Genomic DNA, 108762 nt, shown 5'->3' with positions numbered 1-108762 from the left:
AGCACAGAGAGCAGCCTGAGCTGGAGACCTCACCTTATCTCTGCCTTCCAGGTATTTCACCTTTAATAGGAAATACAAAGGCTGCATTTCACTCCAGCTACATCATGCCCTCCCCTATGGTCCAGTTCAGGGCCAACCTATGCATGCACTCACCAGTGGAAATAAGGATTGAACATCAGACAGGAAGGTCAAAAACTGCATGACTTGAGACCTACGGGGTTTCCTCTAGGCTATCAAAAGGCTGTGGCTCTAGCCCTAGGTGATGGGAACACACTCCATAGACTCATAGAATCAGCTTGCTTGGAAAAGACTTCTAAGATGCATCAAGTCCAAGCATTACCCCAGGACTGCCACATCCACCACTAAATCATGTCACCATAAAGAACACTGTCCTTTACTGTCTTGGTGTTTCTAAGGCATCTCATTTCAGAGTTTCTTTCTGCATGCTAGTTTTATACCTGCTAGTCTACTGATTATACTGCACTTTTCCCTGTGTATCTTCCCATAATTGAAAAGAAAAATTGGTTCTTGAAACTAGTAATTCTTAAAATAAGGAAGTTTTACTTTATTGTAATGGCCATTTCATCTCAAAATGAGCCACTAATTCGTCCTTCAGTACCAAACTCAGCTCTTTAATAGGTAGGGCCTGGTAATACTTCCTTTTTCTTTAGGAAAGACTGATGCATAACAAGGAAACTAGTTTGAGGTTTTATTTTTCATCACCAAACACATAGTGGGGAGATACACTTCTCTCTCTCCTTTTTCTCCTGCCCCTGAGCTTTTTCCAGCTCAGAGCTGCTGGTGCCAATGGCTGAGGAAAACATGTAAATGCACCTGAATAAACAAGTGAACAGGAACCGGAGCAAGAAAATGAATCAGTGCTGACACTAAGCTGCCCTTCATTTCTCTCCATGGGTTTCAGAAAGTACAGGCAGTGCCTGCTGAACAATGCCATCTGACATTTGTTTGCCCATGGTAGATCCACAGAAGTTCCAGGGAACAGCCAGATCCCTCACAACAGCACAAGAGGCTCACAATAGGAAAAGTATTGAGAGTCCTGGCTCCTGCTGACTCCTAGCAGCTGTCTTGTGAGAGTGGGCACAGAAACACCTTTGAAGGTCCAGACTTAGCACTGTTTGGAAACCTACATCTTGAGCAATCAACCCAAGCAGAAAGAAATACATGTTTGAGTAGCAAAAAAACAAAGTTGCGGGTTTGGTGTGCATGACTCATCTAACTCAGCCCCATCTCCATCGCTGTCACAGTGACCAGCTCCTGCTGGCCAGGAGGCACTCAGGCTCCTGCACTCACTGGAACTTATGGTGAGGCACATGGTAGCTGGCTGCTCCCTTGTGCTGAGATCTTTCCCCAGGCTGCAGACCCATTGATCACCTGGCCCAGAGGCAGTCAAGAGGCATGCAAGGAGTTGAGTCTGGATTTGTGTCCCTGAAGGCAGGCTGTCTTCGATGCTTCAAGCAGCGGATCCAATCCCAAGCTAGATGCACACCATCAGGACTGCAGGGTGAACCATCCCAACCTCTCAATTCTGAGAAGGGTAAACAAATGAGTGTGATGTTCGACACCTCCCACTCTAAGCAGAGAGGGACAAGTTTAGGCCAGAGAAAACCATGTTTTGTACATAAGTGTTTTCCCCCCAGTCTTTAAATTCTCCTGGAAGACAGCTCCCTCCCTCCAAATGCTCTCTAGCAGTCGGACACCATGGGCTCTATAGTTTAAATCCAAGAAAGAACATTTTGAAGGACCTAGAAGAGATGTTAAGAAAGTGGGTATAGAAATTGCAATCGATATAGATCAAACACGTCACAATATAGAACAAATATGTGCAGTTTTTACACATACACATGTAAGTGGGGCAGGTTTTGTGTGTGAACAAGCTCCTCCTCAATGGGCTCATGCATGAGGTCAGTAGGAGTAGGTCCTGGAGTCAGTAGGAGTAGGCAGAGTACATGTGTGTGTATGACCACAGCAGCAGTTGCTTTCCCAATAAACCTCTGTTCTGGGGACTTCTATCATACCTGTTGTCTGTGCTTGGCTAAGGTAGGAATACTGTGGCATTGGCTGTGATAAGGGGGGCTCCTCCCTCTCTGCAAGAGTCCAAGCTCTAGCCAATGGTCCAATAAGTACCAGTAACAGGTGTTGGCCTTTACTAGCTCCAGTTCTGCTTTTTGATACCAGCAAAGATAGACATTGCCAGAGGTAAAGGCAAGGAGGGAGGAGACATGAGCAAGAAAAGCTGCAGTATCTGCAAAGGGCTTTTCTACATGAAAATGAAGCATTCTGGCACAAACGCTGCTCTGCAGAGTTTGGATCTGCATTGCTCATGGACCATGCTAAGAAAACTGAATAAAGAGAAGGAAAAGACACCTGTTTAAACAAAGGTGCAGAAGGACGGAGAAAGTAACTCCTGCGATGAAGCCAACCTCAGCACAGCCACTTCTGTCACTGCAGAAGGCACAGGTAACACCTAACAGCTGTGCTGAATTTGTGCATTCATCCTGGTACTGCTACCTGCACATGAAACACAGAGCAGGCTTTGAGCAGCCTGCCTAGGTGGCAAAGGTTATGGATTATGGGGGGTGGTCACTCTTAACCAGAAGAACGTGCAGTGCTTGGGTCTGTGCCTCACAGGGGTCTACCCTAGCACTCCAAAACTGAAGTTTGCACACTTCCCAAATCCCTCCCTTCCACTCACCACAAATCCTAGCCTTGCTGCAGGGTGTGGTCTGGAGAACTTTCAAGGCTGTGGCTAAATACAGACCCTCCACACCTCACAGCTGCCTCCCCGACCTCTCACTCCTAAACCTGACTTTGTGATTAGCCATCGCACTCTCACAGCAGCCCTAGTGAGGGTCTGCGGAGACCTACTGGTATGTACAAGTGCTGCCAAGTTTGAAGATCCCAGATCAGTCACAAGCTGGAGTTCCTTAAATCATGGAGTTTGAAGGAAGGATAAATGTTGCACTGTCACATATGCTTTGTTGTTGAATTGCCTTTGCGTCTCCTTGTCAAGTAACAAAGACCCTATTCACTCTACAATAGCTCACTAGGGGGGAGGGTTCAACTCGCCACACTTGCCTGACAACTCATTCTTGAACTGTCCTGTGCAATATCCAGCTTCACAGGAGGAGCAAAACCTAAAATTACTCCACTTCCTCCTTCTATTCCAGCCCAGAAGCTAATCTGTGAGATACACAGCAGGGTAGATTTACTTTACATCCATGTAAAGTGCAGAATCAGTCAAGACCTTATTGCTCAGATGCATTTGTGTGCAATAGGGGATGCTCAGTGGCATCAGTCTCCATGCAAGGCTGGGAGTCCTTCTCCCATACTGTTGGCTGCAACAATGTTCTGGAGGGAAACCCAGTGATGGAAGAAATAAATGCCAGGTACATGGTTCAGATACACTCTCTCTATAAGAGTTCACTTCTGCTCTCTCCTACAAGATAATCCTCTGTCACAAGAATCCAGACATGCACCACAGCAGACAGATTTGTGCTTTATATTTTATTTTATATCTTTACAAGCAAGAAAATCCCTCAATTAAAGCAATCAGAATTAATCAGAAAACCCAAATAATTCACCAGAAGATGGCTGTCAGGATGAGCAGCATGGCTTGGCTGAAGTTAGTCCTGAAATCCAGTTTGAGATCTGTCCCAGCACCAATATCCCAAGCCCGCCAAAATGTGATTTCCCATCTCACATCTTGCACTAGTGGGATCCCTGTGGGCTGAAAGTGAACAGTAAGGGAGCAGAACAAGCCCTTGGAGAAATGAAAGCAGAAGAGGAAGTGACCCAGAGAGCAAATAATATGACCCAAATTATTAACTCTGGGATGCTAATAGCTAGGGAGCCCAGGCGGTCTCTAAGGGCTCTAAGGGAAAGGGTTTCTCTGGTTTGATCTAGTGTCCTTGTTTTACGTCCCCAGAAAGAGGGACTCTGAATACCCAGACAGAGTAACCTAAAACTGATACCATGAATTCTGCTTGAAAGTTGTTCTGGAATGGTGCAAACCATCTATGAGAGTCCCAGAAAATGCACACTACTGATCCTTCACAGCATGGACACATGTTAACCACTTCATGTCCTGCCCCCAGGCAGCAAAAAATACATTACAAAGTCTAGAAAAGCAAAGGCAGAAACTAAAGTCCCTGGAGGCCCTCGTTATAGTCCTAGATGAAGGGAACAGGCTGAATCAGGGATACACAGGGCCCCTGCAGGACAGAGAAGGGTGGCTGGATTGCAGAAGAAACATCACAAGGCTGCTAGCTCTGTGTGGGGGCTGAGGAAGGGACTCACACCTACCTCAGATGCAGGAGATATTATATTCAGCCAGGGCCTGATCCTCTGTAACAAGACCTGAGTTATCCTTACACAGTCAAGTGCAAACACCCAGACAGTCCTGGAAGCCCATCATTCCACACTGACCTGGATGGTAGTAGTCATAGACCCTGACATAGCCTGGCTTCAAGTTGATCACTCCAATCTCCTGCTCCAGATGCAGGACATAGGTCTCAGACTTGTGGCTCAGCTGGAGAAGAAGAGCAAATGAAAGTTCACTTCTGAGCTGTTCTTTTTATTCTTTACCCAAATTTGATCCTACCGATAGGCATCAGTTTGATCCTACTCTGCAGAGTCAAAATGACTCTTGCTAGTCGAGTCCTGGATTCCCCACACAACTCTACAACTGCCCCCCACTCCCACAGCTTCTGTAGTAGCAGACACATACCTTGTCCAAGTAGATGGCAACGCCTCCCTGTGTTTGCTCAGTTCTTTTCACAGAGTGCCAGTGCTGCAGCTAGGACAGGAGAGCAGAGGAAGCAATTCAGTTGAGTCTTTTGAAAAGCAAGTGTGAGACATCCCAACAAGGTTCAGCTAAGCTTGAGCGGGCACATTCACATTCACCCACTTCCAAATTTAGTTTGGGCTCTTGCCCCTTCAGGCTGATCTCCCTGCAGGGCCAATCAGCTCCCACAAAACCAAGGGAAGGGAATCTAGGCTACTTAGCTGTCAAGGATATGCTGAATAAATTGGGCCAGAAGGACCACTATCCTCAAAGCACAGAGAGCTGACACTATGTTCATGTTTGTTGTGAGGCAGAGGGCAAGGGATGGCAAGATTGCTCAAGAGAAAGACAGGCAACACCTTCCTATGAAATCTCGCCCGCTATCTCCCCCTCTCCCTGGGCATGTGGTCCCATTGACACCCCATCACCATCCTGATTCCAGGCTTCTTACAGACATCCCAGATCCAGGAGCCAGGATGAATCCAGACAGTAGGGACACCTCCACAATCACCATGTTGGAAATGGATCTCTTCCCAGTGTACCTGGGGGAGAAGATCAAAAAGAGTCACTCCCAGCTTCCCCTTCCCTTCATCACAATACCCTGTGTGCAGGACCTTGAGCCAGGAGCCCAGCCAGGACCAGGGCCAAGGCAGTCACTTCGCCCTCTCACAGCAGGCAGATGATTTCTGCACTGCTCTGAGCATTCCTGATTTGAGGTGACAAATTGCACTCTTCTCCCTAGCAAGAACCAAAGCCCTCAGAAACAGTTCCCCATCCCCAGAGACACTAGTATCTTTCCTTTCCCATGTTGCATCTGGAACTCTTGCTGAAACTGCCTGGTGCCCCCACTGCAGTCAAGAAGCACCCCTCAGTTCTCCAGCCACGCATGACTTTTCTCCCCAATTGAAGCAATGTCTTTAGAAGTCACCTGACATTGACATAGACAGTAACAGAGTGTATATCATCCTCAGTGCAATTGTCTGGTTCAGTTTTCACTCGCAAAGCAAAGGATGTGGAGACCTGTGGGGACGGCGTGTTGTACCTCAGCACCATCTGCAGGGAGACACAAAAAGAATAAGACACGGAAAATTAGTTCAACATAATCTATCATACTTTTTTCTTTACTGACTACTTTAATCCTCAAGATACGGGCCCCAGGCAGTGACTGGATAAACCATTCACAGTGAACACACTCATCCCTGTACCCAAAATAAAGGCCACTCAGACTGGAAACCTTCCATGACCCAACCAGCTGGGGGCTCCCTTCACCTCACACTTCCCCTTGAGACTGCAAGTCAGGCACACATTAGCAGGACCACTACAGAGCATTTCCACCCTCCAATACTTGAAAGCCATGGAAGCATCACTGTCCTCACAGTCCTCGTGCAGACAGGTTTGCTGCACTGGCAACAGACTGGGATTAAAGCACAGTTAATGCACGTTTCCTTGCATAGAGCTGCAGCGGAGAGTTTTGGTTTTAATAAGGTGATGAGCAGAGGTTTGTCCCAGCAGGGTCTGTGGGAACCTACCTGGGTAAAGACACAACAGCTGCCTTGGGCCTGCACTGAGAACTTGCCCGGGACTTCTGTCAGTGCTGCCTCCTGCACCAACAGCCGGTTCTGGTAGGAGACCTGGAACCTCCTCCCAAAGCCTCTCTGGGACCTCACCCTCACTTCTGCAACCCCTTTCGTGCTGTATGTCAGCGCTGCATACTTAGCCAAGGCCTGCAGGGCGACTATTGTGTCCTGAAAATGAAGGAACAATTACATTTGCAGCTCTGAGACCCAAAGAGACTTGATCTCACTGTCCTGAGGACCTCCATATACAAGAGCTCCTCTCCTCAAAGCCCTTGCAAATGTTGTGCATACACTGTATAGAGATTCTTTCTCAAGCAATATCCCCTTCCTAAGCCACAAATTACCTGTGTTGAGGCAAACCCTCCATAGGCATTCTGCTGCCTGGTGAGCCAGGCCACTATGCCAGAGGCTGTGGTGAGATCTGACTCTGTGACATTTGGCTTGGAGAGCAGGGCCAGCAGGACATAGGCTGTCAACTCCACATCCACGGACAGTGGCTGTGACCAAGGGCTGGTGCTGGGTCTGGGCTTGGACAAGGTCTGACTCCAGTGGATCTGCCCGCCTGGGAAAGGAAAGGGACAGATGACATTGAGGGATGTCAGCAAAGAAATCCTGAGGCCTCTGAGGCACAGTGCCTTTGTCTGAGGCAAAGACAATCAAGTAAATCCCTCTTGGCTGGGTCATTATGTCACTGGGTCAATTTGCAATCCCATGCATTTTGCAATAACCAATACTCCATATTACATACCAAGGTGATATGCAAAAACTAATATGCCAATAATCTGCATATGCATTACCTCCCATACATCTGAGCTCTCCATTGCCCTGTTTGCCAGACCACTAGCTACTTGATACTATCTAGCTACCCACTTGCTAGTCCTAGGGGTCCAGGACTAACAAGAGCTTGGACAGCTTGCCACCTCGCTTCCCTCTCTGGCTCTTTGCAGTCCTGCATAAGAAGTGCATTTCCCTCAGAGCCCAACCTCCACTTCAGGTACCAGAAACATGCTAGGGATTTGAAGAAAATCAGCCCCCACACCACAGTAGTGCCAGCACTACTTGAGTTCAGAGACCAGCTGCCTCTTTGATGAAGCAGCTAGAGGGCAAGGCTATGGCCCTTCCAGGTTGCATGGAACCAAGGTCTCAGGAAGGTCACTCATCCTTTCTCTGATGTTCACCTGGCACTGAGGTTCCCATACCTGCTCTGATTGCCTTTTGATCAAGCGTATCAAGTAGCTCTTGTGTGCGTTGAGAGTCCTTAGCTAGGGCAAAGGTGTAGGCCAGCAGGGCCTGAGTGTAAGTGCTGGCAGCTCTGGGTAGGGAAGGAGCAATGCAGCCAAGAGCCTTGCGCACCACTGTACTCTACAGGAAAGAGATACATGGGTGTTGGTCACATCAAACATATGTGAGGCAGGCAGACACTGAGACACAAGCAGAAGAATACATTAGCATATGCAGGCTCAGAAAGTACCCCAAACATTCACCCAGGTATCCCTGTGCTTGAGCCTGTCCTCTTCTCTTTGTATCAGTGCAGCACCAGTAAGGACCATTCTCCAGTCCCTGGTGCGACACGTTTGACAGACCTCCTCCCTGAGCTGGTTATGGGCTTTAGCAGTGCTCTCTCAATGAAATGAATGCCACTTCTGCTGGAATAACACCACCACATCTTACTTTCCAATTCCAAACACAAAAGCAAAAGCTCACCATTGCAAATGCTTAGACACAACACACTGACCAAGATTACTGTGTTCAGTTCACCTCCACAGGGCCTTACAGCGTCACTGGGATTTTCAGTTTCCCCTTGAACACCAGTACTGCTCTTGGCAAGGAGCAGCAAATCCACTTGTCTCAGCAGTATTGTATTCCAACATTTAGCTATGCTGTTCCAAACATGAACTTGCAGTGGTTGCCATCCCAGAATGCCCCAGGGTCCAACTGCTGCTTTTTGGTTGTTGCCTCTTGCTAAAACCCAGCAGAAGCACTATAAGCTAAGCTTCCATTATTTCAGTAAGTCTTACTTTTCTGTTATTACTTTGTCCACAAGCCTCTCCAAGAAGGCCTGCACCAGCAACACCACTAAGATCTTCAGAATTCAAACCTTAAGGCAAAAGCATGGCAAAGAATCCCACTATTTACCTCCAGTGTCTCTCCTGCCTCCAAGTACGCAGCAGTGATGTAGGCAGCCAAGGGGACTTCCCCATCCACACCCCCCTGCAAAAAGCATAAACATCCAAAAAGCTGGAAAAGTTAATACCCAAAGACCTGAAGCTTTTCAGCAAAGGTCCCACCTATCCCTGGCTTGCTCCCACACAAGAAAGCAGAACAACACAGGAAAGTGAGCTAAATAATTATCAGTACACTTGGCAAGAACTGTTTTGAGGTGTCCTTCGAGCTGCTCTGGCTCCTACCTTCATGGCTGTGTGGAAAAGCTGGCCCACATTTCTGAAGCAACCATTGGGAAGCTGGTGAAACTCCAGCCAGGTAAGAGCAGCTTGGATCATCCTGTTGTCCAGGAAAATGTATGGCTTGGCTTGGACAAAGCATTTAACCACAAATGCAGTTAGCCTGGTGGGGGAGAGAACACAAGAAATGGCATAAGGGAAGAGAGAAGCGGAAAGAGATGGAGTGAATGAAAGAGAGGGAAGAATGGGTGGAAGGAAAGAACCTAAGCAGAAGTTGAGGAAAAAGAAAAAAAGTGTGAACTTTAATCTGGTGGGTCTCTCCTCACCTATTGTTGTGCTATTCCTGATTTGCTGCTCCAAGGACAGTTTGTCCTCAGGAGAGTTGCATACCCCTGGAGAGCTCCTAGCCCACAGAATGTATGGAACACTTTGGGTTCAACAGGATGGAATGGATTCAACACTGGAAGCAGACAACTGCCCATCTCCATGCTGTCAGACAGCAGATAGACAGCAGGAAAAGAGACCTGGGCTTACCAAGTATTACCGTACTCATCCTTGGTACCAAATTCACTGTAGGAACCATCAGGGTGCTGATACTGCAGCTGTATCTGGTACCCTGGGAAGCAGGATAGAACATGAGTGCTCATAATGGTATTTGCAATAAAATCACTATGAAGGAAATGGGGTGGTTGAGTGCTCTGAGTGGAAGGGGAGTAGGCACCCAGGACTACTGGTAGATTGGACACTGGGGAAGGCAGAGGAGCAAGGTGGGTCTGTTGTACTTGCCATTGCGCAGGAATCCTGTTGCCCTCTCCTTGATCTCAAGGGTCAGCTGCTTCGTCTTCTCCAGGTACTGCAGCACATAGACAATGGGGGCAAACAGCACCATGTTCTGCTCCCCACAGCCATGGGGCAACTGCACCAGGTGGTCCATGTTCTGCAGTGCCATTGCCATGAGGTCACCTGGAACAGAGCATAGGCACCCTGATCACCTCCTGGGCAGGAGGCTTGAGGATTCACCTCCTCATACCTGAGGGCCATTCCCAGCAGTGCACCCAGCACAATGGCCCCAGCACAGCAATGTGGGGGCACCTCTGTCCACCCAGTTTGTCAGTTACACTGTGCCCTCCATATGGACTGTACACATTGCCATCCCATAAACAGAACACTCCCTCCCCTGCTGAACATTTCAAGTTATCAGGAATTAGGAAACAAAGCTGCACACATGAAGAGAATAAGGCACTGAAGCCTTGGAAACCTTAGAAAGGCTACAGGGGTTTTCTGGGCTTGGGCTTCCCTACAGCTAAACTCAGAGATTTGGGATTTTAGCTGAATTCCTTACCGGTAACCAAGATGGTGGCTCTGACTGAACCTTCAATCACATCTAGAGGCAACATCAGGGACACAGACTCCTGCGCTGGATTCCCTGACACCGATGGAGTAAGGTGTGTGGGGAAGACAAAAAGAAATGCATTCTGATGAAAACAGCCTTCAAAATCCCCAGAAACTGTTGAAGACTGTCCTGTGCTAACACCCCATTTCCCCTCACAGGGGTTGCAGATCACCTCAAAAACCCTGTCCCATTCCACCCCAGCTTCATCCACCTTGTGATGCCTGCACTGTCCTAACAGCCTTCCTGCTACAGAGGCTGAGAGGATTTTCTTTTGGAACCCCCCTGTGGTCAAAGCCACTTTTCTGTATCGAAGTTACTCCACCTCACTTCAGATTTCAGTTGCACGCATGTCTTCTCCATGTGCCTTCTGCTCTCGAAATCTGCTGATGACCCCATCATACACCATAAAATTCAAGACAGAAACAGCAATCCTGAGTCATCTCCTCCAGCCTTGCCATCTTCAGTAGTCTCATTTTATTACTACAGGAGAAAAAGGCTTCAAGCCTGTCACATTACTGTCAGGGATGTTGATGCTGAAAGATGGGAGCTCCCCACATCCTTATCCAGGGGAAGCTCTAGATGGCAATTAGTGCATGCTTTTGTAGCTTGGTCATGATGACAAGAGAAAATATTCCAACAAGTAGAAAGACCCATGAAATGGTTAGGCAGGAAGCAGAGGATGAGCAGGGTGAAAGAGAAAAATCTCTCTACCTTTTTCAGGACACAGGATGGAGCTGTGAGCCTTTTCTACCAACACTCCCTCTGGCTGTTGGAGCACATAGATGTTGCATTAGAATGAGAATACAGGAGAGAAACAGGATTACAAGTGGATTAGAAAGAGATATGGACAGAATCCTGTTTCAGGCTGGAGAGTCAAATGGAATAACATCACTATCATATAAAAATGTAAATTATCGTCAATAGTTGTCTTTTCAGGTAAGAAAACAGCATGTGTTTTCAGAACATTACAACCTCTGAATGTCTGTGAAACTGACATTGTAAGAATCAGCAGAGAACTCAGGAGTGAGGACATAAAAGAGTGCACATATTTGAAGTTTTCCATGGTATGGAGGACACATTTTCACTTCCCACATTCATCAGCTCTCATCTTTGGTCCCAGCTCAGGCCCTGAGATTCTAATTACACACCTTGAATAGCAAGGGTTGACTCCCAGAATTAACCCACACAAAATCTGGGAATTGCACAAAGCCCACTTTTAGCTCTAGGTAACAGAACAGCTTGTCTGACCCGGACTAGAAGGAGTTTGGTGATCGTGTCTTTCTGTCCTTGGTTTGGGACAAATGGTATCTCTTCACCACAGAGTTCTTGGGTGGCCACAGCCTCTGTGCTGAGAGTGATGTTCATGAGCCCTGAAAATAACAATTAGGGGCATAAAACATCTTTTGAGAAAGCACTTCTCATTAACATAACAGAAATCACCTGTTTACAATGAAAAACTAAACAGAGCCCTGTATGGTTCTGTACCTCCTAGCACAGACTTGTGAGTAATGATGACTTTAGCATGATTGCAAATGAGTACTCTGATTAACGGGAAAAATAACTCCTCACTCAATCTCAGCTCTTACAAAACATCCCTACTCTGGTTCCATCTCTTCCCTGTTCCATCACCCCACCTTGCTGTTGTTCTCACCTAATTGCTCAGCTGTGACACTCCACTGAAAGGTCTTAGGTTCACCAGCACATAAGCAGCTGCTGTAGACACAGCCTTTGCATGATTCTACCTGGAGGTGTGCAAACTCCTTCAGGGTCACTTGAATCTGAAGGGGCAGAAGGGATGGCAATGGTACCGAGATAAACATCACAGGCCATAGATTTCAGCCATTTCCTACCCATCCATACCCTGCTTTTCTTGCAGAGGTTATCAGGGCTTACCTACCTTCATGCATTGCTGCAGGTAGTTGAAGACTGTGGCCTTCAAGATGAAGGTCTCGCCCTGGATCACCGAAGATGGCAGTGCGAGATCCACAAGGAAAGGCTTGAAAACAAGCAGACTGGTGGTTGGAGCAAGTCCAAAGCCGTTAGGTCCTGTGCAGAACACCCCTGCTTTCCATTCTGCAATGGCGTCAGGCACAGTGACAGTGACAGTCTTGTTCCCATTGGGACTGAAATGCAACAGAAGCATTTAACTGAATCTTGCTGTACACAGCACCAAGTGGCCTGGTCTGCACCCTTCTGCCAGTGCACCCCATCCCCTAACCTCAGTCTAACCCACAATCTCTGCTGAACTTGTAACCCTTGTGGGTCCTCAGAGAAGAATGGAAGCACTGTCTCAGATGTTTATATCAACAGAACATTTTTGACAATAGGTTATGTGGCTGCATCAATCACACTCAATGCTTTTCTCGGACAGCACTTGCCCTTTGCACATCTAAAATGGTTTACAGATGTTAGCAGTTTTATTCTTTTTGGCCTAGGGATGGAGAACCATACGCAAGAAAAGCATCAGGACTGGCTCAACATCAATAGAACTCAGCAGAAGAGACAGACCCAGCCATTCACCTCCCTGTGAAAGACTGACAGCTTAAAGTCCAACATGAAGACAGGGCAACATGAAGCCTTGTGCCCACACCACAGCTTCTGAGAGCCACAGACCACTCTGTGGCTGCTATCACAGCAGACATCTAAACAGCCCTAGCTAAAGCAAATTACATTATTTGACTCCAGTAACTCGAGACTTTCTCTTTTGCCAGGCACATTCAAGAAGGCAGCACATACAGTATGACCTTTGATGACTCAGATTAGGCTAGTGGACAAACCACACAGCAGATATCTGCTGCTAGGGAGAGAAGAGATGGATGTAGCTGGAAGGACAGTGGAGATGGTAGAGGGCAGATGTGCGGGCATCTGGCCTGAGCAGACTCCAGTCTCCAGACACCAGACAAGGATTTCCTAAAGTTGGAGATGAAAAAGTCTCCAAAAGCTCCCTCAGCAGACCTTGTGCTCTCACTGTCCTGCGAAGGGCTTCCTTGGAAATCAGCTTCCCCTGCATCCCAGGATACATTCTGTGAGCACAGTTTGGGAAATACAGCCCACAGACATACAACAAGTAGCATGTAGGCAGTAAATAAAGCTGGTTTGCTGCACCACAACTGCTTTCCTATCTTTCTATGTCAGCTACCTCCCATGGATGGGCAATACTTCTGTATGATCATCTCATAAAAGAAAACATAAATGATGTAGACCCCTATAAGAAATGGCCTGATAGATATGAACCCCATGACATGACTTGAGGAATCTTCCTCAGCAGCTTTTGATCTAAACTGCTGCCATTCCCAGTCACACTAAGCTACTCAGACAACACCCTCACAGCTCAGTTTACTCACCCCAGAGAATACAAATCCCACATCCAGGTTTTGAGGAGATGCTTGTCTACTTTCTCTTCAGCTGAAGAAACAGGTGAAAACATATTGGGCTGATAGGTAGATGTTGTCAGGTGCTCTGCTGGAAATAACAAAGACCCAGTCACCACAGGGTCTTCAGGCACTGGTTTAGAGCAGAGCAGCTCAGGCTGCAGTTAATGCAAGCAGCTCAAGAAGCACAGTACTGGAACAGAAGGTTCTATCCCAGATTTTAAAATCTCTTGCTCCATCTCACATGACAGATGTACTTGGGCCTTACTTGTACTTGTAGGCACTATGCGAAATGCAACCATTCCTTCACGTCAGCAATAAGACCCATGATCCACTCAGCCCACTAACATCTCAGAGCCAGAAGCTGTGAGCCCCAGGCAGCTTCACAGTAGCACAACAGGTTCAGGGGCAGGGAATGCTCTTTCTCCTCCATTTGCAATTCCAGCAAGTTCTGACTCTTAGCTCAAACCCAGGACTGCTTTCACCTAAAAGACTAAGCATCCCCTGTAAGAAGGAACCGTTGGCAAATGCTTACTGTTATGTGCTTTATGGGTCTGACCAAACACCAACCTGGAAGCCTGGAAGTAAACATTCTTTTTTCCTGCAGCATAGTTGTTGATGGAGTGGTTGGACACACTCTGGGTTTCCTGATATTGGTGTTGGATATAATCTTCAACCCCATTTCCTGTAGGAAAAAAGAACTGATGCATGTACTTTCCTCTCTGCCCTCCACCCTGTGCCTTTTTTTGCCTTCGTGCATGGGAGTCTTGGCTGTCTTCTGGCTTGGCAAAACATTCTCTTGCTTAATTTTAAGAGGGAATTATTGAAATCCTCAGCAATGGGCAAATGAGGTCTTCAGAGATAGTTCATCTGGCCTGAGTCAGCCAAAGTTATTCGTGTTCAAACATGGTTATTTAGCTACTATGCCTTCTTAGCCTACAGAGTGCTATTGCTCATGCTATGGAGATCAGACAAACTATGTGAAATCCAGTTAAAGTAACCAAAACCTTGGCATCCTGAATCACACAACAAAAGTGCAGTAACTACACAATTTCTTCTAGGTCAGCATTTCAAGTTGCTTATTCAAATAACAAGTGAGTTACAAGGGCTTAAACTGGACCTGTTCCCTGTGCTGTCTATAACAGCACCCCTAGAATATCCATAAAGTCAGAGGGCCACATTTCCCTCAGTTCATGAATTATCCCAACCCATCAAATCAACCATTTTTACCCTGAATGCTGTAAACACATCATGCTCATCAGAATTTGGGAACCTGCATGACTGATCATCTTCAGACACTTGGCGAGGATACCTGGAGTTATAATCAGATGGGAACAGCCTATAGATCTGAGAAAGTAAGGAAAAGGGGAAAAAAAATCAGCACAGATAAAATCTGGCATTCCCTTTGTGTCATACTTCCAAGGCCTGCTTGAATTGCTCCTGGCTACTGTGCATGAACACATGCCAGAAAGCTCAGGCTCACTGTCACTCTTCTGACAGAGCCAAGACAACCCACTGAACTGAACATGAGGCAGAACAACAGACGCTGATTTACCACTGGTGCACCAAGTGATATTCAACTTTTCTTAACACTTGCCCACTAACCCTTATCCGTGCCACACTGAGAGAGCTGATGACCCCAAATACTCAAAGCACTGCCCAGAATGGGCAGGGAAGCGCTGCCTTAGAGTGGGAGATAAGCTCTGCCCAGATGCAAAGACCTGTCAGTCTCCTTTCCTCCCTCTTTTCCTCCTTCATATCAGTACAAGGGAAGGGAAGAATTAGGAGCAGGCTCACTCACCAAAGAGCGGCTGAGCTCTTTTCCTGTGTTCAGCCCAAGGACACTCCGATCCACAGCCCAGACGGCACATGTGGACCCAGGAGATGCCTGCAGGTGGAGACCAACCTCTGAATCAGGAAGAGTCTCCAGTGTTGAGAAGGCCAGCTCCACCTGGATGGGAAGAATGCAGGCAAAACCCAAGTAACATTTCTGCTGCTGGCCATGCTATCAATTCCTGAGCAGGGAAGGCACCAACATGGTGTGAGTTTCCAAGGACTTTCTTTGGATGGAAACCCAAGGCATCTCCCAAGGATCCCCAGAAGGTATTTAAAATGTCATCATGATGAGGTTCTAACAGGATGGATGGCAGAGGGGGACCCATCAATGTACTGGGGATATTCCTGCGCCAGCACTCTCACATTCTCACACAGCATTCTCTCCACCCAGAAAACCAGCCAGTCATGATCACACACCTTACACAGCTGTCTTTCTGCTCCTTTTGAAGCACAGATCTAAATAAATTTACTTCTTACTTTTGGGTTCTTTATGAGGTTAGTCTCAGTTTACCAAGTGCTCTTCACATACTTGTGCACAGCACATACTTGCTCCAAACGTTTACAGTACACTTCACCACTCATGCACTGCAATTCATATGACAGCATCATGTGTAGTATCAGCCACACACAGCTACACACACTATGTATCCCTCAGTCTTCTTTCTTCGCAGCAGACACATTCACTCTCACACATTTAGCCATGGACACAAATCCTACCTTATTTCTGAAACACATGGAGACACTGAACATGGCAGAATCAGCGATGATCTTTCCATTAGGGAAGATAACATAAACAACAAGTCTTGGAGCTGGTGCAAAGATCCAGCTGAAGGTAAGAGGGATGGAGAAAAAGCCTTTCAGCACTAGAGGGAGGAGAGGGAAGAAGAGAAAGTAGATTTATAAGTAAAAATGGACTCTGATCAGGTTTTGTTATTTTGCATGTATCTGTTTAATTCCTTTCTTCAAGGCTTTCAAAGCCAAGGAGATTTCTGGAGACCACTGAAATATTCAGCACATCTCTGGACCTGTAATTCAAGACCAGCAGAAGACTCTTCCTGGTTCTGTTCATTGCCTCAAGGAAATTAAACAACAGTTTTGGAGTTCAAGCTTAGCTCCACAAAGAGTGAGAGTTCAGATATCTTTCAAAGTCTCCCATCACCAATAAAGTGGTGACTTACACCCCCAAGCACCTATAATTTAGGTCTATAAAAAAAGAACTAGAGAAGCAGACAACAGTGAGTCAAAATGTGGCTTCCTAATGACTCAGATTACTTGCAGACAACTGCAAATTAAAGCAGGAGAGGTTTGATAGAGGGTAAGGCTACAGTTCCATGCCGTTTGTAAGGGCAGTAAGAGGAGATTTTGAGAATTAAGGCAAAGAAGGATGAGCCTATGGGCTGGGAAATGCTGAGTATTGTTCACTTGGTACCAAGCAGAAGGATAAAGGAGACCTGAAAGCCAGAAAGGCATGCTACTCTGATGCAATAGCAAAACAGTGAGCCAACTCTAAACTGCCAAGAGGCTTATGCCACATATCCAGATAAGATGGGCTTGTAGACATGAAGCACAATGGTGCTTATAGACATAAAGCAGGGGAGTGCACTTACTTCTTGGCAGTCCAACCCAAACAGTCTTCTGACCTGCATGGACTATCCTTCTTCTCCCTGTCACCTAGGCAAGATAGAGAAAGGGAAGAAAATGCCAGTCACATAGTCATTGCGATTACTATACAGATCAAGGTAGCCCTGAAACTGGAGATTAAACGGGCAGATGAAGGGATATGAGCTTTACTCGCTCTCAGGTAGCAGGGATTGCTCAGGGGATCAAGACCTGCCCGGCACCTGTGCAGAGCCTGAAAGAAGGGTACTTTCTTGCTGTTACTGCAGCCCTGGATTGAAACCAGGGTCCAGCCCCATGATGGCTGGATGAGCTGCCTGTCCTGGGCTGAGCCAGATCTATCAGATACCAGACTTGAATCTGTAGAAGAGGCTGATCTTGTACCTTGAACCGTCACCCACTAGCAGTTCCCCAGAAACTCACAAAGTAGGAGAAGATGACACGCTTGGGCCCATGTTCCAGGTCCTCCTGGTAAATTCTGAAGTCCACGTGGATAGCCTGCATTTTACCACAGGGCACTGTTTTTGGCACACGGACAATAGAGAGGAAACTCCTGCTGGTACTGTAGAATGGACGTATGAAGTAAGAGGCTCGCTGGTAACTCAAATCAACTGTCCCAAGTTCTTGATCCAAATCTTGATGCAGGACACTTGCCTGGGGAGAAAAAATACCAAAAACCGAACAGTTAAACTCTCTAGTTAAGTGAGTCAGCTGCAAATCACCCTCGCTGCAACTTGGTAAGAGGCTCACATCAAGTTCGAGCAACACCACAGCACAGGTCTCTGTGTTGAGAGCTCATCAGGAAAGCAAGTGGGATCAACAGAATCAGCTCTCAGGGGGAGACAAAATCCAGAACGCACTGAGGTGCTTCAGATTTGAACTACTGAAACCTTCAAGAAGAAACAAGGGAGATGTCTGTGGGGCAATAAATAGCTCTGAGATACATTCGTACCCCTGCCAACAGACCCTTTCTCACTTACCTCCAGTGCAGCTGAGGTGCTGTTCCAAACAGTTGTATTCAGACTAAATGAAGCTGTCCCACAATCCCCAGTGATGTACTTCTGCTTAAATTGCTGGTCTCCATAGCTTACTGTGAGGAGGACATTTTTATTCTTCAGTGCCTTGCCTTGGTAGTTGATGACTTTAATCTGAGAACCATGGTGAGCAAGAGAAGTGCAGAAAAGTCTAATCAGTGGACAGAATGTCTTGCTACTCAAACCACAGCAAAGTCACCCTTTCAGTCACTGGCAATATTATCAACACCGCAAGTGGTCATCTCCTATTATCATTTGCAATACCATGTTCATTCATCCCCATGCTCTCTATCCCTTCACAGCAGAAGGCCTCGCAGCTGCTGAAATTCTAGATGCTTGGGGTTTCACCCCAAATTTGGATCCCCATAGTTGCTGCTCTCCAAGGCTTATTTGGCAAATTATAGTCTTTGGTGCTATTCTCACTTCTGGCAATTCAAGAGTTTTGTCTCTGCACACCATTCATGTCCTCCCAACCCCCCAGGTGGAGGTGAGGTTAGAAAAGACACTAGGTAACAGTCCCTGTGAAGGCATTGCTCATGTTCTCACCTCCCAAAGACTGTAACTAAGAGTTACCTTGCCCCTGTATATCTCTCCAGTGTGGTAGTAAGAATTCACATCATCAAACAAGGCCATCCCGCCAATCTTGGAGATGAGCAACTTGTGGGAAGCATTGACGTGTGTCTCTGAATGACAGCAGTGAGACAGAAACTGTAAGGGAAGGAACAAGGAAGCCAAGCACCCCTCAGCAACTTCCCTGCAGAGTGACCCATTGATAATAGATGCACATGTTCAACTACACACACATTCCATACCAGAGATCTAGGTATTTAGTCTTCCTCCTGCTTCTAGCCCTTAGGTCCCCAGGCTTCACCCCCTGAGACCAGATGCACTCAGAGTGACTGTGTTATGCCATTAGGAACTGCTGGCTCTGTATTTGGAAGGTCAGACAGCAGGACCCAGCAGGCTCAGAAAGCTCAAAGCCCTTGCTAGCCTGAAAGTCCCCAGTGCTCTTGGTAAGATTAGTGCATCTCCACACGCCTCTTCCCAGCCACCAGAGAAGTTTCCAGTTACCTGTGCCATCCTCTATCAGTAAGGCCTCTGCAACTATGCTGTCCTGATAGTACCTGAAGTCTCGACTGAAGGAGGACAGGTTCACGTGTGTAAAGAAGCAACCAGTCTCATCTGTCTGGAAGTACAGAGAGAGGAAAAAGCACGGGGTAGCATCACTATTATTTTGGCTGAAGCCTCCAGCAACCTTGCCTTACCCTGAGCACAGATGTGTGTCTGAATGCTGCTCAGCTCCTGCTACACATCTCACCTGGTTGCTGAATGCCTGACACAGATCTGGTTTCGAAGCACTGGGCAGGAATGGGGCTATCTTCTGACAAAGGTTCACATGAACCATGCCATGCACAGCTTTCCCATAAGCATATCTGTTTGGGGGAGAAGAGGAAAGAAGAGGCAGTCACATGCAGTGAGAGAACACAAGGCTTGCTTTGCAGAGCACTTACTCAGAGACACAGGGGCCCAGAGACCACTTATTTTTTCACAGATGTATTCACAACATAGCACAAAAGTGGCAGCCACACAGCAGGCTCAGGAGCCCTGCCCCAGTAAGCAGGATCAGGCTGGAGCACTGCAATGATGGGAGATCACTGGCTATGCGATACAGCTGGTGCTAAACTAATCTATTCTGGGGAACCAGAGTGTTTTAGTTGCTAACTCAACACAGAGCTCTGCATTTCACACCAGCATCACCCCAAGATATGCTGAAGGCATGCATCACCTTATGAGCAGAAACACAGGTGATTAATAAAACATCTTTCATTAAGAAAGCACCTTTATATGAAGCACCTAGTGCTGTCCTTGGACTGTACCTGAGGCAATTCCTTTTTGCCTCTCTCTAGTTTCTGTTAAAGCATAATCTGGAAAAGCTTCCTTCATTTCCCTTTTCTTCTGCAGGGAGATGAACACCAAACATCTGACACATTCTGCCCCACAGATGGCTGCTTGTCAAAGGGTAGGTTGCTCCACCATGGTTTTGGCATAGACTTGTGGAGTGCCTTTAGAAAAGGGATGTCAGAGTACCAGAGGTTATAGGAATTTTTTGTGTGCACCAGATTGCAAAGAGCTGCCATGGAAAATTCTGCCCTCCTGCAACTGAAGTGTAGTAAATTTACCCAGAGCTCCCCATGGTGACTTAACCATTTTGCACCCATCAGGCCAGAAAAAAACACAAGGACATCCCTCCAAGCAGAGTCCTCACCTGCCACATACCCGGAGTGGGAAGGTTTTATCTAGTGTGTAAACCTGATTTGGTGCCTCAAAGATCACTTCAAATTTTGGTAGCACTGGAAAGAAAAAACAGAACTGTAGGAAACACTGGCCAGGCACAGCCTTTGCACAGAATCAACATGAAGGCAAGTTCATGGTGGAATAAGAGCCAGAAAATGCGGGAAGGTCACAAGAAGGGAAAAGGAAGATATCCTTTGTTTCTTTAACAGATCTGTGTGTACTTTTGTGTGACCTCAATTTATCTGACACAGATATCTGGAATCAGCTGTGTCAAAGGCCTGTGGCCATACACAACACTACCCCCAATCACTGACCCAAGGTCCCAGAGTGATCCCTCTCCTGAGCCTCTGCTCAGACTCTTTTCCATGACAGATACCATTACTTTTCTCATTTGCTCTCAGGATGGTTATCATGGAATAAGCACCCAGCTTCCTGGATCAAGAGTACAAGGTCCTCTCTGCAGCTCAGACACGTCCATACCATATTCCTGGACGGAGAAGCTGCCATAAGCTTTTGTGCTGGTGACATTGATGACATACGTCCCCAGCACAGGCTCATCACTTAGCTGGAAGGACAGATCTGCAATGCCGTCTTGGGGTACCACATCCAGCCATTGCTCTATCTGGTTGTCCTTAGGGTCCTACAACCACAAGAAAAGAAGAAACAATTGCTCCAACATCTCACTGATCCACACCCCACAGAAATTGAGCTACAGGATTTCAGCACTGCACACTCTCAGGTTCTATAGGTAAGAAATAAGGTTTGGTATAGGATAGTCAAACATTTTGAAGACAATATAATGCTTCCAGCACCTGAGTTTCCCTACACTTATCTAAATCCTGATCCCAAGGAAAGATTCCTCACAGCTCCAACTTTTTCCATAAAGGTCTAAGTTGATCTGTCTAAACTCATGCAAGAACTTAGATTTCTACTGAAGTAAGTGGCAGCATAACTTCAAAAACCTAGACCTTGGGCCCACTGTACGAGAGGATCTGGTTCGAGACCATCTTAAGAACCTGAACGTACACAAGTCCATAGGACCTGATGAAATCCATCCGCGGGTCCTGAAGGAGCTGGCGAATGAAGTTGCAAAGCCACTGGCCATCATATTTGAAAAATCATGGCAGTCAGGTGAAGTTCCTGATGACTGGAAAAAGGGAAATATAACCCCCATTTTCAAGAAGGGGAAAATGGATGACCCGAGGAATTACAGACCAGTCAGTCTCACCTCTGTGCCTGGCAAAATCTGGGAGCAGATTCTCTTGGAAGGCATGCTAGGGCACATGAAAAACAACAAGGTGCTTGGTGACAGCCAGCATGGCTTCACTAAGGGGAAATCCTGCCTGACCAATTTGGTGGCCTTCTGTGATGGAGCTACAAAAGTGATGGACAGGGGTGGAGCAGTTGACATCATCTACCTGGACTTGTGCAAAGCATTCGACACTGTCCCACATGACATCCTTGTCTCTAAATTGGAGAGACATCAGTTTGATAGGTGGACCACTCGGTGGATAAAGAACTGGCTGGATGGTCACACTCAAAGAGTTGTGGTCAATGGTTCAATGTCCAGCTGGAGACCAGTAACGAGTGGTGTCCCTCAGGGATCAGTGTTGGGACTGGTCTTGTTCAACATCTTTGTCAGTGACATGGACAGTGGGATTGAGTGTGCCCTCAGCAAGTTTGCCGATGACACCAAGCTGTGTGGCTCTGTTGATACGCTGGAGGGAAGGAATGCCATTCAGAGGGACCTTGACACACTTGTGAGGTGGGCTGATGCCAACCTCATGAAGTTTAACCATGCCGAGTGCAAGGTCCTACACCTGGGTCAGAGCAATCCCAGGCACAGCTACAGGTTGGGCAAAAAGGAAATTCATGGTAGTCCTGCGGAGAAGGACTTGGGGGTGTTGGTCGATGAGAAAATGAACATGAGCCAGCTTCAGTGTGCACTCACAGCCCAGAAAGCCAACCGTATCCTGGGCTGCATCAAAGGGAGCATGACCAGCAGGTCGAAGGAGGTGATCCTGCCCCTCTACTCTGCTCTCGTGAGACCTCACTTGGAGTATTGTGTGCAGTTCTGGTGTCCTCAACATAAAAAGGACATGGAACTGTTAGAACAAGTCCAGAGGAGGGCCACGAGGATGATCAGGGGACTGGAGCACCTCCCATATGAAGACAGGCTGAGAAAGTTGGAGCTCTTCAGCCTGGAGAAGAGAAGGCTGCGTGGAGACCTCATAGCAGCCTTCCAGTATCTGAAGGGGGCCTACAGGGATGCTGGGGAGGGACTATTCATTAGGGACTGTAGTGATAGGACAAGGGGTAACGGGTTGAAACTTAAACAGCAGAGGTTTAGACTGGATATAAGGAAGAAATTCTTTACTGTTAGGGTGGTGAGGCACTGGAATGGGTTGCCCAGGGAGGTAGTGAATGCTCCATCCCTGGCAGTGTTCAAGACCAGGTTGGATGAAGCCTTGGGTGATATGGTTTAGTGTGAGGTGTCCCTGCCCATGGCAGGGGGGTTGGAACTGGATGATCTTAAGGTCCTTTCCAACCCTAACTATTCTATGATTCTATGATTCAAGTAGGTGCATAAGAATAAAGAGTAAGGAGAGCGTCAGTTTAAGAAATCTTGAAGTTCTACTATTCTACTCAGAGGCCTGAAAAATCTACCGGGAACTGAACACGAACAGCTCAGTAAAACGCCTGCCATCAACATTACTATAACACCAGATTTCGGCATCACTCACCTGGAGAAACAGGGAAATCTGGAGGGGAGAAAGACACAAACCATTAGAAAACAGAAACACATGCCAGCAACACACACAAGATACTTTGGGTGCAAATCCCTCTCTGACACATGTGCAACTAGTGATTTGGAAATTGAGAGCACTGACAACAATATAACATAAAATAAACATCATCAGAAAGGAGAAATATCAGGTGAATCCATTACAGTAAGGTCTGAAGAAAGGGAAAAGCCAATCTGGAGGTCACACAGCACTTGCTAATGACTTCCTGGAAGAGCTCTCCATGGGAAAAACTCACTGCCCAAACAGACCTACTCTGGCTCAGCTGCAGTCTGCAGGGGTTACAGAGGTATAGGATCACTTACTTTGGAATGAACCTTTGGAGGTCAGCTAGTCCAACAGCCTGCTGAAGCATGTCTCCTTAGAGCAGATTGCTCATAGCCTCCTCCAGCTGAGCTTTGAACATCTCCATGGATAAAAATGCTTTCTCTGGGCACCTTTTTCAAAACCTGATCATTGTCACAATGAAAATGTGTTTCCTAATTTCTAATCTAATTTTCCATGTTCCAGTTCATAGGAGCCACCTCCTCACCACATGTCCAGCAAAACTTGACTTGAAAATTATTCCCTCCCGATGACCCCATCACAGCAGGAATTGCCATGTCTTATGCTTGTGCGTAAGAGGAGAAAGAGACGCATATCTCTGTCATCTTTCTGAGTTACCAGCTTTTACTTGAGTTACTATTCTCCTCTGGACACTCATCAAGCCTAGATCAGGGACAAATGTGGAAGAGCTGAAAATCTGGCAGATGAGCAGGGTAGAAAGGAAGTAGGATCCACACGTGGAGCAAGGCAGCCTTTCCCACAGCAGCCCAGGGCTGGCTTACCGAATCATTGAGCACCATGAATTCCTCATCCAGAGTCACTATGCGGAGTCTCACTGAAGGCAAAGAAATCAAGGAATAGAACTATCAGATCTCAGTCCTCCAGTGCAGACCCCTGCTCTGTTTCCCCAGGTCCTGTCTCCATGCTATACACGTCTGTGGTAACATCTGACATGGATATACCCTCATGTAAGATACCAGGGAAATTACCTACTGCCTCCTGCAACTTCACAGTCACCACAAGCTGGACATTATAGCCACTGAAAACATCACTCAATGAGAGACTGTCGAGAGATGTTTTCGATTGTCTCAAAGCCTTCTGCTAGGGCTTTCCATGAGTTTCAGGCAATCACAGGGTTTCCCTATAGTGTTACCAGTAAAAAGCCTAGGGTTCACAGCTGCTCCCTTTTGCAGCTCTCACCTGTCTGCCCTGGTTGATAGATGGGCTTGTCTGTTTGGATGAAGGTGCCACTTCTGGTCTTGGAGATCAGAACCTTTTCCTTCTCCTCAATACTGACCCCTTTGCCCGTGATGAGCAGTTTGACAGTGGCAACCTCCTCTGTGCCATCAGCTGGAGGTGTAACCTATACAGAGAGAGGAGAGCACACAGCTCCCAGGTAATCTGGGAGCCCTGAGCAGAAACTCAGAGTAAAGTGGAATAAACTAACCAGTTCCTCTCCACCTGTCCAGGACATCCCCTCCAGTATCTGGATCCAAAGCACATCTAGATCTCACTTAGACCTACAAGACAGCAGGAAGCCCAGCATGCCATGGACCCTGACCCCTGGTTAAGGAATTTTGCCTCTGGTAACAAGCAGGTGCCTTACACCTCTGAGTCTTCAAACCCAGTCAGGAGGATGGGCAGATGCCAGAAAGGTGGGAGAGATGGTAGCAGAGAATCAAAGGAGAGCAATAAAGCTGTAGCAGAGCCTCATATGCTGGGCCTTCAGAACTAGCACGTACTAGCAAGTAAGAATGCCAGGTTAGAAAAGATAACCAGAAGGTGTTCCTGTCTCCAGCAGGCAAAGACCCCAGCAGCCTCAGCACAGAATGTACTGTATAATAGAAGAGATGCTGTTTAGGCATATCTGCCTTATCCTAAATCTTTGCTGAATTCTCACCAATAATGAATAAGCTCTAAGCTGCTGCTTGAAAATAACAAGCACATCAATTTCCATCCAGCTGCTCTACAGGAGCTCCTAAGAGCTGAGCTGCTGCCTAACTCCAGGTCCTACAGAAACTGCAGGATGTCATGCAAAGCACCATTCCTCAGGCTTTAGCTGTGGAGCTGCACAGGTCCTTTAGAGATGAGCTAAAGCTCCTTCATCTAATCTGGGATGGAAGAGAAGGAACAGATGAGTTCTCTTTATATATCGAGAAGTGCGATCCATTTTAACACATGTAACTGCAATTTAACAGTTGATTCAGAAGGGAAATTCACTGCTGACCAGCAGATACTGTTTGGCTTTGCATCCCTAGGCACCATCCACCCCCTGTCCTAGCCGAGTCACTCCAAGGCAAAGTAGACCCTGTCCATGTCATCCCTTGTTAGGGAGTAACGTGAGGGATTTACAGTTCCAGAAGGTAAAATGTCATTTGCTCACCCAGAACTTAGTGCACGTAAATGCCTTCTTCTTGTGGATGGTTTCTTGCATTAAGAGCTCATGTCCTGCAGAGCGCTCCAGGACCAGATTCACTTGAAGCTTTTTTTCGTAACAGGTGATATGGAGGCAGGCAACTTGGCTGGATGAGTAGCGGAGATCTGCAGGGATCACCACCAGGTAACGTCTGGGGCAGGGAAAGAAGGCATCAAAGGCAGCACCAGGTTGAGGGCTCAGAGACATGAAGAGCTTCTCTGCAGTGTCCCACTACTGCAGAACTCAGCAATGTGCCATAGCTTCAGTCAATATTGAAAAGAACAGTGAACCCAGCAAAGTGATGGCTTCACTCATAACCTGGGAAAGAGTTACTGCTTGATTATCTTAACTACAGCCTTATATATTACAGTTATCTCCTGAACTCCCCAAAACTACTCCTTGCAGTCTTCAAAAGAAGTGGCCTCATAACCTTGCAGTCTGAGCACCAGGGATTTGTTCTGGCATGGCAGCTGGAGAAGCAAATATCCCTGGGTCTAAGGTCTTACATGGAACACCCCCAAAAAGGTGGCTTGCATTTAACTCACAGTAGCTAATCCTAATGCATTGGAAGTTAGGTTAAAGAATTAGCTACCCTTTGGGGTGCTCGGTGATAGAGTAGGAAGCATGAAAGTTGATGGCACGGAATGTGGTCCATCCACCTAGACTGACGCCTTCATGAAAGAGACCAAAACGTAAGTTCAGCATCACTCACAGTTCATGAAAAGCAGCTGCAACATGGAACAGAAGGCTCAGCAGGACGCCTATCCTCATCCTGGGGGCTCTTGCTCCAGTGGCCCTCTTCCTCTGAAATCACTAAGGCTGTTTTTAGGGGGGCAATTGCTTTCTAGCACAGCCTAAAGTAGAGATGGTATGGGGGAGGAGCCAGCCTCTCCCTGTCTCTTCCCTTCTCCTGAGATTATAGCAGGGAGCAGGAGGGATGGGTGTACTCTGCCAAGTCCCCCTTAGCCAATAGCAGCCACTTTGGCTGCCACCCACCGGTTTAGAACATCCCCTCCTGCAGGGCTGCCATGGAGACATCTGACCAAATAGATTTTTCATGGTAAAAAAACAGCAAGAACTTTGCAAATCAGTGACCCAGGCCAGGTCCTGATCACTTGTCACTTGTGTCCCTTTGTTTCAGCTGGAGATGGATTGTTGCTGTGCAGGCAGCAGCAAGAGCTCACCCCAGCACCCAGCAGGAAGTGCTGTCATTCAGCTCCGGATCAGACTATGGGGATGTGGATCTCCTTAAGCTGTTTGGCTTGAGAATGGGAGCAAAACCTTGCCTGTGCCTAAGGACGCACTGCAGCAACACTAACACCAGCCAGCAACCACTACTGAGCCAATGACTTTGCCTTTTCCTTCCCTGAATACACGGAGGGAAATGGAAGTACATACTGGTCAACAGATCTCTCTACCAGCTCCCTGCAACACCCATCAGCAATGGTGCCACCTGCAAGGCAGGGGCCTCAGGAACTGGTTCCAGCTCCTCATTGTTCATGTCTGAGTGTGAAAGGTCTAAGACACAGTCTCTGGTTCTGGTTTTGAGTCTGAGGGTTGGGTTAAAACCCACAAATTAAAACATGAGGGACATTTTCTAGCACCGATGACGATGTGCACACAAGGGTGGACAACCGTGCTGTTTAACCAGCATGGCCTCCTGAAAAGTATGGTCACCATGTAAACTGCCTGTTGTGGGTGGTACTCAGATTGCATGAATTCTCAAAGCACATCTGAGACCTGTGTGAGACAGTACTGGTCGATCCAGGCTGCAATGTACCAGGGACTGTCCTAATAATACAGACAGCTACAATTCTGTGCCTGGAAATACTTCCCTGCACTGTTTAACAGTGCTAATGCAGTCTAAGCTTTCCATATCTGAGTCCCAACATGGTGCTACTGAAGCAGGCAGTTGGGATCTCTTTGGCAAAACCAGGTTCCAGGATTGTCCAGAAATTTTCAGTTAGCTTGGAATCTCTGTTCCCAAGGTTCTCTGTACTCTTTTTCCAGATGGGGTTGAGAAGACTGAGCCCCCTCTTACCTCTATCACTGGCCACTCTACAACAAGCATGCATCATGGGGGCTATACATTATGCACAGGAGTTGTTGTTGCTGGCACTGCCTTTGTCTCAAGTGCCAGCAGTGTCACAGCTTAACTGATGGCAATAACTGGCCAGAAGCCAGATATCCCAACTGATTTCAGAAGCTGGCACTAAGTTGATCTAAATCATTGTTAGGCTACCAGGCAAGAAAGGCTGGACACCTCTTCTTGCGACAGATGCTTTCTCGTGTTTGTGAAGGAAGGTCACGTTCCCAAGAACAGCAGGCAAACATCCTTTTTGTCTGAAACCTAAGACTGTCCCACAGCAAGCTCGAGCCACCTCATAAATGGCCATGAATGGATAAAGTGCAGCCAGAGAGGTGCAGCTGCTGGCACTACTGACAGGAGCTGCACCCACCGGTGCCAGCACTGTGGAAATCTCTCTGACCCTGTCCTGCCGCGCTCCTCCTATGCTGTTTGCCCAGGTGTGTTCTCTATTCCTTGCCTGGCTTTGGCAAACCTCACTCTTGCTCACAGGAACATACACCTGAGGGATCTGCACTGAAGGCAACAGCTGCAGAGGTGTCATAGACCTGAACACAGCCTCTGAACCAGAGAAAGCACAGCAAAGCTGTACACAGTTTCTAGTTCTGCAGTTTCTTTCTCTGCATGGACTCAGAGAAGGCCTTTGTGCTGACTCAAGAGATCCACAGCCGGCTAAGGGATGTACCCCATCCTGAACACACACTGTTCAGGCGGAGCAAAGGACATAACACATACTAACAACACAAAACCATATAGATACCTGCTCTCCACAGATAACTTGAATCAAAATGAAAAGGAAGAAGAGGAGACAATAAAGGTCACACCTGTGGACATGGAACACAGTTTCAGTGGTTCAGAGTGAGGACCAGGAGCAATGGCATCTTGGAAATCACTCCAATGTTTTAATATTGTTGATGGAAACAAGAAGTCAAAACCATCAGCGTGCTGTATGAGAAGAGTAGTAATGTCTGCAGAACACTTTGACAGGAGACTGTGCAGAGAGGAGGAAGTCACCGGTTTCTTGAAAGAGTCACATGTGTTAGAGACCCTGTAGCACAGAATAATTCATCAAAGCAACCAAACCATTCTTCATTCTCCTCTCGACATTCATCACCAGCTTCACAGAGGCTTAGGGCCTCCTCCATTGCTGCCTTTTTCCATTCTCATTGCAAACTCCATGCTCCTAACCACTGACATTTCCAGCTCACCTCTTAGACATACATACACACACTCTGTAACTACTGTGTAGCATCTTTGAAGGCAATAAGATTTGAAATCCTTGTGTTTTCACAGTGAAGTAGTTTTGCATTAAGGGTGCTTCACCATCCACACAGGGTTCATAAAGATCCATAAGGCCATGTTTCTACAACCTGACCAACATCCATAACATGGTGGAATCCCTCCAAAGAATCTCTCCCTAATGCCAGGGTAGATTAGATTGCTGCACCCACTTTCTGATGCCTTAACAGCAGAATTTGTCCACTGCACCAAAGCCAAGCAAGAAATTGAGAACACACCTGGACAAACATAGCAGAAGGAGCAGGACCTGACTGGGTCAGAAAGCTTGGAGGCAACATAGTGTGAACTGTTCTATGCCTCTCCCAGTGCTTGGCTCCTACACTGCGATCATTCACGGAACTGCAAATCTGCTGCAGTTTTTGCCCAGAAGTCTAGTGCAAGCCTTTAGGTTGTAGGCTTCAAATTTGTTACTTGGAATTGAGCTTTAGAGAATTACAGAACTATGCCCAAGGGAGTTTGGAAACCTTTACACGGATCTCTCTGCAAAGAACAGGTGTGAACCATGAAAACTGCAGCTTTGCATGCTTCTCACAAACAACTAGTGCAGCTTTCTACCTAACACTCCAACAATCCACTGAAACAGCCTATTATTTTCTAAACCTTCTTGGCCAGCACCCAGACTCTTAGTTCTTGCTTCATCTTTCTTATTTGTCCCACTGACAACACTCCAGGCACAGTGATTTATCTCAATCACAGCATCCCAAGCTGTAAATTCAAATCTAGTCATTAAGTAGATAAGCACTCTTGAGATTTGAAAACTGTTTACAAGTTGGTAAAATGGCTCAGTCAAACCCACAAAGACTTCTAGATCTGAATGCTGTGGCTTAGGAATCATTTCTAGTGTTAACAAGTCAAAACCCAAACAAGAACCTAGCGATAAAGCTTTGGGTCCTAGATAAAGCAAGTTCTACCAGAATAAGTGTGGTGAAACTTCAACTACATGTAATATATTTGTGGACCTATTTGTCAGGTCTTAATGTGAGATTCTTCATTTTGGTGAAGCCACTTTCTCAATGAAGTTACAACCTTGAGTACATCCAGGAACTCCTTGGTGGAAGGACCAAACAAAACTCATTTTGTATGGATGTAGTTCTAGTAAACTGACCTCAGATATCACAGTAGCTTTTAGAAGAGGTGATCTTTGTGGAATAGCTTGAACACTGCCAGAGGTGGGCAGGAGGCTACACTCAAAGAGAGGGTATTCCCTAAAAATCTTTTAACTGTGCCTTTTCTCTTTAATGTAGAACTGAGCATACAGCTGGAGATGAAGCATGCACCAAGCAACAGAGGTCTGCCCAGTTACTGAATGCAGGCTCAGAAGTTTCAAATTCAAAGGCACGTGGAAGAAGCATGAATGTGAAACAGATATTCAGAGTTAAACACAATTCACAATGCTACTCTATCTGCATCAGCTATTTTGATGACATACACACACGTGTATGTACATGGCAGGTACACAGGTTTGAAGTCTTTCCAGACTCTACATGAAGAAAGGGATAGAGAAGATATCTTCCTTTTGAGGAAAGGTACCAGAGATTCTTATTCCTCTGGCAATCCCTTCTCTTTCTTCCCTTCCCTTCCTCTGCTGTCTTCTTTGAGTACCCTTCCTTTGCTGAGCTGTAAATGATAGTACACAGTAAGCAGCTGGCCAGTTCACAGATGAGCACAGGTGTAGGTCCCAGGCACTTTGAGGGAAAGGAGCACAGGGTGCTCCCTTATATCCATCCTTTCCAGGATATAAGGAAGGAGAGGTGGGAGAGACAAAGTCCTGAAGAGTTCATCAGCAGCCTTATGCTGAAGCTTCCCCCTTCTGTGAAGCCATGGCTCACAGAGTTCCCATCCACAGCACAGGTGGGCCAAAGGAGGTTTAGACTGGATATTAGAAAAAGTTCTTCACCAAAAGGGTAGTCAAGCACTGGACCAGGCTTCCCAGGGAAGTGGTGGAGTCACCATCCCTGGAGGTATTTAGAAGACATGTAGACATGGCCATAGTTTAGTGGTGGACTTGGCAGAGTTAGGTTTATGGTTGGAATTGATGATATTAAAGGTCTTTCCCAATCTGAATGATTCTATAGTCTTTCTTCTAAAGGGTTCCTGAACTTGCTTCTAAGGAGGAGTGAAACCAAGCTAAGTGCAAGGTCCTACACCTGGGTTGGAGTGATCCCAGGCACAGCTACAGGTTGGGCAGAGAAGAGATTCAGAGCAGCCCTGCGAAGAAGGACTTGGGGGTGTTGGTCAATGAGAAAATGAACATGAGCCAGCTTCAGTGTGCACTCACAGCCCAGAAAGCCAACTGTATCCTGGGCTGCATCAAGAGGAGCGTGACCAGCAGGTCGAAGGAGGTGATCCTGCCCCTCTACTCTGCTCTCGTGAGACCTCACTTGGAGTATTGTGTGCAGTTCTGGTGTCCTCAACATAAAAAGGACATGGAACTGTTAGAACAAGTCCAGAGGAGGCCACAAGGATGATCAGGGGTCTGGAGCACCTCCTGTATGAAGACAGGCTGAGAAAGTTGGGGCTGTTCAGCCCGGAGAAGAGAAGGCTGCGTGGAGACCTCATAGCAACCTTCCAGTATCTGAAGGGGGCTATAAGGATACTCAGGAGGGACTCTTCATTAGTGACTGTAGTGATAGGACAAGGGGTAATGGGTTAAAACTTAAACAGGGGAAATTTAGATTGGATATAAGGAACAAATTCTTTACTGTTAGGGTGGTGAGGCACTGGAATGGGTTGCCCAGGGAGGTAGTGAATGCTCCATCCCTGGCAGTGTTCAAGACCAGGTTGGATGAAGCCTTGGGTGATATGGTTTAGTGCGAGGTGTCCCTGCCCAAGTTGGGGGGGTTGGAACTAGATGATCTTGAGGTCCTTTCCAACCCTAACTATTCTATGAAACAGTCACTTCTCATACCCTGCCTGTCACATAGAACAGCAGGATTAGAGTGTTCTGAGAAATACCTATCAAGAGATATCCCATGTTGATACTTATTATTCCTTCTCTTAGTATGTAAACACAAATACAGCCCCTTGCCAAAATTTACACTTGACCTGGAGAGACACTACTGAGCAAGGGCAGGCCTCCTGGCTGCAGGTCCCTGGCCATGGGGAAGAGCTGCCCCACATTTGCACAGCTCTCATTTTCCCACTGCTTCCAGCCATTTGGATGACCTCATCACATATGAAGATGTACTGTCTGGCTGCCAGGAAGCATTTGGTCACAGAGGCTGTTAGCCTGGAAGAGAGAGTCTCAGACAATAGAACAGGCTACCAATCACTGGATCAAGTAGTGACAGAGAATTTAGGAACACTTGTCCTTTACTGTACTGTTTACCAGAGGTTGTCTGGCACATGACCTTCTCAAAATCCAATGGAGGATCCACTGCTAAGTTTGAACAAGAGTTCCCTCTGGAAGCCTTGGTGGGAGGGAAATGTGAATGAAAAATATTAACAAGCAACAACTACTTTCCCTCAAATTGTATTTCTGAAAAAGGAACCACACAGCAATGGAACAAGGCTGCTCTCTACTGTGGTTAATGGTGTAACGGGTCTGATGACCCTCTCTGCAAGCATCCCACAGCTTTAATCTTCAGTTCTGCTGTCAGCTGTCCTATCTTCCCCTGGTACTGCAGCACACATGATGGGGGCAGACAACACCATGTTCTGCTTCCCACAGCCACCAGCACCTGTCTGGGGTGCACAACCAGGCAGTTGAGGTTCTCCAGTAATGTCACCTGGGCATCAAAGATGAAGGACAAGTCAAGGGCAAAGCTCTGATATTCAGGCAAATGGGGTTTCCTTCCTTAACATCACTACTTACATCTCTGCCCACATTCCACCACAAATCCTCTCAATATTTGTTCAGTCACATAAATTTACCACCATCTGCAAGCCTCCCCTGGGCTTCATCCATTTTTATGCATGTCATTCATCCCCTTCAGCATTTTCTCATACATGCAAAATGCAGCCATATCAGTAACACCTTACTTTACCAAAGAGCTGGTATAGGAGGAAATTATTGTTCAGCCCAGTCTTCAAATAATTTCTACTTGATTGATTTCAAAACACTGATCTTTAAAGGTCTCTTCCAAACCAAACTGTTCTGTGATTCTATGAAGAGCTTGTAGGAACCTACCTTTAGAAAGCTGGAGAAGTCAGCTGGCTGATTAAACCACAACAAAAGATATCTCCTATGGTCCAGGGGCAGAGGACCAATGAAATGTATCAGAGATGACTTGACTTTTGGTACAGAGCAGTCAATGTTCTCATTAACTTCATAGGGATAACCTCCATTTTGGGAGGAAAACATAAAATTCACCTGCACAATCACACAAAAAGGCCAAGAAAACTGGACAAAAACTCACAATGCAAACCAGACATGATAGATTACTACCCAACCATCACCCCACACATCTTTCTCTCCATTCTTAAACTTTTTAAATACCAGCAACCCACCACATACTGTAACCCTCTAAAACACCAACAGGTCAGCCTTTAATCACAATCATCTATTATCAAAATGTAGAATTTGTGTCATCTAATCATGGTTTAGCAGACTTACTGAACATTTCAAAGTCTGTCAGAGTGTTTGCATCTTTTCACTGAGAACAATTCATTTAGCTATTAACTAAAGAAAAGGGAGACTAGATTTCATACTTCCCACTGATGGGAAGCATCAGCAGTGGTCTGTGCTGTAAAGCAGCTACATCGCCAGCCAGTCAGTAGATGGGTACTGGTTAGTCAGACAGCAAATAGTTCTCGACCAACCAAAAATTGCATTGCCTTTTTGCCAGAAGTGCAGAAACACAGGAAAAGGGGGTTATAAGGGTTAGAAAGCTGGGAATACATAAACAGGGAAGGGTACAGTGAAGGAGAAAAGTGTAGACAAACAGGACACAAACCCCTGAGAAGTCGTGCTTTCTTAAATTTCACTGTTTATTTAACAGCTTGGCTTAAAAATAGGCCTGTTTAAAGTCATAACAGACATCCTAAGTTCTGAATATCCTTCGAGAATACAGCCAAGTAATTAAAGTAAAAAAAATTAATAAAGCCCTATGTGTTTCCTACAATGTTATAAAGGTAGATTACTGAGCAAGTGTAAGTCAATGCCCAGAAAACTGTTTACAAAGGTGTTCAGCCAGTTTTTGACAAGAGCAATCTGTTCATGTCTCTACAGAATATTTCCTTTTATTTCTGTTTATTCACCTGGTTCAAAGTAATGACTGGCTTATTCAAATGGAAAGAGCCTTCGGGGACCGCAAAAGCATGGAAACTGCATTTGCCCGCCATATCTGCAAGTAGGGACTAGTTGCAAGGAGCTAAGCTCTGTGATTTCTGAAACACCGAGGAACACAGTGACCAGAAAAAGAAAAAATGAAAAAAACAATCAGTTAATTATTTTTTGAGAGCTAAATCTTTCTTTGTTTAAATTGAATCCATGCAAATGTCAAATATATTTAGCCAAGCTCACTTTTCGTGAATCAAAACCAGCTAAGTTAGCTTTATTTAATGACAAATTGTAAGTGCTGAGGGATTTGTACATTAATTGAATTCCAGCTTCCATTAAGCTATAAACATTAAGCTTAAACATTAAGCTATACTGGAATGAATTGAGAAAGAAAACCTGATCCTTATCTTGTTATATTCTAATCATTAAAAACCGATAAAAGCAAAGACTCTAAAGCATTAACTTGGCAGAGTTGATTAAACAGGCGCAGCCATAGCAGTTTTGGATAGCAAATGTAGGTTTAAAAGGCAATATAGACAGTATTTGCTCAGTGTATACTGGTGACCACCCCAAAAGAAGACGAAATAGTTTAAATACAGACTTATTTGTTCGCTTAAATATATTTAAGTAAATAATTTATAGCACTTCGGTGTGTACCAGTTGACCCCAGAAACACCACAGTTCTGACCCCAGCTCTTTTCCCACCACAGGGGCCTGCTGTCCAGTCATCAGCTCAGTTCCTTGTACAACTCAACAAGCTTTTGTGTCTCTCCTCCCTCCCTATCCTTGCTGCCTCACTGCCTCTGGGTGACCCCCCAGTTGATTACTACTGCCCAGCAGACAGCTTGCCAGCCAAGGTAAGTCAACCACTGCCAACTGCAGACACGCAGTGTAGCTCTACTGCATCCTCTACGTCATCTAGCTTGGAGTAGGAGATTACTCACCTTCAGCTCCTCCAGCAAGTACTAGAAGAGAACAAATTTCTCATTAGCTCCTTGAAGCCTTTTTTTGTAGTACAGTGGTGGCATAAGGGCTCAGGACCAGTTACTGTAGCCATCAAACCCTCACAGTCAGGAGGATTCAGCTCACCATTCACAAACCTCAGGATTAAAAACACCCAGTTAAGGACCATTTTACCCAGATTTGCAGCCTGCAGAAGGTACCTGACACCCACAATGAGGAGGTCAGCTCAGACTCCTTGCTTTCATTTTGCTGGCAGAGACTGCATGGACTTCTCTGCAGATCTCAAGCTATTTTCTAGGGGCTCACTTGATTTCCTGGAGTGGTTCTTTGGGTTGAAAGGAGCTGAGCTGGAGTGCAGTAGCACAAGTTCAGGGGCTGTCGGTCCTTCAAAGTCATCCAGCTTCAGGTTAAAACATGGTCCCAGCTGGGTTAACTTCAGGGATAGGTCTATAGAATTGATATGAGGCTTTACAAAGGTTTGATTATGAATTCCTGTTGCTGCTTAGGAATGCTGGATTCTCTTCTAAAGAATAAAATGCTAAAGGGCAAGACTGAAAGCAGAGCTGCACCCGTATGTAAGCTCAGTCTAAGCATCCACTTTACATTCCCTCATACTATCCCCCCCACCTTCTCCTTTACATTCCTCATCCCATCATTCAAAGTGATGAAAATGCTGCAAAGAGTGACAATTTGAGACTGTACTGCAATGGAAAAAAGCAAAGGAAATGCTTGCAAGCATAACCTTCAGGCACAGAGTCAGCCCACTCCAACCCCTACCCAGATCATACTCCAAGATCAGAGGTGTTCTTTCAGGGCAATCCTGTAGGCATCATGCTTTAGTTCTCAGAAGATGTGAGGGTGTAAGGGCCCTGATGATATAGACTAAGAAATACACAAAAAGGGTATGAGAATATGAGCCAAGGAGAAATGCTGAAGGAGGAAAAGAGGTGCACATAGTCCCTAAGACATGAACTTATTAACAGTCTGAAAGAGGTGAGACTGGATTTGTGTGCAGGAAGCAGATGAAGTGTCCTTTACTTCATATTATCTTTCAAAGCATAATAAGAAATAGTAACAGCTTTGTCTTCCAAAATGCACAAAAGACATACGGCCTTGCAAAAAGATGGCAATCAAACATTGATTTCAGCAATTACAGTTTTTCACCTTCATGAGAAAGAATGCAGGGGTGTCATTTTCCAATAATTTGTTAAGCCATGCTTTCACTGTACTTGGAGTGTTTGTTACTGCAGAAACTATTCTGAATAGGCCAGGCGTTGTAAAAAAAACACCCCAAAAAACCCCACCAAACCCCCCAAAATCCCAATTTCTCCACCCCTCCCCCAGGTATATACTAACTACATATTTGTAGCTAGTAGTATAGTTTTCTGGATTTGATGAAACAAGGAAGATGTGGTGCTGGTCAACCTGATCTAGTTGACATCCCTGCTCACTGCAGGGGGGCTGGACTAGATAACCTTTGAAGGTCCCTTCCAACCCAAACCATTCCATAATTCTATGATCTTCAGGCAAAGCTTGTGTGAATATCTTGGATACAACAAACAAGTATAACACGATGGTTTCTGATAGATGACAGACAGTTGCCAGGTGAATTTCAGCACAAATGTACTGCTCACAGTGTTCTGGATGAAGACCTCAGTTACTTTACCAGTGCCCCAAGAGAGGCAGTTAATTAACTCTGCAGATCTGCAAGGAAAGGTTCAGAAATGCCCTCTGTAAGAGATGTCCTCTTCCTCCCACACCCCTGCCACATCCTCACAGCGCTGCCCATCACCAGGCTATCACGCATATCCCTCAACCTGCTTCCCATGTGAGCAGGTCAGCTGGGGAAGTTTAAGCTTTGGTTACAGGTTTCAAAAGCCAAGTTCTCCCAACCCAAAGGTGATGACTTGAAGATGAGTATCTTCCAAACATCTGCCTTACAGGAAGCTGTGAGGAAATACAAGACACAGCCTGCTGTTTGACATGGTCTGAATTTTTGAGTATCATCACTCTCAGGCCAGGATACAAACTTGACAGGCAAAAGGTAGAATGAAGTTTCTGACAAATGGGAAATCCATGAACCTCCCTGGAGGACTTACCTCATTTTTAAAAGCAAGAGTTCCAGAACTACTGCAAATAAAATCTGTGATGATGTTTCCAACTTCCCAGGGCTCCCCCAGTATGTGCAGGGCTATGTGGTCCAGTGACAGACCTCTTGCCTTGCATGCTCAGTCCCCAGCATCTCCAGGTGGTCTTTGCTCTGAAACTGCTCCGACCCACTGTAATGACCATAGGAGAGAGGGGGAAAAAAGGCTACTTCTGTTTAACACTTACCCTCCACAAACCAACACACCCCGAAAAGGGGGATAAAAAACTATACACAGACCTTTCTCAGAGAGCATCAGTGTACACGTATCTTCCATCAGCTATCGATGAAAGGCATAGAATATCATTATTGTCATGGTATTCTTAATTGGCATCACTGTCACCCCTTGTTGTCTAAAATCTGAATATTCCTAAGGACAGGTAATTTTTTTACTAGTCTTCTGTAATTCAGAGAATCCAAATTCACTGCTTTGCATTAAATGAGATTTGCCTGAAAATAACTATTGATAATTTTACAGTTCCATTTTTATTAGGACTTAGTACCTACAAAGGCATACTTGGATATTGCAGGCAACAGATTTGGAAGACAGACAAATCTGAAAGCAAAGCATTTATTTGCCTCAAACCAGAACAAGATCAGCTGCAGACAAGAAACATCCCAAGAAACTCCTTCCACACTTTCTGGAGTGAAGGAATGTGACTAACACAGTTGTGCCCTACAGGCGAACATGTCCCCTTTACACAAGGGCTGAGCAGTTTCTGTTTCAGAAAGGATTACCTAGTAAGAACCAATAATCGTGGCTGCATTTTCTCCTTTTGAGAAAACCTGGGGTTCAGCCTGCACATGTAATAACCACAGGGTGTATTTGCACACATGCAGACCATACAAAACCTGCTCCTAAGATAGGATACTGCTGGACGGAAGTGACTTCAGAACCCAGTAACTAAAACACCAAAACCCACCACCTTAAAAGTAAAGAAATTCCTAAGTCTTGATCATCATGAAACTCTATATTTTTTCATATATATAAATGTGGGATGATGTTTCATGGCTCTGAATGGACTACTTTGACAGGAAAGACTGTCATATAGCTTGCCTTTGTAAACTGGAATAATAGCCACCAAAAAGTCACCTTTGTTAACAAATAATAGATAATAGACTGCAAAATAAAATAGTGGTTCAAACAAATGATTTTGTCAAGTGTTGAAACAGCTGATGTCCTACAGTGATGAAATCTTCCCAGTCAGACAATAAAGATTTGGTGTGGGAAAGTGGATTTATATTGTACTTCTAAGTGGCAAGCTGATATTGCTGTCAAGTGTACCGCTCTCATGCTATAAAACAGGTTCTAACAATGACAAACACTCCAAACAAGGTGAAAGTGAAGACTGTCTAAGAGGATTGCTTTTCAGCTTTGACAAATATTTCCACTTAAACTGTAAGTTCTGGCACAGAAAAGCTTTGCAGCAGCGTTCTGTAGGTACCTATAAAACAGTCTGTTTCCGTCCATGTCATTTAGATACGGTCCACATCACGAGCTGAGGAATACTCATCCTGACAGAAATGTAATTCTGAATTCTACAACATACCATAGTTTAGGATAGTAGTACTGACTCCTGGTGATTCTGTGGACAGAGAATACAAACACCAGAGCTGCCAGGGTTAAGCTGAAATCAATACTATTATCTGAGCACTGTCTTGTCTACTGTTTCTCTGGACTCCATGAATTCTGACAGAATGTATCAGCTGAAAAAACCTCTGAAGTATCTGTTATCAATATCTAGCTACTGTACTCCTGACAACAAGAGGAAGACAATCTGCATTGTCTTTGGGCATAAGGAGATCCGTCTCAGGGATAAACGTCTATGGAATACTTGGGGTACTACAGGCAGCTTTAGAATTCACTTTGAAAACCATTTTAAATTAATCTGAGGCTGTACTGTTACTGAATTTAATAGACTCAAACATTTTCAACAGGGGGATGGTCTTAGATAGCCTCAAGCTGATGATCAAAATATATCTGCAGAGAACGTTTGTGGCAAACAGACTCTCTTGCTCAGATGGTCTGCTACCTACTGGCCCTCCCTGCAATGAATTTACTTGATTCATGATGTTCTGTTCTCAAGACACGTTAGCTTCCTAACTAATATGGTTTCATTTCCCTTGTTTGCTTAAGGCTGTCAGATAGCCCAGGCCCCGACACAAAATGTCACTTTTCCAAATTCAATGAAGATTCGCACAACAGCCATAACAGCTTTCAGTCCTGAAACACCCATGTGAAGTCTGAAATTCGGTTTTGATCATACTCTGTGCATCAGAAAATTACTTGACTGATTGATTAGTAAGCTCTAGTGCCCTTTGTAGGTAAACATCTTCTGTTCTTTCCATTACAGAAAGGATAAGGAAGATTTCCAGACTCTTATCAGCAGACTGGCACTGTTAATATTCTGACTTCACTGACATCTAAAACTGAAGTTTTACTAAGCAAACTGCCACAAATATGCAAGCTGCTAGATATCCCAAAGGACTGCTGTTTTCATGTCTGATAAACCTGGATCAGCCTGTAACTCCTCTGAAATCTTTCAGATGGCTAAGAAGGAAGGTCTTTGTGATTCTGAAATCCAAGACCTTGAAGTCTTAGACTGTCCTACAGTCTCTTCTCCCTGGAGAAGAGTGATAAAAGTCACACAGAGATTGCTCATCCAAGGACTATGTACTGTTTCTGACACCACATCCTTGTTCTTAATACATAATACCTTCTGTGGCTGCTTCAGCTGTTATCTCAACTAGTGATAGACCAGTCAGAAAACACACTCTGTTGAGAAAAGCAAAAGGAATATACTACAAACAATCAACCCAAACAGGCAATACAATATGTGTTATACCAAAGAGAGTGTGACTCTAAGCTATTGAGGATATTCTAAGAGGACTTCACTCACACAAAGAAAGTATCCTCATCCTAGTATACAGACTCAGAACTCCTCTTATTTCCTCTTTCTTGGGTACCAAGTCTTAAATTTCTTCTCTCTATGCAGTTGTAGACTCAACAGATTGACCTTCACAAGTTTTTTCCCACCCCATTTGCCTGTATCTTGATGGTACAAGTACTGTAAGAGTAAAAAACAGAGAAGAAGGTTCTCAGCACCCTGAAAGGGAGTAACACTTCCACCGTCAGGCAATTTTGGAATGAGAGGCCATGGCTACCACATTTGGTGCTGAGATTAGTGTTGCTGGGCCACACAATAGGACTCTAGTCCTACTAAGACAGATACCAAGATGCTCGACATAGCACATTCTGTTTGTAACAGAACTTTAGGTGACAAGCACTGGCTTTCATCTCCTTAACTTTACCCCCTTGAACATCTCAGACATTAGGTATGACTCTTCCTAGATCCAGACTCTACGATTTCATCTAAGTCATACACACACATGGAATACATCTTGTAGCATGGAAGCTGTTAAGGGCTCAAACATGGACTGTACTTAAAACCACCACAGTATTCCAAAAACCTTTGAAGGAGCTTTGTACAGATATTTGCAGCTGCAATTTCCTCTTCTGAGTACAACACAATTGTGAAGAAAAGCAACAGCTTTTACATTCGCATATACAAAGTAGCTCTAAAAAAATGTCACTATTATATGCATGAAAATTTAAATAATAAAAACAAGGTAGGGAAAAATACATTTAAAAAATCCTTATAATCAACTTGAAAAAAGATTTTATGTGACATATATAATATTTTTATATGGGGGCATCACGATCATTAACTACTGCTACTTGTAAGAAAGATGTGAAGTACAATTTTAGCTTCTACTTAGGTAAACATATATACATATGCATAAACTGTGCCTGCTTTTCAGGAAATCAGTTCTATTACTCTCTTGCAAATCTCTACACCTCAGTTTCTAAATGACCCAAAGCCTTAGTTTCAATTTTTATTGTTTTCTTTTAATCTATAGTAGTTTTACAAATGGAAACTGGAATTAAAAATGGTAAAATATACTTAAAACCAGTGCTACTGGTCTTTTCTTTTTTCCTCTTAGCATGCAGTGCAACAGATGTTCAGATTAATTTTATACATTTCCATGTAACTTGGATTAATCATGTCAAGGAGCAATGTGCATTTTCAAAAATACTGTTAGTTTGATGGTTACCAAGGTATTATTAATTCCCTCAGATTAATAAAAATAGAAACCACTGAAAATTGTCACTTCACCTCTTCAGTCTAACACCCCATCCCAACAAAAATACCACACTCAAAAACTGGCAAGTCACTTTAGTCCAATGCTCTGCTCAAAGCAGAGCCAACTGTACATCTAGACCAGGCCACTTGTCAGTACCATTGCTGTTTCTTTCTTAATTTTTATTAATATGCTATATTTGATCACTGAGAAAGGCAGTTTAAATGTTTCTTGGGATTACAAGGAAGCAGAAGCTTTGGACGCTTGGTTTTGAGGAAAAAAAAAAAGCAATATTAACCACATGCCAGCAGAGGGAAACACAGCCTCAGGAAAACTAACTCACCCTCTTGAAGATTGTTTTTATCCATCACATCCATTGAAATGGACTGATCTATCCAGGGATATATTAGAGCCATTGTTGTCTTATATTTACTATGTGAACGGACAGAAATAAATAAAGTGATCTCTGCTTTTATTTGTTACTATATGACTTCAACATCTTGTGCTTGATTTTTTCAAGGCTATGTTTCCTACTCCATGAAGTTAATGGGTGCAAGGTGCACTTGGCAAAGTATGATTCAAATCCAGCTACAAATGACTTCTGGATGTTGGAATTCACATCTTTCACCTTGGAAACTTCAAACACCAGTCACTGCGGCACCAGGTGCTTGTGGCAAAACCACCTGTGGAAAAAGAAACGGGATGCACAGGCATGACCAGCATGCTCCAAGAGCACTTCTCACACACCACTTCAATGTGTCTCCTTCCCAAATACTGCTGACCCACACCCTTTCTATACAAAAAAAGCACAGTATTAGGCTAGGCTTTGTCAGAAGCTCAAAGACAGAACTGGAAAGCATACTGCCAAAGCAGATGTCAAGGTTGGAAGGACACAGGAAAACAGCATGTCAACAATTGGTTAACACACTGCTGCCTTAAAGAGGTGTGTTCAGGCAGCATGTATCCAAAACACTGGGAGGGCTTCCAAACCTAATAGGGAATGTAAGAATTGTAGAAAGAGCTTCCAAGAGTGGGACTGCACACAAGCATGAATTTAATTTCTTTGAAAGCCTTCACTACTCCGTCCTTGCAACATCTGCTTCCAAACCCCTCCAAACCAGCCAGCATCTCACAGGCACTGTTCTAGCTCCTAAGGGTTACATCTGTTAAAGGACACTTATGAAAACATATAATTAAAAGATGCTGAACTCCTCTAGGCAACCAAAGCAAACACACACACTCTGACCTGCCTGCCAACTCTATACGAACAAAACAATGCACCACAGTGTGCTCCGCTCCAAGGGACACTGATGCAGTGATATTAAACACTAGTTGTTTGGGCTTAAGGGAAATTTAATTAAAATGCAATGGCCATGATGAGTAGTCTTGCATGATCTGGCTGCCTTAAGAACACAGTCTTTTATTTCTACCCGCCACAGTCACAGTCATCTACAGGCCTCATCCTAAAAGTCCTGAGCATCTTTTTTCTCTGAAGTCAGGAGGCATTGATAAAATTAAGCATTTCAAGTCATCTCCACAGAGCATCACAATTGCATTCCCCTTACTCTTACTGCACTCCAGTCCCAACCATGTGGAAGACCCCAATGCTGCTGCACACAGAGACCTGACGTGACTTTGGTCATCAAAAGTGGGTCTGCACAGTGTCCTTAATGTTAAATTCTTGTGACTGCGTCCTTACTTTTGTTGCTATCATCTTCAGCTGTATGCAGCTCACTGGAAGCACCCCATGTGACAATGAAAACTGTGGCAACTGATCCTGGTCAGGCAAGTCTCACTACCCTTCCTGTGAGTATGCTGGCCACATCAGTTGCTCAAGAACAGACACTGAGAGTTTCTACCTGAAAATGCAGTTATGACTCTGGCAGTAATTCCATATATGAGGGCAAAAAGCAGGATGAATGCAAAGTGTAAGAGTCAGCCAACATAGAGAATCTTGGCAGCTTTTAATATCTTTCCATCCAATGGACCCTACAGCAGAATGGGTAGCTGTTGCTGCACCACAAGGATGTTACAACCATTCATTATTGACATGCTGTTTCCTTACATCCTTCCACCTTGTCATCATCTTTGACTGTATGCCTTCCAGAGTAGGCTCACCTTTGTGTACAGTCTAGAATAACACACATTCAATGCCACTTTCATCTCAGTAAGTCCCTAACTTCCAAGGAAACACAACTAACTCAGCTGATGTAAAAAACCAGCAAGAGCTCCGTATGAGTACTGATGCAAAACAGCCTTGCACAAAAGGACATTAACCACAACCCATTGAAACTGAGGAGAAAAACAGAATTCAGTGCTCCCCCCACCTTTTAGGCAAGGGGACAGTCGCAAAGATTTCTGAAATTAATGGCCAGTCTTGTAAGAAGTGCCACAAGACTTTAGCTTGGTTGCAAAAAAGAACCTGCAACAGTTAAGAACTGTTGACCTTTGAAATTAAAGCAAAAAAACCACCTAACATCATTTGGTAAAACCGTATCTCACCACAGCAATGGGAAGAACAGAGTCTAGAGAAGATATCAACTTTAGGAACCCCTCCTATCCTTCTGCTACTATGTCATCCCAACATGAAGCAGTCAGCTGCATCTACGGAAATACTGCTTTAATGTCTCCCATCCAAGCAAACTGGTTTGATGTGACAGCTGATGAAATCAGAACCAGGAGTGTTGCAACAGGAGGCTATGCACACTCGCTTGAAAAAATCTGGAACTTAGGTACTGAAAATACTCTTTCTTTCCTTCCCTCTAGTGGGCCTCTTCTCCCATTTCAGGGTTTTCCTGTTCCAGAATGAAGCCTCGTAACTGGGCTGCAATTTTGCATTTCCATTCCCTGCTTACAACTTCATCTGCTTCCAAAGTATGTGAGCTATTACTAGGATTGGGTGAAGAAGCAAGCTCATCAAGTCCAAGCCATGAAAGGATTCGTTGCAGCAAATGCTTTGAATGATTTTGTGGAGTTCTTCCCCTGGAGTCTTGCAAACAAGACCACAGAATGCTGTAGTGTGCTGTTATGGAGAGGACCAAGGAAATACTTTTCTTGCCTACCACAATTCTTCTTGCCAGAAGGCTGGAAAAAAAGGCCTAGAAGAAAATTGGACTACAAAAAGGCCAGCAAATCACTGAGGTTGCTCCTTTCTTTCCCCAAAACTCCAAGCCCTTCACCTTACCTCTCCACCACCACAGATGTGACCTCTAGTCTATTAGTGACCTATCACAGCTGGAAGAGATTCTGGCCCTCCTTCCCCATTTCCTCCTGTCTTAATTTCATGTTCTTACACAGACAAGCATTGTCACCACTAAGATGAACATGGATGGATACCAGGTATGCTAGAAGGCAGCATCCCATTCCTTTCTCTTGGAAGCTCATCTCTGTATTCTTCTGTTATCTCTTCATCCCAGATCTTAAGGGCTGTAGGGAGTAAGGAGCAAGTAGTATCATCAAGCATACAGCTCAGACAGCAGCTGTATGCTCTCTCTAGGAAGGTAAAGACAGGCAGAACTAGGAGAAGGATTTTCTCCTTCATTAGAAATCTCCAGAAGCACTGTCAAAAAAATGTATTTTTTTATAATTTAAAAAATATGAAAGAATTTTACTTTTCAGGCTGATGTAAAATATGGAACAATTGTAACTCCATATCTGACAGAAACTCTTTCTAGTGTGTTTCACATGATTTTGGAGCCCAGTATTACTTACTCATCTCTCTTAAACTGGGATAGTAGATCCACAGTGGATCAGAGCAAACATGCAGGAGACCAAGGAACTTTTCTAAATCTCTGTACCAGGCATTTGCAAAGAAAGAAATAACTCAGTAGTATTGACACAGCAACCACTGATTTCACCAGCTGGCAAGGACAAGTGCTGTTTATCCCAACCACTGAGGCAAGCCAATGTCCAAGATAAAGCGTATGAGTCAATAAACAATGTAGGGCTTAGATTATTAACTAGTGCTTTGCTTATTAGCCTGTGCAGCAGCAGCTAAATTATGGGGGGGGGGGGGGGGGGGGGGGGGGGGGCAGAAGAAGCACAGAGGGACATATTCTTTCTCCCATGGATTCCATAATTAAGGCTTTTGAGGTGACTTTGTCACTGCACTGCATGCTCTCTACGTTACCATATCAGCAGAGGAAGCCCTCCAAAGTAACATGCTGGAAAAATGCTGAAGTGATAACAACATGAGAGAGTCACAGATAAGATGATGTGATGTCTAGTTCCAATCCGATGCCTAGATTTTGTAGACCACCTAGACGTAAATGTACAGTGATAAACCATGTTTTCAGCCAGAGAAAGAGCAGGCTGGAGAAGCAACCAAGGTGCTAAGGTAAAGAATAAGGAAAGTGACCCAGAAAAATACAAAGACAGTGGTCAAAACCCAGCTGTATGCTTACTTCATGCACAACTGGGAATGCAGGCCAGCCAAGTTGCAGAGGTTTTCCAGATCTTATACTCAGCAAAATGACAACCTCTCTCTCACTTTGGCCTCAGTACAAATATACTCCACCCCAAGTTCTCATTATACTAAGCAAAGCAGAGTGTGTTAAGTACTCTAGCTGTGTAGCCAGCACAAAAGCACAATTCTAACTGAGAGAAAAACGCAGAAATGCAAAAAGAACTATTCATACCAGGTTTCCCCAACCACCACAGCACAGGTCGTATTTATCACTACAGACCTTTAGTTCTGTCTTCATGGTACTGTACAAATAAGATCAAAATATTTCACGATGAATATCCAATTACTATTTAATTATTTATACTTGGTAATCGTATTCAAATGACAAAATTTAAAGTAGCAAAGAAAAAGGGAAGTAAAGCTTCACATGTTACTAATACCTTCTTGACCACAGTTCTTGAATTGGAGCTTTTAAGTGAGGTACATGAGAAATAAATTCCAAGGAGACCAATCCCTTTATCAAAGATAGCTATATGACTGCAGCAGCCACAGACCTACTGATCTCAGTACTGCAGTTTGCTGAGTCTCACTCACTGAGACAATACAGTAAAACCAGATACCTCTATTTTCATTAACTTCTTTTAATTTCTGTTTAACTTTTACATATTTGGGGCTGTGAAACACAGAAACTGTACAGTAACAAAACTTGTCTTTCTCCCCTTAAAAAAGCAAGTAACACTTTTAGAGTAATACACATGAACATCAAAGAACAATTACCTGTAACAGACACTGAAAAAGAAATACTGTTAAGCTACTATACGTGTGCCTGGGATAAGGGCAAGAATAAGCAGGAGCAGTGGTTAAGAGCAGAAACAACAGCAGGTTTTTTGCTATGACAAGCAGGCAGAAGCATTTGGAAAGGGATAAAAAAGGGAGGGTGGGAAGGCATTCTGGACTATGAAGGCAGGAGGAGCAAATCCATGAACTTTAGGCAGTAGAACAGGGACAACATTGCTGAATATCCATAAAAGAGAACATAAAACATAAAGGCGGACAAGAAATAGCTTAGCAAGATGGGATATATGAAACTAAGAAGCCTTTTAGAAGGTTTTCAGCCATTCTACTTTATTAAATATTAAGTAAATATATTAACATTAAATATTAAGGAAAATTAATGATAGCAATTAAATTTAAACATTAAATATTAAGGAAAGTGACAGAAAAGCACTTGTGCAAGCATGAGCATATGCATTAAGTATACTCATAAGTACTGAACCACAAGAGACAAAATGGCCACAGGACTGCAGAGGCAGATGTTTCACCTATTACAGAGGTACTACAGTGCTACCAGAGACATGGTCTGACATACATATTTGCAAAACGAACTGCTGCTATTGGAGCCGGTTTCTACTGACACGTAAAAGAACTACACAAGCACACGGAAAACAGGAATGAAAATATCCGTACCACCATATGGAATCTTCATCAGTTGCAGCCCTCACTCTTCAACAGGTGTCAGAGAACAAGTTCCTGTACTGTTCTCCTGTTCTCCATAATATTAGAGAATGGAGAACCTACTACTCTAGAAGACATGCCTCCATGCAAGGAATTCCATTTCTTATCTGCGATATCAGAACTGCTTACGTCTTGATAGGTGATATCTCAGCTCCACCTTGCACATCTCTCTCTCCCTTTCTGACACCTCTCTAGAAATATCAGACTATTACACTGTCTTTACCACTGATACAATACACTGGTGGTTCAGTCATCAAGTCAATGATAGCCATGTAAATGCTTATAAAAATAAAACAATTGCCCCACTCTTGCTAAAATCCTGGTCTAAAGAGCACCTTGAAACCAATTCCTGCATTCATCTTCTATTCAAGGGCACTTCCTGCACAAACCGTATTATACCATTTTTACGCAAACTGTACTCCCTTTCACCCTGGTATCATGCAATTTAACTTTACAATGTATCAAGATTGAAAGTCCAAAGGCATAATACCCTTCTATCTCCTTATGCTCCCTCTTGCAATTACCAAGTAGCTTAAGGTTTTACAATTGACTCTCCATTTTCCAATTCAATTTCACCAATTCTTTGTCTTTATAACACACATTATCACAGCCCTCTGAAAGATATAGCCAGGATTTTAAGGACAGAAGGAAAAAACTACAAAGAAACTGAACATTCTACCTTGTCAAGAGTAAGAAGGGTTTACTGATATAACACCAACTCGGTATCTTGCTTCCCTTTTTGCTTTAATTTTTGTAACACAAATTTCAAGTAAGCACGTTATGGAAATATCATCAGGATATGTCTAACTCTTTATGGTATTTCAACTGACAACAAACCAAGAGATATGCAAAAGATCCATAGATGAGCTTTCTGCAGAAACAACATATAGTAAGAATCTGCATGACCATGTCTGTAACAAACCCTTCCACTGTGGCCTCAAAATCCAAAGGCACATTACAGAATCACAGAATGGTTTGGTTTGGAAAGGACCTTAAGATCATCCAGTTCCAACCCCCCTGTCATGGACAGGGACGCCTCACACTAGACCATGTCGCCCAAAGCTCTGTTCAACCTGGCCTTGAACACCACTTCTTTGGGCAACCTGTGCCAGTGCCTCACCATTATCTGATAGTTTAATGCAGTTCTGTTTCTCTCTAGCAATTTCCAAAGCTATCAGTATGGCATGATCAGTATAGTATGTTTTTCTTTTTTTTTTTTTTTTTACAACTCAGGAGTCTTGCTTTCAGTGAGTTAGGTGAACTCATAACTGGGAAACCAAAGGCCTGATGCTGAGGTTCCAAGGCATCTGGGAAAATTATTCATGTCAATATAAAGCATTTTAGAACCCCTAAGAATGAAAAAAAATAAATATTCTAATATGATGAAGAATATTCAACAGGTTTTACTTTTCTGGCTTAGCTGTAGCCTTGATACAAGATCAAGAGATTTCTGAAGTTAACCAGCACTTCAACAAAGGGGAACTGGCACAGAAGATACCAAAATGAACCTCACACACTCAAGAATTAGAATTAAATTGTTTTATTAATTTCTCCATGTTAGCAGGACAGCGTTTATTACGACTGTTAACCCCAAGTGTGGACATCACCCCATTCCACACTGCTGCTGGTCTATCCTTTCTTCACTTCATTGTGAAGGGGGTGTTACATCAAGAGGTAAGTGTCCCCATGCAAGAGAAGACCTCCTGTGGTGCAGAAATACCTAAAGAAACAAACCATTGAAGAAGTTAGTCTTTTTTCACAAAATAGTAATATCAGAAATTCGAGCAGACATCATTAGAAAAAGATCTCTGTAACTGACACCTATCTAGTTTCCTGGATAACATGAGCCATTCACCAAGGACTGAGCCATGGGTATCAAACTCCTGACTTTGGAAAAGGCCTTTCCAGGTCAAGGAGTGAGAGATGCAGTGAAGACTGTTCTAAAGATAGAATCTAGTTCCTGTTACCTTTCCTGCGGGTAGAGGAGTTCAATCTCTGCAACTGTTGGTCCAGCATCTTTCTCAAGCATAAAATTCCTGTGGAAATATTTCATGTGGAGGAAAAATTGTGTAAAAGTTTAGCAAAGTCAAACTGCAGTCTCTTTCTGCCTAATTCTCTCACTGGTAAAGCTTCAGTATTTGCCATCTGGTAAACAAACATTTCCATTTGAGCAGGGACAAGCCCAAGTCACATTACATTTGCACTACTCCTCACATACGCTGTTGTAAAGATGGAAGGGGAGAATAACCATAACATTTGTGTTGTTTCAGTTGGCCTTGTGTTTGTTAGGTGGATGAGAAAATGTATGAGAAGCATACCAAGTTTCCTTCTGACACTCACAAAACACTATACAATTTTTAGTCTTAATGCACAATACCACTGAACAGACAGAATCCAGAGAATAAACATTAGCAGATGGTGCTTTGCAGAGCAGTAGTGAGGAAAAGAAAGTACACATGTGCCCTTGGGATAACCATACTTCTTGTAAACACAAGGTATTAATTATTTGCAGTTGCACAAACAATCAATGTGGCATCCCCATTTCTCATCATGGTGTAACTGTAACAGCCACCCTGACTCCTGGCCTCCCATTAGACTGATAAGACAGAACTGTAAGATACCTGTGTATACAGCTACTGCTTTGTCTTCTCTCACTGCTTTGCAGCACCTTCCTGTTTAGTCCATGTAGCACTGTACAGAGTTTTCCTCCATAGCTCTCCAGTTCCTTTCCCCCCAGAATTAAAGTATTTTATGACACAGATAAACTAAGCATAAAGGCAGGTCAGTAGCATCACTGCTTCCACAATAAACAGGAAATGTGCTTACCAAAAATGTGTAACTGGCCAAAGAGATAGCAACAACTGAGTTACTGGCTAATACAGATTTTTTTTCCTCCCTCTCTAGGAACAAATGTTGTTTTGTACAAGAGGGATCATCCCAGTAAATTCTAGATATTAACATATGTCCTTGAAAAATTATGAATGTGACAAATTATTTTTTCTGATTTTTTTCTCCAATAAGGCATTGTAATCAAATGACCTCTAATAAAACTTCGTTTCCTCTCCACACCTCAATTACAGTGCAATTTCTCTAAGACAGAAATTCACTCCTGATAAGGAAAACTGTAAATATACTACAATAAACCACTAACATAACAGAATACCTGTAGTCAGGAAAATGAAAAGCATTACATGATAAGGGAAATTTAAAGATTCATCATCGATCAAAAGCAACTGCACTTTCTAGTGACAGCTATACAGGTTACCACTGACAAAGACTTCTGCTACTACTGCATATACTGAGATAAATGCAGTCCAGCAAAACCTGTGCTAGACTGTAACTCTCTGTCCTCATCTGATCAGGGCCAAGATCAGCACAGCTAATTATTCTTGGTTAAAGAGCATTCCACACCCCTGTTCAACCAGCCTCAGCCCTATGCACCAGAGATATTTTAGCAGCCTACACTTTTTTAATAAGATACATCTACAGAAGCACATCAAAGAGTTCTGAAAGCAAAAGAAAAGGCAACAAAAGACACAATTCACTGTCTGAAACACTTTCAAAGTCCTTTCTCGGCTGTCTCAGTGTCTCCTTTAACTACAAGACAGACCAAAAAGCCTTCTCCCCAGCAACGTCAATGAGTATTCAACTGACACCAGACTACAACTAATTGTGTAGTTCTTTACTCATTTTGACTGCCTTCCCTTAACCATTCTGCTTCCTATAAAAATGGGAACAGAATTACATATTTAACTCCCCAAACACATTTTCTTCCTCCCAAACAAAAGAACCCCTATATTACACTACGACAGAGTACTATCTGCAGTTGCATATGGCAAACTGCCTCCAAATAAAAAGCATACAGAAATTCACATTAATCTTTTATGAGCCCTTCCCCCACGCACACTTGGCAGAGCTTTAATACCCTGACATATCACTATGCAGACTGTATATTCTAGTAACACTTGTAGTGTTTCCTCCACGAAACAAAAAAGGGATGCAGAAATACCGTGAAGATGCCTTGCCTAAGTACAGTGTGAATGTTAACTTAGTTCTAACAGCCTAATCCATGACTCCCTTTTCAGACAGTGTGAGGAACCTATCCATTCCTCCTTTCACATACATACCACCCCTTGCCTGCCTGTAAAAGTCTATGGCAAGAATGGAAAATATTCTGCTTTCTTCAAATCTCTGCCACAGAAGAAAACAGGATGCTTTGCTATGTCACATCTACTAGGAAATAAAATACCCTTTTGTATTGACTGCCATGTGAAAACATGAAGGATCTAGGACAGTACTATAAATTCCTGCTTGTTGTACACCCATCCTGCTTGTTGTACTTAGATGACTAAATCACTAGAATGGTACCCTTGCTCATTAGAAAGGCTTACATACATTTTTTTTAGCTCTGTTCTTCACTACGCTGAGAAGCAAAAGTTACTGGTGTATCTGGACAAATAAACGATTGTTCAGGGCCAGATGACCACCCTTCTTCCCAAGTATTGCTGTCATCTAAATTCAGTGCAGTAACATTTTAAATCCACATGAACAACCATTCTATTCAGCAAGTACTATGGTTTCCAGATCAACAGTTCTGTATTAGCTTTTAGATCTCCTTCTTCATAACCAGTCCCCAAAGCCTAGCATGGCTAGCACATTATGTACAGAAAGTCTGGTGAGATTCCTCCTTACAACAAAAAGCTGGGAACACTCAAGATCAGCAAAAGCTACTTTATTGCCTCATCTTCATCTCTCCTGACAGACCAACATATGCTTCAGACTCCCTTGCCTCTACCACCAGAATTCACTTTCTCGCACATTTCCAATCTGACTGGATTTAAAAAAACTTTCTCTATGAGCATCATCTCATACATAGACTTTGCTCATCATTATAGTTAACAAGATGCCTTTCAAATCTCCGTCCAAAATACTTTTTTTTTCATTTTGCACATTTGATTCCATTCACTTTGCAGGAACTCAGCTCTGGAATTTCCAGCCTGTATCCCATATACTTTTGAAGGCTGTATGAGAAGTGAGAAGCTACTGAGAAAAGTACACCAGCTGTTCGTAGTCCTCACTGATATCTGATGTACACTGGAGACTAGCTGCCTGGATATCAGTAACTCATATCCAGCTTAGTTCCCATATCTAGGACTCGTTCCTGATTTCAATGTGACAAAGTAGAGGGCACTTTCCCTGGGGCAGGATGCAAGACAATACATGAGGCCACAAGAAGAGAATATTTTTGCACCAAATACAACAAAATAAATGTTTAAATAGTGTTCATATCATCTTTACCTCATCCTGTTTTGATTTCTGGGTTTGTGTATATTTTATAATGTACACAGTAGTACATGTATATAGCTTATAAATAGACATGTATTAGGGTGCACGCTTCAAATATTTTTTACTGATATGGATCTTTTAGAGACTTAGATTACTGAAGAGGTGGTTAAAACTACTAGCTGTTAACCACTAACTCAGAAACACTACAGAATTTACATTTCCCACTTTCAAGAGAGAACTGTAACTGTTGGTGCTTTGGGCATTTTTTCTATCTTGAGATATATAAATCATAGAATAAGGTTACTTGGAAAAGACCTCTAAGATCATCAAGTCCAAACATTACCCCAGCACTGACAAATCCACCACTAAGTCATGTCACTATAGAGAACACCGTCCTTTACTACCATGGTGTTTCTAAGGCATCTATGATTGAATCTATATGGTGCTCTATAAATACCACTACACAGTAATTAATATCCACATAAGATTCACAGAAGAGAATAATTAATCTGGTGTTTGGCTTTTCCTGGTTTAGAGCTTTCACTTAACATTTTCAGGTTGCAAATGACAGCATTTTGTTGTCTGAGAAAATTCTGCACTTTGTTTCTAAATCAGTATCTGATTTTCTCATTACACAAAAATCTTTAGACATTATGTGGAAACAATTTTTTCTTAAGTTTTCTGTAAAGATATCTGAGCATCTCAATGACTAAGTCCTTAAATAATTTTCATTATATTGTAATGAGCTAATGACTAGTGCAAACCTAAGAACCAATTTATCTCCTGTACTTACCAGTTCAGATTTACTGGTATGACTAGTTAAATTAACCAATTTAAAAAAAATAGGGGGGGGAGTCTCCTCAAAGAGGCTTTTTATATATAGGAAACTTAGTAACAGAATTTTGAAAAATTGATTTAGACTTACTTGAGTAGGTTACTTGCTCCCTACCCAACGAAGTTAACAGTGATTTAAGGATACAAGTTAGACCTCATGCAAAACCTACTTATTTATGTGTTATAAGTGAATCCCCTGTGGTTGTCTCTAAATCTAAAGTAACCACCATGTATCACATGAAAATACTCAGTTCCTAAAGTGTCATTACACCATGCAGCTGCTTGCTTATTATGCTTACAAATGCTTATTATATGCATTTGTAAACTATGCTCCTTGCACAAAAATAATGCATATTGACAATACCAGGACAGAAGTTCTTCACACTCAAAGGGGTACAAGGCTTTAGATCTGAGGAACCAACATTTGATGTTAAATTTAAATTTCTATATACAGACATGTAACTTCAGTTATCACTAAGTAGCACTATGGTGAAATACTCAATACAAGAAGTATATAAGAGAATCACCCAAAAAGTAACATTACATAGCAGACAGGCAAAAAAGAAAGTAGCAAAACAAGCAGAAGGGCTCTCAGCCTATGAGGCTGACCACCAGCTGACAGTAAGGATGCTTTTTAGCTGCATAAAATAAAATTCCGTAGGTAAAAACTTCATAATCTTCCTCATTTATTCCCTGGTTTTAAAATCATGTCAAAAAAACGTGACCGATGGCATAACTATGACTGATCTTTCTGTGAGACAGAGAAATGCATGGACTAGATAAATTCCTTCCAACCTTATCTTTAAATACTCCTTTAAATGTAGCCATTTTTGTGGAGCTTATTTTTTCAAGGCATATACTGTGCCTTATAGAGGGAGTGGGGAAACCGGAATGTTGAATCAAAGATCAGAATTAGGACATCAGGTAACCAAACACCAACTCAGCAAGATTAACATGTACTGTACTACAGCTAGTCTTTTGATCATGAGAATTCTTGAAATTAGACTCACCATACAAAGAGGCAGTTCAGGGACTCTGCCTCTCTCTTCCGTCCCCCTTGAGTTAGCATTTTGCAATCCATTTCTCCCAGTACTGGAGGTTTCTCAGGTCAGTCACATGAGTTTCTTCTGCTGCTGCTGCCACCTACCAGTTTTATTATTCTGTTGCAGCGGAAGGGCATATAGAAGAAGTTCTTGTTCAGCATGCACATCATCATCATCTACACCATCTAAGATGTCATGGCTTATTCAAGTTCTACAACATTTCCCGCATACACTAGGCAAAGCACTGGGCACAACCAAGATCAACACAAGGCTTTGAAAGCCACTACATAAAGAGGAAAGACTATGATCTGTAAAACTACCTTTCAAAGAACATTAAATATTAAGTTAGTACCTTCTGCAGAATGAAATATTTACCAACTCTCCCCACCAAAGATCATTTGAAGACACTGCAAAGAACTAGCACTGTCTTTCAAGAACAAACCTTCACATAACATGTATGAAATCAAGTTAAGAGATGCAAAACTGTGAGCCAACATCAATTTGTTCACAAATCTGAGGAAAAGAAATTCTTTTTTTAGACATTGTTACAAACCCACAAATCTCTTCCCCAAAGACACCCAGCACATGCCTGAAAGTGTTACACCCGTGTCCTATAGCAGCTGTTGCACAAAAATATACACAAATAAAGGAATAGGCCTGCCCAGTGCTGAGACGCAAGAAGTGGGTGTGTCTGAAAGGAAAAAGCATTGGAAACATAAGTAAAACAGGTCTGTAAAATCATCTTGCAAGTAAAATTAAAGACACAAATTATACACCCAATTATACCAGTGCAATTGGACAGCACTCCACTGGCTTTCCAAGAGCAATTCCAGGACCATCTCAGTGTAACTGAGAGCAAAATTTGGCTCTAAAATTATTTCCTCCCACTTTAATTTGAAGCTGCAACCTATGGTACTGCTGAGAAACCTCGTGTGTTTCAGGACAATATAAATTGAGAATATGAAAAGCAGACTATTATGATACAGAAGAGTTCTTAATGTACACAGACAAAAAAAACTGAAACAAGTGCTAATTCTTTACAGATGTCATGGGAAATAACATACTGCATCAGGAAACTTGGAAGCCTGAATATAGGCTCATATTCTTCCACTTGGTATTCCAACTGTCTGATATTTACCTCTGAGTAAAATATAGATTCTCCTCCTTAAACAAAGTAAAAAAGTATTAAGCTCCCAGCACTTTTAAGTAATTTGAGATTAAGGGAGCAAGTTGTCAGAATAGGATAAAATGTACAAGTACTTGGATATAGAGCAGTAAGGGTAACACAAAACGTGTCACCCCATCCTCCACAAAGAGAAATAATCAGCCCCATCGTCTTTGGCACACGTGTTCTCCCATCTGTCCTCCTCATAGGTTCCTGCTCTGTTGAATTTTAATAAAGTAAATGTTCTTAGTACTATTTCTTCACACCTATCAACTCCTAATTGATGCACTTATATTTTACACTTGCTTGCCAAATGGAAAGCATCCCAACTTTCAAAAACATAAGCTAAAATAGTACACTTGGAGGCAAATTACCCAGGAATTGGTAAAGAGGAGGTGGAATGAACATACTACAAAACCATCCTGCACATATACTTACTTATATGAGGGGACTCACTTTTGTTTCACCGGCGTAAAGCAAAGGACAATGACAGTTTTCTTAAAGATCAACATGTTTAAGGAGGGGAAATAAGAAATGTAGAATTCTCTCTAAATATCACTGTTAGAAAATCATTCAAGAAGTTTCACCAAAACAAACTGATGGGATGAAAGGAAGGCAGACAAGTTAAACTTACAAGAGTTACATAAGAGCAGAAAAGAGCCAATTTACCTGACAACAGGTCGGGTTTGGATGTCACCAAACTGCTGCATTTACCATTTTACCCGCTTGCATTACTGGGGGGAAAAGTTTAGGAAGGAACATTCTCAAGGACTTTTCATAAGTTCTCACTCTCGCCATCAGAAAGGGGAGAAGGGAAGGTTTTCTCTGGATTGTTTGACTTTTTTTGGCTCCTGAAAAGTTTTGCAAAGAACAGTAACAAAGTGTGAACTGTTAGAACACATTTCTGTAAAAAAAAAAAAGGAGAATAAGTCACACAAAGCAGAGCAACAGCGAATCTCACCCGAAGTCCGCACATCTAGTTTGTGTCATCAGTTTAAGCAAACAAACAAAACAAAAACTTTTAAACTCAAACTAGAAATATGAGAGACCTGGAGGCTTCCAACAGCAGGCCAAGATCCACCATCAGAATGCTCCAGAAGTTACTCTCAAAGGTTAAGAAATACTTAAAGAAATAAAACAAAGGAAATGGCAGCAAACAGCTGGTTATAAATCCTGCAGTGTTCAGATTAAAGCAGTTGCTAGAACAGTGAAAAAAAAAAACAAAAATGGGGGGGGGGGGGGAAATAAAAAAATAAAGACAGTAGCAACAGAAGTTACCTGTCCGAGCACCTACTATTCCATAGAGAGAACAGGAGTGGGTCGTATGTCTCACACCAGCCATAAAGCCCATAAAGCCTTCTCAAAAAGAGTGAGCCATGAGAAAGATCCTGTACATACAAATTGTTTTCAAAGTCTCTCTAAGCCCTTAAGGTCCCTTATATATTTAACTGACAGATTTTTGCAATAATGGGGAGAAAAGATTTAGCAACCGTCACTGGTTTCATTTGTTGTGTTTTGAAGTCCAGCATAACATCTGAAGAAGTATCTCCTTTGCGTCTGACATACAGATGTTCCGGAGGTTATTTCCTGAGTAAGTACCACACACAAAAGATAGCACACCAAGTGGGAGAAAATGCTCCAAGAGCAATCATGAGGTCAAACCAAAAACATTAACAGTCTACATATGCATAAAGCATTGACACTGTGTTATGCACAAGGTGTTGACATTTCAAGAGAAGATTTTACAGAACACATTAAAGCATTAAATACAAGGCTTAAGATACAATCCATACATTGACAGAGCAAGACACCAATTATAAACATTGTAACTTCAACAGAAGAAAATCTCCACTGTTACAAAGAACAAAATTTCATCAGATGTAGTTTAAGAAACTTAACTCTTGCAAACAAATAAAACAAATGTTGGCTCTTTCCAACACTAAAACACACAAAACCAGTAGCATCAGCATCAGCTGCATTAGCACTATTGTAATCCAGCACTATGTTGACCACTTTTCCAGCACATGCTTTCTAAACCCACATATGGAGGTAGTGTTACTGCAACTGTATGAAAACTTCACAGGTGTTTTTCAGCATATGGAACTGAAGGAAATACAGGGTATAAAACTGACATCCATAAACCTCACCTTCACTGGGAAACACTGTGCAGTTACCATAGGCTAGATTTGCTGGTGGGTTTTTTCTTCCTTTAAGCAAAAACAAGACACCCCACTCTCACCCTCAGCCCACTCCACACATTTCCGTTTCAGGAGCAACAGGTAAGTAGGGAGTGAACATGAGACGAGTGTGTTCCTTTGTACCAATGAACCCTCAAGCAAGGTTTGCATGTATTATCAATACCCAATGTCCAAACAAATACACATTTCAAATCCTGTCTCCCTCTCTGACAACTGTATATGTACTTATCTCCAAACTAGCAATGGAAGCACCAAACACAGAGGAGCACCTTATCCCAAGGGAGCCAAACTGGAAACCTCTCAGTCCATGTTTGTCTTTCAAAAAAATCTAGTGTTTACTTAACAAATTCTACTACTGGGAGGTGTAACATGGACTTTCTGAAAGGCTGACAGAAATGTAAAGTTCCTGTGAGCCACAAAATGCTATGGAGAGTCAAAAAACAGGCCAGGATGTTCAGTTACCAGCTCTTTCCTCTAAAAGAAGTTTCCTGTGACAGAAATACAGAGGTTCCACTATACCAGCTGGTACGTGTTTACTCACTGCTGTTACTACACACGTGCTCAATGCACACCACAGCTGAACAGGACTGACCCTATGAGCCTCTCGAGTAGCACAGTCACCTACACATAAACCAAAAAAAACACAAAAGAAGTGGAAAAAAAAAACCCAACCAAAAAACTCCCAACACCACACCACCACCCAAATACTCCTTCGATAAATAAGCAAGGGGAGAAGAGCCTCCGGAAGAGACACTTTACTGCCCAGTGACTAGAAAATTCTATTTCTTTCATGTTTTGTGGTTCTGCAGCTCTTCATGGAACTTCAAAGACCTTTATGCTCTGCAGGTATAACTTGTGTGCTTGAAGACTCAGAAGATTTTATAATACCTTTACTGCTGAAGCTCCTTTTGATGCTGGACCATGTGGTCCACTCTCCTGCTTAACACCAACAGTCAACCTTTCACTTGATTTTAATAATAATATTTAATTCTACAAAAAAAGCCATTTTATTACATTCCTTTTAAAATAAAATTAAAAAAATAACAAACCAAACTGTACAAAGAAGCATGATCAAACCTCCATAAAGCAGGTTAATACTGTTCTGTTTATTGCCTCTTGAAGACTCTCTGCATAGTGTCCGTGAATAGTGTTTAAGGTCCAAGTGAAGATAAAACAGCAGAGCAGCAGAGAGGTGAGGAAGGGCCACAGAGGTGGGCAGTGCAGAGCCTCAGAGGGTACATGGGACATGCTCCATTAAAGTATCCAGAAAATAGCAGCATTGCACACACACAACCCCCCTCCAAACCAACCCTATTTTCACAAGATTATTTTTCAATTGTAAACATTTTACCTTTTTTTTTCTTTCTTTTTGTTTTTTTGTTTTTCTTAAAAAGAGGCTTATTTTTTAATATATATATATCTATAGTTCCAGGCCTTTATGAACCCAGAGAATGAGAAAGGAATGAAAAGGGAGGAGGAAAAAGAGGAAAAGGAGGAGGATAGGGATTGAAAATTGACTCAGTATCTGTTTTGGTTATCTGTTTTCCAAAACAGCTCAAGGCTAAGGAGAAAATGCACAGCCAGAAGGACTAAGGAAGCCTCGAAAAAAACTAGGAGCTAAACAGCCAAAACCCAAAAGAAAAGAAAAGCCAAAAAGAAAAAGCAAAGCAAATGCACACACAAACACACAGAAGTGTGTGTACTCACACCACACATAGAAGGGCCCAGGATCAATTTGTGGACCTAGATTATATATTTTTTTAAATTCTGGCTGAGCAATTTTTTTCTTTTTTAATTATTTTTACCTTTTTTTTATTATTTTTTAGTTTTTAAACCTGCTGCACATTTCCCAAAGCTAGAGAATTGGGTATTTCTCCCCAGTTACATTATACTCTTTGGATTTCTGCCATCAGCTTTTATGTTCAGTGGGGAAAAAGTAAGCCTGGTTAAGTACTGTATGAACTGCAGCTTTATTCTAAAGTACCTCAAGATGTCTATCACTTTTAACCACCTTTTCCCTCCTCCATACCTTACCATGTTCCCCCCTCTCAGTTTTTTCTTAACAAATAGTCTGCAGTGTTTTTACTTTGGCCACTGTTAAAGATGCAGGCATAGAGAAGGGAGTGTTGGACTAGCATGTATTAAAGAAAACGGAACATTAACATTGCAGATCTCTCTCCAAAAGACTAAAACACTAACAAATACAAGTCGATGCACGTTTGCTTTAAACTAGTGTAATTCTTTTTCACATTGGATTAAACATTATCTTGTATTCCAAACATTACAGTGCTGTTTATCTCCTCCAATCATGCAAAGATAGTTGAAACGTGCCACTTCCGCCACAACTAGAGTATGACCAATTCCCCTACATACCCTCCAAGATCAGGATTTGAACTGACAAAAAAAAATAAAATCCATCTTGGAAAACTTTATAAAGAAATATAGACATGAAGCTGCCAATTAATACCAAGAAAGGTACAAATTACAGATTTCTACAGGAAGCTCACACTAAAGTCAGCTGACGCTTCTCTCAGTCTGATCATTTGAAAGGCCAAATCCTGCAAGGTCACAAAGTGACAACTTTTAAAGGATCCTGAACTTACAGCTCCCATCTACTAGAGTATGATCAGGAGGTGTCCCAGAACTTTGAAATACCTGGTATTTGACACCTTCAACTCACAGAGAATTTGAGGCACTTGACCACTTACAGGATCAAGCCTTACAAAGGCAGAGGAGACTTGACTGGTGAAAGAATTCACAGAAGTTTCTAGAGAGCTGCCAGACAGCTTTCTGAAACTCTTTAAGTGTGAATCATGCTTCCAGTGTTTGCCTATGAATACATGTGGGACTAAAGCAGCATCCAAATACAATTCCCACTTAGGCTGTGAACTAAGTGTCTTCATTAGAAAACCGATACTGAAGAATGAGCACAATTTTATGTTCTGCAAAACAGTGGAGGCAGCAAGCACAACACACATGCCTCTTACTCTTGCTCTCTTGACTGACACCCCCCTCTCCTCACTCCTCTGAGCTTCTCTGATAAACAGCATTGCAAGTTGGTTTAAAAATAAAATGTACAAGAGAGAGTTCTGTTGGTCATCTATTTACATGTGGCATCACTCCACAAGAAGTTTGATCTCATTGGCTAATAGCTGGTTCATGTTGAACAGAGCCCCCGGGAGCTTGGTGAGCAACTCTCTCTCCGTGGTCTCAGGGTCACTGTCGACAGAGCTGGAGCTAGCACTCATATTGTCGACAGCGGCACTAGCTGGAGGGCCCAGCTCTGGCTCGCTAGTCTCGCTTGCCGTGGACACCACAGAGAGCAAGGACATGCGCCGCGTCAAGCGGCCGGGGGTAAGGAGAGAAGCGGCATAGTCCGCTATGATACCAGCTACATCTAGATTACAAGCCTTGTCAAAGGCAATGAAACCTACATTTGCATTGGCCTCACAGACGTAGAATGAACCGTCGTCCTTCATCAGCAGGTCAATGCCACATACGTCCATCCCCAGGATGTTTGACACTTGGACCGCCAACTGCTTGCCTTGTTCACTCAGTGAGCACATCATCCCCACGCCACCTGCAAGAAGCGAAAAGCATTTGCTGTCTGTAGTCTGGTCACAGGTGACTGACATCCTTCTCAACTGGGTAGTGCTTTTTGGCTGCAAGCATACTGCTCATGACTCGGAAAGCAACCTCCTATGCACAGTGACTACTAATGAACTTGAAAACGCTGCACAATTTCAAAAGACAAGGGCAGGTCAAAATAACAACTTGTTAAAGAGTTAAGTGCAGACTTTTTAGTCAAGAAAGATTATCATACCTTTTTATAATCCTGGAATATTAAAAAGATGACCTAACAAACCACCTTTGTTCCTTCTACATAAGTATTTTTAAATTATCACAAGACATCTTTCAGGAAAATTAAACAACTGTTCCTGGTAAGACTACAGCTCTAACAGATATAACTGAGGGGACAGGGTAAAGACATTACCATCTGCTCATGTTCCTCTTAGCTTGCAATCATACATTTGCATCTCTAAAGCAAGAATTGGGGAACATTTGTATTTGAAGCTCAGCTGGCCCACTCCATAGTCCATCACCTAAGTATTAACCAACTCAGACTTCATCTATCACAACACTTACATTTAAAAAACAAAGGGGAAAAACAAAACAAACCAAACAAAAAAAAAAGACGTTTAGCAGAAATATTTTTAGGTTTTATTTCCTCAGCATCAGGTATTAACTATATCTCTCAGGCATTTTGGGCATTCTCATCAAAACTGTACTACACATGAACACATTTCATCCCATCCCTGATCACGTTCAGTACAATTTCAGCCAGGCAAACTCAACCATCCATCCTCCTACCCTCAGAAAACCCGCTGCCCTACACCCAACGCTATGCAGATACTCAGTTCTGTGTATGCTACGACCAATGTAGTAACTCTCCTCTTCCTCCCAGGACACGGTCTTTACTAAAAAAGGTTGCAGGGGGGAGCCTGACAGACTGAAAGATGCACAGCAGCTGAAAAATGCAATCCAACTGTTTACTGCGCTCAATACTTTCCTCTCTTAACACTCTCCTCTACCCTCTTACCAACTGGCTGTCTCCTCCACCTCCCAGTCTCAATTTCTGTCTTCCTTCTTTTTCTGTTCCTCTTAAAAGGATGAAATGAATGATAACATGACATTAGCATGATACTGCCACTACCACAGCAGTTGTTCTGTTTGTGTTCCTATAATTTTCTCCTCCTTTTCATCAATTCTACCCAATACTTTGGGCAGAGATTGCCTCTCCTGTGTTTGCTCAACACCTGTCTCACTTATTCCTCATTCTATTGCTTCCTCTGTGAAACCCCAAAGCAAGCACAATTAATACAAAAGAAAATGTGCAGCTTGTTTCAGCTGGATTTGTGATTCTCCAACTGGATTGAAAAATTCTGATCAAAACTATGAACAATGTTTTTCCTACCAAGTGAGCAGTTACTCTGCATCCTCCCATCTGTAGAGCAGCGGAGCATGGTGCCCACCACACGGCCTCCTACTACGATGACACGCACATCCTTGCCATGGGACTCTTTCACGTATTTTTGAAATAAGTAAGGGGCATCGTGACGGATCAAGTGGCTTAAGTCTGCCAAATGGTGCTTGTCTCGCGCCAGGAATACAGCTTTACCTGCATGAAGAAAAGAACATTGGAAGATTGGAAGAAGCTACTGGCTTGAGCTGCATCAAAGACCAATACGCTGCCCATTCTCACAAGCCCCATCTGTAGCTTACACACATTTACAGATTCTTCTGTGGACATCAGTGTTCCACTGCTCCACTGCTTCTAAGAGTTCAGGAACTGACAGAACTGAGGAGCCACATGGGAGGGGGAGAAGAGGGGAGGAGAAAATGCAGAGGAAAGCACTTTAGACACAAAAAGTGGTCTTGCAATTTCTACTCCTTTTGGTACAGGTCCTTAATGAGAGAAAAAAATTAAGAAATACTTAAAGAACAGCAGACATGTAATTAATAAGACAGTTTCATTCATCCAAAAGGACTATATCTGCAGCTTACAGCTTCAACACACAGAAAACAATGACATGAAAATTAAACACCAGGCAGATAAGAACTCTGAAGCTGCTAGCATGACACTGCAGAACCAGCTGCTTGTTAGAAGTTGATGCTTGTTAGAATGAGGATTTGCAGTGGAACAACTGCATCCAGAGTAAAACGTTAGACTGCAGAGTACCCAAAATAATTTAGCAGAAGATTCCACAAGACATAAAATTAATGGAGTGTACTACAGTAAAAAAAAAAAAAAGAACCCCCATGAAACAGAACAAAAAAACCCCAACCAACAAAAAGCTCTTCAGAAATCACCAGGTTTTCTGCAAGCAAGCATCTCAAGGACCTGGGTTTTTCTTAACCTAAACCATAATTTCTTTCCTCTTCATTTCTACAGCACACCGAAGATTTCTTTGCTCTTTCTCAATTTTACTAATATTGATGGTAAGTCACCTTTGAAACAGGCTCTACAGCTTCCCATCTCATTTCTAGTCTCACAACATGGCATGCCTTTCCCTCTTAAGTTACATTTCCCAGCTCCTCTTCCCCGTTTTTAGGGACTCTTCCATGTGTCATATTATGTTTTCCAAAAGGCTGCACATCTTTTTTTTTGTGGCAGAATGGTAACTCAGCTATGCTACAACATTAACAGAGTACAAAAATCAATCGAGAAACTGCCTATCTTAAAACTAAGCTATCAGAAATGCAGCAATAGCAGAACTAGGAGAAATAACATGCAAGGAAAAATTCCACAAAGTGCTCCAAAATCCAACTGCAGCAGCCTCTGCTTTGTTCTGATTTAAGGTCTATATAACACAGAACACTGCTTGATAAACATGGAATTTCTTAACCCAAACATTGTATCAGAATGTAGGCTTCAAAATCATGACAAGAAAGCTTCTCCCATTCCCAACTTAGCTCTCCTGCACTTAGTGATCCTACTGTATTCCTAAAACAGGATAGGACGAATAATGCCGTGGAGGGGAACTACTTACTTCTTAGGAATTATGCAGCATCATGACATCTCAGCAAAACCAAGACTGGCACATTTGCTGCAGCAGCCAACTGTACAGAAAACAGAGCTAGAATAGAATGACCTTTATTCACTGGCTGGTACCTAAGACCACGTTTGCCCATTTTGTTTGTTGAGGTTTTTTTTTTAAATACTATCTGCAAACGGCTGCTCTTCAATTAATCTTAAAAAGCTTCCCCGTCTCTCTTCATGTGAAAGGATATGTGATGTGCATAAATTTACATTAAGATGCCTGGAATTTAAAGTGCTCTAAAGCAAAACTTGTAAACAGAGATTTATATGAATTCTGGCTAAGGAAAATAAAATGAAGAAGATATTCAATAGCTGCAAACTCCGTAATTATTTAATAGATCTTAAGAAGAGGCAGTGTCAAATCAAATCCACTGTCTCGCATACTCTACAATTGTAAAATTGAGCTTGCTGCAAAGTCAAACTCCAGCTTGGCTTCATGGCTCCACAAGCACTTTAAAACCATATAACCAAGTATTACTGCCAACAGAAGCAGGTCTATCTTCCTCTGTCCCAGACTTTTACTCTCACTCCTCCATTACATCAGCACAAGCATTTGTCCAAGTAACTGACAATTCACGTAAAGGATTTAATCCCTGTAAATATAACCCATCTAGATTCATCCAACATCAGCTCCTGAATTCTAGTTACTACATGACGACAAAAGCACTCATGCCAGCAGAAGAGATGCACCAGAGCAAGCACAGAGTGGGAACAAACTGATGGACAATAAGAAAGAAGTGCTGCCTTTTTGTTACACTTTTGTTTTAAGTAACTGCTGATTTATGTGCTTAAAACTATGTTTTCAGTCTTCTTACTTTCAGTATTTATTAAACTGGTTTTAAAGTAAATTTAAACCAGTGCAACCTACTATGCAAACGACCTCTGAAATTGATTTTAAATAAATTTTCCTTTAGTAGATCACTAACATTAAACAAAATGTACGTATTGTTTCATATTCAATACTTAAAATAAAAGACTAATAACAGAAGAATTTAATCTGAACCTGCTGCTATTATCACCAGCACCGTTATACAAGATATTTTTCTGAATAAAGAGATCCATTTGGAACAAACATGAAATGGGATTTTATTTATACCAGAATCCTAATTATAGGCACCATAGAAAAAAAGGTCAAATTAAGACTGACTGAAACAAGATTTCATTTCTTATGCCTATTTAGAAACATTCCTAAAATCCATGTAGGCTTCTATTTCCCTAAGGAGGGACCTCCCCTTATTCCAGTTCAAAGCTTTCCTCACAGGAGTCACCAATGCACCACAATTTTTAAATCCTATCCCCCCACCTATTGCAAGACTCGGTTCTGCTAAAACTGCTTCCCAGTATTGCAGCCTACTCGGCATTCAGAGGCCAAAGTGTGGTAGAATTTAAATGTACCACAAAGAAGTCCAACATCCAATAGAGGAGTTAACTATCTTCATTTGACAAGACAAAATCTTAGAAGAGTCCTGCTCAGAACACTCTTTTCCCTCAGCCCTGGCCTCACACCCACCTCGGTGACCCCGCGTGTTCTTCACCACCATAGGGAACTCCAGCACTTCCGCCTCATCAATCATTTTGGCAAAATTCTCATGACCACCTGGCAAAAAGAAAACCAACAACGTTATGTGCCACCAATCTAGTGTGGCCAAATCAGGGATAAAATTGCCACACATTCCTCCCACCCTTACAGCTTAGAGAATGCAGGAAAAACCTATCAGTCAAGAGAAACCCAGTCATGAAGCATGATCAGACTTTGAAGGTGTTTGTGATCCACGGGACACGAACTCCTATGTCCTCTGAAATGAAAGACACAAGTTGACATAGGCCTCCTGATCATAACCCCAAAAGGCTCAACACAGCTTTTAAAATCCGAATGTCCCAATTCAACCATCCTGGCTCAGTTCATCCCTTTTACTTTATCAACTCCCACCTTTTCAAATATCTAGCAGGCAAATAGCACAGATATAACAACAGTAACAGCTCCATCCAAACCACTAACCAGGAAAGCAACAAGGAATATGAAGTCAAAGCATAATCTAGAAAACAGCAACAGCCTAAATCTTGTCACTCCTCCACCTCCCTTTCCAAGGCTTAAGACTCTTGCATCTCATTCTCCCTACTTCCTGAAGTAGTACTTCCACCTTTTTATCTCACTACATTTATAAAGACCTTTTAATGACCATTCTCATGATTATGGTTGATACTTGACGGTTATTTGAGTTCAGTTCAATTCACAAAAGGCTGAGCACAGTACAAGAAATACAAAAGAGAAAGTCAGCAGACAAAGGGATGAGAGCCCTCTACCAGAATGTGCAGTAAGTAAAGAGCAGATGCCAAGCCAAGACACCAGTCACAAAGCCAGCAGCAGCCATCACTACCCTGTGCCATGGATTTTAATGCATGTCATAGAATAACATGTCATTCAGCATACACTGTTTTTCTTGGCAAAGCCAGCTCTCCCTGGGAATTTAATACCTGTGTTTAAAAAAAGTAGTCACCCTCCTGTCAAATTCAAGAGGCAGGCACTAAAAGAAGTGGCAGGAAGTTATGAACAGCGATGTTCTGCAATTACCCCATTGTTCATGGTCTCCCCAAAGACTGAACACTTACTCCCTTCTCAAGGAGCCAGAGCAACTATATCCATAAAGAAAGGGTATGCTTCTTCTCAGATTTGTTTTCACCATAATTGATGGAAATTGTAATTCAGACTAATTGATAGAAACCCATGGGTTTGGTTTTGTCAAGTTTCTGGGTTTTGTAAAATTCCTATTACAAAAGTCTGCTGCTGCAACCAGACATAAGAAAATGAAGGCTGAGAGGTATCTACAGTTCTTTAACATACTGTAAATAAAATCAGAAATAGCATAAAGGTAGCTCAGATTCATAGTTCCTCTAATCTAGCACTCTTGTCAGAAACTATACACTCCAGAAGCAGGCACAAGAAACAAATAATCAACTGTTCTGGTGGCAAACAAGTCCCAGACAATTGTTGCAAGGTGAACATGAGGGTCTGTACTCTTTTTGTCCTTTCACAATAACCAATATATTTGCAGATATTTTTATTTATACAGAAATTTAATCCCCTTTCAGATTTTACTGGAGTCTAGATCCTTACAGTATCCTATGACATGTAGCTTATCTATTATTTCAGACAACTGAAAAACAGTGCAAAGTGGTTTAATAGTAACACCAAAGTTAGCTGCTTGGGAGTTAAAGTACCCTTCCCAAAGCACCACATCTAATCAACAAAGCCAAAACCAGAATCTAAGTGTTCCAACTTTAATTTGCTTTTCTGGTTATGAAATGTTTGTTTGTGGAACTAGCTTTATGCAATTTAATTCTATGGATTTCCAAAACTTGACTCATACCTTCTGCACTGCAAAAGCATAAATTATGGTAGGCAACTATGCTACCCATTTGGTCCGAAAGCCTTACCATATGAGAAAGTGTCTGGAAGAGGCACACCATGACCAGCAAGTTCTTGAAATGTCCAGAACTTGTTGACACAGTTGAGGATGGCCTGAGGACGATTCATCAATCGACAGCCCATCTTCTCTAGGTGGCGAAGGACTGTGATATCACTGTCACTCTGGACCCAAGGTGTTGGTACACGCACAACCACCACCTGTGGGTAAGCAGTAATGAGCTCGCCATTCACTCGGAGACCTAGAGAAGGAGGAGGAAAACGTTCTGATCAACTACGAGGTCTTCAGGAGAAGGTAAACAGGCAAAGAAATACTGCACTGTATGTGATCACAACAGATACCAGACATCAACTCTGAGCATTAAAACAGCACAACTATCCCTAAAATGCATCTTGTCAGTTGTGCTGTTTCACACATGCCACACTTAACCTAGGACTAGGCAAAGAACAGACTGTATCAGGGCACACAGTCTTGTGCTCCTTCCCAGGGTGAAAGACTTCTTTTATGGGTTGACACACCATCCTTTCTATAAACGTTAGCTACACACTAAATTCATATCACCAGTATCAATAGCTCAGGAGGCTCTTGCCTCCCACTACTGGTTTTTGCCTCCATCATTTCATACCTTTCCCAGTCCCATCTTTATTGATCCCTCTATTTGTGGCATCACATTACACAACACACTGCCAAAGTAACAGAGGTTAGCTATGACCCTTAGGGGGAAAAAAAAGCAAAGCAGTATTTTTAACATTGATAATTTCAATAATCTGATTTATACTAAATGAGCACTCAGAAATAACGTCATCAGCTAACAGGATAGCACCCTGTGACATCAAGGCAGAAACTAGAAGGAATGCAAGCTTTGCCAGTAAGACCAATGCATTATTTAATCATGACCTATAGCTTTACAGACCATGTCTCCAAGAAAGAAACACTGAAAGACAGGCTGTAGGAATGAGAATACAATAGGATTGGATGGAAGGCATCAAGCTCAATGAAGAGAGTCTGGCACCTAAGGATGGAAAAAGACAAACAGAATTTGATATTCACTTTATCTGCCTTACATTCAAAGTAAAACTTTCTGATTTCAGTATAAAATAAGACAGCTCACACTTCAGCACCTTAAGGGTTAAAAAAGAGAAAGGTGAGCTCAGAAATCACAGTGCATCTGCCTTTCTGTGCCTATGAAAACTGTAACTATTCAGATCTAGCAGAAATTAATTACACATCTAGCTCTACATTCCAAATATGTTACTTTTCTAATACAGACTTAAATCTATTTAACCTGAAGGCACATATTGGCAGGCAATACATTTCATTTCAAGGTGTATTATAATTAATGAGGGGAGGGTGTCCCCCTCTCTGTACTTCCCATTTTCTTTTCTTCTCCCCAGTCAGGACATACTCTAGAGCCTATTTTAAATATAATGAAGCAACCATCTAATTCACAAAATGGAATTGGAAATATGCTGTCCAGTACTCAAGACATAGAACCACACTCTGGAAGGGCCAAACCAGAGCCACATCCAGTACAAATCCCTTTTTCCAATCCCATTGCCATAAGAGCACAGATAGGAGCAAACACAAGCAGCCGGGTGCTCTGGCTGCTCACCTCATTAGCACCAAGCACTGCCGCATTGCAGCTGACATGACTTGCGTGTTTAAGCAAGCTGGCTTTAGACACACACACCCCATTACATAGAGGCATCTCAAGCAAGATAGAAAGCAACACTGCTAAAAACCTAAACAGAATGTGAACATCAAGAAATGGACAACCATCTCCTTTCTACAGAAAAGGGTACAGATTCAGCAAGCAAATGGTTTTTAACTTATTAGCCAGATTCTACCGTATGCATGTATTTCCTCATTTAGATGCACACCCAGTTACTCCCACTTTCTGCCACTGTAATTGCATGCATGTCCTGATCCACATGCAAGCTGTGTAGCAATCATTTTAAGGAGGACTAAATTTTCTATAGAAAACCAGAACTGCCATTGCATCTGTGTTGTGAACCAAAACTACAGCGTTTTTCAATGTATAATCTCTGAGAGTCTATTTTGTAATCCCACTTTAAAGTCACACCACCTGCTGAAGTTTTGTGCACAGAGCCTGAAAAAGAAAAACAGCATTTTGAGGATATGTGGAATTCACTCACCTGGAATTCTGCATACCTGCATTTGACTTGATTAGTAGACCGGTGTAAATTCTGCAAGGCCACAACCCCCCCTAGAGTGACTCTGGAAGTACAATGATGTTATCAACAGAACAATCTGAGCTTTTGTTCCAGATCCTAGCATTTTCTCTGGTGTGAATTCTGTTCTTCCCAGAACAAAACATTCTCTCCCTTTACTGAAGACAGTTTACAAACAAAGACAAGAGCTACTCAATTAAATGTATAATTTGAATCGCTACTAGTGACATACACCATAAAAATTAGCTGCAGTCTCCCAGCAACACAGTGGTGCAAACAGAAGCAGCTTTATTCCAGTAAAAAGGAGAGAGATTCTGCCATTTTGGAATATGCTTGCATTCAGCATTCCATTCAAGACCCAGCAGTTAACAATCAGGTTAATGCTCATTGTTTCATTTATTCACTCTGATGTGCAGAAAGCAGTAACACAGAAGATATGAATTCTTACAACTGATTTCTTTTCTGAAGAACCAACTTATGAATGCAAAGATGGAGAAGGGAATGGAACAGAGATATTACTAAAAGATGGGTTAAGGGGCAACCAAGTTTCTTTTTAATCATAGAATCAACTTGGTTGCAAAAGACCTTTTAGATCAAGTCCAACCATTACCCCAGCACTGTCAAAGCCACCACTAATCCATGTCACTAAGGGCCCCACCTACACGGTTTGTGAACACTTCTAGAGACGGTGACCCCACCACTGCCCTGAGCAGCCTGTTCCAATGCCTGAGCACCCTCTCTGTGAAGAATTTTTTCCTAATATCCAGTTTAAACCTCCCCTTGGCACAGCCTGAGGCCATTTCCTCGTGCCCTGTCACCTGTCTGGGAGAACAGACCAACCCCACCTCACTCCATCCTCCTTTCAGGCAGTTGTAGAGAGTGGTAAGGTCCCCCCTGAGCCTTCTCTCCTCCAGACTAAACCTCACAGTTCCTCAGCCATTCCTCATCACACTCGTGCTCCAGACCCTTCACCAGCTTTGCTGCCCTTCTCTGAACCCACTCCAGCACCTCCATGTCTCTTTTGTAGGGAAGGGCCAGAACTGAACACAGGATTTGAGGTGCAGCCTCACCAGTGCCCAGTGGCCCACACTATTGCTGATACAGGCCAGGATGTCATTTGCCTTCCTGGCTGCCTGGGCACAACCTGGCTCATGTTCAGCTCTGTCAATCAGAACACCCAGGTCCTTTTCCATGAGCTGATTTCCACCTCCTCTTCCCCAAGCATGAAGCTTTGCAGGGGATTGTTGTGGCCCAAATGCAGAACCCAACCCTTTTCCTTGTTGAACCCCTTAACACTGGTCCCAGCTCAGCCAGCCAGCCTGAATGGAGATGAACTGCTCCTTTTTCAGTGACAGTACCAACCTTGTCCCAGAACAGTAGTAGTGAGTTACAGTCACAGTTAACTGTGTACAATGGGCTGACCTTACAAACATGCAGATCATACACAAGATCTTCAGATCATAGAAAAGCACCTTGGCAAATAGCCAGCAAATGGTCCAACTTGTTTTCTCAGTGGATGCCCATGGCACTGCAGATACAGCAAACAGCTAGCTGTACAGTCTTTTTAAGTACCAACACTGAGAGCCAGGAAATTCCATGTTTAGCTCAGACAGCTATACAGTCCTTTGAAGTACCAATACCAAGAGCCAGGAAATTTCATGCTTATCTAATACCATGAACTTTACCAACATAGTACAACCATTTCACCAGTGTTTGGGGAACAATTTCTTAGGTTATCATAAAATGTCTGGGTATTCTTTGGCCCTAAGACTCCCAAGTTGGAATATCACACAATAAAAACAGATGTAAATCTTGCACTTGAACAAGACCTGTTATTTTCCTCAGTACCAGCTTTCTTCATCCTTTGTCTAAAAGATAAAACCCTCCAAAATGGAATATGCTAGACCATTAACATTATACGCCAAACACCACAGTATTCAGACGAAAGCACAAAAGGAATTACTGCAATGTGAACAGTAATCACCTTGAATGAACTTAACCAGTTACACTGAATCTCCCAAATAAAGCCAAAAAGCCCCAAATGTCTCTCAAAGACAGCTCAAAGCAGCCCATGACAGAAATGAGTGGCTAAATGCATGATTCCTTGTAAGTTGGCCTAACCAGTCCTCCTGCTTTTCATTCCCAAAAAGCAGCAGGTGAACTTGAAATGCAAAGCAGCTGGTCTCTGTAAAAAGGCTTATTTTGGCCCAAATAGATGAGAACCCATGAAGTCCACAGAAAACGGACACAGCATTAAACTCTAGTGAAGACAGAAGAGGCAGAAACATCTACTTCTATCACCAGTGAGATCAGAAGACATATATCTATACCATAAGAAAGTCCTTGAGACAGTAACAACTAACATGGTAGAGTCTACTTGCATAGCAAGATATTCAAGATGACAGCTGCCTCTCAACAACCTGATTTAGTGTCATTTCAAGGTGGATGCACATACTTTGGAAAAGAAAACCACAAACTTCTGGAACTTATTAATGCATGCAGTGGTTTTTTTAGTACCTTCTGTCTTCTTCCCTATGACAAATTTATCTCGCAATCACACTTTCTCAATTAAATAGCCTCAGTCTTAAAAGAGTGGCACACATTCCAAACAAAATGCCTCAAAAAAACAGACATACAAACAAAACTGAGTTATCCTGAGTTCACAAGTTGCTGCCCATCAGCTAAGACTCCTAAAATGACTATGTGCTTACTCCCACCCCCCAGCATAACATAAGGGAAGATGCATGAGCTTAAGCCTCAGCGAAGGGATTCTCTGACAATGAATCTTACTGCTCGACTGGGACAATCTAAGTGCCTAAATGTGTACAGCCCAATGCGTACAGCTTGCAAGCCAAAAACACTTCTGTAAGTCAATTACAGCCATAGCCAGAGTACACAAGTTCTTAAACTGGAGTCTCACTCCTCTTACAGTTCATAGGCATTGGTGCTTCATCTGCCCAGTTATCCTACTTTCTTGTGCTTTAGAAGCCCTAAGAAGCATTTTTGCATTGCTGGCATTATGGACGGCTGAAAAGCATGACGATTTCAAGATAGTGTGTGGAGCTTCTGTACATCTTAATTAAACCCAAGCAGCATTTTAAATTGCTAGAGATTTCTGACAGTCATTCCATTCAGTTTGTACTCTACTCAAAACCCTTCCACCCTCTACAAAACTCAGTTCATCAGAAGATTAATAGCTACTGCAAAGCAGTATCTCATGTCCAATTTGCATGTTCTAAACAATTGTACTTTCAGCTGAAACAATGGAAATGTTTTTGCAGAAGGAATATAGTTTTATGAGACAAGTCCAAGATCTGAAAGAGTTGCATCAGGCATTTTTAACAAAAGCTAGATCTCAGTAATATCAAATAACATTATAAAAGTATTTTCACTCCAAATTGTAATTTTGGAGAATTGTCAGAAAAAGCAAACTGAGTCACCAAGACCATGAAGTTCCTAAGACTCAAATTCCAGTCTTCAAGTACAGCATGTGACCACAAGAACCACAGCCAGCTTTTTCAACTAAATGGTATGATATAATGCTAAATGCTTCAAGTACTTAATACACAAGCAGAAGGAAATTGGGAACTCTTACATGTAAGGCAAATCACTGATATGAAGCTTCTATTTTTATATAGTTTGAATCATTAGTATTAACTGATATGATAGACTGATCAATGAAAAGACTGAAGTAGCTGGAAATGTAGTAGCTATGGCCTGGGCAAGAAACCCAAAGGACAATGACACGAGAGTAATAAATAAGAAACTTTCTTAGCGACAAATGCTATATTTATCTTTACTTCTATGTGTATATTGGAAAAACAAAGCAGTAAACAGATTTCCATGATGAAAAACACCAAGCCTTTCAATCTGCACCTGAAGACAACTGGTAACTGCCTCGCCACCCATGGAAGTTCATGACCTATCATACCACTTTTCTGACCAAATGGATCAAAAGAGCAGGGATGATGCACAGAAGGTGGGACTGCAGAAGTTCCCCATTCAGTGCTGCCATTAATCCAGACACATATAATATTCTAGTAATTTAAGTCACCTTCTTTCAAACTGAATTCCAGATTTCACAGAACTGTACAACTAAGGTAAGTGCCCAAAGTAAAGTAATTCCTTAGTGTGGATAGCTAGGAAAGGAAACTTCACCTTTATGGCCACAGGTGCCACAAGCAGGCACCTCTCAGAAGAATTTAACTTCAGTGACTGCCTGTGTCTTTGGTGAAATCCCTACTAAATGCCAACTGCTCTAAAACAGGTAAAATGAAGCTGGAAAAAAAGTGCTTCAGTATCGGGGCAGATCCAGTATGTGGAATACATTTCTAGCAGGAATAGCATGCAAGTGGAATGATGCACAGTCATTGTGCATACTGCATCCCAGAAAATGAAATCAGAATCAAATTTTCAAAAGCACTAAACATATACCAGCTCCCATCACATTCCCAACAGGAGCTTAGAGGGACTGAGAACTTCCCAAAATACTACACATATTTTCCCTCAGAGATCTGTATGCTACCCTGAAAGTCTCCTGCTATCTCTACTCATTGCTCCAATTTATTCATCCATCCATCGAGTTACTAACATTTCCCAAGTGAACAGTCACTGAGCAAACAGGCTATAATGAATTCAACTGATTCTACTGGGGAACACAGGACAGCCTTCAATCACAGAAGCCTTTCCTTGGATTTTGAGGTCATCACATCCTCCTACATGCTTTTCCCAATTAATAAGCTGTTCTAACAAAAATCACTGAATTTTTCTACAAACCTAAACTCAATCCTCTTCTCAGAACACTGCATTACTATTTCTCATTCACCTTCCTCTTATCTGTCAGCCACAAGATGTTACATAATACTTGTGTTCAAAGTTCTGATGTGTTTAATAATCACAGTTTACCTGCAGAATTAAATGGGTTCATTCTAATTACCATATAAAAACGAGCTTAAAGCTCAAAAGGGAAATACCCCAAGCTTCAGCAGATTACTGGCAATAGCAAGATACACATTCCGTCTGCAAACTCGAACACAACTACATCTCTAAAACTTTCAAAACTCAGCACACTTTGAATATACATTCTGCCACAAAAGAGGCAGAATTTAAAAATAATTAGCAGAAGTAACATTAACAAAATATTATTCTATACCTCAAAAACTCACTGCAATATTGATTTAACTTTACTTCTAGAACAACTGTAAGCAACACAAATTCCTCAATACATAGCAAAAAAAATGGCATTTAAATGCAATTTTATTTGAACTAGAACTTTGAACAGCAGCTAAGAACTGAATTTTTAGAAGTCCAGGAATTTATTAACACCCCTTTGGTGTTACACAGGCATTTTCTCCTCTGCATAATTTACCACCAGGCAGCCACAGTTTATCAGGAGGGCCAAGAGGATGATCAGGGGGTGAAGCACCTCCCATACAAAGACAGGCTGAGAAAGTGGGGGCTGTTCAAACTGGAGAAGAGAAGGCTGCATGGAGACCTCATAGCAGCCTTCCAGTATCTGAAGGAGGCCTGTAAGGAAGCTAGAGAGGGACTTTTCATCAGGGACTGTTAGCAAGAGGACAAGGGGTTACAGGTTCAAATTCAACAGGGGAAGTTCAGGTTAGACATATGGAAGAAGTTCCTTACTGTGAGGGTGGTGAGGCACTAGAATGGGTTGCCCAGAGAAGTGGTAAGTGCTCCATCCCTGGCAGTGTTCAAGGCCAGGCTGGACAGAGCCTTGGGTGACATGTTTTAGTGTGAGATGTCCCTGCCCATGGCAGGGGGGCTGGAACTAGATGATCTTGAGGTCCTTTCTAACCCGAACTATTCTATGATTTGTTTGAACACTAGGTTGTCAGAACTTCTCCAAAATCTCACTGCCATGTGAAAGCCCCTTTGATACCTAGTATTACCAAGGTATTGTTTTACTCCAGTGTAGACAGAAACAGATTTCCATAGTTCTGTACTGGATGTTTTAAGTTCATCTTCTCTCCCTTCCTATCCTACTTACTAGTTTTTCAAACCAAGTTAACAAGCACTGGAATTTAACCTAATGGGTTTAGTATGACCAAAATCTCCTCCTCCACACAATCTTAACCAAAAGGCTTTCTCACCAAGACATATTTCCATAGCTCAGTAGCTCAAATGAAATCACACGTAGCAGAGATAAAACTATCTCTCTAGAACAGTACCTATACCCTTCTATGCCTGAACAGGGAACAGAAAATAAAGAGGAGAAGATTCAGCTTCAGTTGGTAAATTCCTAATGCAAGTATTGTCAAAAGTTTCACGAAAGGCTACTGCTGCAGCAACAAACAGAAAGCAAGCAGGTACCTGAGTTACATCAACTCTACTTCATGTCCCTTCCTGGACTCAGGGACCTCTTCCCTTTCCCAGGAAGAACATGGAATCCTTCTTAGACATTCACAGGCTATCAAAAATCGTGAAAAACTTAGGAAGGATAACAACACTCAAAGTGATTATGGTCATTCTGCCTTCGGGGTTCTCTTCAGGCACAAGGGGGGAACAAAAGATTTGCCCATATATGTATCTCACTAAATCAGTGCTAGCCGATTGACCTGATTATGGCTAAACCTGTGTTTCTGAGCTATATTTCTAGTCACAATACATTGTTTGCTTATAATCCCAAACGACAAGCACTTCTTCAGAGTCATGCATAAATGTGAAATGAATGAACCCAAATATAAACACATATGTAAAACCTATATTACAAGTATTAATTCTAAACCACTGTCCTGCTCTGAGAGTTGATTTTATGGCAGGTATATAAGCATGGAAACTAGACTGAAACAATGTTACAGCCTTAGTTATCACTAGTACATGTATATAAGCACACAATTAAGAAACTGCATCACTAACAAAAAAAAAATACATTTCATAAGACTACTTCAAAAATGTTCAAACAGGTATAGAAATATTCAGTATTTTAGCCCTGCTCCCAAACATGGCTACTTTAGTGATAAAACTGCTAAGATGCATTTTAAATGGAGTGTTGTAAAAACAAGTGTAAATAAAAATGCCACAAAAGGGAAATCAAAAGATTCATTAAACAAAACAAGCCAGTGTTGGAAAAGATGCAATCTCAAACACCTTGAAAAAAGTGAAATTCACCCAGAAAAGTGGACTTCTGCTTTTCCCACTGAGCTTATGTAAAAGTTTTCATCACACATCTGCTTTTTTAATTTTCTCCTGGGCAAAGTTGGACGAATTTTATATATCTTCCAATGCATAAACTCAAAGAAAAACCATTCAGGATGAGATCCATTTAAATATGCTGAAATTACAAGTGTAGCTGTTGATCTAAGTTTTAAATTATTTGAATTATAACAACACAAAGACTCTCACAGCTCAGACTGTGTGAAGGGAGATGTTTTTGACTCCAGTATTTCAAAAATGTCCCCCTATTTTTGTACAACTATACACATGCATACATGCTCTACAGCCACTGCATAAGCATGATTGGATTGTCTTTTGTCCATTAGATTTCCCTTCAAAGCTCTCAATGAATATCATGATTCTTCATATTAAGAGAAAGTTTAGGCTCACAAACAGGATTTACTGTTTTTCACCACACTTTTTTGCTGAACTCCTGCAACAGCTTTCCCTAGTTTTTGGACAGTTTTTCTACAGCTGAGTCTCAAGCTACTAGGGAGAAAGAGTTTTTCTTCACTGCAGGTGTTGGCAAGCCACTTCATCCACTGTCAGTACTTCAACTCTCCAGGTCTGCACTGGACTTCATCTAGATCTGTGGGTAACTGCACATTACTTGGGTCATAATGAATCATCTCTAGCACAACTAATTCCCTCAAGTACTGGATACATCTCTCCATTGTGGTCCATTTGCCTGAGTGATTTATAACCTTCTTTTAAGGGATACCCTTCTTTCACACCTAGCTTCCAGCAGCCAGGGACTTGTGTCCCATCCCAGTCACCTCATCAGTGCCCATTTCCTCTGGAGTTTCTCTGCTCTCTAATTCCATACTACTACCCCAGTTACTCCAGCACCAGAGCAGCCAGGTGATAATGTGTTCACCTGGATGATGGCTGAAGTATTTCTGTACATCCCACAGATCATTCACGGATAGGGACTGAGTGGTTACCTCTTACTCTGCCTCTTCCTCCTGCTCTTGTGATGGCCCTGCTTCATCTTCCTTCACTACACAAGCTGACTTTCATGTCCATTTCTTCTGTACAGGGGCACCTGGTAATGCCAGATTGGTTCTTTGGTTCAGCTGCAGTGCCTGTCACTGGGGTTGGAGTAGCAACAGAGCCTGTCACCTTACTGTCAGATCCAGAGACCTCCTTTTCCCCATGAGGGTACTGAATAGCGTTAACCAGGGCCCACTGGGCACAGGCATACAGCACACTGCAGTGATGTGTCCCCCTCTGAAATTGCCAAGGTGGCAGCATTCTTTTTCAGAGTATTTTACTAGTTTTTCCAGATACTGCACTTGTTCAGGGGTAAAGCTACAAAACACTGGAGGTGCCACTGGCCGAGGTACTTGCCCATACTATTCTACACACCCTGCCACTCAAAACTATCCACTCTTGGGACAGATCTCTCTGTGTGGTATCCTTAAACAGCTGTTTAACCTTAAAGACCTGGAATATGTTCAGCAACATGCTGTTTCCTAGCTATAGGACCATGCTAGCTTTGACATTTCAAGGATATTCAAGATCTTCAAAATCCTCAGATGCTACTGTAATTAGCATAGTGGGGAAGATGTGGGAAGATGTCTCCTCCATAGACTGGCTCTCCAGGGAGAAAATTTAAAGGTGTAATTATTAATAGTTTCTGATAGATGGCTTCCAAAGAACAGAGGTGAATGCAATGCTGAGTACAAATACTAGATCATAGAATCATAGAATAGTTAGGGTTGGAAAGGACCTTAAGATCATCTAGTTCCAGCCCCACAACCAGAAATTCTATCATACCATTAGCCAGTGTTACAAAATAGAACATGATAACCTTAGCCCAGTTCCCATGGGTGATAAACAGCACAACAGGGAACATATATTGCAAGTAAGGTACTACATACTGCAACTTTAAGAATGAGTAAACCAACTCTGACAGCAAATAAATCACTGTGACCAGAGACTATTGAGCTATACAACTAATAGTTATAACAGACTTGTTCTAACACATTTTATTCATATTTGTTGTTATCTCAACCCACTGATGCCCATGTTGGGTGCCAAAAATGACTGTTGTGGTTTAACCCCAACTAAGCATCAGGGGGCTGATTGCTCACTCCCTGACAGTGGTGGGATGTGGGGGAGAAACAGAATCTGTGGGTTGAGGTAAAACCCAGTTACTATACTGAGCATGACGTTCTATGGTATGAAATATCCCATTGGCTAGTTCAGGTCAACTGTACCGGCTACACTCCTTCCCAACCTTCTCAGTGGCACAGCATGAGAGACTGAAAAGTCCTTGAATCAGAGTAAGTACCACTGAGCAACAATGGAACACTGGTGTGTTATCAGCACTGCTCTGACTAAAGCCAAAACAACACTTCACTACTGGGAAGAAAATTAACTCCATCCCAGTCAAACCAGCATATTCTTCCATGGTTTAAATGTCCAACCTCTGTTCATTTTAAATAGCAGGTGAAACTAAAAAAAAACAAAAAAAAAATCGAGACACACCTGAACAAAAGATAGATAACTGGGAGGGTCTTTCCAAAAGCAGAAAGAAATCCAGAGGAAAACTCAGAGGAAGAATTCAAGCAACCCAGGAAGGCAGATGTCTCCTCCCATCTGAGATGAATCTAAAATTCTCCCTCAATGCCAAAAACCTACTAAATACCTTTAAAATGCGTAACTTAAGCACCTCCTCTCTCTGCTACCAAGCAATTCCATCTCAGGAATTCACCCTTTTATTAACTTAGGCAAACTGCTGAATTCATCCCATGTGAGTTTTCAACAAAGCTGCAATGAAGACATGCAGCTTTCTTATCTGTCTCCCATAACAGAAATGATACCTAGCAGCACACTGTCAGAAACTTTTATTAGATAATACAGAACTACCTGTACCTTCCAAGTGTTTCCAAACATGTTTAACTGAGCATGAATTCTAGGGAACAAGAAGATCCCCTCAACTTACTCCTTTAACCTGTCATTACAGCCTAAGGACCTTCTAGGCAAAACTGCATTAAATTTATAAATTGGAGGCACTTATTTTGGAGACAATTTATCCTTCTCAGAGGAAGGAATTTAACCATGCTACTTCACGGAAAGTTTGAGTAATACGAGTTCCAAAGCTTGCAGAGATAACATTAAGTCTCATTGCCAGGAAGTTTCTATATCTCCTTTTTTTATAACAGTTCCAGGTCTCTTCATGAATACAGCCTTTTCCTACATAAAAAAACCCAAAACAAAAACCAAAATAAAAAAAATTGTTCAAGACCAGAAGATAAAACCCAAAACTTCTTCATTTTAACAGACATTAATATAAAACCACACAAAAAGCAAAAGCTAGAGAAGGAAGAGTTCCACCTTTTCCATATTTCTGTAAGCTCGCTCATTGGGCTTGTTTCTGCTTCCCAGCTTTAGCAGGTTAAAACTACACTGCAGTAGCTGCACACATGTTCCATGCCCATGCTGTAAGGAAAATACAAGTATAACACCACAGTATTATTTCTCACCTGTTCTGAATGTAGAAGCTCCCACCTAGTGCCAAAAAGATGTTAAGATGTTAACTGATTGAGACATTTGCTTTGTATGCTCCCTAATCAAGACATTCCATGCAATTTGGAACTATCTTCTTAAAAGAAAATGCTCCTCAGAATTACAGCTTTTCCAACCAGACCACGCAAAGAAAGAAATCATGCAGCAGTACTGTTGTACTCACAGACAGCAGACTAAAGCAAGCAGAAGGGACATTCCCCACTGTCATCTTGGTTTGACCTTTGAAGGCAACACATGTAAGAGATTAGCTATTTTACCACTAACCTCTAGACTGGAAATGTAGTCCCAAGTTTAACAATCCCTAGAAGCCGTTAAATATCTTTATACACATTTATTCTGCACTACAACCTTTAAAGCTCTTTTTCTCTTGTCTTTCCTGGAATGCACATCTGACCAATTTACAAAGGAACAAAAAGCATTGAGGGGCTACTGATCTCATCAGAAACAAACCAACAGTAGAGACGGAAACAGAAGCCTTTTTTTTTCTACCAGCATCAGATATGATAAATCTCCTTAGTTCGTTTATCTCATTCCTCCATAGGTTCCTATGATAATCTCTTTTTAAATATTTGCAGGTTATATTTTTCTTTAAGTTCTTCCACTTCACAGGAACAGAATCATGAAAATCTCATTACCAAATCCCACTCTTGATCTGTTATCAGTAGCAGAACAGTAATTTACATTCACTTTTAGACTATGCCTCAATCAATTTAAAAATATTGAAAATTCTTAGAGGAAAAGGTTTAAGTGCATGCCATGCACCTTGGAAAACCCAAGTGAGAAAGGGGAAGAAATAAGCACCTCTTTAGAAATCCGTGTTGGGCAAAACACATAATACTGTGTTTCTAAGACAACTTAAGTCACTGAGTTGCAGCAACAGTTTTACTTTCCAGCCCCATGCAATCCTACACTGGCATAAAGTGCCACTCAGTCCCTAGTGCTCATCAGCCCCACTGGTGAGCAGGTAACACCAGCAGAAAACTGTTCTGTTGTGGAATTTCATTTCTGCAGGTATTGCAAGCTGAACCAGCTCACTGTAGGATCTGATCAGACCTAACACTTAAAATGTCAAGATAGTACCATTTCCAGTCTGTAGAATTCCTTGTAATGAGACTTTTTTTCTCTTTCTTACATTAACAACACTGTGGTCACTGTGCAAACCCAGCTTTGTAAAACTTGGTCAAAAAAAGAAGCCTGTCAGACCAATTTCTCTTTCTCCAGCTCTTGCTCTCCTGTTCTATGCAGATAATACATTCTCCAGTGGGTCCCACTCTACCACAAAAGAAAAATTTGCAGCTGTCGTGGTTTAAACTAAGTCTGCACAGCTCGTTACTCACTCCCCCCCCTTGCTCCCCCAACTCATGGAGAGTTAGGAAGGAAAATCCAAAGAATGTAGCCTCCACGGGTTGAGATAAGCACGGTTTAATAGCTAAGGCACAACACAAATCACTACTGCTATTACTACTACAAACAATAATGATAAAGCCAATAACAAGTGAAGAGAATACAACACCTCACCAGCCACTGACCCATAACTCACCCCACCCTGCCCGACCGAGCACCGACCGATACCTCCTCCATCCCCCCAGAGCTCCAGCCCTTCAAGGTCTCTCCCGGTTACATCCTGGGTATGACGTGCTATGGTATGGAATACCTCTTTGGCTAGCCTGGGTCAGGTGTCCTGCCTCTCCTTCCTCCCGGCTTCCCCTCCTCCCTGGCAGAGCATGAGCTCAGAAAAGGCCTTGAACAAACCAAACACCCGAGCAGTAACTCAAAACATGCTTGCTATCAGCAACCATTCTCAGCCCAGAAGTCAAAACACAGCACTGCACCAGCTACCAAGAAGGAGAAAAAATGACTGCCACTGTTCAAACCAGGACAGCAGCAAAATTGCTATAAAGGCCCAGCTACCAGCCCTGTTAGAGCATGACAAAGAAGCGTTAAGACATGCAGTTTACATGTATGGATGGCATCCCTTTCACCTGCAGCCACAGACCTTTTCACCTCAAAGAATCCACAAAGGGCATGCACTTTCAGAATCCTGCCTCACCTTTAGTCCCAAGCATGTAAGGAGGAGTGCACAAAGAACCATTTCAGTCTTAGGCCAGAATGATCCTGGGAAGATTGACAGAAAAACAAAAGGAAGCAGGATATGAACATGCACATCTCAAATACTTCCAGTCATTAAGTAACTTCTCACTACCTTTCTACCTATACTTACAGCATGTCTCTAACCCACTATCTCTCCTCATTGGTAGCCGGACACTGTACATGACCAGAGTACTGTGGTAAATGGATAAAGGCTCTTTCAGAAGGACATGCTGTGGAAGTGAGGAAGAGGGTTTGTGCTCTACACAAAGGTGAAGACCACAGACATGCAGCTTTGCTTTGGAGTGTGCAGAGCTAGTCAAGAGACTACCAACAGACAGATACAACTTGCAAACAGAGTTGTGACAATATATTTGGATCACCCTTCCCCCTCTGTTAGAGTGGTCAGGCTTTGTGAGAGATGGCCCTGAGAGGTTGTGGAGGCTTTGTCTTTGGAGATACTCAAAACCCAACTGGATATGACCCAAGCAACCTAATCTAACTTCAGAGCTGCCTCTAGCTTTCAAGTTGGCCGCTTTGAGTGTCCCTTCCAATCTCAGTGACTGTATGATTCTCTTATGTGGCTGCAGCAGCAGGACGCATGCTCCACAGTGCACTACTTCATAGCTCAAAATAGATTTGTGGGTTCGCTGGGAGATGTCCTTCCTTTCTTTTGCACAATCAAGATCATCTGGCAAGCTCTTCATGCTAAAAGTGGGATGCACCTCTATAGGTTTGACAGCTGGGAGGGGAGGTGGAACCACAGCTTGATTCCCTGACCACAATGAAACTTGGGAACAGATTTGAAAATAAATTCAGTATATGATAAAGGCAAACCTTGTTTGGAAAGCAAAGTAAGGAACATGGGGGGGGGGGGGGGGAAGCTGTGAAACTTTTATTGTTCAGCTATAAATAAACAACTGAAAACAGGCCTTGCTCACCAACATTCCATCCTCCTGGCAGAAGCATTCATCCAACAATGCTGTCCTCCACAGAAAGATGCAGAAAGTTGTCAGGGGCACAAAAGGTAGTTAGCTTTAGGTCTTGAGTTGAGTCTGAATCTAGTTTTGTGGAACAAGTTAAGAGCTACTCCAAACCTTTAAAGAATTTTCAAGGTACAATTACAAAACCACTTGTCTCAGTGGGAACAACCAGGCAAGAACTGCAACCCAGGCAAAGGAGAGCCTTTAATCTTAGTCCACAGGATATTCACAAAGATCATCTAAGTCACAGAAACAGAGACACACAGAACACCATAAAGAGAACTTGATATGGGCTCTTTTGTTATAAATAAAAATCCTCACTGAGACAGGAAAGGCACGATATAGGAATGAAAGCCACCTCTCAACAACATGAATAGGTAGGATTTGGATGTGTCTGTTTTCTAAAAGAGTAAGCTAAAAGATACATGTGGTTGGTGCAAGAAAACCTGGAACACCTAAAATATAATTTCAAGATGGTAACAACTGACTGCCCCTATTCATGGCAGGCTCAGTCAGGCTCACTAATGCTCCTTTCCTTACCCCCTAGTAAGAAAGAGCTCAACACAAACCACATAATCCTGCCTTGCCACCCACCCTGTGGGTCTGTTCCTCATCCAAGAACAGAAGATCTAATACTCTGTATTTTTACATTTTGTAATGTATTTGTACGTTTATATACAAAAGTAATATATTACCTTTTCATATATATGAAGATGTTCTTAAACATCAAAAAGAGACTGCAAGGCACCTCAAAAACAAACCCAAAAAGAAAGAATTCCAGGAATGGAATAAGCCATTTTCCAAAGCAGTTGAAAAGTATAGTAACAATGGGGACATGCCAATTTACATATTCATTAAACAAGTACAAGGGAGAACAAGGCACAAGCACAACCTCCCCAGGTATTCAGAGAGATAATTCTTCAGTCTCAATGACAGGATATATACATATCTTGAATGTAGATATATTCATGGACTTCTACTCAAGAACAGAGTATTGGGTTACCCAAGTAACCCTATATATATATATATATGTATATATATATATATAATATGCATATATATAAAACCAATGGTTATCATTGCATCACTCTTGTTTTTCCCTACACCCAAGTTTTCCAAAGCCTAGCTAGTAAACAGAGTTGATAAATCTAGCACAGTCCCTACATGTCTGCACATACATTGTTTACAAAGAATGTGTATACACGATATTACATTAAAAAGCTACATTAAGAGAAAACTCTTGAAGCAAGAAAGTCAAGCACACAAAGGTTAGGGAAAGCCACAACTAAGGATATGTCTGCAGCATTGATCTGCTGATTTCAACTATACAAACATTATTTTTCCCCCCAGCATTTGTCTTAACCTTCACAGGAGGTACAGCACCCACTCAACAAGCAGCTACTGAGGACTATCTTCTTTTACATTGTTCAGTGTGTAGTCCATGGATTGGTGTACTGAAATCCTTCCTTGAAACACACAATCATTTCTTCTTGAGATTAATTTATTGGGCTCATCACAGTAATATCTAAATGCTTCACAGACTTAACTTGTTTTGTCAGCACCACAGGAAACCAGTGAGCATTTTACTGATTTTCAGCATGGGGAAGGGAAACAAAGAGATAAGAGGTGAAAGAATTCTAGATGCCACATTTGGAAGACTACAGTTCTTCAGTTGCTGATGCTGCTCCAACTGATTTTATTTGTGAATGCAAATGTTCAGCACTTTCCCAAAGCTTATCCTAGCATCCAAAGTTTGGGCACTCAGAAAATGCAAAAACATGCAATTAAAGGCAATTTCTGAGCAGTCAAAATTTAAATCACCAGACTAACACTTTTCTTCCAGCAATATTCTGCTTCAATGTCATAAATGCCTGTGACCACACAGAAGGCATTGTACAAATAGTCCTCTCCTTCACTATGCTGCAAGTTACGTTTCCAGAGCAGAATACCCTAGTACTCTAAGGAGAACAATGAAAAAGTAGAGTACAATAAAAAGTAGCATATGATCAAGCAATTTAAAATGTAATATCTGAAAACAGATACACAACAAAGGAGCCAAAACTGCAAATTTGGTTTTGCCACTTTCTAATTTGGGGTATTTGCTCTTTCTACTCAGAATAGTATTTTAACTTTATATTTAGAGATAATCAAAAGCAAGCTTCATCACTTGACACTTAAGTAACACAAACATGACACTGGTGGAATAATTGCACATGGTTAGAACAGGTTCGTCTACCATACAGTCCTTTGACAATGCAGCTGACAGCTAAGTGTCAGCAGCACTGGGCCAGCAGTCTCTGTGTGGACCAGCACTTAAGGTGAATTGGGCTCTCCTGCCAGCAAATATTTGTGTGAACAGCTGGCAGAGAAATGTTTTTCTCTGCAAGAAAGAAAAGCTCTGAAGGTCTGATTTCACCCCAGACACTGGAAGCCAGCAAGTACTGCAAGCAGCTTGCTTTGCCCCAGTCACCCCCATAGGATTCATCCCCCTAGATGTAACACCTATAATTTCACTTCCTTTCTGTCCCTCCTTATTATTCCAGTTCATTTCCAAACTACAGATTTCTCCTACCATCAAGTAGCTTCTTTGCCTGCAATTCTGAATACCATTCTAGCCACCCAGTTTCCTGCCTTGCCTGCAAGCTTATTTTCCATTTGAAGCTCCTTGTTCAGTTGGCATCTCTTCCCAAGGAAGTTTCAACACACAATCTATGTTCCCACTGGTTTCCACCTCCAACTTCCTTCTTGAGGGAAGCAATTTCTTAACCAGCAAGAGTTTTACTGCAATCTCTTCCTGTTACCATTGCTTGTTTCAGCACATTTACAAAACATGCTGCCTCCACTTTTCCGTACTGACACCAAGTCCTCAGTCCCAAACCAATTTAACTCTTATCCCTGCCATATCTGAATGCAGTACTTTACTCCATTCAGGTCTTTCTGTCAATGAGAGGAGGGATAACCAACAGGAAATACCCATTATAAACTGTGTGCTCAGACCAAACTGTAGTCCATCCCACAACAGACAAGGCTACAACACCAAAGGTCCTTTTTTTTTCCTTCTGCATAATAGACGGGTACACTTACAGTATTTTCACTGTGAAGCGTAAACAAGCCATTAAGATGCTTAACAGACTATTTTTTTAAAGCGTAATAACTTGGGACAAATTTATGTCTACTTTCATGGGTATAACAAGCCACTTCAACCAAACTGAGCTCCTGTTCCAAGCTAGTTCTTTCAAAAACAGACTTGCAAATTTAGAGAAAAACAGAAAAACATTCTTCCCTCTTGAAGTGCCCTCCTGCCACTGAATCGTTCTGCAGAAAATTTCCAGAGCTCCCTCAAACATTTAAGACTTCAGGGGTGACACTGTATTAATAGAGGACAAATTATAAGCAATAAAAAACTGGTTTATAATGGACAGGTTTGGACCATTGTAAGGTTAAGATGGATGAGATAAGACCCATACGCAATGTCAAAGAATACCTCATACAACATTTCAGCAGATACAGTATGTCACTTTAGACATCCTAAATTTAAGTACTAAACCTCAAGACTGCAGATTGTTCCTGCACGCACTCATAAACCACTGCACTCATACAATATTAGTAAGGACTTAGTCTGTGTTTTCAAAAAGTCATAAAAGGTTCAGATTCTTATTATGTGGGGATTAAAGAGTAAAACAGTTGCAAAACTAAAAAAAAAAAAAAAAAAACAAAAAAACCCAGAAACCTGTGATCTCAATCTCCAAAACCATCTACTACTGATAAGTTACACTCTTCTGTACTGAAGCAACATCTCTGTTCTATCATGATACGTGGTACTGTCAGTTTGTAAATACTGTCTGAACAACTGGTCCCAGGGTAGCAAAACCAAACAAAACCACTAAAGGCCATGATTCCCTTGAGTGCCAAACTTCATTTCTTCTCATCTATTTAAGTAATGTTTCTACCAAAAAATTAACCCCTCAGATGATTCTTGATCAGGTATAAACAGCTTCAAGAGCTAATTAAAATATGAAGTCAGTTAACTTCTATTGAGGGTGGGGGAAAGCAAGAGAATCAATTCAGAACTGAAGACCTTTACAGTACTATTTGGAGAATAAAAAGAGACTTGGAAGCAAAAGCTTGACTTTTCACATCAGGTTCACAGAGGGATTTTGGCATTTTTCACAGTAAGTATTTGGAGGTGGAGATATTCTTTTACCTCATCATTCAAGGATAGTTACTTGGATATGGAATCCGAATATTGATACAGTCATTAGGCTACACAATCTTCCTAAGTCAGTCTCTCTCTGTTCGTATTAATCTGTTTTGTGTCATATAAAGCAAGCACCTACCAGGTCAAAAATGAAAATATTATAACTCTAAGGTAGGGCATGAACCTGGGAAAAAATACACTTGCATTCCATTACTTACTCCACCTCATACAGAAGTCTTAAAAGAAGTCTCAGACAAATGCCCCAGACTTCAGCTTCTATATGCTGCCAACTCTTCCCTCCATGTGATGGCTCAGTAAAGGCCTGAGTAGGCTCAGTGGAGAAGGGCAAAGATTATGTGCTTGCAAAGCACTGGAAGTACCTGACCACACCTCTGGCAGAGAAAGCTGACCTCATACTATGACAAAAGAGACTGGAAAGTGGCAGTTAAGAGAAAGGGTTACAACAGTTAGCCGGGCTGCCTGACACTCAGTTGCCTGTATCAGCTGGTTGTGAAAATGTTTGTCCAGGACAGGAACAAAAGCATGAATGTCTTCCTGAGGGAACTACACCAGTATGGGGGAAGCATGTACAGGGCTCAGCCCAACCTAGACTATAAAATCTGAACGACTACTCAAAAGAGTTTCAAAGGGACCAATGGGCTTGAGCTGGGTTAAAACCCCTTTTGGCTTCCCAGTGGCTGGGGATACTCAGTGCTGTCATAGTGAGCATTTCAGATGCATGTAATGAGAATCACATTTGTAATGTGATCCAACAGCTTTGGCACTGATATTTATTTCTAATCCTAAAACACTTCTCAAACAATAGTTTTATATTCTGAACAACTATAGGGAACACACAACTTTTTACAAACAACTTCCTCTTCTGTCCTTGGAAAAACTTAAATTAAAAGGAAATCCCTACCCCCGGAAGCTCCACAGCACTGTACCAGCACAACAAGACACCAGGCTAGATACCTAGAGGGCACTTTCAAATCAAGTTCTCAGAACTCAAGGGAGATATTTATTGATCTTCTGACTGCTATGTTTCCCTACCACATCTCGATGACAGAAACTGCCAAGAAATAGGATTTGACAGCATGAATTTTGAACATATCATTTCAGTGATGTTACAACTACTACTGCAAATGGAATCATCTACCCTATTTACTGTGTCAGTGCAGCCCATCCCCCTTCTCAACTAAAAAATCCAGGAGAGAACATTGGAGTATTCACCCTTGACAAAATGGATCAAATCACTTGTCTGCCACTTCCAGTATCTGCTATTCCACTGTGCTAGTACTGGACATGTTTAATTCTCCAACACTTCTAACTATTATCATGCAACATCATGTATCTGAAAGAGAGAGAACTCCCCTCGTCTTAAGCACGTAGCACAATTACTCCACTGGATTACCTTTTTTGCTTTGTCTTTAGAAAGGAACACATTCCTCTCCCCTCTTTTCGTGAAAATATATTCCTAAGAAGGAAGCCAAATTCTTCCCTCATACAATCCCACTGAAAGGCAAACACATACACACCCATCCAAAAAAACAACCAACCAACCCCAAGCAAACAACAGAAAGATGCTCTCTAGGGGGAACGTACAAATAAACCCCTTGCAGATGTGTGGAAGCGAGTAACAAGCACAGCAAGTCAGTTCCCAGTTCAATACTTGCACTATACAGAAGTACAGAGAAAGAAAACATTTCTGTGTAACAGAAAAAGCCTTGCATTAGATAAAGCACTTCATTAGTGTAATGCTTGCAGGGTTTCTCTGAGAACATGATAAGAATACCTTTGTTCTCAGGTGTTCTACTCATGTTGTCTAGCCCGTAACACAATCTGCTTACCAAAGCTTGCTTCAACTTTTGACAATTACAAAGGCATTTTAAAGCTCTTTATCACACTTTTAATCCTAAAATGGACTGGACCCTTAAACAGATAATGGGAATCATGTAAACTTTTCCTTTCAAAGAACAATCATTAAAAGGACACCATCACAGACTTTTGTGACACTGTAAATGTTATTATTTACAATACCAGCAAATAAAAACTGTCCGATAGTTTCATCAGTCACACTTTTTTTGTTCTCCTTTTCATTCTAATATTCCAGTGTAGCAAAGGGCAGATATAAAAAGAAAGTGTAATTCTTAAAACCAGTATTTATTTCACCACATGTTATAGACAGAGTTTTAAGAAAGTAAACAGACTTGTTCATGTCAGCTGGCATTCCTAGAAGTCTGTATCAGCCAAAACACAGGTTCCCACACTGGAAAATCCTTCTCATCACTGAGCAAAGTTGCTGTACCAGTCTCTCTCCTATTCACAATCACTGCCTGTTATTCACAAGTGGATAACAACTAAGACTTGGAGAAAAGGTGGAGAAAACTTAAGGTACTGTCATTTCTTAAAGACTTCCTGCTGACTTTCTGATCAGAAATCCAGTAAAGTTGTCAGTTGCACAAGTTTTTGTGGTACTGATACTTGTGGTATCTCCTAATGTCTCTAGCCCAAACATAAATACTTTGTCCTCCTGATTTAAGTGCTGCAGCACTTTACATGTCGTTACCTGCCTCAGGGGACTAATGCAGTCTTAAAAAATACCCTCCACGTAGGAGAGGCAGTAGACACCAGCAGACCTGGGTCACAGTGCAACTGATCTGACAAATGTGCCAGCACAACTTGCCTAGGTGACACAGCACTGGAAGAGGGTTTGTTGGAAAAGTGACACAGAAACCCCCCAGCTAATTAAAGACTGTCCTGAGAAACATCAGACCCATTTTAATTTCTTGACTGTGATGTATGGAACACGCTTTTCATCTTGCTTTTGTTTTTTTTACATTCTTTTTTCCCCAGATAGCCATTCCTGATAATTTGTACAACAATTAAAAATCTGGCAATGCTTTCTGGCATTTTCAGCTACGGTAACATGCACATCTGTTCAACATGGTATGTCTAAGACAAGTCTGATTTTCCTGGCTGACTGCGTTGGAACACATGCAAATGAAAAACTTCAGTCCTTAACACAGCCCTCTGAAATTACAATAAAATACTTCCATGCAGAAACATTCCCACCTCTCCATCTTTCAAAGGTAGCTTTGGACTAAGCCCAGATCTACTACTGATGACATACTGACATCTACTGAAGAAACAGAATGAATCTGAGAAGCTCAAATTCATTGATAGCCTTTCTTATTTAGCATCAGCTTGAGGTAACAGGAAAGACTTCTAGTCTTGATCTTAATCGCTGATAGTAAGGACAAAAACTGCAAGGACATCCAGGGTCATGAAGTATAAATCCTTTCTTCCTACAGGAATCCTAAGAAATTTGTGCTCAGTGTCCCAGTTCTGGAAGAAAACAATTCTTCCTAAAACATGTGGCAGCTGTTGAAATGCACTGTTATTAAAATATGTTTCTATGATACTAAAGCAAATGCATGAATTGCTGCATTTTCTACTACATTTCTAGATGTGCTTGTCTGAGGTATCTAATACTGGGGTGGTCACAGTCACCCACCCCTAAACGCAGCTACAAGTCCAGAATCCCCTTTCACAGAATCCCAAGGGTTGGAAGGGACCTCGAAAGCTCATCTACTCCAACCCCCCTGCAAGAGCAGGGTAACCTAGAGTACATCACACAGGAACTTGTCCAGGTGGGCCTTGAATATCTCGAACGTAGGAGACTCCACACCCCCCCGGGCAACCTGTATACACTGCCTACTAGTAACGCTTACAGCTTAATCAGATTTAACATCAATCAGACTGGCAAGCAATTGGTTTCCACAGCCAAAGAACATCAGAAAGTTTCAAGTGGTTCTGAGCTCAACACTTTCAACCACATAGAATTCACTTTATGGTTAACCACCTTCCAGTCCTTTGCACACAATGCAGTATCTTCTCCAGCTCTCACTACTGAGTTGCAAACTAGTACTACTTGTAGTAGTACTAGTAGTACTGCAATTGCTTCCCAGCTCTGCAGAGGAAGCAATAGCTGCTTCGGCTGTTGTTAGTAGCAGGAAACAGGCCAATTCTGCAGTGCTCAACAGGGCACCTTGCCAAGGCCACTCGCCTCTGCTCCATCACTCCTAGAGCCATTGCTGAACACTGCAGGAGAGCTTCTGCAGTAATGTGCAGCAGTGAACTGCTGAAACAGGCAGAGGAAGAGGAGGTGATTATGTTCCCTATTGCGCGATATAAGACAGGTTTTAGATGACTTAAAGATGATTCAAAATTATTAAGAGTTTCAACATTTTGATATAACAACCATTCCACAGATGTAAAATCTCTCTTATCATGGATCTAGCTGGTAAGAGTACTTTTCTTTCCATTACACTGAATTTGTATCTAACCTTACTTTTTTTCCCCCCAGCTTTCTATACTTTCTAGAAATTTGACAGAACTCTTTCAACTATCCTGACTTCTCCAATGCTATTTAACCCAGTATGAGACAAAGAATCAAAGATCACAAATGTTTTTTACTAGTTCAGACCAAAGCGAAAATGAAGGCCAGATCATATGAAACAAAATCAGTTTTTGCAAAATTAAAGACTTGAAATAGTGACTAATACTGCAAATTCAGGCCCACACAGGAAACCCAAACACCTAAACCAGCACACCAGCAACCTTTACCAAGTAAACAGAATCTTACCTTCTAAATATATGTCCCATCTCTAGCATTGTTCAAGGCCAGGCTGGACAGAGCCTTGGGCAACATGATCTAGTGTGTGGTGTCCATGCCCATGGCAGGGGGTTGGAACTGGATGATCTTAAGGTCCTTTCCAACCCAAACCATTCTATGACTCTAAGAAATTACTTCCTCTGCAGGATATATGAAGACAAGGTATCAGCTCCCAGGTGACATTCATCTGACTTAGGAAAAGACAGCTGATCATACACAAAGTATTAATGTTTAAAAACAGATTAGTATATGTCCTTTTTATTCCTCAGCTAGACTGATCACTTGCCTTTACATTCCCAAAGGAAAAGCCAAGAAAGTCTTCTAAGTTAACACGTTGTTTTATGCTTTAAGACACGCCAATTCCCCTCACTTCAGCATCTTTAATAGTTCAAAGCTCATGAAAGCAACCTTCCTTAAAACTACTGTCCTTCACAAGAAAGTGAGAAAACATGGAGACGCCAAACACCTCAAATAAAGGAAACATAAGTTGATGACTCAGTGATCTCCAACCTCTGCTATTCTAGTAGCTACAAATTTTAATGAGGATACTCTTGTATATAATTGTAACAAAAGAAAGATCCAGATTTCCCAAGCAAGTTCTTCTCCAACAAACAGTTCTTGAACTGTGTCCCCCTACAGGAAAGGTGGGTAGTCTGTGGAGAAGGTTACTGCTAGGTCCTATACACAAGTGGAGAAAAGAGTGCTATCTCAGAAAGAGAAGGCAACCAATGAATTGCCTTTCATCTTTTGCCCACTAAGTCTCAAGGTATGCTTACTCCCTAAAGGCTTTTCCCACCTCCACCCCCATCCACCCTGCACACTACTGCTCACTGGTTTCAAATTCCCGAAATCACTGCACTAGCAAACTTAACACATGTAATTTTAAACTATTTGTCTAACAGGACTCACTGTTAAGACCTCAGATGTGTGTCAGAAAACACCATGTACAGGTTTGCTAGATTATGTATTTCAAGTGAATATAGGAATTGCCAAACTACATCAGGCAACTAGCCTTTTTAATTTGTAACCCAGTGCATTCCTTGCAGCAGTAAATACCAGATGCTTCAAAGAAACACAAAAAAATCCTAAAACTGACACTATGAAGCATCCCAACCATAAGAAAATTCCCATTTTAAAGAATGCCTTGAAGCTACAATTAAATCAACATAAATATGAGCTATTCCCTAGAAGAGCAACACCAATCTCCCCTGCCCTCATGTACTACAGCTAGCAATTGTGTGACCACAAATTGGGTTGATGCAGCAAGCTATTCCAACAGAAAACTGTTTATTTGGGTGGTGTTAGTGTTCCATTGGATTAGCCAACTCAACTCACATGAATGCCAGATCCTGCAAACAAGCAGAGAATTTGGTCAATCTTTTTTCTGAATTAGATTAGTTTAGCTACAACATGAAAGCAAGCCAAGAGAGACATTAAGTCCTTACACAAGGCAAGCAGCTACAGCAAGGCTGGAAAGGGACAAAAACACGGCTGCTCCATTTCATAGTACCTGATACCAGACCAGGTTAGCTTCAAGAATTTAGATCTTAAGAAACAGACTACACTCACATGATAATTTGAGCCAGTTTAAATCAGAACAGCTGCAATATCACCCTCCAGTTTTTTCCATACATGCATTCCTGTGCACCAATGTTGTACACGTCTGGTTCAATACCCATTCCAACAGGTTAAGCCCACCAAAGCAGCAGAAAAATATTCACTGATTTATGCAGCTGGACTTTTCCACTTCTTTTAACTTGACTTTTGCCTTGGACATCTAGAGTACTACTGCCAGTGTGCAAAGAAACAGGAAGGCATGGCTACAGTAAGCAAGTACTTACCTAACTAAGGTAGAAACCACAGTTATTTTCAAAAACTGTTCGTTCAATTTAACTATTTCCAAGCCAGTTTAAGCATAAATCAGTTTAACAGTTCCCTGCTAAACTTAGAGGGAAAACTTCAATTCCGTATCTCTTAACTTGCATTAATCATTTTTGGGCTCATGCTGTGTTATGTAACTTAAATCTTGATGATCCAGCAGATTCATCATGTGGTCTGTAATACTGGGGCTGGGGGTGGTGCTTGGGTTGCTGCATCACCCCAAGTTGTGGAAGGAACCAGCAGGGACTGCTGTGGCTACACTGCTGGCTTGCCTGTGAATCCAGCTGTGCTTCCCATCCAGCTCCGTAGTACAGCAGAGTAACACCCCAAGGAGTCACTACTGCTGTGTCCACTGCCTGAAACAACCCTACCTCTCCCTTTCCCTTCAGCCAAGTCAGGTACGTGGCAAATACTCATTCTGTGACATACACAGATCTTTTAAGAGTGAGCATTGCAAAGTTTTTCACGTCTGTCGTTAGCTCTGGGCTTGTGTGATATTCACACCAATGTACTCTACTGTCAAGAGATGTTACATGCAAGGTACACAGCATATAACTGGTGGAAGGGCCACACATCCCACTCTTCTGCTCCATTTTCCTAAGTTTGCAAGTGTCTTCTCCACTCTGTCTCTGTGAGGCAAGTCATTTAAAGCTTTTTAATGTCCTGAATTTTCAGGCTCCAAAAACCAGTCATGTTCCTGACAGTCAGCAAGTCCACAAAGAAGTATCCCCAGTTATGCCATCTACAGAAATACCACATTCGTGAAGTTTTAAACAGCATCAACTTGACTTTGTAAAGTTAACGTTCTTTGAACAATTTATTTGAGAAACTGCCTAGGTTTTGAAGGACAAAAAAAAAACAATCTAATCTCGAAGGTGAGCACGTGAAAACCTCCAATACGCCCTATTACTGTCAGAGCCCTGTATTGCTAAGCTTTCAACACAAATTATGGCTGAACTGGAAGCAAAAGCAGGTTATTATCCACTGAAGATATATTATCTTCTTCAACTTTACTCAACCCGGATCCCTCACACAATAGTAGAAAACAGAAAGGGTAGAGAATGCATTACCTCCTGGATTTTGTTCCAGGACATCTTTTCCTAGGCCAACTGAGGACTTATTTTAACAAGGAAAATAAAACACAACACTTTTGCTTGTGTCCTCCACCAGAAATCTGTATCAAAAAATGCAGACGAGCACTAAAAAAAAAAAACTAAACAAAACTGGGAAAATAAAGAGGGAAGATTCTTCATCTGTCTCCAAGAGGAAGAACTGTTTGATATATGACAACTCCTACATCCCACCCCAAAAAGATCACAGTTAGGTCAGATATCTGTAAGGAAATTTCTATCCACAATCTTTCAGCATTTTTATCTTTCTTCTTTTCAAAAGGTCAGTTATTTACACAGTTTGAATGAACAGTTTGTAGGAAAATAATTTTTTATACTCTCTTCCTAGTCATTTCCCTTTTTTTTGTCATTCTTATAACTACGCATTCCTCAGCATTGGTTTTCCAACTTGCATACTTTATTTCTTCTTCTTGCAATAGATGCAGCATTAGAAGGCATTAAATAGAAGAGAGCATAAAGGCCCATGATTCATGCCTGCTGCATTTAATTTCAAAAAAACAGGCAGAAAACACACCACCAAGAAATAAACATGCTTCTGAAATGCTGAAGGACCAATTCTGCATCTTACAGGCTGCAGATACAGTCCTGGAGGGCTGCCTTCACAGAACATGCTCTCCTAAGGCCAGCACACTCTGAACAGTAAGATATTCAGACTTTCTGACAATAAGTTGCCTTGATTTGAACACATCCTACAGAATTTCAAGAGCAAAGTTCTTCCTCCGAGTCAGTTTTAAGATTTCCCTCCTATGCAGATTCCCCAATAACAAATAAGGTATAAGAACACACAGCAACGTCTTCTTCAGGGTTGAGGGTACTTTTATGTTTTCTCCCCACAAAGAATTACTCTAATACTCTATTCACAAATTTAATCTTTCCCTGAAGTTCCACTGGTTTGTTTTGTTGGGTTTTTTTACGGATATATGGGGAAGATAAATGGAAGAAGGTACAAAACAACACTGAAATCTCCTTCCTTTAGGAAATCCAAATTAAAGACTTGGAAAAATATGATAGCGTTACATAGCTTGGCATTCTTCCCATAACGTAAGCTTACAATCTACAGAATCATTTAACTTTCCTAACACATTTTAATATCTTGCTTTTCCTTCTAATCACCACAGAAAAAAAAGCTAATAGTAAAACAGAACAGAAACCTTACAATTTTGTTTAAAACACTCTTAAGTTGTTGTAATAGTACAAATTTTTCTGATATACGTACTTTGTTTTCCAGACCTATTCTTTTTTGGCATATATGTTACTGTATATACGTCTGTACAACAGCATAGAATCAGAATCATAGAGTGGTTCAAGTTGGAAAGAACCTTAAGATCATCCAGTTCCAACGACCCTGCAGTGGGCAGGGAGACCTCACACTAGACCATGTTGCCCAAGGCTCTGTCCAACCTGGCCTTGAACACTGTCAGGGACAGAGCACTCACCAGTTCTTTGGGCAGCCTGTTCCAGTGCTTCACCACCCTCACAGTGAAGAACTTCTTTATATCTAACCTGAACTTCCCCTGTTTCAGTGTGAACCCATCACCCCTTGTCCTATTGCTACAGTCTCTGATGAAGAGTCCTGCTTTAGTTATGTCGCCTTATTACTTCTAGCTCCATGACAACTGGTATTGTCCATTGAAAATTCCTTTTCATCTCAAATATGTTTTGCTATCTTGAATTCAGAAAACAGAAGAAAAAAGTCCTCCTGAAACTCTTAAATGTGACCTATAAACTTCAAGTACCTATGCCAAAAAAATGAAACACCATAATTTCTTCTTAATTCAGAGGTCCTTAACCTGGAATTAATACACCAAAGCAACACTCCCCTACGTTCTACAAAGCAAACGCAAAAACAGTTATAATGCAAATTAGCAAAGTTAATTATATTTGATTATCACAATAAATGTTAAAGAACATGATGCCATCTAGATCTACATGAATTAGGTCATCTATGGTATTCTGGCACACAAGAAATTAATTACTAAAGAGTACAGATGCTCCATTTTACAGTCTTTTTTCCAAGTAGCCTTTCAGCACATTCCCAGCCTTATCTCATTCTCACCAAGATTTCCATCCTCAATGGTCAGCACCACTTCATCCATCACCAAGGCCCGGAAATCTAGCTCCTCTTCACAGCACTTGGCCTTCAGTGCTCTCAGGATCTCCTGCTGAGGGTAATCTTCTCTGATGCGACGGTCTGTTAAGAACCACAGCCTGGGAGCAACTGAACTGCACATCTTGGAGTTGTCTTGCAACCTTCAAGGTCTCCTTTCAATGGAATTTCTAAATGGTGGAGAAGATGAGACTCTGTTAGAGTACACAGGCTCTTATCTTCATATTCCCCACTGTACCAGGTTATACTCCCTCTGCACAAGTCAACCCCTTTCAATGGAGTGCAACTTCCAACCTCCAAGTGGGAAAATAATGTCTACACCTAACCTGCAGTAGAAGCAACACCAGGAACAAATTCATTTACATTCAGTGGAATGTAAATGCTAGAGATCAGATCTTCAACCTCATGCTAGTTTCATCCACAAGTACACACTTGACAGAAGTACTGGTAATAGCATCCCCCTTTCTTGACAGTACTGAGGGGCATGCAAAGAACTGAAAATGTGTGGATGGCCGTCTCTGAAAGCCAGAATTTCAACTTCATGATTGGGATAATTCCTTACAAATGGAAATAACTCAGCCCCTCTCCTAGGCGCCGTTAAAACACCAGTGACAGGCTTAATGTACCCCTATCCACGATATACAGAAGACAACAGAGTGTGCCAAATTCTGTATGTTAAAAGAGCAGTCTTGAACAAGAAGAAGAAATCCATTAAAACAGGATTTTCCACATCAGTATTTCAAGACTGATTTGCTCTTACAATTGCTTCATATCCACTGTACTATCCGTAACATATTACTGGAAAAAAAGAAGAAAAAAAAGAAAACAAAAAAAAATACCCCAAACCCTCAATGGAACAAGGAGCATCAACGATGTATTAAGAATATCCAACGTGGAACCTAAAGCAAAATCAAGGTTTGAGTATCAGTGCTAGCCCTTTCTTGCTCCTTTTAAAAAAAAAAATCAGTCTTATATACATAAACATCACCAGCAAAAATTCAGCACCAAAACTAGAGGAAAAAAAATGGTTCAAACTGAAGAATTTCAATTACAGTGATACCTGAAGTGGTATCAGCAAGGTACTGCTCCTTTTGCTTTGAATACAGGGCACCTGGACTATTTTTGCCTGTATACTAAAATACTTTAAAAGCTGCTAAACAATTACAATTATTGTTAATGGAATACTCATCTACACTCAAGAGAAACAAGCAACATCCTGTGGGTAAAATGACCTGTGGAGAAACACAGCTGTTTTCTGCGACACATTTTAAACTTTCATATTAAAACAGAGAAATCGTTGTTTTCACTAACAGAGCTTACATGAGTTTCAAACAGAATTGAAGGCTAGGACAGAAACAGGAGTTCTTCCCAGTAGTCCTAGTGACAGGACCTGTTGTCAACAGAAAATGAAAATGCAGAAAGACCAGAAGTATACAACTTCTTTCATCTGATACGGCAAAGAATTCCATTTTTCATAGCAGGTCTTGGTACAAAACTGTTACTTTGCTACAACTGTAAGAATAAGCTGATTCCATTATTATTGCTAGCGTTATTATTTTTAAACCAAGTTTCTTCTACTAGCACAGCTTCTTCTGAAGAAGGAGATACATTTTTAAGTGGACATTTTTATTCCTAGTACTGAGAACCATGACAATAAGCAAACTTTTTTCCCACTGCTTCGGTAAATGAACAGCAACAATAAAGCCAAGGACTAAAGTTCTTCATTCTAACAGCTTGAAAGAAAGCAGAAGCTATGGAAAGGCAATCCCAGATGCAGACCAGCCCTTGACAGCAGTCAAGATGCTCAAGATAAAGCAGAAAAAAGTGTTTGCTCCCTGAAGGAAAATGAGTAAGAGAGGCTGTAAAAAGTATTTTTGATATCTCAAAGAACCCCCTTTTTCTTCAAAGCAGCTGAAAGTGAAAAGGGCAAGATGAGGCTTGGGCTTGCAATGGCTGACAACTGTAAGATCCTGCCCCACTTCTGGCTCTCTCAAGCATGGCTTTCTCTCCATGGCAGGTTACAGAAAGCTTCCTGGGACAACATCCTCAGCCAAGTACCGGGACAAAATATCTTCCAGAAATGGCACTGCCATGGCATAGTTCAGAAAGCTTCTTGTCCATTTCTGCTATCTGCATAAATGACTGGGGAGACCAAACAGCCCCACCTACCGCCTCTCTTCTGAAAAGCAGCTCCATCTAATATGCTGTCCCACCTTGCTTTGAGTAACAGCTATAGAACATGGAGTACATGAAAAAAAATACATTTGACAGACAGATATAATTAAAAAAATAATCACAAAACATTACGTATTTTCAGCCTGTTTGGGGTTTTGATTTCTTGTTTGGTGATGGTGGAAGGTTTCTACGCTCACTACTGTCACTAACACTGGTGCAAAGAAAGAAGTATTTTCTCTCCAGCAGCCTTCTCCCCCTATTTTTGCTTCCTTCTAACCCTTAATTTCTTTGCCAACAGCGATCTGTTCACATTTTTCTCAAATATCTTTTCTACATAGCTCCACCTCCACTCCCTTGAATCTGCAGAGACTGTTCCATCATCTGCCCTGACTGCCATTTCAGCAGTGATTTCCTAAAAATCAGCAAAGGGTTGAAGAAGAAAGAAAAAGAAGGTACACCCTTTTCTATCCTCCATCTTTCTCCTATTTTTAAAGGAGCTATAGCATTATCAAGAATAACCATGCAGGTATCTCAACCAGCACATTAAACCAGCAGGCTTATAAAAATGCCTTTGGTATGGGTATTCATCTCTCTCCTAATACTATGTCTCATCTCCTCTAAGTTTTATAAGCGTGTATAAAAAGGCTCATACCTCAGCATGAGGCAGGAAGGTATCAACCTCAAGTATGAAGGTAAAGATTAAAAAACTCACCTTAGATGAAGCTACAAGCCAGAGGCAGAAACCAGTAATCCTAACCATCAGTTCCCTGACCTCCAACCCAATACATTTTTCTTCCACCTGGAGAAATACCCTTTTCACACCAACGTTCTGCTCCTAAAACCAGAATCTACTTAACAGTTTCAAGCTCTCCTTATAATCTCTGTTTTGATTGTGTAAGAAGTCTCACAGAACACAAAACCTGCAATTTACCCTATTAACCCAAACATCTTAATCCCTCCCACATTCTCGAGCACATTGTCTGTAGGAGGACAGCTTGCCTTGCCGTCAGATGCACAAGTGCATTAAGCTCTCAAGTTGGATATGATTTCCAGAATTTTTCCCTGAAAGCCAACTCCACCCATTTCAATCTAAAAGACACAGCCTCAGACAATGCTGGGTGTGCATGGAATACTTCCTAACCCCTGAAAGCATCTATTGGAAAGTAAGTATAGTATATATAAGGGGACAAGCAGATGTCTAAATGACTTCAAGATGACCAGTTGAAATGCAGTTTCACGTAAAGCTAGTATAATCAATGTAAATGCCATCTTTCAATAACTATTTAATAGACATATGAAATTAAAATTTAAAAAAAAAATCATGTTAGACTGGGACAGGTAAAGTGGCAGCAATGTAAAAGGATAAAAATTAAACTGTGTTCACACCAGCCAAGCAGACACAGCTATATCTTCTTCACAAAGACTGTGTGGAACAATTTATTCCCTCTATAAATTGCTAAAGCTTTAGCAATTTATACAGGGAATGCAACACTCACTCCAGCTTTCAGCTGTGGCATCCCTGTACTGCTTAAGCTAAGCTTTAGACTGGTATTCACACAGCAGCTTTCTCTGCTCCCCATCACACGCAAATATATTTTCTTCCACACTCCTTGAATCTGCAACACACCTTTAGCACCTGCCCTAACAAAAACACTCACTCTGCTACTTTGCTGCTCTACATCATATACAAATACATTTGGTTGACATAACAAGGAATTCATCCAAGCAGATCAGCTGCCCAGATAACTAGAAATCTCTGAACATGACTCTTTTTCCTTTGAAGGTGTCTCCTCTTCACAGAGACCCTTTCAGACCTGCCTGCAGGAATGGGATACTGGTCTCTATTGCACATTTACTCCTTCTCCTGTCCTCAATACCCAAAAGCAGGAGAAAAATTGACTAGTCTCTTTTTCTTTTTCATCATGATGTATTTTCCCCTAAACTGAAACAAGAAACCAGTTATTAGGAGATACTAATTAATTTATGTATTAATGATAAAAGTGTACCATAAAAGATACCTTGTACACAAAAATATTATACTCTTTCTATTCAGAACTCAACTACTCAATGCCTCTGTAAATTACAAAGGCTAGGTTGTTTCTGTCCTATGGGAACCATGAATGGAATCCCAGATGTTTTTCAGCATTAGGAATCGATGTGACCTGGCTATCTCAAACACTCAACTTGTGATCTGATGTTATAGTACACTCCCATTGACTATTCCAGATCACGATGATCCCAGTGCAATCTGGGAATCGAGTTATTGGAACAATTATTACCATCAGCCCCTCCCAGAATTGTCGCTTTTTTCAGATCTCGGCTTAAACTCTTGGCCTCAGTTACAGCACTATGTAGCTAACACAACTCTATGGATTTCGGCAGTTAATAGAGAAGTAAAACCTAATCTTAGTTTTCGCACACCTCTAGGCATATTTAATCCGTACAGCTCAGGTAACGATAATAAAAATCTCACAGAAGTGAGAAGGAAAGAGCAAAGAGTCTGAGTCATGAGTGCCATGGGAAATCGAGAACTAGGAAAAATAAGCTCTAAGCACTCACCTCACTACAAACAACACTGCACCTTCTTACATATCATTAATGCATATCCCTTAATATTTCTTTCCAGAACACTTAAGTTGGAAAAGGTATTTTGTTTTCCTTTTAATCATAAATTTGCTAAGGCTTGAAACGGAGTAAACACTTCCAGTAAACCAACTGTCTCTACCATTGCAGCAGCTTCTAGAATCCTACTTTGGAGGCCACACCTCATGATACTGAAGACCTAAGGACAATTGGCAGATGCTCATAAGTTATCTCTTTCAGGAGATATCTCAAGGCAAATCTGAATTACAAAGCCAATTTTAGGTAGCAGACCGGTCAAACAGCTAACGAAGGCTCTGACATATGACCCTGTGTATGATCCATCATACGCTGTCATGAAAGTCTCTGCCTCATCTTAATGAAAGCAGCACTTGAAACAACACAGAAAATTTGACTATGTCATAGGGAGCCCAGGCCTGAAAACAGTTCACAGCTGTTTCAAGTATAAAGCACAATAAATATTTATCACACAAAGATACCAGAATGATCATCCCTTAAAGAAAACCTGAAGGAAACATGTATATAACCCATTGATGAATACAACCCATGGCAATACATATAGACATAAAAACTAACATCTTGAACCACTTGTTCAATTCGCTTTAGAAAAATAAATTCAAGGTAAGCCAGCTCCTTCCTGACACTGCTGCTTCATGGCGATGCTTAAGTACAACCTCAAGAAAAATCTCTCTCTTACCTACCAGAGACCAGTTTTCCCAAGACTGTCATATAACCATTTGAGAATCTTTGGAAAGAATACATTTTTAAAAGCTGAATAATCTGAAAAATTAAAGTATTTCTTTGAACGCATTTTATATAATAAATTGAGCAGCTGCAGCACAATCTGTCCAGCACTGCTGCATTATCATCCACCCTCTACACATGCTTCATACAATTTAAAGTCACTGCAGGCAGGTGAACCCCAAGCACACCTCTTTGAAAGCATATCACAGTATCTACCTCCTTTTCAGTATGAGATTTTAGGCTGCAACAATCAAGGGATACGGGAATATGTTAATCGTTCCCATTCATTCCCAGTACAACCCTCCACATCCGCAATGGGCAACTGCACTCCCTGATGGCTTTCATCTGCTTGTCCCCACCTCTGCACTGATGTTAAAGATGTTAGCTGCAAACCTTCCAGGCACAATTGCCTCTAAAAGGCAGAGATCCACACCCCCAGTCTTTCCTCCTCTAGGTTCATGCTTGCAAGTAGGTGATAACATGCCCCATTCACACACCCCAGCTCCTGATCTCCAGTGAATCATCCATTCACTCTAGCCCCATACTGGTCAGCATCATCTCTCCTGCTTCTGCCTTGGCTTTTTCCCCTTACAACAGGCTCTCAGCTTTTTCACCTCGCTCCACTCTGCCTGTGCATGCAAATAAAACATACATTTCCTCCCACACCAGCTCATTCTCTGAAGAGAGACTCTTCTACCTCTGCCCAGGTTCCCCTGCAATGTGGCACAATACCCCCCCGGTTCTCTGCCTCCCCCCCCCCGATCCGTGTGTATACAGGCAGCTCTCCCTCCCCCCTTTCCCCACCCCCTCTCTGTCTCTGTGCCTCTCCCAGCGCCTGCCGTGGGGGAAGGGAAACATGCACTGTATGAATGAATGGGCCGAAGAGACTTACCAGAAATTGGGTGAGGAAAAGAGTGGAAGATGAGAAGGACACCAAAGATGGGTGCTCCCTCCCTTCAGCGTGCCAAGTGCTGCTTCAGTTCTGGCTCCCTTCACAAGGTCACGTGTCCTCCTAGGTACCCCTTTCCCTGGATCCTCTACTAACCACAAAGGGTGGCAGGGAAGTCTGGATGCCTCTCTGCACTCTGGAGTGAAGGGTACTACTGAAGCTCGCAAAGCAAGCAAAGTCCTATAACGTGCAACGTACAGCGGATGCCTCAGGTAACAAGGGAGATTTCTAGGGGAGAAAGGGCGAGTAAATGACTGTAAAAATAATTCCCGAATTGTCTTCCCCTATGGGGGAAGAGGGACGGGAAGGAGGGAAGAGTGTACTGGTGAAGTGCTGTAGCTTTCTGTGTAAAATAAACTGAATCCTCGTGTCTCGTACTTGCTCAGAACTGAACCCCTAAATAACTCTGAAGTCACAAACACCTAGAGAGGAAAAAGGGGAGAAAAATCTCTATTAAGGCATAAACTAACATACAAAGGTATCTAATAAAGATAAACTAAATCCCACCGGAAGAAAAAATACCGTACAACACAGTAAGCAAAGCCAAAAGAAAAACACGGCCCGAACACAATTTTGCGAAACGTACAACTTTAAATGATTTACAGAAATGTACTACCACAGAAGCCCGTTTTAAGGGGGAAAAAAAAGGTTAAGCAGTTTATTGCTTAACTGAAGAATGTGTGCTCAAAGGAAAGTTAAATCTGCGCCTACACGTGAACGTAAAAAATTAAGTTTTAAAACCTTCAAAAACTATTCCTATTTATTCGCATGAGTCTTTAAACCCCTCCTCCAGAACAACATTCAGAATTCAGATGAGGAGACTAGAGAAAAGTACGTTTCAGGTCAGAAGCATACACCCCTAGGCGTTAGACCCCACTCCGCCATAGAAAATAAACTGTCGTTTATAACGGGTGTCCAAAACGAAAAGCCAAAATAATACGTCTAGAGGATGCTTAATCAAAGATTAACAGTCGCACACTTGGAGCCTCCGGTAGATCGGTTAAGTCACCGATGTGCCATGAGCTCTTCAAACATCAGAAAACAAAAGAAACCCAGTTGAAAGATTTCGTTCTAAGACTCGGTAGCGCACACACACACACACCCTGCGTCACGGGCAGAAATTGTCCCCAACATCCGCAGACCCCCACGTCCACGGGAGCCGTTTTCCATCCCGTTTCCGCGGCGGCTTTGCACACACACTCGGCGCGCTCAGCCCGAGCGCGACCCGCCCGCGGAACGCCATGGGCGAGGCGGCAGCACGGCGAGGAGCCGCGGCCGCGCATACACACCCCCCACCGCCGCCATCAGCCCCGAAGCGGCTGCCACCCACCTGGGCGCCCCGGCTGTCCGGCCCGCGCGGGGCGGCGGGAAGGCGCCGGGATGCACAATCACCATGGGCGCAGCGCGGCGGCGGGGCGGGACGGTTGGGAGGACAGTCCCAACCCCCCCCAGCACACACACTCCTTCCCGCCTGCCCCCTCCCCGGGCACGGCGGACCCCACCCCCGGGCTCGCACCCGCTCAGCCCGACATCTCACCCGCCCCGGACACGGCCGAGCGCCAAACTGAGGGGACCCGCGCGCCCCGCCGGCACCCCCCTCCCCTTCCCGCCAGCACCGGGCCTAGGAAGGGAAGCCGCGGGGCGAAGAAGGCTCCGGAGAGACTCGCCCCTTCCTCCCCGCTGGCGGCGCGGCCCTAAAGGAGAGCGGGCGACGCCACACGACGCTCCGCTCAGCAACCCCCACCCCCCCGCTCTCCGCGTCCCTCCTCCCGGTGGCTGGGGCGAGGAGGACGGCTGTTCCCTACACCGAGACCCCCGCCCCCCGCGGCCGCCGCTCCAGCCACAGCGCGGGCACCGCCGCCTCCTCCCACGCTCCCTCCCGCCGCCTAACTGCAGCGGCGGCGGCGCGGCTAACGGCCGAGCGCGGCTGGCACGCGCTGGCGGAGGGAGGGGAGGCAAGGCGGGCACCCGGCTCCGCGGTGGGTGGGGCGGCCTCGGGGAAGCGCGCGAGGGCGGCGGCGGGGGCGCGCTCCCGCCTGGCACCCGCCGCCGCGCTCTGCTCCGGTGCGGGGTGGGGTGGGGCGGCCCAGCCGGACCTAACCGGTGCCCGTGCGCCACCGCACGCACGCTGGGGGTGCCTCTATGGCACGGCCGGGGCCTCTGCTCCCCCACTGCCGCGGGGGGCCGGCTGCGGCAGGACGCCGCTGACACGTGGCGCGCAAAGCCAGAACCTTTGTCCTTCGTGTGACAGGTACCGGCGTGACGCGTCCCACGCGCCACCTGCCACGCACCGTCACGTGCTCCGCGCACAGCCGGGGCCGTGCCGCCCCTCGCTGCTGTCATTCCGCTAACGTAATGGCTGCTGACAACGGGGCGATGCTCCCCTCCCGTGTGTTATTAACCAGCGCATCTTTCCGTGTGCCGGTGGCACACGGGCCACTCTTCTCCATACTGCACCCTGTTTACCGCATCGTGTTAGCTGCGTATCCCACGGAGATTCCTGTCAGAATCTCTCCTTTGCCAGCCTTCCTAACCTCGAGATTCTGTTCCCCACGAGAACAGCCTCTGTCCCTGCCCATAGCAGAGGGGTTGAACTGTATGATTGTTAAGGCTCCTTCCAACCCAACCCATTCAGTAATTCTGTCTTCCTCAACAACCACTGTTACAGCTTTGCAAATATGGAACATGCCCATTTGGTCATGTCTGATACCCCCAGACCTGGTGTCTTCTGTTTTTCCAGCATGTGGTGGTTCTCTCCTAGCATTCTTAGTTCTTTCACCTTAATGACACTCTACATACCCCTTGCCTCCCAGTGTAGTTCATCTATACATGACACATACATATATGACAGGCTCCAGAGCCTGCGGTTGCAAGGTAAAGATCATCCAAACCTTCCACATAGTACCCCTGATACTTGACTGGCATGATGGGACTGATTTCCACAGTAGTAACCCTACATATTACAATACAGAATGCCCTAAAATCTGCCTCAACGTTTATCCATTCATACTGCAGAGTGCTGTACCGTGGTATCCTAGGATCCACCTTTGGTGCACCTTCTGTAAAGCCATAGCTGATAGTTAAAATGAAACACAAACATCACTAAGCGTTTCTAAGGCTGACTTTGCTGTGTTTGTTCATTTGGTCCTGCAAATATCTGGGTCCTACTCCCCAGCCTCAGGTGTGATTCATACAGCTCTTTCAGAAGAGCATGAGGCAAGGATACCTCAAAGATGCTGTCAACCTTGTCTAATGTGAGGTGTCCCTACCCGTGGGATGGGGGGTGGAACTGGATGAGCTTTAACATCCCTTCCAACCCAAACCATTCCATAATGCTATGATTCTGTGATGTCCGTGGCCAAAATCCCTGTTTACTCAGGCATCATCTAACACTCTCCCACCTGCTGGGGTTGTTCACCAAGCCTTCTGGCTTCTCATGGCTGCAAGCCAGAGACAGCTGATGGATTCCAGGTCCCCATCCACCCCACCCTGTACAACAGCATAGGAAAAAACAGACCATTACTCGCTTAAATGCCATCTCAAAGTACAACCTGAGAGCAGGAGGCAGGTGGGAGGCAAGTCCCAGCAGGCTAAATAAAAACTAAAAAAATTACTCCAAAATGCTGGGCAGTATTTTTGTTACTTTGATTGTTACAAAACAATATCACCTTTGACAGAATTACTACATCCCAAGGCTTCTGGGGTAGAGTTCCCACATGCATAGAGTTCACACTTTTGAAAGCTGTAATTTCAGGTTGTGAGGTGCACAGGTTTGTTTACACAGGAAATTTACTAACAGGAAGCTACTGTGGCACCACTGCTCTGCTGAAGATGTGTGCAACCACCGCACAGCATCTAGCACGCACCCATGTTTCAGAGCAAGAATTCTTCTGGATTCATGTATGCTGTTTTAATTTAAGGTAGTCTAAAGCAAAGAGGAAAGAAAATGCCCACATGTAGTATTTATATAGTTCTAGCTACATATAATAGTGACATAATAATAGCATATTTTTATTATTATTTTTACAAGGGCATGTAGCGACAGGACAAGGGGGAATGGCTTTAACCTGACAGAGGGAAGCTCGAGATTTTAGGAAGTTCCTCCCTGGGAAGGCAGTGAGACCCTGGCACAGGTTGCCCAGAGAAGCTGTGGCTGCCCCATCCCTGGCAGTGTTCAAGGCCAGGTTGGACAGGGCTTGGAGCAACCTGATCTAGTGGAAGGTGTCCCTGCCCATGGAAGGGGGTTGAAACTGGATGAGCTTTATGGTCCCTTCCAACCTAAAACTTCCGGTGATTCTATTATTATTAGTGAGCATTGATTCCACAATTACCATTTGCCTGCCTCACTCTCTTACATGCAAAATGGAGCCTTGCATTCCTTTTTTTTACTGTTTGTGGAACTGCT

At 42.7% G+C, this 108762-nt stretch overlaps 2 protein-coding genes and 1 long non-coding RNA gene across 8 annotated transcripts; all 3 read right to left on the bottom strand.

Moving 5' to 3' along the window:
* Positions 1–3521: 3521 nt before the first annotated feature.
* LOC101879493 (alpha-2-macroglobulin-like protein 1) lies at positions 3522–26365 on the bottom strand. The gene is given in 34 exon segments (XM_034063312.1): positions 3522–3748; positions 4324–4365; positions 4447–4549; positions 4748–4816; positions 5256–5346; positions 5733–5857; positions 6334–6549; positions 6726–6943; positions 8518–8592; positions 9570–9746; positions 10126–10209; positions 10888–10942; positions 11425–11546; positions 11828–11954; positions 12074–12299; positions 13521–13638; positions 14083–14122; positions 14125–14232; positions 14778–14894; positions 15349–15498; positions 16101–16246; positions 16991–17054; positions 17424–17654; positions 17981–18148; positions 18608–18717; positions 19106–19220; positions 19353–19467; positions 20301–20385; positions 20810–20969; positions 23074–23091; positions 23961–24013; positions 24379–24541; positions 25562–25745; positions 26307–26365. Coding segments are annotated over 33 exon segments (3933 nt in total). The 3' UTR covers positions 3522–3748; position 4324.
* Positions 26366–48896: 22531 nt separating this feature from the next.
* LOC115946697 (uncharacterized) lies at positions 48897–56920 on the bottom strand. The gene is made up of 3 exons (XR_004080741.2): positions 54503–56920; positions 49340–49408; positions 48897–49092 (listed from the first exon to the last, which is right to left on the bottom strand). It is a non-coding gene; the product is annotated as an uncharacterized lncRNA (long non-coding RNA).
* A 2782-nt stretch (positions 56921–59702) lies between these two features.
* Positions 59703–106028, bottom strand: RIMKLB (ribosomal modification protein rimK like family member B). 6 transcript variants are annotated; one of them, XM_034062802.1, is made up of 7 exons: positions 105895–106027; positions 104301–104779; positions 97838–98058; positions 67935–68165; positions 66010–66096; positions 62874–63077; positions 59703–61478 (listed from the first exon to the last, which is right to left on the bottom strand). In XM_034062802.1, the coding sequence occupies exons 3-7, from the start codon at positions 98010–98012 to the stop codon at positions 61015–61017; spliced, it is 1161 nt and encodes a 386-aa protein (XP_033918693.1). In that variant the 5' UTR covers positions 98013–98058; positions 104301–104779; positions 105895–106027; the 3' UTR covers positions 59703–61014. The 6 variants fall into 6 exon arrangements, with proteins under 6 accessions (XP_033918693.1, XP_030905801.1, XP_030905802.1 ...); XM_031049941.2 differs by lacking the exon at positions 105895–106027 and adding an exon at positions 105688–105780; XM_031049942.2 differs by lacking the exon at positions 105895–106027 and adding an exon at positions 105460–105658.
* Between the last annotated feature and the right edge of the window lie 2734 nt (positions 106029–108762).

This window comes from Melopsittacus undulatus, chromosome 5 (assembly GCF_012275295.1).
Source record: "Melopsittacus undulatus isolate bMelUnd1 chromosome 5, bMelUnd1.mat.Z, whole genome shotgun sequence".
Taxonomy (NCBI): Eukaryota; Metazoa; Chordata; class Aves; order Psittaciformes; family Psittaculidae; genus Melopsittacus; species Melopsittacus undulatus.
Note: the sequence above shows the minus strand (reverse complement) of the source record. Positions and strands in the feature narration are given on the sequence as shown.

What these genes read in the sequence shown, in the direction of transcription:
- RIMKLB (XM_034062803.1), bottom strand. Translation starts at nt 98,012, where the DNA reads ATGTGCAGTTCAGTTGCTCCCAGGCTGTGGTTCTTAACAGACCGTCGC. An exon ending in CATTGAGGATGGAAATCTTG is followed by an intron (nt 68,166 to 97,837) that starts GTGAGAATGAGA and finishes CTCCTTCTCTAG; the next exon opens with GTCTCCGAGTGAATGGCGAG. An exon ending in TCCAGACACTTTCTCATATG is followed by an intron (nt 66,097 to 67,934) that starts GTAAGGCTTTCG and finishes TCTTTTTGCCAG; the next exon opens with GTGGTCATGAGAATTTTGCC.